Below are 144,179 nucleotides of genomic sequence, written 5' to 3' on the forward strand. Positions count from 1 at the left end.
TAATGGCAGAGCAGCAGACTGGCCTCTATGTAACAGTGGAGGTGCTGAGAGTACTTACCATCACCTCTGCTGATGCTATCACAGTTCCACAGTACCAGTTTCAATCATGGTCCTGAGACTCCAGAGAGTGACACTTCGTCTCATGTCACTTTTATGTGACGTATGTTTCCTGGGGTTCTGGGATTATTCAGCGCTATTAGTGATCCTATGCTGATTGATCCTGGGCCCTCCAGGAAGCTTGTATGTGACATGGAGATGCTGACAGAATGTTAAGAAACAGAAAATGAATGTTATACATTTAGTGGCATGGGGAAGAGGAACATGCAAATACTATGGGCGAGATTTAATGGGATGCGATTTTATCGCATTTCCGGAAATCGCACCACATCGCACTTTTTAATATCAAATTTTTTTCCCGTTTTTTTGCATATTTAACGAGATTCAAATTTGTGGCAAAAAGTGCGATATGGAGTGATTTTTAGTCATGAAAATCTGTGATTTTTAGTCATGAAAATCTGTGATTTTTAGTCATAAAAATGCGTGAATTTCTGGACATGTGCGATTTTGAGTTTAAAAAAAAAAAAATGGCATGGGGTCCCCCCTCCTGAGCATAACCAGTCCCGGACTCATTGAGTTGGACCTAGTTTCAAAAAATTACGGGGGACAAAAAGCTTAAGGTTCCCCCTTATTTTTGAAACCAGCCCCAGACTCTTGGACTGGTCCTGGTTCCAAAAATACAGGGGACAAAAAAACTGGGCGTCCCTGCAGTGTCATGCCACATCCATGGTACACATTTTACATAAGGTCTCCCGGCCGTATCATGCTCACCATGGCTGGTCAGCCCTGGACAGGGTACCTGGGGGAATAAGGACCCCCCAATAAAGGGGTCGTCCCCCCCTGTTTTCACCCATCCAGGGCAGAAGCCCGGGGCTGTCCCCAGCGCCTGTGGGTAGTGGAAGCCGGGCTGATACGTGTTTAAGTGTAAAAAAAACATTGCTTTGCACAAGTGAACTACAAGTCCCAGCATGCCTCCCCTGAATGCTGGAACTTGGCAAACCACAAGTTCCAGCATGCAGGGCATTAATGGGCCCCCTTGGACTTGTAGTGCACCAGTAAAAAGAATGTTGAAAAAAACCACACACACAGAGAAAAGCAAAACTTTATTTACATACACTTAATTTTACACTTATATGCAAAAACCAAGGCTCCAGTGTTGGGCCCCTCTCACTCCTGCAGAAGCTCACCCCCGCACTGTCAGCAAGGTGAGCCCCCTGCCTCCACTGTAATCACACCAGAGAATCACACTGTCAGAGAGATACATAAGGTCTCAGCCCTGATTGGCTGTAGGCGTCTCCATGGAGATGCCTACAGCCAATCAGGATTGAGAGCTTCTGTACCTCACTGACAGTGTGATTCTCCGGGCAGCCTGCGCACCTTGCTGTCAGTGCGGGGTGACCTGCTGCAGGAGTCAGAGGGAGACAATGCTGGAGCTTTGATTTTGTGAGCATAGGTGTAAATTAAGTGTGTGTAAATTAAACTTTTACTTTTCTCTGTGTGTGTGTTTTTTTAACATTCTTTTTACAGGGGGAGGCCTGCTGGGACTTGTAGTTCACCTGTAAAAAAGCAAAAATTTTTTTTACACTTGAACGCATATCAGACCGGTGTCTACCACCCACGGGCGCCGGGGACAGGGCTGAACAACCACGGTGAGCATGATACGGCCGGGGGACCTTATGTAATATGTGTACCCCGGCTGTGGCATGACACCGTAGGCTGTTGAAACCCAGTGCTCGTTCCAAAATATGGTGGACCCCCAGTTTTTTTATCATCCGTAAGAGGACCGGTCCATGAGTCCGGGGCTGTTTTCAGAAATACTGGGGACTCCTACACTTTTTGCCCCCCATATTTTTGGAACCAGGTCTGGCTCAATGAGCCTGGGGCTGGTTATGCTCAGGACCCCATGCCATTTTTTTTTTAAATTTGAACTTTTACACATTTTTTAAGACAGAACCATGCCCAGATCTCAATGATCTGTGCATGGTTCTGTCAAATTCGCCTGCCAGAACCTGGTCTATTTATTTGGTTATTTTTAGTAATGTTTACCAAAAACGCATCCCATTAAATTTGTGAATTGCATACTTTATAATGGGATGCGATTTGAAGTGTTACCAAAAATCGTCAGGTCTCTTGCTGCTCCTCCACCTCATAGGCATTGGCGTCAGGCTTGGCATAGTATAAGAGCTGGCAGGAGTGGAGGCAGAGCCCACATATGTAGAGGCACTATAGCTGCAGCACCTGCCGTGATTAACCTGGGCAAATGGCAGCAGGCAGGTAATGCAGTCCAAAATGCCGCCACTGGTATCCCTGTGCTGCGATTAAACTGGGGGGGGAGTAGGTATGTTCATTGCTCAAGGCGAGTGTGAGGGGATCCGGACATTACCCACAAGTGCACACCTATGCTCTCACTCACTGTCCATCCACTCACACTCACTCAACAAAGTCTGCACAGGGGATCCCCTCCTCTCCCTCTGACATACTACAATCATGGATCAGCAGAGCTCTGCCCCCTCAGTGGCCTGTGGCCCCACCTTTTGGCCTCTCATAGCTCCACCCCCTTTTCAGGGCAGGGGGTCTTGTTGGGTGAGAGGGGCTTCTAGCTGCTTGCCCTGCTTGTCAGACACAGTGACAAATGGGGATGCAGAGCAGTGACTCTCCAGCATCCATATCCCTGCACAGCATCCTCTGCCGAGCAGATAGTGCCGGCTCTGGATTCATCCACACTTACTCCATTCGGGAGCTGCACTGTGCCGTGTTTCTGAAGAGGAGTTATGTCAAACCTCATTGTCTGTAGTATCGCAGTAAACCCCAGACAGAACCAATTTTAATCCGGAAGGTAACAATCCAAGTTCACGATAATACATTTGTGCAAAGATAGGTTCCATTTGTAAATGATCCATAATGAGTTAACCATTATAGTGCCACGTGAATTTATTAAAATAGGTGTGAAAATTGTCAAGAAAACATTTGTATTCATCATAATGATCTGTAATGCATACCTTTTGTAGGAAATATCTTTTTTTTACACAACATTTTTTTATTTGAATTTATATAACAAATGTGAGCGACACAGGCATTTTTAGTGGATATTGGCACTTAAAGGGTTAATTTGTAGATATTTCTGTTTATAATTGCTTCAGTCCACTTTTATGGGGAAAAAAATATGGGTCAAATACCCCACTTTTTCAATACTTGATCCCACAGTTCAAAGCTGGTTTTCATTTTCTGTTCCAAGATCAGAAAAACATAGACTTAAATGAATGTGAAGAAAATATTGTTCTGCAAGTATTTACTGGTGAAAATAGGGTGAAATGATCATCAGGATATTATTGACACCGGTCACTTTTAAAACCATTGTACATTTATGATGACAGGATGTGCCTGAGCCACTTCTTTTATGTCAGATATGTCAGGCCTATTTGGGACCTGCTTTGTACAAGACATACTGTAGGGGTAGACCTAAAGATTTATATGTACAATCTATCTGATCAAAAATCTGGCAAAGTATGGAATCAAATGGCAATCAACCATTCCCACTGAAAAATGGGCCAAAAAATATTCTTTGGACAAATTTTTTAAATCATATTTAAATCATTTGTCTTAATGACCATTGTCTATTATGCAATGTTTGGTAGTAAAAGATTATCATTTGCTTCAAAATTTTAGCTCCCACCAGACAGATTTGACAGATAAGGGGATTATTCAATCCTGGGCAGGATTCAACGTCCTGCCTGCCGAACACGTGGCCACAAGTTACGGTTGTGGATCGTCAAGCTGTGGCCATGATCTCGACAATCCATGGGCGTTATTGACAGAACAGGCCTGACTGCTTCTAAAGTCAGGCTAGTTCTGCTGAGAACAGGGAGGTGAGCAGGGTTAAGGGGGTGTGCGGGGGGCTGCGGGCACCGACGGGGGAGCAGCATGGAGGCGGCGGTGGGCTCCGTCGGAAGGGGATGCGTGTCTCATGTGCACACATCCCCTTTTGGCAGCTGGTGGTTGGCGATCTGACCGCCAGCCCCCGAGAGGCAATACGAGAGGCTCTACATCTATAGTAGTGCCACTTGTATACATTGTGCCAGGCAGAGCCCCTCATACCCCTCATACCCTTTCCAGATTGCATTTATAACCTAGGTTATTGCTGGGTTGAGGTGTGATGTGAAAGCGCCAAACTGAATAACCAGGTTCAACGTCCTGGAATTTCAACCCGGGTTATAAGAAGGGTTAAACCTGGGTCACCCTGTGTATAATGGGCGACACAGGCTTAGTGTGAAAGGGTCTGACCCGGGATCAAAATACCTGTTTCGACCGGAGCCCCTTAGACACACTGCGCCAGGTTTACGCATTGTTATAAACTGTAATGCCAATTACACGTTGTCACACACTGCAGTACCGATTACACATTATGCTGCAAACTGTATTGCCCATTAAACATTTTGCCGCACACCGTAATGCCCATTACATATTGTTGCACACCATAATGCCCATTACTGCACACTGTAATGCCCATGACACATTATGACACACACCTTAATGCCCTTTACACATTATGCCCCCAGTATTGTACCTTACACATAATTCACCCAGTAGTGCCCCTTAAACAATGCCCACATAAGTGCCCCTTACAGAATCCCCATATTAGTGTCATATAAGAGAGGAGGAGATAGCTCTATGCCGCGGCCCTGTGTGGTGTGTGCTCAGCTCCTATGCTGCTAAGTGGCTCATACCATCACTGACAGACATTTGAAATATGGTTCTGGATAGTCAATCAATTGGTGATTGCGGCCCTGCAGACAATAACTAGCTGTAGCTGTCGGTCCATGAACTCTGATAGGCTGGTGAGCAGGTGACATTTTTCAAATGTCTGTCAGTGCTGGTTTGAGTCCCTCAGCAGCCAAGGAGCTGAGCACACACCACACAGGGCCACGGTGGTGGGTGTGAGAGACCATGTGCTGCTCCCCCCAGGACCCAGCATCTAGGCTGCAGCGGCGCCTGATCAGCCCCAGGCCCCCTCCTTGTAGTATTATTATTAACAGCACCCTTGCCTTTAATTAAACTGTAGGAAGGTAAGCCAGGGGGAGGGGGTTGGCATCTGCAGCAGAGGTGGCGGATTGCGGCGGGTGGCAATAAGAAGCCCATAGGCTTCTATAAGGTATCGCTACCCAACCTTGCCCGGAGAAGACTTGGCGGCGGGTCTTGGTAAGACCAAAACGGAGGGTCTTACTGCATTTTTACCTTAGTACATCCCGCCCTGAATCTGATTGGTTGCTATGGGCAACATCCCATCTTCAATAAAACTCCTATCTTAGGGCCTTATTCAGATCTGAGCTCAGTACAAATTTGGGTACTTATGTAGTAACTGGGCTGCCGATTTCTAAATCGGGTCGGATCGGGAGATCGCATCGCATCGCATGCGACCATGCGATTCGATGCGATGCGATGCGATGCGATGACCCGATTTTTCCATAGGAATCAATGTTAAAATGGACTGAGTCCATTTTAACATGGAATTCAATGGGAAAAATGGGTCCTTTTCATACCCCTACTATCCAAGTGGGCATGGAGTTGGATATAAACCTGTGGCGAGCGTAGCGAGCCACCGAGCCCGAAGCGTGGCGAGCGAAGCGAGCCCCGCGAGGGGACGAATACCGTCCCCTCGCGGGGCTCGCTTCGCTCGCCACGCTTCGGGCTCGGTGGCTCGCTACGCTCGCCACAGGTTTATATCCAACTCCATGCCCACTTGGATAGTAGGGGTATGAAAAGGACCCATTTTTCCATAGGAATCATTTTAACATTGATTCCTATGGAAAAATCGGGTCATCGCATCCGATATCGGATGCGATATCGGATGCGATGCGATGCGATATCGCATCGCATCGCATCTGATTGTATGCCTTAACTTAAGGCATACAATCAAAAAATCGGCAGCCCAGTTACTACATAAGTACCCCAATTTGTTTGGAAAATGGGCAAAACCATGTGCACTGCAGGTGGAGCAGATGTAACATGCAGATAGAGTTAGATTTGTGTGAGTTATTTGGTTTCTGTGCAGGGTAAATACTGGCTGCATTATTTTTACACTGCAATTTAGATTTCAGTTTCTGCACACCCCACCCAAATTGAACTCTCTTTGCACAGGTTACATCTGCTCCACCTGCAGTGCACATGGTTTTGCCCATTTTCCAAACAAATTTGTACTGAGCTCAGATCTGAATAAGGCCCTTAGTGCATTGACTCCTTCATCTCCTGATCGTCATACCTTAGCCAGTGCAGGAACACAACTATCCCCAACACTGATAATCAGCCTAAGCAGCATTTGAATTTTTCAGGAAGGGGTCATAAGAAATTAACAGATCCAGAGAATTCTAAGGAGATTTTGGATAACCTGATGATAAGGAAGATTAGTTCCATGGTTTCAGCCTGCTTTACCATCGAAGTGGAAAATACACTTCTCTACATCCTGATCCTACCTATGGGAACATTATTATAGCACTGGGCTGACATTTCTTTCATATGCTGTCAGCTGCACCAGGGAGAAATGCACTGAGGTCAATTATACAAGTTTGTTTATTGTGGATTTGACCTAAGACCATGGATACTGGTTTAATGGTTTACTCAGCAACAAGTTATGTTTTACCAGGTTGTATTGTGTTACATATCATGCCCTTTATGAGTTTTAGATCAATGTTAAATATGTTGACATTGTCATTGTCGACATGGTGTATGTTGACAAGCCAATTGTAAACGTTGAGACCCAATTGACATTCACAACAATAAGACCATGTTGATTGGGTACAGGATACTGGTAGTTAGGATGCTGGCAGTCAAAATACCATCACTGGCATAACGACTGCCATAATTCTGACAGATACGAGCAACTAAACTAACCCTATTCCTACCCCAAATCCTCCCTTCCCTCAGACTTACTTTATGCCTCCTTCCCACAGCCCAACTCTAACCATCCCCTCCCTCCGAATAAGGCTAAAGTCCGACCACTGCAGACTAACAATAAGCCTCCCCCTGCAGCCTAACCCTAGCCCTCCCCTGTATACTTATGTTTGGGAATCCAAGCTGAAGCTGTTTGGATTCTGAGACTACAACTACATCCGAGACATTCTCGAGTCAATATTCTGTCGATAAAATTGTTGTCTACCTCATGTTTAATTTTGTAGGCAGTAATTTCACATTTCTTTGGAGTATTTTATTATCCCTGTATGTGTTCTAGGGTTAACAAACACAAATTGATGCCATTTTTCGTTATTGCAATCTGCAAAGTTGACCTTTTGGAACTTCATTATCTTGCAAATGAAAGCAAAAATACATAATTTTACATGTGTCTAGTGATACCCAAAGTGATATTTCTAATAGGACATAATAAAGAAAAGGTATGGATTCTTAATTGTGTTCTTCTAATTTTATTCGATTCACTCTTTTCCCAAAGTTAAATTATTTTAAAATTTTTACAGAATCTTCCCCCCCCAAAAAAACAACGAAATTAATACAATAATATTAATAACATTAAGTATATGTAAAAAATAAAATTAAGCACAATTTATTTCATATTTCACAAATTAAATTTATTAATTTAACACAAAATTGAATGAAGAGAGAAAACTGTACATAAATGAGGATACAGCATGCTTTTTTTGTACAATACGGCTGAAATAGTTAGTGTTCAGAATTGTAAAAAAAAATATCCCTGTGTATTTTTACAAAAAGAAATAAAATTAACGTAATATTTAGGATCCACAAGTTAGTCTTTCTAGCAGCAATGCTAATCCTGGAATTAGGGGGATTTGTTTTGTTTAGATGAATTGAATAAATTGTGTTGTATGGAGCTAGATTTCCAGCAAGCTTAATTAGGATCTAACAATCCGGTATCTGGTCAACGGATCTACGATGTCTAGATCGACCATGTTTAGTCGAACCTGTCTAGTTAGACGCCTAAAGATTGTCGATTGCTTCTAGACCAACATTAATGGATGTTAGAGGCCAGCGTTAGTGCAACGGATGCGTGGTTGATGGTCACATGGTCAACATGAGTTTTTGCTGCTGAATGTCACAGGTCGACTTGGTTCATACTATCCAAGTGGACATAGAGTGAGGGGACACTGTGCACATATACAGTGTCCATAAGGACCCCTGTGACATTCGGCACCAAATTTTTTTTTAAAACTCATGTCGACCATGTGACCGTCGAGCACTCTCCCGTCGCTTTAACACTTGCATCTAACTTCCGTTACTGCCGATCTAGGCGGGGTCGACTATCTTTAGGCGTTTAACTAGATGGGTTAGACTAAGGGTGATGGACCATGACACCATTGATCCACTATACCATAACCAACAATCCCATCATTCTTTTCATTGAATGCAGGGTTTGAAAATATCACAATAAGCTAGTAATATGTCATTTAATGCAGTGAATTTTCTAAAAGATAGTCAATGGCGAAGTTTCACTTTATGGGATTTGAAGTATTGAGCTACAGACTTCTAGAACATTATAGATCATCTCAACCTTATTTATTAAGGTAATATGCACATATATGTATTTAATCATAATTTGCCCATTTAAAGATACATTTATCACCAAGATGTTACTTGTGAGAAGAGATTATTACAACAGTCTATGATCTCAATGACAGCTGTATTTTTTGGTTATTTTGACTGGGGTAATAGCATCTACTGCAGTGGTTCCCAAACTGTGCACCTAGGCTCCCTGGGGTGCCTCGGAGCACTTGCAGGGGTGCCTCAGGACGGTGGTCCAGAACCATATCAAATAATTTATGGCCAATGAAACAGGCAAAATCAGTGCTTGGGGCTTCCAATTATAAAATATGTGGGGAAACAGAAGTGAATCGTGTTCCTCACCACATAACTGGACCTAAGCATGACTTTTAAGCACAACTTATTTCATTTAATTTTTTTTTTTTTTCTTGGTAACAAACTTTGGCCTAGGGGTGCCCTGAAAAATATTCTAAAACTCTAGGGTGCCGTGATTCAAAAATGTTTGGGAACCTCTGACCTACTGTATTCAATCTTCAAGGTCAGTAACAAACAGATGTACAGCAGATGCAGTGAATGGCTAGAACAATGAAATTAGAACATTATCAGCAGTACGGATCATTTTAGATAAATCAGTTCCTGTGCCTCCATGTGTAGGTTAAGGGAAACACATATAATAGATTTGACAAATGTGTTACGTGTATGTGGACTGTAGATCTAGATCAGTGGTTCTCAACCTGGGTTAATAGTACACCACCATGGTACTGTTGTAATATCCGGAGTATTTAAAAAAATGTTTAGTAATGGCCGTTAAGTAGAACATGATACAAGTGATAAATAGACACATACAGTACTGTAGGGGTAGATGTGTGAATCAATGATAAGGGAGAAGAAGTGATAAAGTGACTGGTACTTTATCACCGGCCAATCAGCTACTAACTGTTAAGTTACAGGCTGGGTTTAAAAAGGGACATTTAAAAGCTGATTGACTGGTAATAAAGTACCAGGCACTTTATCACTTCTCCTCCCTTATCACTGCTTCATACATCTACCGCATAGGGGAAGAAGTTCCTGGAGATCAATAGCCCTATGCATGACAGTTAAAATAAAAAACAATAAACAAAAATGTTATTAAATAAAGCATATGGGGTGTATTGTTAATTTGGAGTTTTTCCTAAATTGTAATTTATGACTAATTATATGTACAATTCATTCTACTGTATGTTACTGTAAACATTTTTTAAATCCTTGTTTGTAGTATATTAATTGCTTTTATATATAAATTAACAACACCGACATATTTTATCTAGTAGCAATTCTATTGATTAAAATGCATTTGAAAATGTTGTAAGTACGCATAGAGCAAATGGCCTGCAGATGGGGGTATCCAGGTGGCAAATATTGAGAACCACTAATATAGGTCAAGCATTGCTATTTAAGCAAGGTCCTTATATGAAGGAGGTGGCACCACATCCCTGAGGAAGTTGTAAAATGACAAACGTGTTAGATAATCGTCTTGATTTGGGAACCCGGGAACACAGAACTTCAGCTGGAGTTTATACCTGCATTCAGGTGCAGAGCAGTTTTGTGGACTATACAGGACAAACAGCTTTTAATCAAGTTTTTAAAATGTATGCAAAATAATACACCATTATCTCTACTGGGTGATTTTGGTGCGTGGGGATATATGAGAAAATGATTGCAGTTAACAGATAGGGCAGCTGCATAGGGTACCACAATTCTAGGGGCCTCCAAGCTGGGGCAGGTGGTGATCACACAACTAGAGTAAGGGCTATTTCACACGCTCCGGATCTTGCCAGGCGGCGAAACCCCACAAGGCTAAATGCCGTGCCGCACGCAGTAGTTATAAATGAACACGATTGTGTCCATACACATGGGATGGCCACAGCCCGGTTGCAGCCGGATCCCACCACTGGAAGGGACGGCTGCTGGCATGTGGCCATCCTCACCATTGTAAACTGCTGTGTGCTGCACGGCTTCCTGCCCGTGCGGGGTTTCGCCGCCAGGCAGGAGCCGGAGCATGTGAAATAGCCCTTACGGTGCAACATTTGTTGGCTGCCTCCCAGGCTCCAGACAGACAGTGAATGTCTGTCAGGATGCTGACTGGTGGATGGCTGGAGCTATCCACCAATCAGAGCGCTGGCAACCTTTCACTTTATGAAAGCATGTGGAGACAGCACAGTACCAGGAGGGGCATATTATAATTTATTTAATTAGTTCCTGTAAATCTGGGGAAGCATGTTGTTGGGCGCGAAGACCCCTTAGCAGCTCTGCAAAGGATGACAATGCCCTGGCCCAGGACCCCAGTTTGGGTATTTAGTACCCTCACACACACACACACACACACACACACACACACACACACACACACACACACACACACATACACACATTCTTGTAACCCATGAATAAAATAACCAGAGTGTGTATTGCAGTGCTGAATACACTGGAGTGGAATACAGTCTTTACCTGGACTATACTTCAATGTGATAAAAGTGTCTCAGTGGGGTATATGTATTAAGCAGTGATAAGGGAGAAATGGGTCAGTGGATCAGTTGCCCATAGCAACAGCTGCTCTGTATAATGTTATATTATGCAAATTATAGACGTTACTTCAGTGTTGATTGGTTGCCATGGGCAACTTCTCCACTGACTCACTTCTCCTCCCTTATCACTGCTTCATACATCTGCCCCTATGTCTCCTTGGAGTGAAACTGCCCTGATTACATCTGCTCTCAATGGCAAAAGGATATAGAATATCATCCATACTATACGCAAATTCAGTACTGTATGTTGATAATCATCACCTCTGTGAATTTAGCTGGCCAATGCACATTTCTGGTGTTGCTTAGAGAAGAAAGAAAAAATGAAAAAAAAAACCAAAACAAAAAGAACACACGCGTGTGATGCGAGAACCGGTTTATGTGGATGTTGATGATGATTTAGGTTTTGCACATTATATGTGAATGGCAAAGAAACAAGTCAGCAAATTGTTATTGACACTTGACATCTATGCTTTTGGTCTTAACAATTCAACTACAGTAAAAAAAAAAACAACTCTCGCCCCATTATCTACATATTTATAACTAACACTTTCTTAAGGCACTGCACAACAGTTTGTACACACGCAGCCCTGCACATCTGACCTACTAAGGCATTGCTACCTTAATAATATTTACCTAAACCATATGTAAAAGAATCCATTATTACAAATTTACACAAAAAATCTTTCTGTACATGATTGTCGCAGTGATGTACATAATTATAGTTTAAATTACAGTATACATATGCTAGACCAGAGGTAGGCAGCCTGCGGCTTTCAGCTCACGCGGAACTTGTTCTAGGCAGACAAAGGCTGCCTAAGCCTGCCTCGGGCTCTCTTGCCCAAAGTCATAAAGAGAGACCTTTAGTACCTTGTTTGCCTTATCCTAGATCTGTATAACAAGCTGACGTGTCCTTTCATAAATATTGTAGACAGTAAACTTTTCAGGGCACTATACTAAGTGACTTTAGCATAGCTGTTTAATGTGCAGTAAAACCTGCCATCCCGTGGTCAACTTCCTCAAGGCGGAAATCACGTAGCCAACAAAGTATCTGCAAGGTCTTCACAGGTACGAACCCTTTATTTTGCTTGTAGATCCGCTATGACGGTGAATGTTCTTGAATGCAGGCTTTTACCTCCCCCCTTTTAAGTTCCATTGCTTAAATTATCAGCAGTGTATCAAACAGAAGATAAGCGCCTCCGGTAGGAATTCCACATCAGTAAGGTAAAACGACACTGTTTCATAGGAACGGCGGAACGTCCCCCCAAAAGTGGGGCGGATCTTTATGGGGAACCAAAGTGCTATTTTCCTGCTACAAGTATTCAAGTTCCAAGGCGTGGTGCAGTGCCATTATGTCCGAGTGGCTTGTTATTCTCCAAAATGGCATCGAATGCTGCAAGATGAAAAGAAAGAAAGAATCTTGTCATCTTGGTGAATGCAGGTAATTTAAGAAACAGAAGAGTAGATGTATGAAGCAGTGATAAGGGAGGAGAATTGATAAAGTGCCTGGTACTTTATCACTGGCCAATCAGCTACTGACTGTTAAGTTACAGGCTGGGTTTAAAAAGGACAGTTAGGAGTTGATTGGCTGGTTATAGTACCAGGCTCCTCCCTTATCACTGCTTCATACATCTAACCCAGAACGTGATGTACTAAGCACTAAATTCACAATGCAGTTCCTCCGGCCATCTACCGCATAGATACTATTACATACTTACATATTAGATTAGTATTGCAAAAAATTTGCAATGTCGGGGCTTCTGGGTTTAGGACCCGGGAGTTCCTCTGCGAATACATGGAGGGATGTGGGGTTACCCACAGCTTCCAAGCCCTTATGCATAGTATTCCAGAGCTTGCTACATATTGGAAATACGGCCAAAGTCCAAAACTGGCGGTTTCAGGTTTTTGGCGGCATTTTCTTTTTAGTACAATCCCACCAACAATGAGAAACTGTGAGATTTATTTTCCATATAAGTAAGGGTTCTATTAGGTAATGAGAAGCTAGATTTCCAGTGCAAACTAATGATTTTACCAGAGCTTGGGTTCCCACTATCAAGGGCTACAATGACTACAGTAGCATTGCAGGATGGGAGTAGCCTTTTCGGTACTCTTTACCTAGTACGGCGCCCATCGCGGGCATCGCGGGTACATTTATGTCTGGCCGCGACGCGACCGACGCGATGCCCGCGATTTCCCATTGAAACCCATGTTAAACATGGAAATCGCGTCGGTCGCGTCGCGGCCGGCCATAAATGTACCCGCGATGCCCGCGACGCGATGCTCCCGATTTGCCATAGGAATCAATGTTAAAAGGCCCGATGGACACGATTTTACTGTTAAATGCCTCAATGGACCCGATTTTACCATAGGAAACAATGTTAAATGGGCCTTAGAGCCCAAATAGTTACCCTGAACTCTGAAATGGCCCCCCCAATTGTTTACGCCACCCCACGATCAACGTCAACCCGAAGCGTGGCGAGCGCAGCGAGCCCGCGAGGGGCGGCGGTACGCGTCCTCCGACCTTTTCATACCCCCACTATCCACGTCGGCGTGGAGTTGAGAATAGAATAGTGTGGCGAGCGCAGCGAGCCACCGAGCCCGAAGCGTGGCGAGCGCAGCGAGCCCCGCGAGGGGACGCGGATACCTTCACAGCTATACGCGTCCCCTCGCGGGCTTCACAGGTGTCCATGGCGACGCGGACACCTGTGAAGCCCGCGAAGGGACGCGTTTACCTGTGAAGGTATCCGCGTCCCCTCGCCACGCTTCGGGCTCGGTGGCTCGCTGCGCTCGCCACACTATTCTATTCTCAACTCCACGCCGACGTGGATAGTGGGGGTATGAAAAGGTCGGAGGACGCGTACCGCCGCCCCTCGCGGGCTCGCTGCGCTCGCCACGCTTCGGGTTGACGTTGATCGTGGGGTGGCGTAAACAATTGGGGGGGCCATTTCAGAGTTCAGGGTAACTATTTGGGCTCTAAGGCCCATTTAACATTGTTTCCTATGGTAAAATCGGGTCCATTGAGCCATTTAACATGAAAATCGTGTCCATCGGGCCTTTTAACATTGATTCCTATGGCAAATCGTGGGCAAATCGTGTGCACATTTATGGCCGGCCGCGACGCGACCGACGCGATGTCCATGTTTAACATGGTTTTCAATGGGGAAATCGTGGACATCGCGTCGGTCGCGTCGCGTCCGGGCATGTTTAGCCCGCATACGACGCGACCGACGCGATTTTTTACCTCACGATGCCCACGATCAAGATCGTGGGCGCCGTGCTAGGTAAAGAGTACCGCCTTTTCATTAACCAAACTAGTTATTTATTTATTGTTTGCCAATAAACCAGGAAGTATCACTCAGCAGATATTTTATTCATAAATTGCTGTGATAACTGTTTAGTTTTTTTTTCTGCAATAAGCAGAAAAAGAAAAACCAAATAATATTTGCACATTAAATAAATAGGAACCTAAACTATTTTAAAGCAATGAATGCAAATATTTAGTGCCCAATACATCTGGCAGCACTTAACATATCAAGGTCCTTAACAGAATGTACAGAATGAGTTCTATATATTTAGCCCTCTAGAAAAACTAAATAAAATAAAAAATCACGAGGCTCCCGAAATCTTCCTATAATACACATTGGATTAACAAAGCCATTCATTGTGTAATCTCCTGCTTAACTGACAAATCCAAAACTGAAAGTGGATGCCATTGGTTGCTACATAAAGGAGTTTCAACTAGCGAAGAGGGGATGCGGTCATTTGGTCTACTGCATTATGGTCGACAGTCATTAGGTTGAATCCATTAGGTCGACATGCTAAAAGGTCGACATGACTCTAGGTCGACATGGGAAAAGGTCGACATGATTCTAGTTCGAAAGGTCATTAGTTCCACAGGTCATTAGTTCGACAAGGTCATTAGTTCGACATTGTCTATGTCGACATTCACAAGGTCGACATGGAGTTTTTCACTGTTTTTTGAGCCAACATGTGCCGACAGGCGGTATTTCATGCCCTACCATCTACTAGGGCGTGGTGGGAGAATAAAATAGTGTGCCGAGCGTAGCGAGGCACCGTGCCCGACGCATAGCGAGCGCAGCGAGCGATGCGAGGGGATGCAGTGCACTTTAAACTGTGTCCATGTCGACTGTGTTGACATTCAGGTAAAAAAGCAGTGAAAAACCACATGTCGACCTTGTGAATGTCGACATAGACAATGTCGAACTAATGACCTTGTCGAACTAATGACCTGTCGAACTAATGACCTTTTGACCTAGAATCATGTCGACCTTTTCCCATGTCGACCTAGAGTCATGTCGACCTTTTAGCATGTCGACCTAATGGATTCGACCTAATGACTTTCGACCATAATGCAATAGACCAAATGATCCCAACCCGCGAAGAGGGATCCATATGGATTCCTGTCCTCCATCCCCCTCTCTCTGTGTGCATGCGCTGACACCTGTCAGTGTAAACTCTCACCAATTCTAATTAGCAGTAGAAGTGCTAGTGATAGGGCATGTGGGAACAGTATTCCCCGCACAAGACAAATACTCAATGTTAGTAGTCTGGTATCCACCACTACATACAGTATCGCAGTAAGTTGGATAGCAAAATAATGAGGGGCCATTAAAGTATCTGAAATAGCTGACGGATTTGGAAGGAACATCTCTGACAGCTTAACCCCCTCCCAAGTTTCATGCACGGGACATATCTGCCTTATACTGTATTTACATCGTTAAACTTTCGGGTTTGAAGAATTTGAACTAAAGTGGTTTTGTTACCTTTTTGGCTCCTTGCTCTTCTTCTACACCGTCTCCCACGACAACATAGACCACTTTCCTCCCAAACCTTTGGACTATTCTTTCAAAGCAGCTTTCTTTACCTGTAGCAAGATAAAGCAACGGTAAATGTCATTATATGTCAAAATTATCCTCTAAATAAACTGGAAGTACAGTAGGAAATACTAATGGTTATTGCTGGGAGAAAAAAATTCCAAGACAATATCAGTCATGAAGGGCAAAAAACTTTGGGGCAGATGTATTAAGCCTTAACAAGAGATAAATGCAAGTGTGATAAGGACAGAGCCGAATTTCCCATTAGGCACGTGAGGCACCGGCCTAGGGGCGGCAAATGTTTGGGGGCGGCACTTGGATGCCTGTGATAGTACTGTCAGCCCAAAATGTACCAATAACTGCAAAATATCCACTGTACTGTACTATATTCCATCTTAAATAGAGTGTAAATGGATAGGACATGCAGATACTGCCCCTATAAACTGTCCTACTTAGTAAACATTATTGTTGTGCCTAGGGGCGCCCTCCTCCCTAAATCCGCCCCTGGATAAGGAGTGTGATAAGGAGAAATAAACGTCCAGCCAATCACCTGCAAAAAGTCAGTAAGGAGCTGATTGGCTGGACGTTTATCTCTCTTTATCACCCTTGCATTTATCTCTTGTTAAGGCTTAATACATCCAGGGCCGGTGCAAGGCATCTAGGTGCCCTAGGCAAACCTGCAGGACACCGCCCCCCCCCCCCCCGTAGACGCTACCCCCACCCCCCCCCGTAGACGCTACCCCCACCAGGCTCTATAATTAATAAAGTTATGAAACTACCGAGGGTGCAGGGGACTGCTTGCCCGTGTACCAGCTAGCCGCTGCGCTGACAGACAGTTCTGAATCCCCAGTTATCAGGCCTGCCTGCTACAGCGGGAAACTTTGTCACCCCTGTCAGTCAGTCAACTGCCTGTCAGCGTTACTTAATCCCCTGCCCGCCTCCCCACCCTGGACGGTCTGGACTGGACACCGACACACACGAGCGGGCGGCAGAGCAATGTACTGACTCCGGCGGGTGGAGGAGCGCCCGCCAGCCCAGCTACTTAGTGAAACACACTCACTATGTAGCTGGGCGGTCGGGCGGCGGCGGCTCCTCCACCCGCCAAAGTCAGTAGATTGCTCTGCCGCCCGCATCATCATGTGTGTCGATGTCCGGTCCAGACCATCCAGGGTGGGGAGGCGGGCAGGGGATCAACGCTGACAGGCAGTTGACTGACTGACAGGGGCTACGAAGTTTCCCGCTGTAGCAGGCAGGCCTGATAACTGGGGATTCGGAACTGTCTGTCAGCGCAGCAGCTGGCTAGTATGCGGGCGGGCTCTGGCGGGGTTACTCACAAATAGCTGCTTGCTTGTTTCCTCTGCAGGCATGGCAGCTTCTCTGGGCATAGCTTCCTGCTGGCTGCTGCTTCTCCCCGGCTGCAGCTCACTACCGCCCCCTAGTGGCCGGCGCCCTAGGCAAATGCCTAACCTTGCCTAGTGGTGGCGCCGGCCCTGAATACATCTGCCCCATTGTTGAAAATGAGTGGGTGTAGATATGCAAAACTATAGTAAATGGGCTATCCTGAGTGGCAGGGATTAGGTGAAAGCCGGAATGGTCCATACTCCGGAAGGCTGGACTAGACCAGCTGCCTGAAGCACCATGGCCACTATGGAGTTCTCTGCTCATGCCTGCCTGCACCATGTGCTGCCTGACAGCTGTCACATACATGGAGATGGACACAAAGAGCTCCATAAAGGCAAAAGTTGCTGTAGTATGGCCGGTCTGGAATTATAGAGTCCGGACTCTTCCAGCCATGCTCCTCCTATACTTTCTGCCGGAGTGTGTCAAGAGGAAACTGTACTTCTCCCTACACCATTTGCATTGTGTCCCCTTCCACAGGTGCTCCCCGCCGGTCCCCACCACCAGTCCCTGCTGAGCACCCCCACCTCCCCGCACCCCCCTAACCCTGCCCGTCTCCCTGAAGTGGAGACGGGCAGGGTTCACATCCCCCGCCACCCAGTGTTGCAAGTAAGGGGGTACGGCGTGGTACGGAGTACCTGTAAGAAATATGTTGCAGGTACGGAGTACCACTTACCCCCTGACCCACTGTCAATTCTATTTTTATTTTAAGTCTAAATATAATGCATCCAAAGCCCGCCCACCCAGCGTTATGATTGGTGATGGATGCAGCTATCGGCTACTGCTGATTTAGCCTGTCACACTGACAGGCATCAGCAGCGCTGACAGCATGAAGAGCAGGCTCCACAATTGTAAGCACAAGCTGCCCGGCTCTCCCCCAAGCAAGAGCCAACCCACCCCCAGTCATTCCCTGTTTCTCATTCCCTGTCTCCTGATGCCACACCACTATTGTCATTTAGTCACTCCTCTAGCTTTGTGTGACCACGCCCCCTCATGACACATTGCCATGCCCATTTTTGGTGGAGGCCATCAGTACCACCAAGAAAAAAATTCTACTTGCACCACCACCCAGAAACTGGCACATGCGTGCATGTGGGACGCTTGTGTGTCCAAGTCAGATGGAGTGCCATCTCGCCAGTGGGGGCATTCTGGTGAGCCCTGGTCAGCTACACTGAACATTTACATTAAACAATGCATCAGAAACATTTCAGCTTTTGAATGTGAAATCTACTGTGTAGACTGTTATTTTTGATAGCACACATATGTATGAGCACATCTTCAATGTGCCATATACTCACCTATTTTAGTTGCACTATAAATGTTTTCTATTGGAAACGCAACTCCTAATCCATACAGCAAGACCTTTGCCAGTGCTGGTATAAGTTGTGTTGTTGTGACAAGTATATTTACACAGTTTGTCCTATAAGAAGAGAAAAAGATATATAAGTTATTTTCTATTCACTAATTCAATCTCTCATTGGGGCAGATGTATTAAATCTGGAGAATATATAAACTGGAGATAAAGTGGAGATGAGGTAAAAGGAGATAAAGCACCAGCCAATGAACTGCGCTTGAAAATGACAGTTGGGAGTTGATTGACTGGTGCTTTATCTCCTTTCACTTTATCTCCACTTTATCTCTTTTCCAGGCTTAAAACATCTGCCCCAATGTTCTCTACTGCAGAGGAAAGGAATATTACCTAGAGTGAATTAGCGTCAGGGCTTTCAGTGCAAGCGTTAACCACGAGTCTGTAAGGGCTTCAATCTCGGCTCTCAGCTGCAGCCAGGCTTCCCTCTTTGCAGGGCCAAGCAGACCTGTGGCACACACAAAAAATACCTTCTTAGCAATATTACAAGGGTTTGTCTGTCCCTTAATGTTCATGCATGCTGACTGGTGGATGGCCATGGGTCTTCAACCTATGGCCCTCCAGATGTTATGAAACTACATATTCCATCATGCATTGCCACATTTTTTCCTATAAGAGCTTGCCAAAACTGTCAGGGCATGCTGGGACATGTAGTTCCACAACATCTGGAGGGCCACAGGTTGAAGACCTGTGGCTTAAACTATCCAAGTGGTAACAGCCAATCACTGTATGTAAGGATTTGGAGCTATGTGGCCTAAAGAAGGCTAAGGTTTCTTTTATTCCTGTCAATAGGTGGGTAGAGGCCCCAGTGCATTGCTTTGCCTAGGGACTAAATGCAGTTAAGATAGCCTTAGAAAATGTTGTAGCTATAGTTATAGTTATGGAAGTCCCACATCACCAGGTTAATAGAGCGACAGCCATTTTCCCAGTGATTGCACATACATAATAGAGAAGTCCTAGGGAACAAGATGCTGTGACATGTTCCCGGAGACCTGCCCAATACACAGTAGATTCTGTGCTGCCTTTCTTAAACCACCGCCCTGGCTATGAATCTACTGTGGTGATCATTACTTTTCCCGGTGGAGAAAAGGTATCTAAAGGATTCTGAAAATACTCCGGCTTCCTAAAACAGACTTTTTTTTTCTTCAAAATTTTAAAGATGTCAAATTCCAAAAACAAATTTTATTCAAGATCCACCTTGTGTCCACCTACACTTCACATAATTACAAGTAATCCCTATTCAGTAAAGTGTCCTTTAAATTATACCAAAATGTTTCCAGCGATATGCAATAGATTACATGCTGTATGTATACTTGCCTCCCACATTATTTTTATAAGTATTGTAGATTTCTTTTACTCTTCTATAACGAAAAGCCAGTTTTCTCATCCAGTCTACACCTCCACGGACCCCCGTTGCTAGACACAGGTTCGCACTGGTTGCTGCAGCCGGAAAGCCATCTGTCCCAAAGTTATAGGTGCTATATTAGTGAAAAAATAAGCCCATTAAACGTACAGTAAGAAGCTGTGTATTGTGATATAATTTATTGGCGTGTAACAGTAGAACTAGAGAAAACCAATACAGTTTTTTACAAACAAACCATAAAAATATAGACAATGACTTGGAAATTTCCTGCAGCTGTTCTGGCAAAGCCTGATATATTTTTCATGGATTTGCAAATAGTTTTTAGTTGAATGAGACATACAGGTATCCACACGAATGAAATAGCTGTGAGGAATCCAATAACTCCCTAACATGTAAGGCCTGAATACATGTAATTTAATATTTAAAAGTACTTTAATAAGGGTTCAACTATGATTTGTCCCATGTGGATTCAGTTTTTCCACAAAAGCTTATACTGTATATTAATTGAGTTACGGAGCTTCTAATATAGAGCGGTCACTTTTCTTCCTCAATATCAATGACTTGGGGACAGAGGCACTAAGCTTCAAAAGTGATGAAATGGAGAGTGATTAACAGCCAGCCAATCAGGTCCTACCTGCCATGTCACAGACCGTGTTTGAAAAATGTCAAGCAGGAGCTGATTGGTGTGTTGTTTATCACTCTCCATTTTATCACTTCTGAAGCTTAGTGCATCTGGCCCTTTTTCAATTGAAAACAATTATAGTTGTAGTAAAGCAAAATAACTGATTGTGATATCCAATGTACATAGACTACCATAAGGGCCAGATGTATCAAGCTTAAAAAGTAGTAAAGTGGAGAGTGAAAAACAACCAGCTAATCAGCTCCTACCTGTCATTTTTCAAACCCAACCTGTAACATGGCAGTTAGGAGCTGATTGGCTGGATATTTATCACTCTTTATCACTTTTTGAAGCTTGATACATCTGGCCTTAGGTGAGAATCAACTGCTGCGCAGAGCTCGTGTAAGGGAACATTGGACTTGCACAAACAAACTTTTCATATGACTAAAACAGATTCAACAACAACATTAATGGCTTTGTCCTATGTGTAAAGCACAAATTCTAATCCATGTATGATCACATTCCCTATATTTGTTACTTTGGGGCAGATGTATTAAGCCTTAACAAGAGAGATAAACGTCCAGGACATATTTATGATGTCACCTGATTGCGGTTGGTGGGTCCATATTTTTGGCCAGAATTATGCTAAGAACCTCGTATTTACTCTATATTGTAGAGTTTATTATATTAATTGTGATTAGCAGTGCTTAGTTTTTAGAGTGTTCAAATTTTCTCTTTTTGGTACTACAAGTTTTAGCATGGTAGCACCTATTGTTATGTTTAGAGTTTGAAAGCCAAATGTAATAGGGTATGAGAATAAGAAAGTGAGAGATGTAATTGATTGCCGCAATCAAGTTTTTGCTACTCTTCACCATGAGATCCTGAAAGGTAGGTCTAGGGTGCAGGTGTGTTTCACTGCGCCATCATGTCTTTGTCGCACCCATGCAGTGGTGTAACTACTGTAAGGCAGCCCCAGCTGCCGCTTGGGGGAGCAAGCGGCAGTGGGGTCTGTGTGGGCGCCGGCACCCGCTCGAGTCACTGACATGCTGCTGCCACAAAATTTATAGTCACGCCACTACACCCATGTAAGGAATTTGGGCTTTTTGTTAAAATTCAGAAATGTCAAATATTTGGAGTAATTTGTGGCACGCTTTACATAAATGTCCTCTGATGTGACAGGCAGTATGCAGATAGAAAACACTGTCAAATTTCAAGGCAAAACAATTGTTTTCTTTGGCCTAATGCCCAGAGAACTTCAATAAATCTTGAACCTCGCACTAACCTTAGGTCTTGTCCATTGTCATCCGAGGAAACATCATCAATATGAACCTGGTCACATTCCTAAAAGAGGACAGAATGCCAAAAAAACTTTTACTATCTACCACTTAACACAAATGAGCAGACAGCTAATATCTTCATGTTGAAATGTTATTGCATGTCTTTTAAATCTGTAGGTGGTAACCTTGTAAAATATCCACTTTACTTTTAAGTGCATTTAAAAAAAAAATCAGCTGTCATTACATTTTACTAACCTACACATTCTTATTTAAAGCCTATTCTCAATATTTACTAAGCTGCTAAAACAATTAGCATATGTGCTTTATAAAAGGTACCCTTACTCTTTAAAATATCTTACTGTTTAAAGCCAACACAGCCAGTACTTAGTATAACTAAAACCAGACATTTTCAGTAACGTAACATGCTACAAAAATTAAACCCAATGCAAACCGCCAATGAAATTATGACCTCTGATTGCAGTTGAGCCACACACTAACACAGCCCGGGGCCAATGTTTCTGAACAGTGTACACCAAAAAATCTGTTACTAGTTTTCCCATTTATTTCAGACTTGTGAGTTTTATTTATTTTGCCTCGGTAAAATAGAAAAAGAGAAGTGAAATGTGTTCAACTTCTAAACATACATATTGTTCATTTTATATTTTTGGGTAAATTAAGATGGTTTAATGTTATTAGGATCATGGACCCCGTATACAAAAGAGCCTTGTTACTAATAATTTTCTTTGAGAAAAGAGTCAATTGGAATTAGTGCAATTTACTAAAAGGAATTCTCATTAATTTGTACACTGTGATGACTGAAGTGCTCAATTCAGTCGTAGCCCACTAGGCGAGATCATTAAGGAGTTTATTTACAGTTTCTTGAACAAACACTTGGATTACAGCGGACTCCACACTGCACTTTGACAGCCGTGCCGGCCTTTGTGATCAAATACTTTTGTGGAATGACTGACAATAACACCTTATGTTGACATTCTACATACAAGAAACCAAGGAATGCTCAGGAGTAGGAATAAAGCCAAGAATGGCAATTGAGACACGGAGAAGACTAACAAGATGACTAACGGAATCTTCATACTGTACAATGGCAGAAATAACACAAGTTCAATTCATTTAACTTCTCAAATGCATAACAATGATGCATTGGTATTAAAAATATAAAATCCCACCCCAAAAAATGGAAAGTCTTTCCCAGAAAATCACACACCAAAATTCATAACAATCAATGTTTAAAAATAAGAAACAAATCAATTCAGTTGCCCTGTGAGTATATATTACTCTCCTACTGTAACTATTATATCTTGTTCTGCTCACTGCTCTATAAAATTGTGTATTTTTTTCCATTTTCTTGCATAGGATACAATAAAATTCTGCCTTACATTTTAAAGGTTGTTTTTTAAAAGTGAGTTCGGTGCTGATTGGTGGGAATTTAACACTCTCAATTGTGTCTCTTTCCAGGCTTTGATAAGCCTTGTATATTAGGATGATGATTAAAAATTCTAAATCAAAAAATGTATTTCAAAGTATTTTTTAGTATAATCACCTACGACCTACAAGCAGGACCTAAACTTAGTATAGGATATACAGTAAAGATCGTTGCCAAGATTTTTCAAATAGGTGATTTGTAAACAATGACAATTTCATAAAATATTTTTTTATTTTGAACATCTATCTATGCTAAATTCACTTAACTTGTGATTTACAGACTGTTGTAGAAGTTGTTTTTTTCCCCCTGTTACTCCTCAGTGCAATATAAATATTTAATGTGTAGCTGATTTGCCTACTGTGTACAATAACCACGTCTCCATGACCTGGCTTTTGAATTCTTTCCAGAAACATTGAGTACACAATTCCGTGTTTTCCGTAAAGTAGCATAATATGTGTACAAATATTGAATCACAAAGTACATGTATAAAACACAATTAAAATATTGCTTAATAGATGTTACAAATAGATATTTTGCATTGCTAACGCCTACTGAATATTTATCCTTTTTACTTCAGTAGATTTTAGATAGAGGAGGGAGTTAGGAGTCGCGGAAAACTCAAAACAGCTGCGCTGTAACAGAATTAAAACAGTGACCCTCCACCTCACTTTTAAAACATCTATTTTCCAGCCACTCTTCTCTCAGCAAGCAGCGAGACCCAAGGAGGAACAGACTTTGACCCTGTAACCTTCTACTCCTCTCTTGAGGTCAACTGCTCTAGATAAGAAAAAAGGGATTATGAGGCCTCATATACTATTTCTAAAAGTAAAATTACTTTAAATACTAGCAACATAACAGGCAAGAGTTATGTGACATCAGTTATTTAATAGAAAAATAGTACAATAACTAATTGTTGTTAATGGTAAAACAAGAATCGGTTCGGATTTATTTATAGAATGGGCAATGCCTTGTATTGGTTAAATCAGCATTTTTTAAGCACTGTGCCGTGAGCAGTTATCAGTTGAGCCGCCAGATCCAAAGATACATTTTTAACACTACATTCTGGGCACTCCACATTGAAAACAGTTGGCATAGGCATTAGGTCTCTCCTGTGTTCTGCAAATATCTAAGCCTGGCACTTAATCTGGGCTGTATTTACTGTATTCATAGTGGCCAATGTGTTTTAGAGATGGAGCCAGCCTCAGGTTGCCCACCAGCACAACATCCATACACGACAGGCGGACAGGGATGCACGAACGGCTCGAGAGAGTTAGATTTGTGTGAGTTATTTTGTTTCTGTGCAGTGTAAATACTGGCTGCATTATTTTTACACTGCAATTTAGATTTCGGTTTCAACACACCCCACCCAAATTTAACGCTCTCTGCACATGTTACATCTGCCCCACCTGCATTGCACAAGGTGTTGCCCATTTTGAGCACAAATTTGTACTGCGATCAGATCTGAATAAGCGCCTTAAGGTGCCCACACACTAGAAAGATCTGCGATCGTAAGAAGTGCGCATAAATTAGCCTTAAAATCTTTTTTTCCGTCCTGGACTCAAGACTTCAGGCAAGCGCACATCTTCACCAAAGATTTTTCTTAAGATCCCATGTGCGTTCCTATGGATCTTTTGTTAAATCTTCTGATCTTTTGTGCAGCACGTAAGATCAGAAGATTCAGCTAAAGATCCACGGGAGCGCGCATCGGACCAAAATCGGCCGATTTTCGACCGACTATCGGTAAACATTGGATGATATATCGGCCGATTTATCGGAAATCGGCCAATCGGACCAAAAATCGTTCTAGTGTGTGGGCACCTTAAGTGTATCCTGCAGGGCAGCAGATTAGGAAAGCTTCAGACCATTGTTAATAAATGACCCTACAAAACTTCCTTCACGTTAAACTTAGATGATATAAAAGTTTTATTCAAATGCTACACGAACTGAGAGCTATAGCAGTAGTTATATAACTGACTGTTGTAGGTTACATCCCTTTTTTTATTTGTGCAAATGTGGGTCAAGAGTTATGGGAATCTACCATATTCCTGCTGTAAGGTGGCTGCTTTCCAGGGGGTAGCAGGTATCCCTTTGTTTTATCTGTACTTGTTTCCTAGCACGGCCACACCGATCATGATCGTGGGCATCGTTAGTAAAAATCGGGGGCATCGCGGCCATCGCATGCACTAAAAAATCGGGAGCGATGGTACCGACGCGATGCCCGCGATTTCCCATAGGGAACAATGTTAAATGCCTCAATTTACCCGCGATGCCCCCGATTTCCCATAGGAAACAATGTTAAATGGCTCAATTTACCCAAATCATCATAGGGAACAATGGTAAATGGGCCAGAAACCCCCCAAAACACCCCTGAACAGTGAAATGTCCCCCCAAAAGTAGTCACCCCACGATTAACGTGAACCCGAAGCGTGGCGAGCGCAGCGAGCCAGCGAGGGGCGGCGGTACGCGTCCTCCGACCTTTTCATACCCCCACTATCCACGTCGGCGTGGAGTTGAGAATAGAATAGTGTGGCAAGCGCAGCGAGCCACTGAGCCCGAAGCGTGGTGAGCGCAGCGAGCCCCGTGAGGGGACGCGGATACCTGTGAAGCCCGCGAAGGGACGCGTTTACCTGTGAAGGTATCCGCGTCCCTTCGCGGGGCTCGCTGCGCTCGCCACGCTTCGGGCTCGGTGGCTCGCTGCGCTCGCCACACTATTCTATTCTCAACTCCACACCGACGTGGATAGTGGGGGTATGAAAAGGTCGGAGGACGCGTACCGCCGCCCCTCGCGGGCTCACTGCGCTCGCCACGCTTCGGGTTCACGTTGATCGTGGGGTGGCGTAAACTACTTTTGGGGGGACATTTCACTGTTCAGGGGTGTTTTGGGGGGTTTCTCGCCCATTTATGATGATTTGGTGAAATTGAGGCATTTAACATTGTTTCCTATGGAAAATCGGGGGCAGGGCCGTTTCTAGACAATTTAGCTCCCAGGGCGAAGGGAAAAAAATGCGCCCCCCCCCCCCCCCCCAACCAAATACATAACATGGTATCGAGGAAATTGCGTGCACCGGAGGTGCGCGCCGAAATAGGGGGTGTGGCTTAATTTAAAAAGGGTGTGTCTTAATATAAGGGCGTGGTCTAGCAGGAAAACAATTACCTTACATCACACAATGCATGACCAGACATTGGTTACCGCAGGAATTGTCACTGTCCTCCCGCACTTAAGTTGGCCGGCTGAAGGCCACACAGGGACTTAGTACGCCTCACAGATCAAGGCCAAACAATGACAGGCTACTTAAATCATTATACACTATTTATCCGTGATGACAATTACACATTACGCCGCACATCGTGATGACAATTACAGGTACTTCTTTACTTTCACGGCGCCACTAGATAGGACAGATAGGATACGATTTTGTATGCGATTTGACATAAGATATCGCATAAGATATAGGATAAGATTTACTATCCATTTCATTACCCCACTATCCACTAGGGCGTGGAGTTGATTTTATATAGCGTGGCGAGCGCAGCGAGCCACCGAGCCCGAAGCGTGGCGAGCGGACACGGAATATATTTTATGGAATTGCATGCAAATTGCATGCAATATTGGGGACTTGCTTTGAAACAACATCCGTGTGCGCTCGCCAAGCTTCGGGCTTGGTGGCTCGCTGCGCTCGCCACGCTATATAATATCAACTCCACGCCCTAGTGGATAGTGGGGTAATGAAATGGATAGTAAATCTTATCCTATATCTTATGCGATATCTTATGTCAAACCGCATACAAAATCGTATCCTATCTAGTATCCTATCTGTCCTATCTAGTGGCGCCGTGAAAGTAAAGAAGTACCCAATTACACATTATGTCACACACCGTGATGACATTTACACATTATGTCGCACACACCATGATGACAATTACACATTATGTCACACACCGTGATGCCCATTAGACCCCACACCGTAATGGCCATTACAAATTAGGCCCCACACGCCGCTGACACACAACTGATGCCGTTTACTAATATGCCCCCACAGTGCCAGGTATGCCCCCACAGCGCCACACATATATGCCCCCACAGTGACAGCTATGCCCCCACAGTGCCAAACATATGCCACCAGTGCCAAATATGCCCCCACAGTGCCAGATATGCCCCCACAGTGCCACAAATATATACCCCCACAGTGCCACACATATGCCCCCACAGTGCCAGATATGCCCCCACAGCACCACATATGCCCCCACAGTGCCACATATGCCCACAGTGCCACACATGCCCCCACAGTGCCACACATATGCCCCCGAAGTGCCACAGATATATGCCCCCACAGTGCCAAATATGCCCCCACAGTGCCACAGATATATGCCCCCACAGTGCCAAATATGCCCCCACAGTGCCATAGATCTATGCCCCCACAGTGCCAAACTCACTGTGTCTGTGTCTCCCCCTGTGCCATCGCCTCTGCCTCTGCTGCTGCTTCCTTGGGGAGTGCTGCTGCAGCGCTGCTTCCTTGGGGAGGGGAGCGCATCGCGCTTCTTTCCTTCCCCTTCACTGTGTAGTGTGTACCTGTCTGTCCTGAGCCGTCGCCCATCAGCCATTCATACCCCGCGGGCTGGCTCCTTATTGGCTGCCAGCCCGCGAGCTCTGATAGGCTGACAGCCCAGTGACACACTGAGCGAGGGGGAAGGAGAGACGCGCGATGCGTTCCCCTCCCCTCCCCTCCCTCTGCTTGTTGTGTGTGAATACCGGGGAGGAGGCTGCGGTGGCCGCGGCATTGGGGGAGCTGCAGGCAGTGGCGTAACTATAAATTTTGCTCCCCCCTGCCAAAAAATTGTTGCGCCCCCCCCATGGCATTGTAAGACAAAAACATGAAAAACCCCATGTCGAACTTTTGACTGTCGACCTAATGCTTGTGTTGACCTAAACACAAGTCGACCTTTCCCCATGTTGACCTAATGGTGTCAACCCAATAACTGTCGACCAACTTGTTGTAGTATATATATATACACACACACACACACACAGATAGACTGCGAGATGTACAGATGGAGCGACTCTCAGCCAGTGCTGGGACTTGCCAGAACGCTCCCGCTGGCGAGCTGGCGCTCCGTCTGACTGGGACGCACGTGTCAGTTTCCTGGCGGCGGGGGACGGGAAGGGTTAGGGGGGGGGGAGCGGGGAGGTGGGATCAGACGGTGGAGAGCACCGTAGTAAGGGGACACATGTGCAGCGGGGCTGGCGAATCTACCGCCAGCCCCTGCAAGAATGACGGTGCTCCATCTTTGTGTGTGTGTGTGTATATGTGTGTGTGTATATATATATATATATATATATATATATATATATATGTATATATATATATATATATATATATATATGTATATATATATATATATATGTATATATATATATGTATATATATATATATATATATATATGTATATATATATATATATATGTATATATATACTGTGAGATCTATATCTATATATATATATACATATGTATGTACATATGCTTATTTAAAATATGTTTCTTATACTGACTTATACTGGGTGGGACACTGTTTCTGCTGCTGGACTCAGCGCTGCCTCCCTACTGGCTTCCCGGCTCCTCTCTGCCTCTCCAGTGACGTTGTGAGAAGCTGAAGGAGAAGGACCAGCAGACACTGCTGCTTCCCCTCTCTCACACTCCATCCCAGGCCACGCCTCCACCCGCCCTCCCATTGGACAGCCAGCCCGTCCGTCCGCCTGCCCATTGGACAGCCCACCCGTCTGTGACTGTCAGACAGTGTGACACTGACTGTCATGGCCGCGCCCGCGCTGAATCGCCTGTGCTCAGCGAGCGCACGGGCAGCGGCACAACCAGCATCTCATCTCATCAGATGGTCTGTCACACTCACACGCAGCCAGCGCCCACTCAGCCCCCGCTCCCCCAAGTAGCAGCGGGGGACTGCCTTACGCTATGTACGTCGCTGGCTGCAGGGCGCCCCGGCTGTTAAACAGAGGCGGACAAGCCGTGCGGCGCCCCGGGCTGCTGCACGGCTTGTCCGCCTCTAGAAACGGCCCTGATCGGGGGCATCGCGGGTAAATTGAGGCATTTAACATTGTTTCCTATGTGAAATCGGGGGCATCGCATCTGGACCATTTAAGCCTTTTTTAGCCGCCTACGATGCGACCGACGCGATTTTGACTTTTTTCAATGCATTTCAATGGGAAAATCGGGGGCATCGCGTCGGTCGCGTCGCAGACCACTAAAAATTACACCCGATGCCCGCGATTGTGGCCGTGCTAGGAAACAAGTACCGTTTTATCTCCTAAGAGCAGTGAATTTCAACCTTTTTCAGCTTGCGGCACACCGGACAAGACTTTAAAATCGCCAAGGCACAACCAACAGTTTTTAATCAAATATAATACATATAATAGCAAATATTGACATATAGTTAATATATGTTGATATGTGTTATTATTTCTCTTAAAATTAGTAAAAATAAATAGGTTTTACTTACATAAAATTATCAGTGGGAAACCTGTGCTTGGTGATGTCTCTTGTCAGAGGGATGACAAGCATACCCTCAAACGTAATTACTGTACACACACACACATGTCCCTCATTGTAATTCCACACACACATGCTCTCCCCAGTGGCGTAACTACTGTAAGGCAGCCCCAGCAGCCGCTTGGGGGAGCAAGCGGCAGTGGGGTCTGTGTGGGCGCAGGCACCTGCTCGACACACCAACATGCTGCTGCCTGCCGCTGCCCACTGACTGAGCACTGGAGGCGAGTCAGCCACAGCGCGGGTGTGGCAATGGCAGAGACGACAAATCTCCCCACTGATTCAATTGACTGTACACAGAGCCGGCTATTGGCTACTGTGTACAGGATGGGTGGGCGGATGGGCGTGCTAGGGCGGCCTGGGATGCGTCGGAGCCAAGGGAAGCAGCAGTGTCTGCTGGTTTCTCATCCTCTATCCTGCTTCAGCTTCTCCGTTATGCATGTTACATCGTCACGTCACACACACTAGGGAAACACGCTGGAGAGGAGCCTGGGGGGGGGGGTGGGGGGGGTGCACAAACGTTTTTTTGCAGAGGGGAGCAAAATGTATAGTTACGCCACTGCGCCTCCCTCTTTGTTTTTCCACACACCTGCCCCTCATTAGTAATTCCTCACACACCTGCACCTCCTTAGATACTACAAGCACCAGCTCTCCCTTAGTAATTGCTCACACACCAGCCCCTCCTTAGATATTCAACGCACCTGCCCCTCCATAGGTATTTAAAACATATTGTGCACTTGCCTTGTAAGATGGCACCGACAGAAGCCCCAGAGTCCATGAGTGCCTGCTATGCACAGGCTGATCTGACATGCCTGGTGCCTGCTAAGCACAGGCAAGTCCCGGCGTCAGCTCCATAGGACAGCGCCGAGAACAAACCGCCCGCCCCCTGCATGTCACTACACATAGTGAAGGTGCTGCCACCCATGATTTTGATTTGGTGAGCCGCTGTGACCCATGGCCAGGCGGCACACCTGCCATAGCACCCTTGGTTGGCAAAATGTTGGAATAAGGAGTGCAGTATGAAAGGTAAACTAATATGGTGATATACTGTACTGCTGGGGGTACCTGCTAGTCAAAAACTGCAAAATCAGCTAAAATGTGATAACACAAATCTCATCTCTCCCTCATGCTCCTTTAAATCAATCTCTGACCCATTGAGGTAACTATTATAGGTGCAGGCTGAGCGTTGCACCTGGGACCCCCCCTGGGCCAACCTTGCACACCTGCAGACCTTAACTATACTTACTTCCCTCTTGAGAACCATGTCTGATAAAGAGCAGCAGAAAACATTGAGAAAATTATGTGATGCCCATTTTCCTGGTGTTTTGCACATACACAACAAAGAAGTCACTAGGAACAAGGCACAGGTGCTATTTTCCTGGAGTCCAGTATAAGCAAAGCCAGAAAGGATGGGCAGGGAGCATGCAAACTTGCCCTCTTCCCTCCACTTTTGCCATGATCTGCTCCTTGCCTCATCTCTAGTAACCAGGGCCGTTGCAAGGCACCATAGCGCCCCAGGCAAGTCGGGGTGGGGGCGCCCCGGTGTCTGCCGCCCGGGTACCTGTCCTGCGGCGCTGTAAAGCTGGCGGCGGCAGCGGGGGGTCCCTGCAGTCAATAAGAAATAACGAGCGCTATCCGCCGGGCTATGCGGAAGCGCTTCTGTTTTGGCAATACTGGCCGCACGGCGCACGCTGATTGGCTGAATCTCAGCCAATCAGTGTGCGGCCAGTGTTTCCAAAACAGAAGCGCTTCCGCATAGCCCGGCGGATAGCGCTCGTTATTTCTTATTGACTGCAGGGACCCCCCGCTGCCGCCAGCTTTTACGCACATATACGCCGCAGGACAGGTACCCGGGCGGCAAGGGGGGGGCGAAATACCGCCCTCCAGTGGCCGGCGCCCTAGGCAAATGCCTAGATTTGCCTAGTGGTGATGCCGGCCCTGCTAGTAACCCCTTCTTCTTATCCCACCCACAGGACTTCTCTTGTGCTGCGTCCAACAATGGAATCCCTATCACTTCTTATCAGAATCCCCTCAGCCTGAATATATATTTGAATAGTATCTGAAAATCTACTCAGATTGATATACTCTTACCACAGCTTCTACCATAGGGTGCCGGACGGGGTCCCGACAGTTGGGATCCCAACAGTCATTAACCCGATGTCGGGATCCCGACTGTTAAAACACTGATGGCCGGGTTCCCGACGGCCGTCGGCTATTTTCCCTCGTGGGGTCCACGACCCCCATCGAGGGAGAATAGAATAGGTGGCGAGCGTAGCTCGCCACCGTGCCTGCAAGGGGCTTTGTTGTGCTGGCCACGCTGTCTGAGACCAGGCAGTCGGGATCCCGATGTCGAGATAATGACTGTCGGAATCCCGACTGTCAGTGATTCATACCACACCCCTACCATACTCCTCTTGTATCAGAAGTGGCCTCTGTGTTTATTTTATTCTTTCTACATTGTATGTCCCTGCTTTACGTAGGCCCTATTTTCCCTACTGGTCTGTGCTGGAGCATTACAAGTAAATGATGATAATAATAACAGCAATCATGTTATATTAGCATGTGCCTCCCAGTAATATTTCACTGTTGAAAGGTATAATATGCTCTCTGTTTTAATGTCCAATTGAGGGACATTAAATGCTAATAAAATAAGGAAATATCTATTATAGAAGAGGAAACATTAGATTGGTTAAAATATGATTTCGGTAAAGATATAAGCAGACATTACAATAATGTGCTGTCATTAGTGCTTTTCTCTGCAAATCATTAACTATTTGACTGCCACTAGCAGGAAGCATGGATTACACAGGTTCCTTAGCTGATTAAAATAAAAACAGATAAAATGCAGCCAAGACATCAGCCAGCCACAGAACCTGTGTAATTCATAAGTGTCCTGGTTAACATAGCTGCTAATATGCCAAGCACAGCACTGTAGTTAAGGTGTTACCTGACATCAGTCAGCCAGTTACCAATCTTGTAATTATAGATAATGCTGCACCTATTTACTTTTATCTACCTGCTTATCTTCTAATTGGTATTGAATCTATTATGCGGATTTCCTTATTTGCTTCCCATTGTGAGGGGACTGCCTATTGTGTTTACTCACAGCAAGCCAGTGAGACTCGCTTAAGTGGCCCTGATTGTCAACAGCTTGCAATGTTCAATTAATGGACACAGCTCATTGAGACCTGATTAAATGTTTAGGGAGGAAACTGCAGGGAACTCAGCTTCCCCCGGATGATAGAGCCTATCTTTCACACTCATGCTAAGAATACCTTCGGCTAGCATTTAATGAAGGTTCAGCCCGGACACAAAGGCCCTGAAGTGTGTCTGTTTGCACTACACATGCTCCTGATCTGTGCTGACTTATGTAGGGTGCACACCGGGACGACCAAGATCGCGCGGCCATCATGAAATTATAACTTTTGAAATTGCTCTATGGTCTCATGGTGCATTGGAGAACATGATCTGCACACAATCGGTACCCAATCCAATGTAGATGACGAATCCTTACTGCAGTAGGTAGAATCTCCAACCGGCGGGGGTGCACATCGTAATGGAATCATACCGAAAACAGGTATGATTCTGCTCTTTTTTGCATAAATAGGTCGCACGATGCATCAAAATCGGGTTATTGGTGCCCAAATCGTCCAGCTGTGCACCCAGCATTGCACTGGTTTTGATCACATCAACACTGTGACTGCAGAGGTGTAATTGGGAATTATCTATTAGGAAAAGGTCACTAGGGTGTGTGATGGAACTGCAGGCTATGCGGACCTGGGTATAAGTGTAAATGTGCCTGCTCTCAGGCTATAACTTGCATCTAGTATAGGTTTGGGGCAAATGATGACTAAAAACAAACCAAAATGCAGAATAGGGATCATTGGTACCTACAGAGATGTATACAATGTGGCAATAAGGGATGGCAAGCTAATAGCAGTAGTGACTTTGGTTCATTTAAAGACTCATGTCAACTCATAAGGGCAGATTCAATTACCTACATGGTTTGCCTTTGCCAGACCTATTCACTCAGCCATGTATCCCCACGCGTTAAGCCCCACATGATGCACATTACATGGATTTTCCCTCATAGCCCGAAGAGATGTAATTGCTCCCACTGGGACGTAACACGCAGAGTAAAGTTTCCCAGCATATAATGCAGAGGCTAACGCTTATTGAGCGTTATTGGTAGGTTTACCATGCAGGCAAAATTGTTAAAAATTGAATTATCTGGGTGTTAAACCTGGAGCTTTACCCACGCTGTAAACTCTACAGGTAATTGAATATGCCCCTAGAGTCCACACAGACCAATGAGCCCTATTCCAAATGGTGCTGTAATCAGCCCAGTCTCAATGTGTCTCAACAACGATCGACACTTACAAAGTACTGCAGCCCCAGAATTTGTATAGATTATGCAAAAAAATATTAAAGAAGGGTTTACAAACAAGGGCATTTTATTTATATATATATTTTATTTATTAACTCATAGTGCAATTATGTTTAGAACGTACCTAAAATACTGCTAAGTAGAATACTATTTAGACAGCTAGAAATGGCCTTAATTGTATTGTAAGCTGGTATGAACATGTTGGTCACTCTATGTAACCTCTCTATTAGCACATTGCAGGGGGATAATTTTAGCAATTTATAGGTAAAATATGATAACTGTAATTACAGATCAGCAGTGCTATACTGTTTGATACTGTTTGGTACGGCCTCATCTAGAGGTACTGTGTTCAGTTCTGGAGACCATATCTTCAGAAGGATATAAATACATTAGAGACTGTACAAAGAAGGGCAACTAAAATGGTGCATGGCCTAAATCACAAAACGTACCTGGAAAGACTAAAAGATCCTAACATGTATAGTTTGGAGCAGAGAAGGGAAAGGGGGAACATGATACAAATCTTCAAATATATGAAGGGTTTTAACACAGTACAGGAGGGAAATTTTCTTCAAAGGAAAAGAAGTAATAGAACACGAGGACATGCACTGAAACTGGAGGGAGGTAGGTTCAGGGGAAATGTTAGAAACAGTTACTTCACAGAAAGGGTAGTGGATAAGTGGAATAGCCTCCCATCAGAGGTGGTAGAGGCTAAGACAGTAGAAAAATTTAAACATGCTTGGGATAGGCATATGAATATCCTTACAAAGAAATAAGGATTAAAAAGGGTTGAGATTGCCTGAAGGGTAAAAAAAGGGGCAGACTAGATGGGCCAAATGGTTCTTATCTGCCAGCAAATTCTATGTTTCTTTGTTTCTATACTGGGCATGATTCCCTGCACATACAGTACTGCAGCTCTAGCTAAGAAGTCCCATATTGTCAAGCAGAAGTTGCCCCCACCAGTTTTATAGGGAGCGGCCCCAGACTGCACACCCTATGTAATGAGAGGGGTGTGACTTTGTGGGAAGGGGTATGGCCACAGAATAATAGCAATTCACATTACAACAGTGTCTGTTATTCACAATATACCACACAGTAGAGTGCCTTATACATATTATCAACACAGTGGTACTCTTTATACACATTATGCAATGCAGTATCGCCCCCTATACACAATGTTGTCAAAGTCTAGGTTGACAGTCAATAGGATGATGACTATGAATGATCAACATGCACAGAAGGTCAACCTGCACTAGGAAAGCACTGACAAATGGTTGACACAAGAACTCGCTTGATGTGGCAATGGTCGACATATAAAAAGGTCAACATGGGTTTTTCCAAATTTGTTTTTCTTTGGACCATTTTATGATTTACAGTCCAGGTGGACTGAGAATGGTGAAACACGTGTGCTGAGCGCAGCAGTAGCTGAACAAGGCACCATGCCCGAAGCACAGAGAGCTACTGCACATTCATTGGGAGCCCATGTCAACCAGTGTCGACATGGACACAAAAACACGACACTCGTGTCAACATGTCCATGTCGACATATTGCTATTGTGGGCCTTTTGCCTATGTCAACATGTTACACATAGACTTTATGTTTATGTCAACCTCATGGTCGACTGATGACCTAGACACTGTTGACTCTATGATTCACACCCTTAAAGGACACATTGGGACTTTCATTATAATTACATTTAGCAACAAGAAATGTGGAGGTTTTCAGTATGATCATTAGTCTTTAGCACATTTGACTGCTCCCTGAAATCAGCTGCCTATAGTTGCATCATAATAGGCAGGGCCTGACAGCTTCATAAGTACTCTGCTTGATGTGATACAGCTGCCACAAACTCAAATATGTTCAACTAAACTGATGCAAGTTTTACATCTGCGCTGCAATTCCCTGTCCTGCCAATACGCAGATTGGCAGACATCGACAATCAGTGATCCGCTGGAGAAATGGGGAAAAGTCAAAAAACAGATTTGCTGAAAACTACCATTTTCGGGTCAGAATTGGGGAATCGACATTGTACTACCTTTTTTAGATTACTCCGTTCCCCCAACCCCTGTGTTGGCAGAACAGGGAATTGTCCCTACCCAGAATAGATGTATAGGTGAATAAAGCTCTATAGAAAACCAGCTGCAAGCACTGTGCAGAATCCATACTTAAAACTCACTTGGAACTAATGGGTTCCTTTTTCGTTTGGCACAGCTACCAAATTCTCCAAAAAAACAAAGTAAGTATTCTTTCTCAGGCTGTAAACAATAATTGTATTTGCTATATCTAAAACTGGCTTTTTTATAACATTTCAAAGCAATCCACTGGGAGCTACCCACGCTGACCTCAGACATCATCCGCACACTGACACGGGTGGAGGAAGCAGCAGCATTCATCCTACAGGCATTAGGGGAACCCCGGAGACAGTACACAGCCAGCGGCCAGGCACAGAGGGACCTGATTCCTGACCGCACACCACTCCTCTGCTACTCCTTAATATAAGAATATGCAATAAGACACGCAGAGGCGTACCTAGAGATTCATAGGCCCCATAGCAAAAGTTTGCAAGGGCCCCCTAATTAGCAACTGATGGTGATAAATGTATGTAAAACATTAATTACACAGCAAAGATGGGACCCCTTCATAGCAGCTGCACCCCTTGCACCAATGGTAGTTACGCCCTTGAAGACACGTATACCACTCACTTCCACTCCCACACATAAGTACTGTGGATATTTCTTGGGAGAAGGGGGTACTTATAAATGAAAAGCCTAATCAAGGGGTACGGAAGAGATAAAAAGGTTGGGAACCGCTGATCTAGCGTATAAAGAACACGCTGACATGACAAACAAGTACATCTGGGATAAGTATATTTTAGGCACAGGTGGTAACATTTTTCCAGGTAACAGACAAAGGATTTTATGTTAATGTCTTATTTTATATGGGTTTAAGGCATATTTATAAATGTTGATCTAAGGAGGCTGAAATTCCAAGAAGGATTGTGTGCTAAGGTGAAAAATATAACACCATTTAGGATGTAAAAACAAGTTCTATGAAAGAGCTTAACAGCGTTACAATCCTCTAAGTATGATTATTATGGCAAAAATAACATACTTCCACATTTACTCAGTATTCCCAGTTTATCAGGAGAAAACTAACACCGTCTTCTAGCCTAATTGTTTCAATGCCTTATTCTGAAGGTAAAGCAGAAAGAAAATTCCCCCTAGAACCAGCAATTTGCGTTTTCTTTTTACATCAGCGAGCCCATTGAGACTGGCTGGAATCGGGCCAGCATACAGGAAATGATCAGTGCATTCTCTGTTCTCTTCATATCTGTCATTAGGCAATTACTTCAACTCCTTCCTTCTCCGTGTTGAATAATAAAGAGTCCTGGCTATATTTGTGAGAACCTGCATTACATTAAAAAGTTCAGACTTCTGTTTTTTAAAAACATCAGATCGAGAGATAAGTAAAAAAAACTATTATATATATATATATATATACAAACACACACACACACACACATGCATACATACACCCACACACAAAAATATATGTCTATGGTTTTTAGAATTTTGTCTACTTTTATTGTTATTATTATTGTTATTATTATTATTATTATTATTATTATTCCTAATATACTAATAGGACACCAAAGCAAATATACTAATATACTAATATACACCAAAGCAAAACACATTTTGCAGATTGTGCATCAATTTACATTAACACGGTCATTCATATTAAAACTAATTAGAAAAGGTTACTCTTAATATAAAAAAAAAATACTTTTTTCCGTGTCACAGCCTTTTTTGCTAATAAATATGATAACAAAACCTTTTTGACAACAAAATTAAAAATTCAATCTTGGAAAAGTGTAAAAAAATGTGCAAAACAGGTATTAGTAGAAAATACAGAAAAAAAAAAAAAAAAACAACAAAAAAAAAAACCGAAATATGACATAGGTTCTACAAAAGCATAGAGTTTAAGGGAATTATAGTTTTAAATTGGAGTCAATTAAAATCTTTTGAGCAAAAATGAGTGTCTTTAGACTGTCATTATATTGCTTAGTGTTCAAAATAACTCCATGTGAATAAGAGGTGTCCTCAGTTCACAGGATTTCAACACGAGCAGTTGGCAGAGCCTGTCACACCTTGCCGGGAGTGCACTTTGTGACCCCTTCTTTTTCTCTACTTTCCCACCACAATTACTGAGAGCAGACGGGAGAAAAGGTGCAGATTACCTGTGGGTCCAACACAGGATGTAGAGAACAAAGGGGTCTTGAAATACCCAGCATTTTGTTTGACAATCCGAGGAAGAACAGACAGCGAACAAATATAGTTGGTAAGGAGTTTCAGTGGCATTAGTGTAAAAGAGTTGAACCTACAGACTAGGATATAAGAAAATCATCCATATTGCACCCCTATGGTAAATAAAATATCACATTAGGGATTCAAATCTTTTTTGTATGTAATCTCGTATAACATATTTCAATGCATTATTCTTTTATTTTCCATCATAACATCTACTGTAAATGAAAAATGATAAACTAAGAACAAAAACTTAAGACATAGAATGAGCTATTGTACTCTTTTAAAATATATTGATTTATATGACAATGATTAAAATAAGCAAGATTTTTTTTTTATTGTTTCAAAACATAAATTGGAACCAAAAAGGAAATAGTCATAAACAAAGAGCATCTAATAAATAAATGTTGTATATTTTCAGTAGAGATCCATGTAGACAGATGTCCTCAGTACCATAAATACTATGGACGCCTGTGTGCGGGTGAATTTATTTCTTTATTGCCGAGTGCCGCCATCCCCCCATTGCCACTACATGCTGCGGACCACGCTAGTGGATCCCCACTCTGGAGGGCACCGGATCATTGTGCTCATATTTTGCTACTTTAGGTGTGCCTGCCTAGACTGATATATATATATATATTATTTGCGTCCACTGCCACAAAGCTGGCTTAGTGGGGTTGCAGGCACATCAGATTATATATGTCCTTATAGCCACAACACATCGCATCATGACATTTCAAAGCCAACACAGAAGTTATTTCAAGCAGAAGACTTAATTTCAACAACTTTAAGGATAAGGGTGTGGTGCCTAATTGTTATTTCAGCACCTCATGTTTGCTAATCGCCCCTTATCTTATCTCATCACTTAACCCTCTGCCTTGGGGTCAGTTGTAGAGTATGTCATTAGTGCACCCATATGTCTATTCTAGCTGGTGTATTTTGATATTGTGTTTTTTTTCTCTACGTTTGCATATCAAGAAAAAGAAAAGCAAAAATATGCAAAGGCTTTAACAAATGCTGTACGCACCAATACACCACCTCAATGGCATGAAACAAACACGTTAGAAATATTGAAATAACTATATATGTTATATGCTTTTTTGTTCATTATGGGAAACTTGCAAAGTGTAAAGTGTCTACTCCTAGTATTTCTGCCAATTCTATGTTGGGCCCTTAGTCATGGAGATGACTAAGGGCCCGATTCAGACCTGCTTGCTAGGCAGCGTATATATTTGCTGCCTAGCGAGCAGGGTCAATGCTGCACCGCGGAACACCCCCCCCCCCCCCAACCAAGCGAATCCACCATCAAATGATTTTTCCTCCCTTCATTGATAAAAGTCTATACTTAAATTGTATTCGGTGAATTCGGACTACAACAAACAGGTCCGAATCGGTCCGTATATGAGAGATGTTTGTTACCATAGGCCTTCCCTCAGACATTACTAGGTTTGTATAAACCCCATAATTTAGCATTACCTGAACATTCATCCCAATAGCTCAGGGATTGAGCAGTTTATAGAAAAAGTAAAGTAAGAGTGGATTCCATCAAGAACGGTCTTGTGCTAAGATTAGCTGACTGCGGATTTACATAAGGGGCATTTATCTCTAAAGGTGCCCATACATGTTACAATTATTGTATACAATATTGTATACAATATCGCATTTCATCGCATCTCGGTTTTGCGATGAGATGAGATCTAGTACAAAAAGTATGTGCAGCACGTAATTTTTGTACTAGATCTCATCTCATCGGAAAAAAACGAGAGTCGATGAGATGCGATATTGTATACAATATTGTATACAATAATTGTACCGTGTATGGGCACCTTAAGGGGTATATTTATGAAGCAGTGATAAATGTGGAGAATTGAGCCAGAGGAGAAGTGGCCCATGGCAACCAATCAGCTGCTCTGTATGATTTTATAATATGCAAATTACAGATGTCACTTAAGTGCTGATTGGTTGCCATGGGCCACTTCTCCTCTGGCTCACTTCTCCTCCCGTATCGCTGCTTCATACATCTACTCCTCTATACCCTATTGGGAAAAATGGTAGAGTAGCCAGCATTCCAATGATAGACTATGGACTAAGCTTCAAAAAGTGATAAAAAGGTGAGTGATAAAAAAACAGCCAATCAGCTCCTACCTGACATTTTTCAAACACAGTCTGTGACATGGCAGGCAGTTTATCTCTCTCCATTTTATCACTTTTGAAGCTTAGTACATCTGGCCCTATAGCTGATCAGTGCTGCTTTATAAACACAGATTCATTAGTGATTTATTCACAGTGTTTTACAGATAGGGGACAAATCACTGGATTCACTGGGGGGATCCCTGAGCTTGGTTGAATTTAAGATTCAGTTGAAATGTTACCTCTATCACCCACAGATGCTACCAAATAAAGTACTACAGTGTATACTCATACCCTCCAACATGATCCAATCCATTAGGTACAAATGATGCTCTAAATGTACCCTAATCACTATAGAACATAAATAGTAATGACATATCTGCACAGCTGATCTGTGGGAAGTACATAGTGGAAATCGAACTTAATGAAAACAGAAGAAGAACTTTTGAGTGAGGGTCAGAGGCTGCAAACAAGATGCTATAAAAACAGACAAATGTTCTTGAATAAATCGATGATCTGCAGCGCCCGGATGATGAAAGAGTTGCACCAGTTGCAGATAGTATGAAATTTAGCAGCTACCCAATAGACATTATTGCCACAATATACCAGGGTTTTCTTTTCTAGCCTGCTGGCTGTAAAATGAAGCATATGTTTGTTATTTTGGCTTGCTGGTCTTTAAAGTTCTAAGTAAAGGACCCCATACACTAGTTCGGTTTGGGCCCGAAAAAGACATCCCAGTAGCGTATTGCCGGCTTGCACAAGCAGTCCGACCAGGTCTCGGAATAGAACACCGCAAATCTAAGCCAGCAGAGACTGGCTTAGGTTTGCGAGCAGGGTATGATTTCAGGCCTGCGAATGAATGTTTATGCAAAAAAGCCATTTGCAAAGTGGGTGGTACATTTGTTGGCCGGCAGGCGGCATTAGAAGTGGCATTAGGCTAAATAAGCCAACCAGAATGACCCCCATAGAGCGTTAACATATTATGCAGAGTTATTTGTGCCCTGCACCATCTGAAATGCACTCACTTTAGAAATATTCAGAAACAGGTTTAGACAACATCTGTTCCCGCAGTCATTTGGTGAAAATTCATGTCATTTCATCACATCATATTTGATGTAACTGCTTGCTGTATAGGTAGGGTCTCTTGTCACTACGGGCCCAACAGCAGGCAGTGGTTATTATGGAGTGTCAATCACAGTGACCATCACAGTGGCTCTACAGTACAGTATAGAAGCCAGCACATCACTGGACTAACTCACTGGTAAGCAGGATGTTGCATTGGTCTGTACACAAGTGACGGTACCCTGACCCAGCCATGTGGTGTCTGCTTACTACGCCCCGGTCATCACTTACTTTGTTAAATAAAGAAATCATTTTTATTTATGACTTATTGATAGACAATCGGTGTGATGAATGGGCCCCATATTCACTAACAAACACAAGAGAAGAGGAAGGCACCACCAACTGGTCAAAAGTATGACTCAAATTACAAAACCTGCAACGTTAAGTGGTTTTCATCACTGTGTATTTTATCTTCTTCTCCCTTTTTATCTTTGTTGAATGTAAAATAAAATAGCAGCTGAAATGGATTCTCACACCATTAACTAGATCTGCTGCTGATGTATTTATGATGTAGGTGTTATGTCATAAGAGTGGAAACACGTCGGCAAGGAACTTAGCTTGCTAACTAATAATGTCACAGCGCATAGCTTGAATATTATAGCAATAGATGCGTTAGCTTAAAATTATTATGAGCAAAAACAGAACAAAATTCAGAGCTTGTATCAACAGATAACAGAATAAAACAGCACATAGGGCCTGATGTAATGGTGCCGGTAATTGGCTGGAGGTGCGGTTCCCAGCCGAACTTGGATATTTTTGTAAAGCGTGAATGGATTTAAAATCATGCCTTGCAAATGATTGCCGCTTTAAAAAAAACATCAGGGTTCAGCCGGAAATCCGCACCTCTGGACAACTGGTGCGTTATTACGTACATCCGGTCCATAGATTTTGGAATCACAGCTTAGGATAGAAGTTTCCAGGAACACTCTGGTGCTGCACAAACAGGGGGGCTGACAGAATGTTTGGGGGAACAAATGACCTGGGCCAGAGTTTCTCATGGGGCCCAGGTGCACGCTTCCAAGATGGCACAACCCTACTACCCCTTTCAGTGCACACAGCCTCTTTACAACTGGGCTGGATGTATTAATCATCGCCGCCCTTCGCCTGACAGCCGCCGCAATTCTGCCGCAAAATTTGTACTAACATATGCGGCTAGCATCCGGTTGCGGTGATGGAGACCCCCGCAATACCTTTGATGTGGTCTGTGGGGGTCTCCATCACATCTCGGCGGCTGCCAGTGTCCCCCTGCATCTCCTCCTCCCCCCTGCAGCCGGATGTCCTCCCGGCTGTGACACCTGCTGGGGGAGGAGGAGATCAGGAGGACGGAAGGGGGGGGGTGCGCGGACGTCGGGCTTCTATAGGGTATCGCCACCCTCTGGGTGTGTTTGAGGTGTGTTTATGGCGACGAATGGCCAAGTACCTCTCCTAGTGTTGGGGCTCAGCTGAGCTTTTGGAAGCAACTGGACAAATTAATCAAAGAATTTTGCACGAGGTGAAATATATTCGGACAATTGCTGAAACTTCAAATGATCACAATAGAACCTACAGATGTGTTCTCATTGCTGCAGCCGCAGTGAACAGCCTGTCTCGGAGCAAGTGGTCCCGTGAAACTCTGCTAGTGTTGGGCGCCTTTTTGCATCTTTTTTTTGCTGACAATGTATTTTATCTGCAATGTAGACTATACACATTAATTTGATATATGACAATTGTATCTCTGTGTGCGTTTGAGTCTTCCCAATACAAGATCCACATACAGATATGCAAGTGATGCATTTTAAATAAATCGGTACAGTGTCACATTGCATTGTGAGTAAAAAGACATACATCTTTAGCAACATGACCTGGCAGCTCAATCAACCCAGACTGGATGTATGCAGACACATCTGTAGTAATAAGTAACTTTACATTATGTATAATGTACTGTACACAGTATTGCCATATTTCATTATAGAAACATACTGTATGAAAGCAAATTAAAACTGTGATTGTACATAAATAGTAAATACACATAAAGCTGCATCACCACTAGGAACTATTTTGTGCTTCCACTTTTGCTTGGGACTCTCCTTGACAGTCCTGTCAACAATCTTCAGGCCAAAGGGGAGCGTGTGTGTGTGTCGTGTGTGTGTGTGTGGGGGGGGGGGGGGGGGGAAGGTAACAAGAAGCATGGCTAAATGCAGAAATCAATTAATATCACCCTCACTAAAATTGAAAGATGTGATATTTACTGATTTGCATATGAAACAGATGGAGCCTTGTAAAATATTTTTCTGGTTTGCTCCCTTTGCAGTAAGCTCAGTCTAAGAGGTCGCTTAATCCTACTAAAGGGCTAGATGAGGATGACTCTATCTGTACCCTTAATACAGCTTTAAGGCATATAAATGGATGCCAGAGGCGTAACTACTGTAAGGCAGCCCCAGCTTCCGCTTGGGGGAGCAAGTGGCAGCAGGGTCTGTGTGGGCGCCGGCACCCGCTCGACGCACTGACATGCTGCTGCCTGCCGCTGCTGAGCACCGGAGGCGAGTCAGTCGCAGCGCAGGTGCAGCCATGGCAGAGACGACAAATCCCCCCTATGATTCAATTGACTGTACACAGAGCCGACTATTGGCTACTGTGTACAGGATGGGTGCGTATTGGCGTTCTAGGGTGGCCAGGGATGCATTGGAGCCAAGGGAAGCAGCAGTGTCTGCTGGTCTCTCTTCCTCTCTCCTGCTTCAGCTTCTCCGTTATGCCTGGAGGGGGGGGGGGGGGGGGGGGGGCGCCACAAACATTTTGGCACGGGGGCGCAAAAAAAGTACAGAAAGTCACTGTTTTGAGCGACTTTCAGCTCAAAAACACGCCCAGTGTGTATGGGCCTTAACTGTTAATAAATAAGTAATAATAAAAGACACAAACTAGCTGTATCCTACAATGGAACCAGTAAAATGTTTTCTTTTATTTTATAAACTATGCTAGAAAATGACATCTGCAATCTGATTGGTAGCTACCTGAAGAACATTTCCCCATGTTAGAAGAAAGGTTTCTGAGTACATTGCTTCTCAAATGAAAAACAAACGAAAAATGAACTGTGGAAACCATCAGTATAAAATTGCTATATATATACAGATTAATTATTCCTCATAATAATTCTTTGAGATTTGTCATGTCCACTTTTTAAATAACTGCTAAATGAACTCTTCAGTTGCACCTTTTATTTTTTTCTCAACGTATATTGGCGTTCGTAATACAGTTCTTCTTCTAAGTACAATAATTGAAATCTAAATAGAAATTCAACATATAATGACTGAGTCAAAATACACTTATTAATGAAAACACATGCCCAAGTAACAGGAGATCTGCTAAGAGCCTATATTTCCCTAGATAAACAAGTAAAAAAAATACCGAATGTGACATAAAATAATTTCTAATAATTTGAAATCTAGAGCAGAAGAAACATTTTTCATCGGAATGTATAAGAAATAAAGTACATGTAAATTATTTGATTGCAATATAAGTTTCCAATTCATCTGCAAAGACTTTCTCTGCAGATGAAAAGGAATCAAAATACAGGACAGATGTTGGAGAAACCACACTGCAAGCCTGTCACATACTGGCATTTTTAAATGATTTTGGCTCATCCATTAAATAAGGTGCATTTTGCCTGATTTTGAAAGAGGAAACATCAGGGTATGTTTAAAGACCAATTGCTGCCAATTACTTTGATCAGGAGAAGATGTATTCAAAACTTTTCAGATTCCTTATTCTGTCTGAAATAACATACATTTCCAAAATCCAGCAAAACAGCAACTTGATGATTAATGCCTGTTGGCAGCCCTGCCACAAGCTTGCTTAACGATTGGGTTTTAAATAAACAGCTGTCTGTATCCCAGTGAAACCGAATGTGGCTTGATTCATGTAATATATAGGAGAGAGAGAGCGGCTTTCTTAATGAAATGAGCTTGTTGGGGTAATATGCCCATCATTCTGTGGCTAGAGGCATTTCAAAGAAGGAGAAAAGTAGGGAATGTCTTAAAGGACAAAATCCTCTTTATAAAAAGTGCTTTGAAAAATAACAGTATTTACCAAACCCTTTGGGTCTATTTACTAATATGTGGTGGTAGCGATGCGTTTCTGTTGCAAGAGAAAGGCTACTCTTACTACTTCACCGGTCTTTTTTAATCGGTGTGCCCATTTGCGGTCAACTTTGCTGGTTTATGTATTCACACGGGAGTACCAGTTCCATTGGAGAGATGTGAGTGAGAGTCTGAGATGGGAGTTGTGGACTGTCGTGTCCTGTCCGCATGCCCACCTGAAGCTAACCTGAGGGGTAACATGGTAAGGTTCTGCCAACAAGATAAGAAGGTAATACTTTTGTACCTTTGCTATTGTGTATTCTTGTGCGATCTTTGGAACTCAGAAGAAAACAGGAAAACAACTCAGGAAAACTGAGAAAAACAGGAAAACTGGAATTCAGAAGGAAACAGGAAACTATGCGAGAGGTGTGAGGCGCGCTGCGCAGCTGCATAGATCCTGGGGTCCTCACAATGGTAATAATAAAAATATAAAAAATTTAAATAAAAATGTAAAAAAATCTATAAAAAAATAATGAATTTGTGGTACTATTGATTTTCCCTTCTATTTTCTGCTCTATAAAACTTCAATAAAAATTGAAATTTGAAAAAATAAATGAGATCAAAATCTACGGCGTTATTTGAACTGCTGTAGCATAAAATATACTTTCCCAACCAAAACTTTTAACCAGTGAAACTCCACTCTAGTGGTGTCTATGCCTAGTAAGAACTGCCCGTAACTCTAGAAAAAACCGAGAAGCTATAACTCTGTATGTGTGAGAAGGACTTGTGAATAGGACATCTTGTAGCTGAACAGCCAAGTTTGTACATTGGTGGGAGACCAGAGGCGTAGCTACCGTAAGGCAGCCACCGCGGCTGCTTGGGGGAGCAAGCGCCAGCGGGGCGCCCCCGGTGCCCGGGCACTCTGGTCAGACCCCCCCTTACCCCTCCGCATGCCGCCGCCTCCTCTAACATCCCTAAAAAAACTGTCTGCTGTACGGGGGGCAGCCATTTTGTCGTGTCATTTTTCATTACTGCAGGAGACGGAGCCCGGAGGCTATCTGCGGTGCCGGACTGAATGCGGGGCCTGCGGCGGCATGCGGAGGGGTAAGGTAATTTTTTGGCGGGGGGGCGCCACAATATTAGTTACGCCTCTGTGGGAGACACAGGTACGAGTAAAGGAATCCGTCTACATTAGTATGAGTGTTGGATAATTCCATTTTAAAAGGTCTTTTACAAAGGAGATGTGTGCAGTTATAATGCACAGGCCAAGTTTAAATTCAGGCTATCATATAAGACTCCCATTCAATACACAATACTCCCATACTAGAACAAAAATCAGTGATATACTGTACATGTGAAATTCAATTTGCTCAGTGCCAAAAAAGCCCATTATATCTTTCACAGCTAGAAATACAGTACACAGTTCTGGGAACAATTTTCACTAATTCTAATAATCAAAGCACCTAAGAAAAATAAGCAATTGGTCAGATAAGTCGTTCATATTAAAACCAAGAAACACTGGAGTTCTGGCAAAAAAACAAAAAAAGTTTGGCGGCTTCATTTATAATCATTAGAGACAGGATTATATGCATTTGCATATTTGCATATGCATTTGCATATTTTGCCCATTCTCACTGGTTATTGCATATTTTACCTAAAATCTAGTGATGGTGCATATTTTGGCCCTGCCCCCTTTCCACCCGCGAGTCACAGCATTGTTTTGCCCTGCTGGTGCTGGCCAGGTAGTGGTAGAGTGTGCAGGCTGGGGCAATATGTGCGCGGTGTGGGGAACCTTGGATGTACGCTATGTCTGATACTGCTCTAGGCTGCCAATCCATGTTGATAAAAGTCAGTTGGGGCGGATGCCATTACGAAGCTCCTGAACCTTTGCCTGCCCCTGGCCTGGGACTTAACACCAAGAGACAGACTTTTGCAGCAGAGGAGGCGGGCAGAAGGGTTGTGACATCACGCGGCGTGGAGGAAGTGTCACAGTGAGTATGCGGCGCAGGGAGGAAGCCTTCCACTGCGCCGCCCTCACACGCTATGCGGACATTTGATCCATCGGCGCTGGAAATGAGGGTCCGTGTAGTTGATGCAAGAAGAGCTTTGGACGCTGCAGTCTTCTGTAGCAGCCAGGAAGAAAAAAAGTCCTGTGTACAGCACTAGACATCTGCAGATGCTGTGGGCCTATTTTTGAGGTTTATTTGCAACTAATTTTATGCTGATTTTTAAATAAATAAGTTAAAAATGACTTTTTTTATTATTTAATGTAGCATATTTTAACACTATTTTATGCATATTTTAAGTATTTTTCATGCATATTTGCATGCATATTTCAAGCTTTTTATGTTGCATATAATCCTGTCTCTAATAATCATACTGTACATTCATTCAGTGCTTCTTGCTTTAAACTGTTATGTTTCCATTAATGCATAGTGGTATATTTATTTATTTACAGTTTATTATATAGCACAGCATATTCTGTTGCACTTTACAATTGGAAACAACAGTGATAAAACAAACTGGGTAGTAACCGATAAAGAGGTAGGAGGGCCTTGCTCTCAAGCTCAAAATCTTTACTAAAGTGTGGGTTTACAGAAGTAGAGATGTTGCCCTCTTCAACCAATTAGATTCTACTTCTAGAATCCTAATAGCTAGAATCGGGCTGGTACTATGGAAAACATCTCTACTTCTATCAACCTTACTTTAGTAAATAAAGCCCACAGCTTAGGAACAAGCAAATGACTCAAACTGCAATAAGATTGTGCTGCAGCTCTGAAGTGTTAGTTATATAATTGTGTAAATCGATTTACAACAATGTAACTAAAAACTATCAACACAAATACAATCATGAATGGTCACAAGGGAAATATAGCATAATGCTACGCCATTTAGTTCTGTATGTACACTATTAATACTGGCACAATACAAAAATAACACTGATGAATGAGAAACTTGCTTTTTCATTCCTTCATGTGATCACCCTAATGTCTCTTTATGGTTGCATTAATTGTGTAATGCAGTATATGTGTTAGTATTTCTAATAAAGACTTATGGTATTTTTTACTTATGCTAAATATTGCCACAGTAGATAAATGTATCAGCGTTTTATTTATAATCACTTACTTCTAAATCATTGAAGAACAAATGTGTATCTGCCAAGTTGAATATCATTTCTTCCATGCGAAGTCCAAGTGATACAGAGGTTGGTGGATCCTTATGGGACAAAAAAATAAAGAGTAAATTACTAATTTTCATACTAATTGTCTTTACACAGCATCACTTAGATAGGTGAATAGCTAGAACCACAGTAGCCTATGTGATACTACAGAGCCTGGTAAAATTATGTGCCAAACCTCTTAATGCTGGCCACACATCAGACCAACTTTCCTCCAACCATCCACCTAGTTGTTTGGATGGAATAAAAATCTGGTACTGGATGGGAGCAAATGTAATGTTAACTTCAGAAATTTGCTCCCAAAATCTGGTAAAGGACAAAAGCTGTCGCTCAGACACGGTACTGTAGTTGAACCTGTTTTATGTAAACAATTTGACTTGATTTGAATGTTTTTGTCCATTTTCCTGGGTTTGTGAGCACATTTCTGATTGTTCTTTGCTCCCATACAGTACCATATTTTTATTCCATCCAAGCAACTAGTTGGATGGTTGGAGGAAAGTTGGTCTGAGGTGCGGCCAGCATAAGAGGCTAGTTAGAGATGTGCAGGTTTGGATTTACCTGGATCTCAAAGTGGGATCTTATTGGCAAAACATGTGATAGCCAAATAGCCAATAAGATCCCGCTTTGAGATCTGGGTAAATCCGAACTGAACATCTCTAGTCTAGTTGTATATTGATCTCTGCAGGTCAAGTGATCTCCATCAAATAAGAAATTGGATGAATGCTTCTATTGATGCATCAAATCTTTTTGGTCTGTTAGCTCAATATTGTTATGGCAAGGACAGCATTATAGGATTGGTGGATTGCGCAATCCACCAAACCTAAACAGCCATTTCCCAGGGTCTTGGACAGACTCAGGATTTGCAGCACCAATCGACCATCCCTCCCCTAGTGGAGCGCAATACATCCCCCACTCACCTTTCAAGGACAGCTTTATGTCTTATCATTATGGTGGACCGAGAGATCTATTATTATTTATTTATTTATAGTTTCATGTATAGCGCAGATTCCGTGGCGCTTTACACTTGTAAACAGAGATAAAGCAAACTGGGTAACAACAGACAGACTTGGAGGTAGGAGGGCCCTGCTGCAAGCTTACAATCTATAGGGACATAGGAGGGAAACACAAGGACAGGCACCAGTAATAGCATAGCATTCCCACCAAGTTACAAGTCCAGAAGGGAAGCTATATAATACAGAAGTGCCTCAGAGGGTTATGCGTTTGGAACTTAAATATGATAGGCTTGCCTGAAGAGGTGAGTTTTCAGGGAACGCTTGAAAGTTTGGAGGCTAGTGGAGAGTCCTATGTCTATGCTGATTATGATGGGCATATTGCTTATGTTTTTGTATGTATGTAATACCTGATGAAATTAGCAATATGCTGCGATGTCCAGTATTGGTGTTTATTCATCATTTGGGCATATTGCAGGTTTCAGTAAAGTAAAAGCTCTATAGTGTTTAACAAGTGGAGAAAAATAGTAATAAAACAAAACCGGTGCCATCTGCAAGCCAATCAATGATATCGGGAAGTGTTATGGTTTACAATAAACAATCTAAACGGAAAGATTACTGTGTGTCAGTCAGATACTAACAATTGTAGGCTGTGGCAGCTCCAGAGAAGGGGCTGCTGCACAGTTCAAAATTCAAATAGGGGAGCCCCACCAACTGCCAATAAGCCAGTTTGAAATGGCATTTAGTGACAGTTAGTGTGGCTTCCCATCCCCCTCTGGAGCTGCCACTGATTATGGGATTGTACAACACTTGCACCTTGAAGTTGGAATTATGGCCAAAACTAGGGGTTTGTGAGCCATGCCATCACACAGCACACAGTGCTCTATGGGTCTACGGGGCCTCGGGGTTCCTACATCTGGTACCCTACAGCCAGTATTATAGTAGACATGTACTCTGCAGCTTATACAACCCCATCAGTGGTATCCTGAGGAATCTCTGAACAAGGATGTAATTCCCAGCGGCTGGTGGCCCTGCCCCTGTTACGGCGCTGCCTGGAATCTCAACGTTTACAATCATTGTAGATTTCATGGCTTCTCAAACCATTAAAAACTCTTAAGTATAGTAACTCTTTCTTGTCTCTATATTTTCCTCTTTATAAATCTCTAAATCTCTCTTTTCCTTACTTGCTAGATATGGTTTCTGAGGCACGCTTTGTATATTTTGTTTTCTTTTCTTTTTTTTCATAATGTAGATAAAAATATTTTATTTTGAACCTAAAAACACTGCATATTCCTTATAACAGCACCTGTTTTTCTTTCTTTAAAGTGATATGTTTATTCATACAGTAGCAATTTAACAGATGAAAAGATACAGAAGTGACATCTGAACTTCAACTTCAAACAAGAAATAACAAACTTGAAACACTGACAATTTGCGCTCTCTCCTTAAAGGGAAAATGAGAGTTCTGAGTGCTCCTCTGTGAGGGACGCAGCGGCCCTTGCAAGTTTTGCTGCCAGACTATCCAAACTTTTTCTTTTTTGCAATGACAGATAACAGCTTTATTTTGTTAAAACACTTAAATAGAAATAGTTTTTATTTGAATTCTATTTTTGAACTTTATACTGCATGGAGAGAAAAAAATGTAAACTTTTTTACATTTTATTGGAGTTTTTAGTGGGTGTTTGCGGTATACACAATAAAATGTGTATATCAACATGTCTGTGGCATATTTATTAATGCATTACCATGTTTTATTTTACTATCATATTATTTTAAGTTATAACTTTTAACTTGTATAGAATCTGTAAATGTGCAATATCATACCTCCCAACTTCGTGGCTGCCGGAGAGACACTGTCACGCACGCCAAAGGCGCGTCAAAATTATGGGGGCATGGCCTAGCTAAAGTGGGTGTGGCCTATACCCGCAACGCTCCCGCAAGGTTTTTGCTGCTGTGGGGCATGAATAGACGCTGTGCCCATGTGCACCTATTCACAGGTGACAGGTGGGACTCCTAACTGCCCCCCTCCACCATGGGACACTGCCGGCCCAGACGGGCCACGGAAACGTCCCCAAATACCGGGATGTTGCCGTGGTAACAGTTGGGAGGTATGCAATATCATGGGCTGATAATGTCACCAACAAATGTCTTAACAGCATAGGTGCTGTTATACAGATAATCTGGATTGTACTGTGCTAGACTCAGAAAGAAAATTAATATAGGTGATGTTCACCCTAGCAACAAATCAGATTCGGTCTATTATTTTCTAGGATGCAATAGAGAAATGATAAAAAAAATCTGATTGGTTGCTAGGGGTAACATCACCTGATTTTTAGAAACCTTAGTAAATTTACCCTACAGAATGTCTTTAACAGGAAACACTAGTGAGCACATCATAGGTGGTTATTTACTGTCACCAGGTGTCTTTGTGACCGATCTGTGACAGTCTGTTGTTAGGGATTCTAAGATTCATGCGATTTTTGGTGCAAGAACCTTGGGGGATAAATGAAATTATAGGCAATGTATCACCTCAATATTTGACTGCACATATTTTTGCCTATTACAGTAGAGTTTTTAAACATCACTAATTATCCTGTGCACCTCTATCTGGTGAGAGCAGCAGTTCACATAGGCGCAGCTCAGCCAATAACACTAATTGAATGATCCTCTTAAAAGGTCATTTTGCTGTGATGCCACCAAAAAAAGGTTACAATGGTTTCACCTTTAGATAATAAAGGTAAAATACAAATTGGAAAATCTTTATGCACCCAAGTGCTTTGGCTTGTCTGTCTAGTATGGGGCTGGCCAAATCAGTCCTCGAGATCTGACAACATTTTACATTTTCCAGAACACCTAGCTGGTGGACAGGTGCAGTCATTACTAACTGTCTCATTAACCAACGCATTCAACTGATCAACAGGTGGCCTGGAAAACATGAACTGTTGGTAGATTTCGAGAACCGGTTTGGCCACCTCTGCTCTAGTGCATTTTAAAGTACATACAAGACCTGATCTCCAAGATCTCAGCGGTGGCAGGGAAAAAGGCTGTATGCCCACTATCAAGGCAGGTGGAAGGCACCAGAGCGCCTCTGGTGGGGTGGGCGCCCAGGCACTCACACGATCAATTAGGGGGGTGTTGCGGTGCGGGTCGCTTCGTCGCTCCACTGGGGAAGTGATGCGGTGCGTGCCGCCGGGTTGCTACAACGGGGAGGAGGGGGTATGTGACGCGGCCTCCATGTCACTCTCCACGGGGGGATGGGGGGTTGAGTTTTGCCGGTTGACGCGGCACGGGCCGCAGAGGGTGCGGGGGTGGGGGAGGGGGTTTGGCCGGGTGATGCACCGAGTCGCTCCACAAGGAATGGGGGGGAGAGTTACTCATCTCCATCCTGCTCCCTCCTGCCACCCTCCAGTGGCTGGCACCCCTGGCAGATGCCTAAAGCTGCCTAGTGATGGCGCCGGCCCTGCCCACTATGTAGAGCAAAGCCCCTATAAATGCACACATTACACAAATATTTTAATTCAGTGGTCAAAGTGGCAATTTAGAAGTGGCGGCAGTGCTTGAAGTGTGCCAGTATGAGGTGACCACCACTTCTAAGTTTGCACTGTTCCTGAAGTTTCTCCACAATCTACAAACATGCTGGTTACAAACATAGGTATGCTGTGGAGGTGGGAAGGAGTATATTGTACTGGAGCCCAGACCCCCCTAAGAGATACAGTCACGTCCACAAAATGCTATGGTCTTATGCGTTCTAACAGCATCTACTGATGGCCTCACACTCACAATTTAGCATACCAACAACGCTTACAGACTGCGGCACAACATTTCTCAAGGTCACCAAAAGCAAACAAGCTTCCATCTTGGGTCATGCAGATACTGTACTTGTAAAACCCATACAAATATGGGTGAGCAACATTACAAACATCATCTACTGTATGTATTAAATGGACATAAAAGTTAACTTAGTATCTCGCAGGAATCTTTCTAAATGTATTTTTCTAAAGCCTCATACACATGGGGCAAATTTGCCTAGCCTACTGTACATGGTGAGCGATGTAGGCTAGGAAAATCTCTCTTGAGGTTAACGGTGGCTAGATCACCCATACACACGTAGCAATGTGTGAATGGGCGATCTGTGATAACTAGTGTTCTTTGGATTTGACTAGATCTTGACTATACAGTATGTAGTCAAGATCTGAGCCAGCGATGTCAATGCGCTGTCCATCGCTATGTGGCAAACACAAGGAGTGATCCGTGCTTAAAATGGGCTATTATTGCCCTCTGTGTATGCCCCTTATATATTTCTTCAGGTCCAGCTCTACCACCAGGCAGCTTTAGGCAGCTGTCTGGGGGATCCATAATCCAGACGCACCCCTGAATCTGACTATTACAAAGTTAAGTTTGACAAATGTCAGATGTTGAACATGGTAGGGCATGAAATACCGCCTATCGGCACATGTCGGTTCAAATAAAGACGTAAAAAACTCATGTCGACCTTTTGACTATTGACCTTGCCATTGTTGACCTAATGCTTCCTCCCAACCCTGTTGACCTTAGCCAGATCGACCTATTTCCTGTGTTGACCTAAGGCCTGTCGACCTTCAGTGTTTGACCCAATGCATGTTGTCCTAAATAGGTTTGACCTAATGACCATATGCCCTTTGGCTAGTGATATAAAAATATTACTGAAAAGCAAAGAAGCCAGAAATGCTTTAAAAAAAAAAAAAGAAAAAAAAAGAAAGAAAAAAAAAGGACATGTACAAGTATAGCTGAAAAAAAAAACCATTGAAATGTTCTGTTCTGTAAGAGGTAATAATATATGTAACCTTATGGACAGAAGAATGAGAGTAGTCATATTGACACTATCATAATCAGATTTACTTTACAGGTTACCGATATGCCAAATTAATCAAAGATCTGAAAACAATCTGTAGAGAACCACTAGTGTTCCGTGACTCCGGCCACCCACATAGACTTAAGGTCCTTTGTTTGCGATTAACATATAACACACTTTATGTTCTCCAAAGAAATTGCCGTATCAACTGGCTCCTTGCTGAGCTAATAAAATAAAAAACAGTGTCCAAAGCCGTGGTTTCTAAATATATTGCAGATGTCTGTCTTGTTTTCATTTGTGTAACATTTTCATGATTTTTATACATAGAACATATGCATTGATCGCTACATATATTTGTTGGATTATGTATTTGGCAGTTGTTAAGAAAGAAAGCAAAAGGGCTACAAATTTGTTTAGAATACCTCAGGTTTTTTTTTTTTTCATGTCAAAATATTTTAGCTCATGAATTTACTGTATGTTTCAGTTTTGACTTACATGCCTTCTGGTCTTTATTATTTATTAAACAACGGTATTTTGCTATTAAGACACAAATAACCGTTCCAAAAATGTTTTCTAAATATAGTAACCCTCTCTTACATAACCTTGGACCTAGTTCAGACCCATTCACTAGGAAGCATATATTCGCTGCCTAGTGAGACGGCAAGTGCCACCCATTGTCCTGCTGAAAACCTGCCACCCCCCACCACCGCCAGCATCCCCTCCAATTGCGTAACTACTAAATTTGCGCCCCCGCCAAAACTTCTGGCAGAGTCCCCCTCCCAAGTAAAGTTAGCCCCCCCCCCCCCCCCAGTAAAGTTAGCACCCCCAGCCCTGCCTTACCCCTCCACATGTTGCGTCTGCCTCCGGTTTATCTGTGGTCCCGCCGCTCCTCGAACTCCTGCTAATGAAAACTGACCGTCACAAATGGCTGCCCCTAATAGCAGACCATTTTTAAGGATGCTAGAGGAGGCCTCTAGCATCCTCAAAAACTGTCAGCTGTATGGGGGCAGCCATTTTGTGACGGTCAGTTTTCATAAGCAGCAGAAGCCAGGAAATCCCCGTAGACCCCCAGCACCCACATTTTCTCAGCACCTCCCCGCCACCGCGGTGTCTGCGGGGCTATTGTTATGTTACTGATCCCCTCAGTAACATGAGGTCAAAGAAGACAGAAAAAGGTTGCATGAGACCAAAAGATGAGAAATTATTTGATGGTCACCGACCATCAAATTATTTCAGTCTGAACTGACTTTTATTTTCTCCGCAGATTACCGGAAAGGATGCGGCTATTGACGGACGCCCACCCCAGCAGGTATCAACCCACCTTCATACCCAGGGGGATGCCCATAAAATGCTGGGCGATCCCTAGTTGATGCCCCCTGCCCATGCCCTCAACCTCCCTCCCCTACCCGTGCAAGCGCCTGGTGAGTGATGCTCGTCTAAGGCATTCACACAGGGGAATGAACATGCGCAGACCCTCCATCATCGAAAAAGGGGCTGAATTCGGACCCATACGAATGGGTCGGAACCGGCTCCCTTATACCCAGGATAATCACTAATGGTGCATGGTGTCATCTAGCTTGCAGAATTTATTTTGCTCTTATTGGATAAGAGAGTTTTCATTCAACCATTTTTGACCATTAACCATAGTTACACCAACCAGCTCAGAGCCAAGCCACTATGAAAGATAAACTACGAGCAAAAGAGCTTGTGTCATTCCTGTACAGCGCCCCCAACTACAGAGGTATTTATTTAGGAAAATGTTGTTTATGTACTATGCACATATTACACAGTGGTTTAAAGAGAATATTTAGATATTTACTAAGTATCAGCTTAATGGGAAGCAGTAGAAAGGTCTACAGTGTCTTGGTAGACAGTCAACAGGTCAACTCCAAAATGTCAACATCCAATAGGTCGACACAGACAAAAGTTTGACATGCACTAGGTCGACTTTGATGGAAGGTTGACATGACATGGGCCAACACATGAAAAGGTCCACAGGTGTTTTTCACAATTTTTTTCCCATACTTTACAATCCAGGTGGACTACGATTGGGAGGGTAGCATGGCCTCGCTTGCCCAATGTTACGTGAATTGGTGGTCCATATCGACAGCTGTAGGCATTTACACAAAAAACTGTGAAAAGATCATGTTGACCTTTTCAGGGGTCGAACTTTTCCCTATTGACCTTTTGCTTGTGTCAACCTTTTCACAGTGTCGACCAATTGCATGTCAACATTTTGTAGGCCTATTGACAATCTACCTAGACTCTGTAAACCTCCCAATCCACACCCTAGTGTGATTGCCGGTAGTCCTGGCAGTGGAGTTTCATACTACAATAACAGTAAATACAAAATGCTACTACTTTTGCATTTACTATTGTTTGTGTCTTAAGTCCTGCGGCTAGAACTGCTAATAATTGCATCAAAACCACAGCATAGCATATACACCCTGAAGCGGGGTACACACTTGGCGATATATTGTTAACGATATGGACAACATTGATATCCTTAACGATATTGTGCGCATATTGGGCCTGATTCAGATCCGTTCGGTACTGCGTACATTCGCACGCAGTAGCGATGTTGTGCGTCTGCGCATGCGCAGGCGGGTATCTGCGCATGTGCAGGCGTATGGTGCGTGCACCCACGGCGACCTTTCGGGTCGCCGGGTGCACGCACCAATGCCGGCTGCCCCATTAACATATGGGAATGCCCAGCGTTCCATGGGCGTTCCCATGACGTTCTCATGGTAATGAGGCAGTGACGCGGGTGTGTGGGCCGGGTAGCTGACATCACCGGATGTCAGCTGCCCGGCCGTATCCCCGCCAGCGTGCACACATATATCCGCAACTGAAAAGTCACTTATATATGCGTGCACGCTAAACAACATCCGATGGTCGGTGACCATCGAAAGATGTGGGCGGTTACCCGAGCCATGCGAATGGATGTTTATGCAAAACATCCTTTAGCAGCTGTTCGGGCGAAGCCGCACTTTGAGGGGGCGGCAGGGGGGCGGTTGTTCGCCGGGCGGGGTTTGGTGGACTCGCAAGACTGCGAATTCGCAGCCTTGCGAATCAACCTGAATAACCCCCATTGTCCAGTGTGTACATTCAATATCATTACTGATGCGCGCAGCCACGGTTATCGTTATCTGTACATGCAGCTCAATCTGAAAATATTGTGAATAGGGTGGCCAATCCCGGGATCTGCGGAATCCCGGGATTTGGCCCCATATTTTTCATTAGGGAGGCCAATACTGGGAAACTTGAGCATTTGTCAATCCCGAATCGAGGAATTGAATAAATGCCCCAGGATTGGCATGCCTAATTGCCAATGAGTGCATGTACAGAGCAGGAAGGGTGGGTGATGTCACTGACCAATAATGTGCATATAGGAATCGCCCAGTGTGTACCTAGCTTGAGTCATTCACATAAGTACCTAACCAGTTGAGTGTACATCTTATTTAGTTATATTATTTTTTAATGTCTTATTTATTTATTAATTTACTGTACTATTTCTCTGAAACAATAGGTTCAGGAACTCTGGGTCTGGGGGCCGAGCTATTTAAATAAAGGATATTGATATAGATAGATGTAAATATACATTAATATTATTTATAAGAGCAGGCACTCAAAAGGAACTTTAAAACAAAACTTAAAAGTAAATTTTGGACCAGGACAGGTTCAGGAACCCGGTTCCAGATTACGTCGTATTTAATGAGAAGTTCTGGAAGCTAGTGCTGAAAATAGCACTGTTTATTTACAGAATTTATTGATTATTTAATGATTGATTGATTCCTTATAACATGCACATAAGTCAAATAATCTACCGGCATATTTTTGAATTGTGGGAAACCCACACAGAAACTTCAAATTTCACACAGATAGGGCCCACATTATAATTTAAATATAACCCCAATGCTGTGAAGCAGCAGAGCTAACCATTGCACCCCCGTGCTGCCTACAAATGAACGAAACCTAATAACTCAAGTTTTAAATGGTCACAATTCATAGGTTACAATCATTTGTATCATTGAGAGTTGGGTAGGTTCTGCGATACCAAGAGGAAGCATTAAATTCTACTACTAGCCCATACAGTAACCAAGCACATTTTCTGTGCTCTGCGGTCCCCTGGGTGTGGGATATGGTCCCGACAGTCGGGATCCCGACAGTTATTTGCTCGACGTCGGGATCACGACTGGCCGGAATCAGATAGCGGGGAAAGCGCAACAAAGCCAGCGCTCGCCACGCTGCGGGCATGGAGTCTCGCTACACTCGCCACCTATTCTCCCTCTATGGGGGTCGTGGACCCTCACGAGGGAGAATAGCCAGTGGCCGTCGGGTGCTGGGGTCCTGTCGGGATCCCGACGTCGGGGTAATGACTGTCGGGATCCCGACTGTCGGGAAACTGTCCAGCACCCGGTCCCCCTACCACCCTTGACTGTGGAACCATCCACCTATATTATAATTGCCCACTGCCTGCAAAAGCTTAACAACCTTAAAGTAAAATTAAAAAACTCCTCATACTTCCAGTTTATAATATGACCGACTGATGCCTGTGCTTCTATTGCTGGCCAAGGTTATTAATAAAGTGCCCATTTTGAAACCAGATTAATTATTTCCATTTCAGATTCTTAGATTCAACTTGATAAGTGACACATCACTTCCAGTAACACCTACCTTTTTCCTATGCCCCCCATTGTGGGATGTTCAGCGCCAAATCATTACTACATGTATTGGCACCTTAAAGTGGACGTTAGTAACATAATGCTGTGTACACACGGGGTAATATGATTGCTGGGGATATATTGCTAGCAATACATCCCCAGCAATCATATTGCTCAGTGTCTCCTTTTCATCAGCGATGAAAAGGAGACACTGCTACAGGGCGGAGGGGGAGCGCAGCAGCAGCAGACGCTGCTGCTGTCACTTTGATGGGAGGAGGGAGGGAGCAGCGCCACGGGGCTGGGGAGATCAACGCTGATCTCCCCGGCGCTGACCTCCCGGCACAGCGATCGCTGGGGAAAGCCGCTGGACGCAGGAGCATGCTCCTGCGACCAGCGACCATTAGGCAGTGCACACGGGAGCGCGCAGCTGCGCTCCAAATCACTGGCAATATGGTCGCTCAGCGACCATATTTCCAGCGATTTTACATGAAATTGCACCCGTGTGTACTCACCTTAAGAGCATCTGTTAAATTTCAACAATCTTGGCATTTACCCTGTAGAAATGCCACAGACCTAATAAACTATAACTCCAGATTCCACTACATACAGCTGAAGCTCCTCCTAAACCTACATATGTCTTATTGGGCTCTAATATAGGTTATAAATTGGAATTGTAGTTATTTCAGTCATTGTGACATCACTATATGCTTGTAAACCAATATACTGTAGCAATTACTTAAATCTACAATTCACCCTGTTAGTGCTTAGGTAGAGGAGGAGCACCCCCTCCTAACACAGTGGACCTAGGGCCTGTTTCTGGTTCATTTGCAAAAGCAAATTGTCTCTCTAATGGACCATATGCACTATAGGGGCGGCGGGGGGGGGGGGGGGGGGCTGGGGGCAGATGTAACATGTGCAGAGAGAGTTAGATTTTCGTGGGGTTTGTGGGTCAAACTGATCTATATCACAGTGTAAAAATAGAGCAGCCAGTATTTACCCGGCACAGAAACAAAATAACTCTCAAATTGAAATCTCTCTGTTTATGTTACATCTGCCCCACCTGCAGTGCACATGGTTTTGTCCATTAGAGAGAGAAAGTGCTTTTGCTAATTAACCAGAATTAGGCCCTTGGTGTGAGCATGCAGGACATATTTAGTTTATTACTGTATAAACATTTAATGTATTTCAAATATATGTTAAGTCCAAGAGTAAATATCCTTTACTATATATTAACAGCAGCATTAATTACTCTGTAAAATATAAAGTCTCAGAGACCAGTGCGTATTTTTTTATCAGAACTAAATTATTTAAAAGAAGACAGAGAAATTGTAACGAAAATGACCTTGTGACCACAGTATATAAAGCTTTAATGTTTGTCCACCTGTTTCAAGCCATCAATTCTGTGAATGGGATGTCAACTATTTCCACCTTCCAAGACCAGTTTAGCAGCAGCTGGCTTGTTACATCAGGAGGAGATATACAAAAATGAGAAAAGCTCAGATTTCATTTAATAGAAATGATAAACACAGCAGCCAGCATTCTGCTAGTTTCTAGGATCCCTTTTCCCTGTTATTACATTATATACTAAAAGTAAAAAAAAAAACGCTACTAATAATTTTCACATCTACATGAGAATAAATGAGGAAACTTAAAAATCTATTTGGAGATGAGACTTTAAGCAGGAAATCCCCCCCCCCCCCCCCCCCCCTCTACACACAAAGCTCCTTGTCTGTGCCTTTATGATTTGTTGTTCAGCGCGCCCTGTAGGGACCACTATGGCACAGGTTCAGGATTTAAAGGGGAAGGGGGATATTATAGAGCTTTTCCGATACAATCACAATTTAAAATTTTTAACTCACTGGTTTTGATTTGAAGAAGCCTTGAATGGATAAAATCATTGAGTTACTAAATTAATCTGTTATAGTCCCATGTTTATAGTTGTAGTTTACACTATGATTGGAAAGATTTTACCATGTCTAGCAATTTTTTTTTTTAGTAGATTTGGAATTATATTTCAGTTTGATTTCAATAAATCTGGGGATCAGGGAATTTACTTGGACTAAATTTCCGTTAAATTCAGTGGCAATCAATGAAAACATTGAATCACTATTTTGTAAATTAATCTTTAGCAAACCCTTTGCCCTTACTGTAATCTGACTCGAGACCATATCAAACTATCACCCACTGTACATAATCACAAACACCAGAATCCTGACAGGGGTGTGACTAAGGTCAAGAGTCCAACATTTTAACACCACAGAAACCGTAGAATACATGACAAATGTAAAACATCTCCATAAAATCATCTTAAAGGTGCAATCTCCGGTGTGAGTCAGCACACAATAGACACAACAGGCCTACTGTGCTGTATGACCCCCGCCATGGCAACTACAAATATAACGAAAGATTAAAAAATGCTATCTTCCATCTACTCCCACTGCACAACAGTAGCAATTACCTCTAATGTGAAAATTGGTAAAATAAGTACTGTCTACTGAGATAAGAAGAGAATCACCTTGCAACTCCGCCCTCCTGTCACTAAAAGCACACATTATTATTGGTAGGCTAATTGACCTTTTGTCCCATTCATTCCAGAGCCCCAGGCAATTGTTCTCTAGAAAGAGTACGTAAAGTCATTGCCCTGTCTGCAATGTGTAGACGTTACAATATCAAACAACAAAATGACAACATTTTATTTAAAAACACACCGTCATTCATTTATCAGTCCCATCTTAATGCAGCCTCAATTTCAGGTTACACATGTAATAATTTCCTATTGTATATAAAAGACACACACACACACAACAGTAAAGGGATGACAAAAAAAAAAACTAATATAAAAATATATTTACTCACTTTTAATAAACAGTAATACTGTATTCTGTAATAAATGTGGTACTGTAAATATAATTATCTTCTCCATTGTATATATCCAGAATGTGTCTGTAATTGTACAGTGAACCTTGCACAGCCTTGGTGATTTATCTCATGGTGGTCATACACAGTACAATTGTGAGTGCTCACTTTGGGTCCATATGTTCCATAAGCGGTAATATCAGACCAAATTGCAAAGCATTACAAAAGGTATAGTGTAAAAATGTCTCAAACAACATAATGTGCTAATGGCCATTGCTCCACCCTGTTCACGCAATGCATTCTTTTATTTAAAGATAAAACAAGTGAAATATGACCAAAAGCTTTTTCCAAAAATCCTCTAATCTACAACCACAACATACAGGGTATTGGAGACTATATCCTACAAACCTAAATGTAAACAGCTAATTATTGACAATGCAGCTGCAAACTGTGTGTAGATATACAGTGAAAAGTGATTAAAATAACAGCAAAAACTATAGTTTATAAAATCAGTGATAATGACAATACTATTTATATAGAACAATAATAACAAAACTTAATTTAATGGACACTTATACATACATAATAAAGGACTGATAAATGTTATGACTGCGTATTTTAAATATACCTTATGCATATACAATGCATATCATTATGTAAAGACTTGATATGAAATTGATAGTAAATTTTGTTTAAGCTAATTCAAACTAATTGCTATTGATTGTATTGACATTTTAACAGATATGTTCGCCACAAATAAATATATCAAGCTACTATATGCAATATTATAACATATGCAAACAAAAATAAATAGCTTACAATTTTAAAAGTATTATTTTAACACTTATAAAGTATATTCAATGATATAAAACTAAACTGGCTAGGCTAGTAAACAAAATACAATAAAAAACAAAAACAATACAAATACAAACAAAATACTATAAAAAAAAAAGAAAATACAATAAAAAAAATGAAATACACTGCTAAGCCCTGGAACCTGGGGTCCGGCACCAAAAGTGCCCCAGGTAACGCAATTTAAATTGAGTAGAAACCCAGAAAAAAATTGTTGACATAAAAACAAAATACTAGCATAAACTATTATTCATAAGTGGTTCAAATGTCGGTAATGCTAAAAAAAACTCCACTTCATTTATTCCTTCAACATAACGTACTGTGAAATCTTAAACTAAATAGAATAATTATATTATAGAAATCTTCAAAATTAAATTAAAACACAAATTTAAAGGTATATAGCCGACTGCTCTTCAGATAATAAAAAATGCATCGAAAAATTATGCAATATGTGAGCCATGCTGTGTTGGTAAAATCACAAGATATGTTGACCAACATACCCATACTGGGCAACAGTTATGCTTACAAACACTCTCCTTCCCCTAAACTACCTCTTCAACCATAAGAAGCCACAACCACTCACAGTAGCAAGATATATGCACCAACATACCCACATTGTACTATGGTTATGCGGTACTGTGTAGTTTCACGGCGCCGCCGCGCGCACAGTCTGTTACAGAAACTTGGCAGCTTGCCAGAGGCTCTGTTTAACTGTGTGCGTGTCGCTCTAGCTCTGCCTGACTGTGCTCGTGCTGCTCTAGCTGTAAGATACGTATTGACAGCTACGTTAACAGCGTAGCGACCGGGCAGCAGCAGCGCGCTGCCCAGGCGCTGACAGGTCACTGTGGTACTTGTAGTTCCACAGTGAAATAGGCAGCGCCTGGGCAGCGCTGACAACGGGGGCAAGTGGAGACACCCCGGGCACAACGCTGACGGGATGTAGGCGCTAAAGCCCCTGGATTAACACTTCCTGCAAGCCGCTAAGAAGGATGCGGGAGCCTGGATTCAGACGCAAAAGCGTCTGAATCCAGGCGCCTTGCAAGCCGCTAAGAAGGAGGCGGGCGCCTGGATTCAGATGCAAAAGCGTCTGAATCCAGGCGCCTGGCTCCCTGCAAGCAGCTCAGGTGGTGGGGCATCTAAATCCAGACGCTAAAGTGCCTGGATTTAGTTGGGTGTAGGGGGTCATCTAAATTTAGACGCAAAAGCATCTAAATTTAGCTGGGTCTAGGAGTACACTATTAAAACCCGGCCACAGTGCCACTAGTTGACGCAGCAGCTGTCGACCTTGTAAATCCCACTATCCACGCCAACCCGAAGAGTGGCGAGCGGCGGCGGTACGCATCCTACGACCTTTTCATACCCCCACTATCCACGTCGGCGTGGAGTTGAGAATAGAAAGTGTGACGACGTCAGCAAGCCACCGAGCCCGAAGCGTGGTGAGCGCAGCGAGCACCGCGAGGGGACGCGGATACCTTCACAGGTATCCGTGTCCCCTCGGGGGCTTCACAGGTGTCCGCGTCCCCTCGTGGGGCTCGCTGCGCTCGCCACGCTTCGGGCTCGGTGGCCAGCTGCGCTCGCCACACTTTCTATTCTCATCTCCACGCCGACGTGAATAGTGGGGGTATGAAAAGGTCGTAGGACGCATACCGCCAGCGCTCGCCACGCTTTGGGTTGGCGTGGATAGTGGGATTTACAAGGTCGACAGCTGCTGCGTCGACTAGTGGCACTGTGGGCGGGTTTTAATAGTGTACTGGATTCAGACGCTTTTGTGTCTGAATTTAGCGTGTACATGGGGGACACAGCGGTGTGCCGGAGTGTGTAGTTTAGAAGCCCCGGCACATCAGCGTTGTGCCCGGGGTGTCTCCACTTGCCCCCGTTGTCAGCGCTGCCCAGGCGCTGCCTATTTCACTGTGGAACTACAAGTACCACAGTGACCTGTCAGCGCCTGGGCAGCGCCCTGCTGCTGCCCGGCCGCTACGCTGTTAACGTAGCTGTCAATACGTAGCTTACAGCTAGAGCAGCACGAGCACAGTCAGGCAGAGCTAGAGTGGCACGCGCACAGTTAAACAGAGCCTCTGGCAAGCTGCAAAGTTTCTGTAACAGACTGTGCGCGCGGCGGCGCCGTGAAACTACACAAGTATCGGTTATGCTTACAAAACTCTCTCCTTCCCCTGATCCACTTTCTCATTCATAAGGAGCAGCAAATGCTCATAAGTGCAAGAAATTACCGAATTTCCATATAGCCGCAAAACAGTGCTTTGTACACATGTGGAGAAGTATATTTTATGCAGCAAAACACATTTCATGTCCAACTCAAAATGACCCTCAATATCTCCAGAATAAAACATGACATAACAAGTCCAAACCACAGTATATTCAAACTGAAATATAATACAATAAACAATCAATCATAAAAATTTAAAACTTTTCTTTCTCTTTTACAAACATATGACACTCACCCTTCCATATCTGTTTGCGTACGATCCTGTCAGTAATGAATGGAAAACAATAATAGTCTCATCCAAATCCCAAATGAACACTCTCTGAAAATATAAAACAATAAAAAATAAAAAATATATCTATATGAGAAGAAAATACAAAACATACTACAGTATTCGGTTGTAGTGCTGCGCTCTGTCACTAAGATTCTACAAATGGGTAAAATAAATGATTTTATTGTGCAAAAAAACTGTATATAACAATTGCTCTTTTCAATAACAATGTCCAGTCACTTGAGACTGGAGGATATGTATTCCTTCAAGGACAATTAATCTATACAGAATAAAAAATAAAGCAAACATATAAAAAGAAAAAATGGTAGTAGAAACAAAGGAAAAAAGTGTCACTGCTCGAGAAGTGTTATTATTTGACCGACAGTAAGGATGGTAATGGTAAAAAAGGTTTTGCAAATGAATGCTGATTGCGTTTATCTGTTCAATTAATTGCGTGGTGTGTGCCCGCTCATCTAGCAAATCTGCCAGATTGGTCCATATAGCAAAAAATCAGTGGATTTGAATAATGAGTTCAGCGGCGTCCCGCTATTTGTAATCCTTATTGTGCTGATTAAATGTTCTAGGTACCTTAATTCGTGTTCGGGAACGGTGGTACCTGTGGAGGTGGTTCGGGGAGTGGGGGTCCCGGATGGGTGAAGCTGACTCTGTCTCCCGCTCGTCACCGGTAGCTAAGTGCGATGCACCGCTAACCGGGACACGGGATGTACTGAGGTTGCTGCCCGTCTGTGTTAGTGAGCACGGCTCACCGTGTCAGGATGCCGTATAGCTCCGTCGCGGTGACCGTTACTCGCAGTTACAGGACCTCACCGCTGCTACCCGCTCCCCCTCTCACTTATACTCACCGCTGCCGTTACACCCGCTGCTGTCAGTTATTGCTGTGGTTTCTGCTGGCGCAGCGGCGTGTGCACTCGCTGGCTGCTGGCTGTTGGTGATGGTGTTAGATGTCGGATGTCGGTCCTAAGGAGGTACATACAGACTTCAATTAACCCTGCAGAGAGAGAACCACAGCGGAGGACCGACATCCGACATCTAACACCATCACCAACAGCCAGCAGCCAGCGAGTGCACACGCCGCTGCGCCAGCAGAAACCACAGCAATAACTGACAGCAGCGGGTGTAACGGCAGCGGTGAGTATAAGTGAGAGGGGGAGCGGGTAGCAGCGGTGAGGTCCTGTAACTGCGAGTAACGGTCACCGCGACGGAGCTATACGGCATCCTGACACGGTGAGCCGTGCTCACTAACACAGACGGGCAGCAACCTCAGTACATCCCGTGTCCCGGTTAGCGGTGCATCGCACTTAGCTACCGGTGACGAGCGGGAGACAGAGTCAGCTTCACCCATCCGGGACCCCCACTCCCCGAACCACCTCCACAGGTACCACCGTTCCCGAACACGAATTAAGGTACCTAGAACATTTAATCAGCACAATAAGGATTACAAATAGCGGGACGCCGCTGAACTCATTATTCAAATCCACTGATTTTTTGCTATATGGACCAATCTGGCAGATTTGCTAGATGAGCGGGCACACACCACGCAATTAATTGAACAGATAAACGCAATCAGCATTCATTTGCAAAACCTTTTTTACCATTACCATCCTTACTGTCGGTCAAATAATAACACTTCTCGAGCAGTGACACTTTTTTCCTTTGTTTCTACTACCATTTTTTCTTTTTATATGTTTGCTTTATTTTTTATTCTGTATAGATTAATTGTCCTTGAAGGAATACATATCCTCCAGTCTCAAGTGACTGGACATTGTTATTGAAAAGAGCAATTGTTATATACAGTTTTTTTGCACAATAAAATCATTTATTTTACCCATTTGTAGAATCTTAGTGACAGAGCGCAGCACTACAACCAAATTCATATATTGTAACCCACGACGGACATAGTCACCCGTTATAAGTGCAGCCGCTAGTCCTAGGGACACACCAATAGAATCTGTGCGCAGGTATACCAAAAACAGCCCCCTGTTTTTTCCAACTGTACTATACTACAGTATTCGCATTTCATTTCCATCACATCTTGTGTGACTAATGCTGGGTATACACTGGGCGATCCCTGGCACCGCCATCAGTGACGCCACCCCCCCATCTCCGTACATGCATTTGTTGACTAAATAGTCAAGATTGAGCTGCGCGTATAGACGATGGGGGGTCCTTAACGATGCACAACGGCACGTATCATTAACGACATTGAGCGTTCACACTGGACGGTTTGCACAATATATATCATTAACATTATAGATATCATCCATATCGTTAACAATATATCACCCAGTGTGATCCCAGCATTAGTTTGTGATGTGTATAAAACTGATATATAGTTGTTACTTGAAAGGACACTCATAGCTCATTTTGACAATATATGATATTTGATACATTATTATCAAATATACAGAGGTACGAGGAGATTTCATACCATCCGAAGGGATTTTTAACGATTAGGGTAGTAAAGGTTTGGATTTCTCTGCCAGAGGATGTAATGTTGTCAGACACAATTTATACATTTAAGAAAGGGTTGGATAACAACATCCAGGGTTACAACCATCTTGTTCAATAGGGGGAGCAGTGTGCAACACAATGGCGACATATTCACTAGTTTAAAATCAACAAATTAAACTTAGTTGAGGATAACTCGAGACCTAACTTCTTCATTATTTATTTAAAACAAGTGCTCTGTTAGAATCCTTCAAAATTTGACTCAAGACTTTCCTGTTCTCTCAAGCATTTCACTAATATCCATTTTTTTTAGTACTGTAATGCAAATGTAAACTACTGTTCTATAGGGAGAAAAGTACTATATAAATAACTTTTTTATTATTATTATTATTATTATAATATAAGAACCATTAATCAAACATTCTTAGCTATTTGCGTATGATAAACGGTGTTCCAGCCAATTAGCCCTCAACTGTCATTTTTAAAACAAATGACAGGAGCTGTTTCCCTGGAGCACCATTTATCATATGTGAAGAGTTTTAAACAGCTAAAACTCATTGATAAATGGGCAACATAGTTTGTAATCAAACAATATAAATAATGACATTTCTCTGTAGAACCTGAAATGTAAATTTGGTTAAGCAGATTTGATTATGAAAATAATTTATATAGTTCATATACGTCTCTAAACGACATACCTCAAGGTCAGAGTCTGGAGGCGGGGATGGGTTATTATTCCTTCTCCCTCGTCCACGTGATTTTCCATCGGACACCCGCCGCAATCGATCAGAATCGGAGTCTTTAATAGGCGTTGACGGACTGTGGATTGTACTGTATTCAACTAGAACAGAAAGAGAACAAATAAATCACTTGGACGTTCACAGACTTTTTTTGTGAATTAATTTAGTACATTACATTCCCAACGGCATGCATGACATAAATACGCTGTATTATTTTTTCCAAGAAATACAAAATTTGGAAAATATTAGTTGGTGAAAAATAACTGATGTCCTTATGCAGGAAAGTGATCACAGCTTGAGCTTCCCAATTCAATGTACCCGGTGCTTTTTTTACTTACAAAAATAATTGTCTCCAATCTACTTAACATTGGTGAAAAAGGAAAACGGGTTGAAATTACGACTACTTTACTGCTGGCTTCTAATTTTTGGAGCCTTCCCAGACTCCCTAAAAAAATAGTCTGGTCCTTAGAATAATCTATTGACTTCAAAAAGTTATGCAATTTTGTCACTATCAATAATGTGGAAGTTTATGCGGAGAATGGAGAATGCCAGGTTTCCTGTTGTCGTCAGCCGATGGCTTCTAAATATTCATGAGAAGCAGAGTGAGTCTTCACTGCTCACTGCAGAGTTAGGACGATCATATTACAGAAGATAAGCATGCAACCTTGCCAAAACCCTTTACTAAAACAAAGGTTACCTAGCAACAGCAAAATTGCCAGACAAGGGAGAAATCAGTGATAAAAACCTAAGGGTTACAACAGCAAAATTTATACGCATCAAATGAAGGACAACAAACCAAAACTTAATACGTGAACGTAATAAAGTTCTTTCAGTCATTCTGAATGTTCTAAGGAAAAAATTTTCAGAAACTTGATTTGGAACATAAAAAACAATCTGCTCTTAAATTTCTCCAGCACAATTTGATAACATGAAATATATTCGTGTATACTGTATAATTAACCAATTGCATGTAATATATTCTGTTTTAAAAAGTGAAATTTATTTATTAACAGTTATTTTTATAGCGCACACATATTCTGCAGCACTTTACTGCTTTACAGGGAATATTTCACATCAGTCCCTGCCCCAGTGGAGCTTACAATCTATATTCCCTACCACCTGTACTCACACACACATATTAATTCTAGTATTAATTTTGTTGGGAACCAATTAACCAACCTGTATATTTTTGGATTGTGTGAGGAAACCAGAGTATCCGGAGGAAACCCACGCAAGCACATAATAACATGCCGATAATTACTAGTGATTAATGTTTACACTACACTTTACATAGAATAAGTAGGGCTCAGTGGGATAACACCATTTAAATATGGCGTCAGCTCCTGCAGTCAGAAACTTTTTAAAATTTCCAGAGCTTGATGAATGCACGGCGGTCAACCGGAACATAAATGGTGAAAGAGTCTGTTACACAAAACATGTAGGATTTGGCCACCATTGCTGCATTTACAGATTTAATACATATAAAATAGTAGACAGATGACAGGAAAATGCTAAAGATTTATCTTTTATTGAGCCCTCAGCCTGGTGTCCCCCCATACTATTGTGTATGCAGCCCAAAGGGACTGTGAACAAAAATCTGTGAATAAAGGCCCCCATACATTAGTCCAACTCGTCCTAAGGACAAGTCGGACCAGTTTGCCCTTGAGAGCCCCCAGCAGCTCCCTGGGAGACTCGCTTATGATTTGGCACTTGATATGCCATTTTTACATACAATAACATTACAGCATGTAATCCTAGGGAGCTGATCCTGCGGTGGCAGGGGGGAGGGCAGCGGTGTCTGGGCAGCGGGGATCCGGGCAGCATTGGCTTGGAGATTGTAGCGCTACTTGCCAGGCTGCGGGACGGGAAGCGCTGCTGATTTTGAGAACGTACTTTGAAAAGAACGGCTGGACACTGATTGTCTGAATTCTCTCATCCTATCAGCTTCCAACTGAAATTGACCCATATCGGACCTATCGAAGCAATTTATCCGCAAGATGATGGGCGGATTTACACATCATGGGGCCCTAGGCAAGATAACGTTTGGTGCCCTCCTTCCTCAAATAATCCATAGCACTATATTATTGCTGCTGATTGCAGCCGGCATCGATATAGTATCTTGGCGCATGCACAGTCTACCAATGAATGCTGAATCTGAATCAAGCTCTAGGTTTTTTGGAAGTAGGCTTACTACCTGCATCACATTTAAAGTAACCTTACAGTGGATGAAACCAATTTGTGTGTCTAAACATGTTTTATCCTACCAAAGGGACCTTGGGAGTACCGGCAAGTCCATGTGATGTCATGACGTCATGCGGTAGTCATGTAATGCTCCTATGGGAATGTTTGGATGGACAGGAAATCTTTATGGGACCACCTGGGCCATAGGTTACTTTATGGAATATCTCTATGCAAGATGTACAATACCAAATTGACTTCTCACATACAAGATCCATAGACACTGGGCGACTATGCCCAGGGTGTATGGACAGCAAAGATTGCCTTCATCGCTGGGGGAAAGCCACTAAGTGCATAAACACCAAGCGGCTTTCCCCCTGCCTGGCACCGTCAGCGGGGAGAGGGCGGCTTTACATAGCACAGCGCTACGCAAAGCCATCCTCAAAGCCACTCATCTGCTGGTATTGGCAGCAGATGAGCAGCTTTCCCAGCGATGACGCAGGAGCGAACAGCAGCGCTCATCGCTGGGGCATACACACTGGGCAGCTTTGAGCTGAAAGCCGCTCAAACTGGGTGTTTTGAGTGACTTTCAGATCAAAGTCACGCAGTGTGTATGGACCTTTACTCTCTACACATCCATTTGTGGCGAATGTCTGACACAAGCTAAATTCTGGGGCAGTGTTTCACAGCAGACAGGCAAGGCGGTCTCCTCAACAAGACATACGTTTTACTTTAAGCCCTTGCAAAACGGAATATAAAAACTTCCATCCCACAAGAGTCCTGTTTCGCAGACTACCTCCTGACTACTTACTATGGAATGTGCATCTTTCACAGCCAACTGGACCACAGACATTCAATGTACCCACTCATGCAAAGGCTTCTACAAACATTGCGTGCGACAAAACAGATCTTACCATTCTGTACTTCATTAAGATCCTTCTATCTATATACACAGATATGAATTAAAATATCTTTCTATATCTGTTTCTCAAAGCATGTCAGAAATACCCCAACGGGCCAAGATTTATAAATACTTTTCTTGGTCACATGGGATAAGTTAAATATAACGATTCAGTATAGCAGCATTCATTCCTGTGCAACATTAGGACAGAGGGATCTTTGTAAAAAATAATAGGGCCCATTTACTAACATTGCGTTCAGCAGCAAAATCTGCCCTAAATCATTAAACCAATCAGAGACTTGCGTTCAATGCCTAATTTGCACTAGACAGATACATGCTAATATCTGATTAGCATTTTGTCTAAATCACTTTGTACCAAGTTACTATCTTGTTCTATGTCAATAACCCTTCATACATTAGTGTCAGCACCAAATATGGAACCTTACACTACAGGGCATCTACAAGGTCATTAAAATAAGAACTCTGTGGTTCACCACTAATTACTGTAGCAGAGTCTGAATGTTCTCCATTTATAACTACCCTTTGCTTTCTATCCTTCAAACCGCTCACTAGACATGTGCATAGTTTTCCACCTACTGTAGTTCTAGCAGAGCAGAGAGCGCTTTTGCAAAAACCAAAGATATAACGGGAATTTTTCTACCAAATCTGTTGATCTGTAGGGAAAGACAAGCTGGCCACACACAAGGCAACCTCCTCTAGCTGCATCATCGTAGTGGAATAGATTGTACTGTTCTGGTTCTCGGGGACAAATGTCAGGAGGCTAGCATGCAAAGTGGGCAAACAATGATCAGGTTCTCCTACTGATGTGGTCATTGGTCAATCACACATTTCCAAAAGTTTAATCTGATTGAGGTTGATACAGTATATAGCAGAGTTTTAGCAGGCAGAGCAAACGTTTGGGGACTACAATGTCCCACTATAAAACAACCAGAAGAACTATCTACAACATAATGTGTACTTCCAACTTTAATCAGAATATGATTACGTAACCAGTAAAACATTTTAATGGATAATGGGGACAAACTGGGTTCACTTGTAGTGAACCGAAATCGGCTATTGCCCCAATGGTTGGGGTTTGCTCATGTGCGACTTTCAATGTCCCGGGGCGGTTTGCAACTGGGGGCATTGGCGGCGCTGTGACATGGGAACGCCCAGCATTTCATACTGCAAATGTGGGCGTGGCGAAGTGTGCTGGGGGCGGGCGGCTGACATGACGTCAGCTGTCGTCCCAGGCCCGCACATATAATTCAGTCTTAAATTTGCGAGAATAGGAGAAATTATTTGATGGTCGTATGGTTGCAAGCCGGTTTTTTTAGCGCGGGGGGGCAGGCACTCTGGGACTCACAGCTTACCGAGTCAACCCGAATCAGGCTTAATATATCTATACACTGGCTAGGACATGATGATAGTTATTTATATATAGCGCACACAAAAGTTCCAGCAATTTACAGTGAATAGTTAAACGTAGAATTTTAAATATAATTTGACGGCAGATAAGAACACTTGGCCCACCTAAGGGGAGATGTACTAAGCCTTGGAGTGTGATAAAGTGGAGAGAGATAAAGTGCCAGCCAATCAGCTCCCACCTGTCATATCACAGACTGTGTTTGAAAAATATCAGACAGGAGCTGATTGGTTGGTTGTTGATCACTCTCCATTTTATCACTTTTGCAGCTTAGTGCATCTGGCCCTTAATCTTTCTTTATTGTAGATTTTAAAGCAGAAATCAGTATAATTGAAATTCTTTTCAGTTAAAGCAGAGTAGTCAATCAGTGGCCTCTAGGACAGCACCAATCACGCAAGCCAACCGCAGCACTGACATAGTTAAAGCATGATGTTACTTGAGTATAAGTTGCCTGTAGAAGAACGTTGTGATTTTCACTGCAATTATATGCCCTGCACATATGGTCATTTTTATTAGGAAGGCGAGCTCTCACACACCTATCATCGCCTTCCACAGCAGCATCGATTAGGCAACATATTTGAAGCACGCAAAGAGACTGTTGGTTCCCCTGCTGTTTTTGGAATCAAATAGGAAATAATATACTTTCCACCAACTCATAAGAAACAGCTAAGCCAGCTATCAAGACCCCCTGCTAGAAGGGATAGCAGACATACAAGTGGCAGTCAGTATGGTGTGAAAACTAGGCCCCAATCAGCTGTTCCTGATGACTAGAAGTTGGGTGTTAACCTATTTTTACAAGCTCAGTTTCCTGAAACAACGACCAATCTGGCCACAGAAAACCCAGTGACTTGTGCCTTAATAGCAACGCTGCAGCTGTGCTCTCATTTACAAGGGGGGCTGAGTCGTCTCCCCTGCTGGGCACCAACACATTATTTATATTTTTGCAAACCAACTTTTGTGGGACCTTTCAACAGAAATCTGAGGCAGCACAGAATGCTGAGAGATGTAGCACTGTGTAGGAACCAGTTCAGTTTATAGCATACTTGCCTACTTTCGGAAACTGGTTTCAGGGAGATTCCATACCTCACACGCTGTGCATGGTTAAAACCAGGACCTGCCACGCCAGAGGCGTGGCTACTCCGGGATGGGGCTACAAAGAAAGTGGGTGTGGTCTCCAGTAAAGTGGGCATGGCCAAGTGCAGTGACACCCATTTTCTTCATTTTTTTCTCTGGTGGCTGGCCACTAGCAGGCTTTGCTGGCCTGGGTGGCTCTTGTGCGGACCACGGGCAGCGGTGCTTGGCAGGCCTCTTAGGCATGATTGTGCCAGGCTCCGCTGTGCTGTCCAGATTTTTAGATGGGGATTGATTATTCTGGGGGTATTGGGAGGGCTATGCGTGGCATTGGGGGGACTGGCGGCTAAAAGGTGAGCCTCCTGCCAGCTACCAGCCTACACATAACACACGCACACACACAAATACAGACAGACACAGGACAGTGTTCTCCTATACACAAACACACAATGCCAGTGTACTCACACACACTAACAGGGATCAGTACCTAACTATATACACACACATACAGGGGTCACTACCAGCCTACACACACACACACACAGGGGTCACTGCCAGCCTACACACACACACACATATTTACACACAGGGGTCACTGCCAGGCTACACACACAGGGGTCACTACCAGCCTACACACACACACACACACACACACACAGGGGTCGCTGCCAGCCTACACACACACAGGGGCCACTACCAGCCTACACACACACACATTGGCCACTACCAGCCTACACACACACAGGGGCCACTACCAGCCTACACACACACAAGGGCCACTACCAGCCTACACACACACACACACACACACACACACAGGGGCCACTACCAGCCTACACACACACACAGGGGCCACTACCAGCCTAAACACACACACTCACAGGGGCCACTACCAGCCTACACACACACACACACACAGGGGTCACTGCCAGCTCTTATAGATACACCCAGGTCACCTACACACATATTGGTGTCAGTGGCAAGCTACAGTATATAAACACAAAACAAACACAGAGCTGCTTGCACACACACAGTACCAGCCAGCTTGGAGGTAGAAATACTGTCACCATGCACTAACCTGAGAACGGAGCACTCAGCAGCACTGCACTCCTGCTCCTCCCCCAGCCTGTCCTCCGAGCTGCTTCCTGTTCTAGCTCCCGGTCACTCCCCCTGCCACTGTCTTGAGCCTGCAGCTTCCACAATGCAGGGGTGAGGTGAAGACTCCGCAGCTGCTACTGTAAAGTCTCCCTGGAGGCTCTGTCTGCTGGGCGCCGTGGCAGCGCTGCTTACTATGCACGCTAGTGCCAAGCTCCGCCCCCCCCATCGCGCGGATTTTGAAACTGGACTTTGAAATTCCGGGGGATCGGGAGGGCTTTGCGGGGGACTGGGGCCTAAAGCGGGAGGCTCCCGCAAAATGCGGGAGCATCGGCAAGTATGGTTTATAGTATCACATACATCTATGGAGCTCCATACAACAGGACTGCACATTAAGGTAAATGAATAAAGTATACAAATATAAAATCAATACAAATGTCAATAATAACCAACTATCGTAACCATGTTTTGATGGGCGGCATAGTGGTGCAATGGTTAGATTTTCTGTCTCAAATCATGGGTTCAATAATTCCAACCATATAAATTATGTGTTGAGTTTGGACGTCCTCTCTATGTTTGTGCAGATACAGTACTCCCGTTTCCTTTCACAATTAATGAATCTAATGGTAGGTTAAATAGCTGTTCAACAATCCAGATGACAACAGAAAGTAATAGATTACTGTGAGGCAGATAATAAGGCTACAAGTAACATCAAATACAAGTACACCACCAATAATCGGGCACCCAGCTCAGTCCTGCATAATTAGTTTTGCTGGATTATTGGTGGCACCATCCAGGCATCCACAGCAGCCCACTGCAGCACAACCCCCGCCGCTCGACTCCCCCTGTAACACAACCAAAATCACTTCCCCCCCGAGCCAAACTTTCCCCTCTAGCCCTCCCGCTGCCCCTTCTAAGCCTAAAGGCGGCCATCCACTAGTGTGATATGGCCCCTTTCTATGCGCACATTGCTTCATAAAAAGTGACACATTTATCTGCGATTGCAACGTGAGGCGCATTCTTGTGTGCCTTACAGCCCTTGCTAGGATTGCATATGATACAGTGTATGCAAAAGTACGGCACACAATGTATCTTATGCGATCCAGCCCCCCAGGCGCCACCAGGTGAGTTGGCAGGGACCTTGGCCTAGTGGGTAGGGGCCTTAGCTCCCAGCCGAATCCTAATTTCTGTCAACTCTTAATGTGCTTGGATTATAAAAGGTGGTGAAACATCAGGTGCCACTAAATCGTTGGTCTACCTGTATAATCTGGGGCAGCACAGGGTTAGCATTACTGCCTCACAGCACTAAGGTCATAGGTTCAATTCCCACCTAGGCCCTAACTGTGCGAAGTTTGAATATTCTTTCTGTGCTGCGTGGGTTTCCTCCGGGTACTACATGATTATAATATATTTCACTTTATAGCCACATAACTAATGACTTCTGCACATACATAAATATATTGTCCAACAATATAGCAGCATTAACACCCCCAGCTGATTGAGGCTAGAACACTTACCTGTGGAGGGTTCGGTCACTGCTTGGCTGGTGACACCCGAAGGTGGTTCTTGCAGCTGGTATGTTGCAGTAGTGGACGGAATAGTGGGGCTTGTGTTGCTACTGGTCATGTAATGTGACGGATACGGCGAGCTGTTATAATACTGTGCATACTGGCTCTGGCCAAAGTTGGGATAAGACGGATATTCCTAGCACACAAATAAAGCAACAAAGCGAGTTATTGTTAAACATATTGCTACTTCTGAACCAACATTCCAAAATATAACTACAAGCACATGTTACCATTGCTTCCCACATGGAATACATTGGCTGGCTTGTTGGTGCATAATAACAGATAAACCGTACTGGACTTGAAGGCTTTAAATGTGCCACAAACGCATCTATTAAACATGATCTGATATCCACATTCAGTACCAGTGTACATGGGGGATGCCAAACACATGGTACCTCTCTGTCGCATTACCGAAACATTTACTGCAGTACATCTGTCAGCGGAGGAATTAAGTCTGGATTTATAACACGGCATGTAGAAACACTTGGAGGTTGGAAGGACAATGTCAGGAGTCAGTGAGGTGAATACACAGAAAAAATGTGGAAGACTGACAAAAAAAAGGCTTCTTGTGCAGAACTGAAATATCTCTCTTTTACCAAAATTTACCTGCTGGGAGCTATTAAATCCAGTTGAATTTGTGAGTGAATTGCTTCCTGCATAGATTACCGATGCTGTGGTGAAACTGCTCCCTGAAATGAAAGGAGAAAATGCCTCAAATTACTGAAATGTGTATGCACGCAGACCTCCCAGACTGCAACTTCAATAGGCTCCATGTGTCCTGCAGAAACAACAGCGTAGCTCCTGACATGTACAAGTACGCGACAAATCCTGACGACTGCATTAATGTGGAAAGGGCACCCGCTCAGATTGATGGTTCCTGACTAATGTATGACTGGGCCCTGATCTCCGTTCAGGCGGTTCACCTTAGCTGCAGTAGTCAGATAATTATGTAACTATCAATATATGTTTCTTTAAGGACCACCAGTAACTGAAACAATGGTAGAAGTAAAATGGACGCTTAGGAATTTAAAATGGTGATATGTCAACAAATGGTACTCCAATGGCACGCGGTCAGATGTGTGCTTTCATTTTCCAAACAGTATCAGAACAATTCTGTTCTCAAAGTACAATTCTCAAAGTACGTTGTCAAATTGAGTGTTTTAAAGTCTTTAGCATCCTTAAAAAAAAAAACAATTCTTAATGTATGGGGACCAATATGTGTTGGTGAACATTTATAGCATAAAGAAATTAAAAAAATGTTTTTTCAACAATTAAACAAAACGCTAGCTATAGTGAGACTACATGCCGACTATACAACAAGGTGTGGCAAATCCCCCACATCCACGGAAGAGTGGGCTATTCTTGTGAAGCAGACAGGATTAGGAGATTATACCTGGGTTTGAGGCTCCATGTAAAGGGGGAGGGGCTAAACGATGCACATTCATGTAATTTAGTCTCACCCCTCCTCACAGAATATTGCCATGCTGGGGGTGGGGATTAGCAATGAGACAGCCCATCCCTGTCCCCTGAAGTGTACTGCAAGTGCCTCCTCTGTGGGCTTCTGCCAGAAAGGAGACCATGTAAGTAGGTAAATATGGAGTAATTAGATTGAAAGAAACATCTCCCTACTGGCCAATTTGACCTCTTGCTACCTTTGCTATACTATGTGCCTGATTCAGAGGTGAATGCAGATATCACCGCCAATGTGTCTTTGTACACGGCAGTTGTGCAAAAATATGCAAACACGACAGGAGTTAATCTGCATAAAAAGACGCCCACTGCCAGCTTCTCTGATCTGTGTCTGAAGATGTAACATCAGATCAACATCGCAACCATTGGTTGAAGCATTGGACCTCTTATTAAGCTTCATGTTACTTGAGGTATCTGGCAAAACTATAACACCAGGGCCATTAAACTGCATCTAAGGATAAAGCCACTGACTTCAGCAGGTCCAGAAAATGAGGCTGACACACCCCTGTTTTATGCAGAGCTCCTCCTTAAAAGGCTGGCAGCAGTCAGTCAGGCTGCGGCTATCCTAACACTGGCCCTTATTCTGATCGGTGCGGCCGGATCCGAATATGCGGCCAGGACCGTGCGTGCGAAACCCCGCCTTCCATACGGATCGCCAACTCCGTCCGTACGCGGTAAGAAGCTGGCCGAATGGACCGCACGTGTATTTTTCATGGAATACGCCTCCTCCATCTCAGGGAACCTCCCCCATCATTCGATGGTCGCAGACCATCGAATGCAGGACCGAGTGGTCCACCAGCTCCCGCAACCTCAGACCACACGGACATTTTTCCGTGCAAAATCCGGCGATGTCATATGTCCGCCCCCTACACGTGCGTCACGGCCGCATTACCATACGTACGCCCAGCGTTTGCATGGGAACGCCCATGTCATATGTCCGCCCCCTACACGTGCGTCACGGCCGCATTACCATACGTACGCCCAGCGTTTGCATGGGAACGCCCATGAAACGCGGGGCGTATGCATATGGTAATGAGCCCAAATAGCCCTTCACGCCCCTCTCCACCCCCTGTTCGGAGTGTTCACATTTCATGCGGGATTTGGCCGTACGCCTCTGCACATGCGCAGACACAAAACATCGGCGGCACGAATGCACGCGGATATTACCGCACCAACCAGAATAAGGGCCACTACTGTGAACAGAGACGCGGCACAATCATGATGCATGATTATTTTCCAGCTACAAGAACCGAATCTGAATAATTTGATTATACACTGTGAAAATGACCACGTCTGCAGATATGGATTCTCTTTAAATATAAATCATTGTGAATATATTTCATAGTAAGATTGAAATAACAGAAAATAACACACACACACACATATATATATATATATATGTATATATATATATATGTATATATATATATATATACATATACATATATATGTGTGTAAAATTGGACAAGCTTATTTAACTATTTACAAATGTACCAGCTTCCCTCATATCACCCAGCCACAAACACTGTGCAGACGCTTCTGGCCCTTCTTTAGAATGTCTCGATCTGAGTAGACTGTGTTTGCATAGTAACATTCAAAGTATTTATCTGTCTGGTTATTGGCTCATACACCCAAAGTATGCAATATGCCTGTCAAACTTTGCCCTATACAGATGTTATTCTCATTATCCCACTGAATTCACATTTACATGCACTGAATAGATTATCTGATGCAGTAAATGTAAAGCCCCGTACACATGGTGAGATATTGGCTAATGGCCAATTTTGACTAAGCAATTTTGACAGAGATATTGGCTAGATGCACCGGAGATTTTGACTAAGCAATTTTGTCTAAGTAATGATAGTCTATGATATAGTCAACATTTTCTTGCCTGCACAGTCAGTCTATGCTAAGCAATCTATGCTAGACAATAATGACTAAGCAGGAGAAAATAGGGAGATTGTGGCTAACCTTCTAGGAGATTTTGACTGTCTAGTCAAAATCTCCTGCCAGAATCTCACTGTGTGTACACCCCTTAACAGTTAGATGTTCTGAATGAAAGAACTGATGGAAAGAATGTTTTTTTTAATACATCAATTAATTATGTCACCAGCGATTAGGTCAACGGTAAATGAAGTGACATGTCCGGACGCATTTTGATATGAGGGAAAAGTTGTCATCAGTATGAAGAGATGCGGGGCACTGCAGTTTGTGTACAGTGTATTCAGCCAAGCATATTCTGTATGTTTCACCATTAGGTACTGTAGTCCTCATCTTCCTCACCTAACAAATCTTCTCTTTTTTTTTTTTTTATAGAATTCTATTTAAAGGCCAGACAGCTGAATTGGAGCATTTCTGAAATGCCAAAGCCATGAGCATAACCAGATAGTTGTGGGCCCCATAGCATCATTTTGTAAGGATCCCCAAGCGTCTCCCCGGCTTACTGAAGTTCCTTCTACTGTCAGTCCATGGCTGTTATTGTACACAACAGGAAGCAACACAGTCGTCCTTACAGATAGAACCTGGTCTATAACAGGGGCTTAAGTAACCGGGAGCCTGCAGGAGGTAACTAGGGGCCCCATATCACCCTCAGGCCATGCTACTTTGGTAGTTACATCTGTGGAGGGGGAAAACAGTCTCTAACCACCATGCTGCATCCTAATCTCCATTCCCTGTAGCAGCTGCAGCCCCTGCTGTACCTGGTGAGAATACTTCAGATACTCTACAGTCCTGCTAAAAACATATCAGTCTACTCTGGTTGTACTTCTTAGGCAGTATTCATTGTTATTATGCCAGCTGTTCCTCAACCCTAGATTCTTCATCTATGGCATGTTGGCAGATACCTTAGGGCAGTCATGTTCAAACTGTGGCCCTCCAGCTGTTGTGAAACTACACATCCCAGCATGCCTTGCCATCGTTTTAACATTCCCCAATAGCAAAACTGTTGCAAGGCATGATGGGACTTGTAGTTTCACAACAGCTGGAGGGCCATAGTTTGACATGCCTGCCTTAGGGTTACAAGAGGTACTTCAGTACTTCAGAATATAACAATAAAATTGTTAGTAAATAACGTATGTTAAGGGAGTATCCTGCTATACATTTACTCAGATTAGGGTACCGGTATATGCAGATTAGAGACACATTGACAGGAACTATTTATAAAAAGTTGACAAAATATACTATAAACAAACCAATCAGAGAGCATTGTGCGTAACCCTACAGAGGACTTAATGCAATGTATTTCAATGGTAAACACACCAAAAAAAAAAAAACCTATCTAAATCTAAAACCTAATGACATAAAATATGAATTGCATAAGCTCTTTGTAAAATGAAAAAGTATGTTAGATCTGCAACAGCAGACATCTCACACAGCTCAATTATGCTGCAGGAGAGAGCAACCAATCAAATATTTATCTAAAAATGTTGTTGTTTTTTTTTATTCCGCACACCCAGGGTGAAGAGGGTCAAGAGAAGTCTCTCCACCCATGGTAGGGTTCAGCCTGGGAAGCCTTGTACTATCTTAATAGTATAATTCTCAGTTTGGGACAAAGATTTCGGGTTGGTGGTGCCCCCCTGAGTCCAAATGCAAATACAAAAAGACAGGAGGAAAAAGAAGACTCTTTTTGTGGGACACTCTTTACATGTCTTGTGGTACTTTAGTAAAAGTACAACTGTCCACAAACACGTAGATCTGTAGCACTCATTTATGTGGCTGCAGCCTTGCCACCATCTGCCAGTGTCTACTTCTACTTGTGACACAAATGTGATGTTGCAGCAGCATAAAATCACTTTCATGCAGTTTGGCTGTGGGTTTAGTACTTGCTTGTTCTACAGGGAGTTCACAAGTAGATAAGACTAATACCCCTTTTACACCAAAACGCCGGGTCGCACCCGGCTTTTTAGACCCAGGTTCAAGCCGAGTGCGACCCGGTGTTTAGTGCAATTTACACCGGGCGGACAGCCCGGCCTGCACCCCCCCCCCTCCCCTCCCGGTGCTTGGAGATGACAGGATGATGTCATCTCCAAGCGCCAATCACCGCCGCCGCCGGACCGGAACGCTGCTGGGGGCAGCCCAGCACTAAGCTAAGCTGCTGGGCTGCCCCCAGTCACCGCGCGCACCCCCCCCCCCCCCCCCCCCCGCCGTTGCACAGGAGGTGAATGGATGCCGCACGCAGGCATCCGTTCACCTCCCTCCCCCGCCGCCGCTGCTGTCTGCAGGGTATAGCAGACAGCAGCGCCGGCTGTCAGTGTCAGGCTGACAACCCGTCCAACCTGCGGACGCTGCGGTCCGCAGGTTGGACGTTCCCCATTCATGTAAATGGGAGCCGGGTCATCCGACCCGCGTTCCCATTTACACCGCCCTCTACCCAGGTCCTAGCCGTGTTCTACCCAGGTCAGGACCTGGGTAGAAGTCCCGTGTAAAGGGACACGGCGTTAGGGATTTACACCGCCGAAGATCCGGGTCTGACCCGCCGCTGACCCGGATTTTTCGGCGGTGTAAAAGGGGTATTAGTTATGTCTGCCCTATGGCAGCGGTTCCGGAACGTGGTCCTTAAGGCACACTAAAGCTGGATACACTCTAGCAGATATATCTGCAGATCAATCGATCAGCAAATATACCTACAGACGGATCGGGCAGCAAGTTCTCCATACATGCTGCCTGATCAGTTGAGACTGACATCCCAAATGGGCATGCCATTGCACCTGCCCATTAGCTGTCAATCAACAGTCGGTGGATCGCCCGTACACACAGCACAATGCGCCAATATATATTTAGATATATAGGGTATCGACTGTGTTGCACAGCTGCCACAATATATCTGTGAACGAAGGCGTTCACAGATATATTGCTCGCACACATTGCCAGATGCATCGATATGCATCTTAAATCGAACAGCGGATATATCGGCCAGTGTGTACCCACCTTAACAGTCCAGGTTTTAAGTATATCCATGGCTCAGCAAAGATGGTTCAATCAAATTGACTAATAAAATCGCCTGTGGCCATGCATTTGATGTACCTAAAACATGAAACATTGGAGTGTCTTGAGTGCCCTATACACCATTAGACTTCCATCTAAACAATTTTAAATATCCCACCTTCCTGCCGGGTTGGGATAATTTGGTCTACAGCATGATGGTCGACAGTCATTAGGTCAACACCATTAAGTCAACGTGGGAAAATGACGACATGTGTCTAGGTTGACATGTGAAAAGGTTGACATGGTTATAGGTCGAAAGGTCATTAGTTCGACAGGTTGTTAGTTCGACAGGTTATTAGTTTGACAATGTCTATGTCAACAGTCAAAAGGTCGACATGGGGTATTACTGTTTTTTTTACCTGAATGTCAACACAGTCGACATGGACACCGTTTCAAGTGCACCGCATCCCCTCGCATCGCTCGCTGTGCCGCGGGCACACTATTTTATTCTCCCACAAAGCCCTAGTGGATGGTAGGGCATGAAATACTGCCTGTCGGCACATGTTGGCACAAAAAACTGTAAAAAAAAAGCCATGTCGACCTTTTGACTGTCGACCTAATGACCTGTCGAACTAACGACCTGTCGTACTAATGACCTTTCGACCTAGAAACATGTCGACCTTTTCCCATGTCGACCTAGACCCATGTCGAGCTAACGGTGTCGACCTAATGACTGTCGACCATCATGCTGTAGACCAAATGACCGTATCCCTTCCTGCCAATGGTATAAGCAGAGGCTGCAGCAAAGAACTGGAGATCACTCATTACACTTAAGACTTATTTAAGGGTGAATCGGACCTACTGTACTATTTAGGTTGGGCATAAATAGGACATCCCCCAGCTTCCTCATACATCTATGTTCCTGCTCTGGAGATAATGACGCTCATCATATTTTCACTAAACTAATCTAGTAATTGATCTGAAGCTGAATTGGATTTCACTTTACAGAAAAGAAAATTAGATTGGCCAGTGACCCGACCACTGACCTGAAAACAATAAGTTCCCCACTAGGATCTGTTCCTGAGAAATACCCAAAGAGCCCGGCCTGTGAAAAGTTATCCTGAATATATGCAGCTGAACACCTAGATTGCTATGCGAATGTCAGCACTATTACACACTCAGAGGTGTTCTGCTTACTACGTATATGATATATTACAAGACCTGTGAGTGCCGCGACCTACAGAAACTGCCATTTGAACAGTAAATAATGCCATGTGGGTGCCTATTTATTCAAGCTGCTAAACCCCTGTGTGCTGTCTCTAAGCTCTGCTTGTGCTGTAGTAGAAGATCTCGGATAGAGGCCAAGACAACTGAAGTGTTTTGTGCTACAGATTCATACAAATAATGGGTGGAATCACTTTCGCTTCTGAACTGGATGATGTGTACTTGATGCTTATATGGGACTGGGTCAATTTTATTACTGAACAGAACCATGAAGTATGTTGCTGCTTTAGTGTTTTCATTTATATTGGTACTTACTTATAAGATAGTGATTTGTTTACTATTTTTAGTACATATTAATAAAACTGTATATTGTTTAATATACAGATATCATTGTACTAGTAAGCCTGCTCGAAGCAACTGCTTTTAAAGCTAGTCTGCTACCTTGTGATTTCCTCTGTGTTTGTGCATGTGGGAGAGAGATAGAGATGTAATATCAACAGATGGCAGTGTTTCAGAGGCACACGAACAGACACTAGACACACACACACACATATATATATATATATATATATATATATATAGTAGTTAGGGAATTCAGACGGCACTCCAGGAATTCATGAAACATCAGTGAATTTTTATTGTGACATCATCCAACATGTTTCGGGCAACAGTGCCCATCCTCAGGGATCTCTGAGGACAGGCACTGTTGCCCGAAACATGTTGGATGGTGTCACAATAAAAATTCACTGATGTTTCATGAATTCCTGGAGTGCCGCCTGAATTCCCTAACTACCTAAAAGGACCACAAGGCCCAGACAGGAAGGCACCGGGTCAGTAACCTTCACATCTATTTGGGAGTGCCGGACCCATCAACCATTTATATATAGATAGATAGATAGATAGATAGATAGATAGATAGATAGATAGATAGATAGATAGATAGATAGATACAGGAATATCCAAGCAAGCAGCGGCACTCCGTGGACTTAACAATGTGAGTTTATTAAAGCGGATAGATAGATAGATAGATAGATAGATAGATAGATAGATAGATAGATAGATAGATAGATAGATGTTTATAGTTTACATGTATAGTATGAATTTCTTATATATGTAAGAATTTATATATGTATGAATTTCTTCTTATTGCGGGAATGCAGGAATGTATTGAGTCAGGGAGTGACCCAAGACAAACTTATAAAACACATCTAGAAAAAGTTGATCCATGGCCTATAAAATACAATGACCTTCAATCCAACAGCACGTTTAGTACTTTACACAGAGTTATATGTAAAGCTGCAAACAACAAAACTGTTATGGTTTGCATGATATAAGCAGACATCTATCCTTTCCCCAGCAATATTTTATATACAGCTCATATTAAAGAATAATTATGTACAATACAGTTTTGCTTCTTGGAAAGAACATCTAATGCGATATTTAAAGGGATGGTTACAATATAAGTCTCACTTTGAGATCTCGAACAGAAGTTCATTTGCTTCCTATAATCAGGGTCTTTGCCATGGGCAATGTCTATCATCAGTGCACAATATACGAGGCAGAAGTTAGTGTAGTCCTCTGGGGAAAGCTCTATGAAGGCCAGATGGGCTCTTTAATCCTAGATCTTTTTTCCTTTTCACATTTGCTGCTGTTCAGACATCATTTGCACTGTTTTTAAAACGTCTCTCTCGGTTCCTGGCCATTAGACACAAACATAAAGTACTTTCCCAAAAATCTGTTTTCATTATACTCCTTACAGAGGAACAGTTGGCCTTTACAATGACTGTCTGCAAACTTTTGCGAGAGAACTGTGATTGAGGCTAAGAGCTACTTTCTCTACCATATAAAATATTCAGGCGTGCTCTATATAAATGGTGCGCAATAAATAATAAGATAAATAACAATAAACTTAAGAACAAAAAAAAAAAAACATTCTGTATTTCTTTTTAAAAAGCGTAATTGCAAAAATTCCCTAATTGTTCCTATGTCCATTTAAGCAACTTCAGGAATCCCTTCAATTGAAGAGGGACCTCAAAACAGAGTAAATTGAAAGGTCTCTCTAAGAAAATATGACGGCATTTCTCTGCTAGAACAACGGAAATAGTGTGGTTTCCAGGAAAGAACTCTTATCATATCATAAAGCAGTAACCTAGAGCATGGGCGAAATTATGAAGGATAAACCATGGAGAGGTATCATGGATAATGAGAAAATACCTTTACAATACTATAAGGACAGGCTCATTATTCATTGTGCAGAACTAAAGCAGAAAGACAAATACAGTATGTAGGGGTGTAGGGGTGCAAGGAGGACATGAAAATGCTCAGACTAGTGTAGTATTATGGTGGATCGAAAGAATATATACAACAGCACGTATAGCTGCCAGGTTAATCCTCACCGCAGCTAATATGATACTGATACCTTGTTCTCACTGCTAGGCAAATTCCCGGGTCCAGCATGTCGACCATGTAATTTGCCTTTTAACACGTTTTTTTCAGTGTGAACAGTTCTGCCCATGTTGAAATTCCTGGGTCTCCAACCCTGCTTTTTACACGGGTTGGAGACCCGGGTATGCAGACACGGGTTGACATTGCAAAAAAAACCTGTGTTAAAGGGCAAATTACCGGGTAGAACTGCTTCACCAGGGAATTTGCATTAGCAGTGAGAATGGGGACACTGCAGTCCCCAGCATTAAACTGCCGGGTAAAAGCCGTGTTGTTCACACAGGCAGTGTGAACACGTCATAAATAATCAGGGTTCTACTGTATATTACTTTGTACAATTGGAGCTAAAATACCAAAATAATATTGAAAAAGTAATTAAAAAATAAAAACACACTGATATGCAAATGTACTCATATATTTATGTTGCTATTGGAGTAGACTAATCTGTTCATAATTTGGTAATAAATTGTGATTTTCCTTAATAGGTATTAAATTGTGAATTTACTTTTTCTTACTTCTGTGACCTGGAAACCTGCTGGCTGAATGTCCAGGAAACCAAAACCAAAATAAAAGTAATTGATACTGTTTGGCAAAATGTTATGCACACATTAATGCAATCACTACGTTCCTATTCCTTTTTTACTGTTTAATGAGGAGGAAATGCTTGGGACAGTCTATGGAAAAGGAGCTCATTTTTAAATGTCATTTAAAATAATGAAGTATCGTCTAGGTACGATGTTTCAAATTATGGAAAAAATCTTTTATCCCGAAGTCCCGTGAATCCCTAATAGCAGAATCTATACCTGTATCTGTTAATACTCTGTGTATACACATTCACACTATTAATATTTACCAATAATGATTAGTGAGAACAAATCAACAAAACTAGGAAACCAATAAAAGCAGCTAAAATACAAGAAGCAAACAACAATCTAAATAATAATACCAAATAATAACAATGATGATAACATGGCCGTTACATTATACAAAAACTATATTCAATTGCTGTAATCAAAGGAAAAATAAGTCTAGAAAAGTCTTATTTCTATTGAGCTCTTGAAATGCACCTTTAGGAACTGCATCAATTGTTTGCACTTCAACCATCTGTAAGGCAGATCAAGCAGAGTGTGCTCACTTAAGGGAGTGTGTATCAGATGGTCAGACCAACAGCTCTGTGGTTGCTCAGCTAACAGTTCAAAGGTACAGAGACCTCACCAGATTCTGACAAACCCAGGATCAATACACATTAAGATCGACGTGCCATTTTTTTCTACTCAACAGGATATCAAACACTAAAGTGACATGCCAAACAGCAGCATACAGCTTAGAAAGATGTGAAAAGTGCCCTGTGTATACGGTATATACCAGAAAACAGAATTTTCCTTTATTTCCATTCAAACTATTGGCTGGCGCTCTACAACTAAGAATTTGTTACTTTAGATAACCATAATCCTGCCATAAAATATAACTGAAAGCAATCAAAAAGCAGAACCAAGGCAGTTATATCATAAAACATGTAGCACAATATAAACACAGAATAAAATGCATTATTATAGCTGTTCATCAGAAATCCAGCACCCACCTTGCATTTGGTAACTGTACGGTGCTTGTCCTGGTTGAGGAGCACTGAAACTAGTGCCATAGCTCTGAAATCCTGCTTGTCCCGGCGATTGGGATTGTGGTAACCCTCCTTCCGTCTTGATGCCTGCCCACAATGCACCTAAATCAGTTAGTGACATCAGATGCGTGCGTACAAATACAGGCAAGAAACAATGCTGACAATGCTGTTCAAAACTATTTACAGTATATTCTGTGGGAACTGGCATACTGTATAGGAAACACAACTTAAAAGATACTGAGGAAACTGCATAGTGTTATACAACGCTGAGCATGTAGTATCTATTTTTACCAAAGACGGAAAGCATAATGCATACAATCTAACATTCCAATGTGTGCATTTTATATTCCAGGCTCTCTCTTAAATGTTCTTGTCAATATGTGTGAGAGAGACCTTATGAAAGATGATATCCATACAGCACAGGCTATGAAGCTGCTAAGGAAAGCAGGGAAGTGGGGGAAGAGGTGGACAAAAATGTACCCTTGAGCTACCAAATGTGCGGTGTCCATATACGTGATTACTGTTATTCGGTACCAGAACTTAAGAATGTAGATAACAACTGAAACGTGTCTTGTTTGTTTCTAGATCTGTTACAGCTGTTACTTACACTTAGGGATATAGATGGGATAATGTTTCAAAGCTAGGAGAGAGAAAAGGTGGAGAGAGCTACAGTACCAACCAATCAGCTTCTAACTTTCAATTTTCAGGATGCATTAAAAAAAAAAAATGTGAGGAGCTGATTGATTGGTATTTCATCTCTCACAACTTTATCTCTCTCTAAGCTTTGAATAAATATGCCCAGAAAGCCTGAAAGTGTAATGCTGGGTACACACCAGAACGATCATGAATGTGAGCAGATTGTGAGATGACCATATGATGTCACAAGATCTGCTGGAGCACATGATCTGCTCACAATCTGCATCCGATTCCTACCCAATCTGTACCCCGGTCAGATCCTGACTGCAGCAGGTAAAATCTTCAAAATGACCAGCGGGGACACACATTGGATCGGAATTGCCAAAACATGCCCAATTTACATACAATCAGTCAAGTTTGTATCGAAATTGGGGGAATTGAGGCCAAATCGTTCTGGTTTGTTTCCTACATAACAATCTGTACAGAGACTAGATATTCTTGCTAACTGCCGGGACCCGTTAGGTCTCTGTCAGATTATGCTGGGAGGTGCAACTGAACAATGACCGGACAGCTACAGATTACCACTCAGGGTCATGCCATAATTCATATCCATTTGTTTATAAAGATATTTAAAGTATATGAGAAAAATATGTTATTCTAAATACAGCCATCTAAATACAGCCGTCTGAATACAGCCGTTGAACATTAATATACATTATGGTTCACTGAAAAGGTCTTTGTCAAGAAAAGTTGCAAAGGAGAATGGAAAGAGTGACACATAATTAATGACAGCTTAGAGTAAGGCAGGCGGCCTACCGTAAGGAGGGATTCCATAGGGCTGTCCTGGTTGGGGGTACGTTGTATATGCTGAGGTTTGCTGCATTCCTGTGGGGAATGGAGTCTGCCCGTATGCAGCCATCGTTTGTGAGGAAGGGGTGGGTAGAATATGGGGATAAGCTCTGCTATTAAAAATACAGAAAGAAGAAAAAACTTGTTACCGAACTATTAAATAAAAGTTATTGAGTCATGAAGGCCATTACAATTCTCAGAAGACGTGTGGAATAATTAAATGAATAATGATTCAATTTACTATACAGAGCCAGTGGGTATAAAACTGTTTAACATTGTAAAATGATATGCAAATCTACATCATAACAATGGTGCATACCTCAATCAGACCTTTGTACTGCCTAAAATATCAAAGCAAAGATAAAGTGGAAAGAGATAAAGAACCAACTAGTCAGTCACTTTACAGGCTGCATTTGAAGAATGACAGAAGCTGATTGGTTGTCATTTAACTTTCTCCACTTTACTTGTCTCCAAACATTAATAAATGAGAGAGACAGAGAGAGAGAGAGCAATGATACCCATATCCACCAATCAGCTTCAAACTGTCATTTTACCTAGATAGGGACCGGAAGCTCATAGAGTTCTATTGAGTAAACAAATAAAGGCTTTCTACAGCATTTCGCTTCTCACTATAGAACAATAATGCGGGAGAGGGACAATTAAGGAAGAGGGGGAGAATGAGAGAGTGAGAATAATGGGAGTGATAGTTTGGAGAAAGAGGGGAGGAAATGATGCAGAGAGAGGGAAATTGACTAATAGGTGGATGAGAAAGAGAGAAAATGAGTAACGGGTAAAGAGAGATAGTAAGAAAGAGGGGGAGAGAGAGTGATAGCGACAAATGGGCGAGAGAGAGTGAGATGGATAATGAGAAAAAAAGAACAGAGAAATTAGTGAGAGAAAAAGTGACACATGGTGGGAGAATGTAAAAGTGGATGAGCAAAAAGGGAGGGAAATAGAGATAAAGAGGGCGATAGAGGTAAAGGTAAACAAAATGAATGTGCGGCAGAAACAGAAAGGGTGAAATATAAAAAACTGTCAGTAAGAGAAAGACCGGGGTCCTGATTCAGAGATGGACACTAGTGCAGCTGGGACTATGGGCAGGATGTTGTAACATCCGCTGCCCATTATCGCCCCCATTCGCCGGGCATCGCATTATTAATAACGGCATATGCTGTAACATACGCGGTTATTAATGAAAGGGACAGCTCTTGCGATAAGAGCTGTCCCTTGCGATGCGGTGCCGGCACTGGACTTCCGGCAGAGTGACGCGTCAGCCGCAGGGCATGCTGGTAGGGATCCGTGATGGATCCCTCAAACAGCGCTGCGGTAAGAAGCCCATAGGCTTCTGCAAGGAATCGCCAGCTTTTGCTGGCGATTCCCTCCGCAGCGCTGCCACTGCGGAGGGGCCATACAGCATACAGAAATGCGGTAAAAACCCGATAACGGGGTTTTTACCACATTTCTGCTTTAGAGAATCCCCCCCTATGTCTTTATGCTAATGCCACAGCTGATGGAATTAGTACAGAGTGCCCAATGGCGTTAATCTGGCGCTTTGTGTAATAATGCCGCTGGTCGCACATCCATCAGATATTAAAGCAACTCTTTGGATGCCCAGACTGTTGGCTGGAATATGGCTGCCAGAAGCAGGGCGACTACATCTGTGAACACACCATCTCCGGATGCGGAATGCCTGTGTCTGGCTAGCAAGCCCTAGATATTCCCACTGAAATACCATTTCTATACATCCAAATTTGCACTGTATCCCCAGCAGTAATCATTGTGATGTATGCGTAGTGCGACTCCAAGGCAATGCAGCACACATATCATTGGACAGCTGCGCATACATTGCTATAGTGCCCACCTCTGAATCTGTCCCAGCGTGAGCTAATGACAGACAGGACGTCAGAGTAAGTGAAAGGGGAAACTTAATGCCTTCCAGTGCACATCAGTATAGCATATTACAATCCCTCTAATAATGAACTGGCGGACATACACAAAAACATACAGTGACAGGTTTATAGTGCCATGTGTTTATTTAATTTCTACACAAAGTATAAAATCTTACTTGGATGGGTAGATCTGAGGGGAAAACTGGTGCGTTTGTCTGGGGCTAAATCCACTGCTTCCAATAACTCCACATAGAGAAGGGAAAAGGGAGATGAAACAAATCAAACACCCACACTAACGTAAAACCAAAACACACTAAACGTTCCCCTCTCTCATAATACTATACTGTTCTCTTGATGCCAGTACATATGGTAGACAGTACTCATATTTAGGTGTTTTTTTTTTAAACATTACTGCAATTTCTTAAAAAGTCTGAGAAACTAATAAATATTAGACATGAATATAGAAGGAAATGATAGGCCTTCCCCTATTCATGCCACCCACTTCTCTTGGTTTACAACCAATTATAGCACTAATATCATATCCAGGGGTAAATGTATGAAGCTTGAAAAAGTGCTATCTTTCATCATAAAGAACATTGGGGCAGATGTATTAAGTCTGACGAGATAAACCGGATATAAAGTGGAAGGAGATAACGCACCAGCCAATCAGCTGTGTTTGAAATGTGACAGTTGGGATTTGATTGGCTGCTGCATTATCTCCGTCCACTTTATCTCCAGTTTATCTCTTCACCAGGCTTAATACATTTGTCCCATTATGTGCAAGGTGATAATGCACCAGACAATATGTAAATTGACAGTTAGGAGCTGATTGACTGGAGCATTATGACCTTGCACATAACGTTCTTTATGGGGATAGAGGCATTCCTAACCACGGTCCTCAAGGCACACCAACAGTGCAGATTTTAGTGATATCCAGGCTTCAGCACAGATGGTTTAATCAGAATCCCTCAGATACTAATTAAGTCACCTGTGCTCAAGCCTGGATATCTACAAAACCTGCACTGTTGGTGTGCCTTGAGGACCGTGGTTGGGAATGCCTGGGATAGATGCTTCTCCAAGCTTCATACATTTACCCTTCAGTTTAAATAGAAGGAACATGAAAACACATGAGAGATGTCAGCAAACAAAAGAGAATAGGCTTAAACCAATTGCTAGTTAAAAATAAAATTCACTTTTTTTTGTCATCTTTTATCTGATAATAAAACACCACCAGAATAATACATTTAATAAAACGTATTTAAATAAAATAAATAAAGAATAAAAAATGTTTCTTGACAAAATGAATGTAGTCTACAGAATGCCCGTCAACGAAAAGCATCATGCAATGGTGAAGAGAAGACATCAGCAATTTTAATATGTAACTCTTGCACAACATTGCATTAAGGCCCTTATTAAGATCTGATCGCAGTAAAAATTTGTCCTCAAAAAGGGCAAAACCATGTGCACTGCAGGTGGGGCAGATGTAACATGTGCAGGGAGGGTCGAATTTGGGTGGGGTGTGTTGAAACTGAAATCTAAATTGCAGTGTAAAAATAATGCAGCCAGTATTTACTCTGCACAGAAACAAAATAACTCACACAAATCTAACTCTCTATACATGTTACATCTGCCCCACCTGCAGTGCACATGGGGGTTTATTCTAGTTCATTTTTTCTGACAAAATCCTTCTTAGATGGACAAAACCATGTGCACTGCAGGGGGGCAGATGTAACATGTGCAGAGAGAATTAGATTTGGGTGAGTTATTTTGTTTCTGTGCAGGGAAAATACTGACTGCATGATTTTACACTTCAATATAGATCTCACTTTGAAGAAAAACCCCACCCAAATCTAATTCTCTCTGCACAAGTTACATCTGCCCCACCCGCAGTGCACATGGTTTTGTCCATCTAAGAAGGATTTTGTCAGAAAGAATGGACTAGAATAACCCCCATGGTTTTGCCCATTTTTAGACCTAATATGTAATGCGATCAGATCTGAATAAGGGTCTAAACCTCATTGCCAAATGTTGTATTGCATCACTTGTTAATTACCCCAGTCTTACAGTTTTTAAGTCCATTGTTCTTAAACTGATCAAACTTTTAAATAAAAATTAAATATTTAGAAATTTGTCAGCTTCAATCATTTTCTTTTTTTTTTTTTCAGCAGAACAAAATTAGATTTTCTGTTATTTAATTTCAACTTTCATGAAAAAAATGTTAAAACATATTACTATAAAGTTAAAAATGCTTTGTTTCTTGCGAAACTGTGCAGTTGTTTAGCTGAACAGAGCGCTTTGGCACCTGTTTGTATCCCTCTCTATGTCAAACAGTGGAGTAACTTCCAGAGGCAATGGAAGTATTTGCCTCCTTGCGCCAGCTGTAAGGGAGGCATAAGGGGCAGTGCAGATTGGAGGGTCAGTACCGTCTGTGCCAATCACCAACCACAGTTCCAGCCTCACGGCCAGTTCTTCTCAGCTGCGACTTGGACCATGACCTACAGTGGCGTGACATCATAGGTCACACTGCTGTTTTGTTGTAGAGTATGCACTGTGCACTGATACTACAGCTGAGGGCAGGGAAGGACTGGGAGCTATTCTTTCTCATCTTCTTCAGTGAACTGACCTAAGTCTTATGCGGGGGCATAATGTGTTTTTATTTATTTATCCTATGGTGGACAATGTGCTCAACTATTGTTAAAAAAAAACCTTTTAGGGCTCTTCGGCCTCTGAACATAAACATTTCTTGTGAATGCAAATTGTGGGAATCTTTATTGCCATAGATGCATCGTAAGTGAGTCATCGGTACAGGGGCTCCGATAAGAGAATGTCTCTGGGATAATGTGATCACAATGCGAATACTTCAAAATAGTTTTAAATGACACATTTCTAAAAGGTAAGCCATTATCGCCATGAGTTTAATAACCATAGTTTTTATATTATTTTGCCCATTCAATGGCGATGTACATATATACTTCAATGGCAATATTACAATGATGTATACTCTGATCTGATAAGGTCCATCTTAAACTTCCAAATGGGTGCTTATAATGTTAAATGCACCCCCACGCCACCCCCCCACTATAAACGTGAACCCGAAGCGTGGCGAGCGCAGCGAGCCGGCGAGGGGCGGCGGTATGTGTCCTCCGACCTTTTCATACCCCCACTATCCACGTCGGCATGGAGTTGAGAATAGAAAGTGTGGCGAGCCACCGTGCCCGAAGCGTGGCGAGCGGACGCGGATACCTGTGAAGACCGCGAGGGGACGCCGATACCTGTGAAGGTATACGCATCCCCTCACGGGGCTTGCTGTGCTCACCACATTGGGTGCTTATACAATTTTTCATCGCATCGCATCGCATCGCATTGTATGGCATTGTATGCCATACACAATGTCATACAATTTTAAATATGTATGACATTGTACAATATCGCGCGATATCGCGTCGCATCGCATACCATCGCATGCCTTATGGTATGCGATGCGATGGGCGCTGCTATAATACACAAGTATCTACATTTCTAGCCAATACGGTAACATTAGGTTTTTACAATAACCACTGACAATTTTATGTTTAACTAATTAAAAGTCTGTTAAAAAGACGGCTTAGTCCCTATCTGCTCCTACGTCCAATCTCTGTCTTCACAGCTCCCTCTGTCCATATCCAGGAAGTTTGAAACACATCATTTTAGTTTCACTTTCTGTTAAGGAGTAATTTGGTCTGTGGAGTGGCCTCTAGTGGTCACTAGAGGTACTTCACCTCAAAAAAGGTGAGGATTTAGCCTTTTAGGTACTTGTGAGTTATCCGGGCTGCCGATTTCTAAATCGGGTCGGATCGGGCACATCGCATCGCATCGCATGCGACCATCGGATGCGATGCGATGCGATGACCCGATTTTTCCATAGGAATCAATGTTAAAATGGACTGAGTCCATTTTAACATGGAATTCAATGGGAAAAAGGGGTCCTTTTCATACCCCTACTATCCAAGTGGGCATGGAGTTGGATATAAACCTGTGGCGAGCGTAGCGAGCCACCGTGCCCGAAGCGTGGCGAGCGTAGCGAGCCCCGCGAGGGGACACAGAATACCGTTCGCTCGCCACGCTTCGGGCTCGGTGGCTCGCTACGCTCGCCACAGGTTTATATCCAACTCCATGCCCACTTGGATAGTAGGGGTATGAAAAGGACCCCTTTTTCCCATTGAATTCCATGTTAAAATGGACTCAGTCCATTTTAACATTGATTCCTATGGAAAAATCGGGTCATCGCATCGCATCGCATCGCATCTGATTGTATGCCTTAACTTAAGGCATACAATCAAAAAATCGGCAGCCCGGATAACTCACAAGTACCGCCTTTTATATACAGTGATGACTAACTAGCTAACAGACATCCTATTTTGGATTCATGTTATTTTTTAATTACTTTGTCCAGGGATAAACACAAATGTGCTTCAATAGTATATTATCGATATGGCATAGCTCCAATACAATAGTAGTGTACTACACCAGCACAAAATCGGCACATATACATCATCTGCAATAACAAATCGATTTGTCCAAAAAAATCTGTTCTCAAACATTCTACACTGCAGTAACGCTGAACATTAAGTTTTCCACATTGCTATTCAACATGAATATAAGTTACAGAAGCCAGTCCCTCATGAATAAAAGACAGGCCTCGTAAGTATTAGTCAGGCAGTGCCTTAGAGGTAGATGTATGAAGCAGTGATAAGGGAGGAGAAGTTATAAAGTGCCTGGTAATTAATTATGGCCAATCAGCTCCTGACTGTCCCCTTTTAAACCCAGCCTGTAACTTAAGAGTCAGGAGCTGATTGGCCGGTGATAAAGTACCAGGCACTTTATCACTTCTACTCCCTTATCACTGCTTTATACATATGCCCCTCAGTGATGTAAATGGTTCCTAGGAATTTGATTGGTTATGTAAAGCTTCCGACCTACCTATGCATTATTTTCTCTTTATTGCAGATAACACGTCCAATTGTATTCAGGTGCTAAATGCCATCCAATCATTTTAGCAGATTAGTAAGGGAACATGCTGCAGCATATTTTATGCCCCTCTTGGCAGCTTTCCAGGTGGAACACTGATTGGCATTTAAAGGCAGGTTGCATTCAATATTGTGAAACACTTTTAGAGCTATTTTTCTAGTGTGATATCATAAACTAGGGATAATAGATTGCACATTTACTAAGAAGCATAAAGGATGCACATATACAACTTGGATACACGATAAACAGTTCAGATGCTGATTTTCAATGATAATATTGAAGGCATTTAATAAACATGGAGAGACATCCAGATCTTGTCATACTGTTTTTCTTACCTGACCCTGAGTAGTTGTCTATAGACCCGTCTGCAGTCGTGGCAGCAATATCACAGACGCTCATTGGCTCTGTTTTAACTGAAAATACAAGAACAATGATTACACAGGGACCATATTGCATCACACAGTATAGTTAAAGAACCGAAGCATAGATTGCTCTTGAAATCTAGAGAAAACCCTGACATTACCTATAACGTCCAAATCTCAAACCTTTCCTTTCCGGTAATTACATATACTCCTATATCTGTATCATGTATTATATGCATTTATCAACCTTTGGTTTTAACAGTAAACAGCCTACAGTAGTCTTATGTTCAATAGTTTTATATCTTATACGCGCAGATGACTGGTATTTTTGCTACTTTATAGGTGTAATAAGCCTGGACCCCGAATACCCATATGCACTCTCTGATTTTCCATGGTTAGAATAAGTAGATATTACTATTGGCTATGCAGCGATTAAGGCCTGATGGTTTTAGTCATGTGGTGGACAGAGCATAAGCCAGAGTTCATAGATGGAACAGACATATTGTAGGTACATGTCATGTGACCTCTCTGGGAGCCATCTGCCTTATGGGACTAATAAAGCAGATAATGACATTTATAGTACAGGGCTGTAGGACATAAAGAATATTTATGTGAGGGATGGATATGAATCAAAAAACACTGAAGTAATAACACTACCACTACTTATTGCTAGCATGGTATGGTATGTTGGACAATAAGCCAGAATATGATGTCTGTAACTTATCTATAGGATAATTAACATCTTACACCTAAGACATTTGCCGCAGTTGTTCTGCCCTTAAGTAGGTCCTGAATATGCTTTGCCCATATGTTACCTGTTCAATAACAATTAAAGCTTTAGGGCCAGATGGACTAAGCTTGAAAAGTGATAAAAGAGAGAGTGATAAACCACCAGATCCTAACTGACATGTTACAGGCTGTGTTTGAAAAATGACAGATAGGAGCTGATTGGTTGCTGATTTATCACTCTCTAGTTGATCACTTTTCGAGGCTTAGTACATCCCACCCTTACTGAGCTCACAAACATTACACCAGTGTGTGTGTGTGTGTGTGTGTGTGTGCTGTAATAACATCACTTAACCACTTGTAAATATATTACTGACAAGTGTATACTATATATATATATATATATATATATATATATATATATATATATATATATTATCATATGTATATTATTAATTTTGCTAAGTATACCTCAACAGTAGTCACCATAGAGATCTGTGTCCATATAAAAGCAGCCTTGAGGTTTTATACAGGTCACCTAACTCCGATCGGACTTGCCAGTATTCTTATAATCTACAGTAGGAGATATGTTATTTCTTGCAATAGCAATGCACACAACCACACAAAGGCAAACATTGTCTTGTGTATATACATACACACACATACATACATACATACATACAAACAAACAAGCAAACACACACACAAACAATCATATCATATATACAGTTTGTTTGTGTGTATGTATATATATATATATATATATATATATATATATTTCTAAGTAGTAAAATACTGTAAACTACCTGGTGTAACAGAGGTGGTACCTACGGCCCAATATGTCTCACAGGCAACAAAAAAAAAGACTAAATTTTCCTGTGCTCTGGCTTAATCCATCAAAGTACAAAATCCGAGGTTTGTGGCCAATTTAAGCAATGAAATTACCCTTTTTTTTGCTTTGTGAATACTGTTGCACTCGTTGCATTTCGTACAGCAGATATTTGCAAACAGTATTCTACCTGTGCCAAAGGGTGGAAACTTTGTGTCCATCCCTCATCTACACATAGGAGCAGATAATAACGCAGCATCCATTTAGTTTCTAAAATTATTTTTTTCAACACATCCTGTAACTTGAGAGTTAGGAGCTGATTGGCTAATGAATTATCACCTTCCACTTTTTTTTAACCAGGTTTAATACATCTGCCATACAGTGGATACCTTTTTGAGTGAGCTAGACCATGAAATCCAAGTATGGCCTGCACACCCAGCCAAGCCTGGGACTCTGGGGAGTGGACTGCCACAGTTAGCCCTGGTCACAAAATTCAGAATCCTGTCTTAGTTTTTAGATTAGAAATGATCAACCTAATCTGAGCAAACAGGCTTAAAAAAGGAATGCCACTAACAGTTTTAATACCTATGTTTTACTTCTGTAAATGTTGCAATAGTAATGGCATTCTGGATTTTGATCGGCTATTGATGTTGAAAAATTGGGCACCCAAAGAAAAATAAGACATTGCCTAACCCTGATCTACGTATGTGGCAGAATCAAAGAGTAAAAGGAGCGAGGGTGCATGCCACATGCCCACCTCCTCTGATAACCGCTCCTACTAAGATGAAAGAGAATAGGGAGCTGCGGAAGGGTTAGTGTGGTGGCGGGTGGTTACGGAGAGAGGATAGACCCTTGACCCAGAGTTCACCAGATACAATAGTCTAGTTTACATATTATTGTTTCATTCATTTAATTTCAGTTTAATCATGTTGCAAAGTGCTGGGTTTAAATACTTTGAATCAATATGTTTATGCCAATAGAAGTTGGTCTTCATTTAAATCTACAATTAGATTGAATTTACAAGGACACTGTACTAAGCTCCCCATGCGCAGTAAATTTATTTTAGAACCAGTAATATAACTACATAATGGGTCAAATAACAAGTTATACTGTATTCTAAGTCCATATCCTATTTTATAGCTAGATTAACCTGTGCAATACTTTGTGTAGCGAACAATATGGCCTCATGACTAATATTTAAGATTCTGACTACGATTTCAGGTTACAAGGTAGCATTAGATCGGGTAATTTGAGTGCGTTACCTTTCTATGTTTTATGGGTAGATCTTCAATGTAATAAATGGAACTTACACTTCAGATATGTGTAATGAGCAATTGGCTTTAATATTTACATCTGACACTAGCTAATAGGTGCTGAAGTAGTATGTGTTCGGCAGGTTTACAGTGCACCTGTCGCCTAAACACAGCAGGCAGCCATTGTGTGGACTGAAAAATACACATAAGAATGCTGACTATTAATTCTCTAGAAATTAGTGGCATCATTTAGACACAAGGCACTTTTCAGTAGTTCCAATTGAATTGATAGGCTGCGTTCCCAGGAATACTAGCTGCCTGCACTGTATGTACATTAGGTGACAGAAACCATTTTTATTACAGATGTATCCCAGTATAAACAATGCTGTGTACTTTTTTTTTTTTAACTGGACCTATTTAGAACAATAGAAGCTGATGCCATAAGAAAAAGTGTTCAATATACAGATGTAACTGACCCTGTCTAAATTATAGATAATGCAATTTAATCAGGCACAAACAACAAACATGTACTGCACGTGTGAGTGCTATGCTGCGCTCATGCTGCTTGGTAAATAGAGTACTTTTTAGATGCTTTTGTGATATTGACTTTGTTTTTGTACACAATATGAACAATTAGTTGTAACGGCAGAAACCAACACAAACATGTCAAGCTGAAGGCACCATGGCACCCCGTAGCGCTCCTTTCTGTCTTCTTACAGTAGATATTTGTATCATGAATGCTGATACAAAAGTAGTTTGCATATTTCCACTTAAAATTAAACTTGATCCACTATGAAGAGCTAATTTGATTCTCACAAATGTAGATAATCACATAGATTTAAATAATTTTACTATCAATTCAAAAATGGTTATTTTATACCTCCTTAGTGCGCCCTATAGGCTGCCTAGTCTTAAACCAACCTTGAAGTATCGCCTAGTTCCAAAATCAACAGTATAATTCTACAAGAGGTTAACCCAACTGGGCAAAAATGGTGCAATAAAATGAATATGTATCAATAAATAAAGACTTAAATTAACAAGTGGGTTTCACTTTCATGATGTCCTAGAGAGAGTATATGACCATTCAACACCTTTTTTTATGTGTCCTGACCACATAAAGATACAAAAAAAGCAAATGAAAATCCAATATTGTGGCATTGTAGATCATATAATGTATAAGATTTGTCACCACCGTTGCTAACTGCAAAGCAAAATATTTGTCTATATACAGGGTGAAATTTAATAGGATGAGAGATTCAGAAAGTGAGAGATTTGGTTAGAAACCTACAGATTTTGTAAAGCAGCAATCAGTTACACTTCAAAATCAAACTGGTATTGTAGTGTAAATGATTGCCGCATTAAATAAACTGGAGATTACTTACCAAATCTCTCACTTTCTGCATCTCTCATCCTATTAACTTTCACCCACAGTGTCTATATACAGTATGCTTCTTTCATTTCTTCACGTGGTGAGGATGCATACAAAAATGAAGTTCAATGGACATACATAATCTCTCACCAGGACATTATGAAAGTGAAAACCATGGGCCAAATGTAATAGGATGAGAGAATCAGAAAGTGAGAGATTTTGGGAGAGTTTTCCCAGTTTTTTAAAGCTACAATCATTCACATTCACACACACACACACACACACACACACACACAGAAAAAAAAACAGGTTGATTTTGCCATGTAAATGATTGGCGTTTAAAAAAAAAGAAAAAACTCTACCAAAATCTCTCACTTTCTGATTATCTCACCCTATTACATTTGTGTTAATTTATTTTTTTATTTATTGTATACGAATAGATTTTCTGGCATCATAATTGGTTTACCCAATTACTCTTGTTGAATCATACAGTTGATTATGGAGCTAGATGATATTTCAAGGTTGTTTTAGACTAGGTAGCCATTAGGAACACTAAGGTGGCTTAACTACTTGGTACCTAATATTGATAATAGTACTTAGCACCTAATATTGATAATGGATAAGTCCATCCAAAACAATCTGAGAAAGCCCCAACACAAGCAAGAGAAAATATCTCCTGGTCAGACCAAAATAGCCATGGCAGGCCATCCAGATAAGGAAAAGCAAGTACAGAAGACTTTGCATAGTTATCTATTAATTAAAAGTTACTAATGTTCTGCTTTTCCTGCAAACATAGTCAGTTAAGCTGGTCAGAGGTTAGCTGGCCCTGCAGTGTTGTCTGAGCAACATGTTAACGTTTGAAACTATTCATGCCTATGGGTAGCCAGATTTGTTGAGAAAAGGCCATTTGGCACTTGGTTTGAGCAAACGCTAACTTCTGCAACACATTGGGCCAGTTAGTGTGGTTGTAATGCAATTGCACACTTAGGCTGACAGTGACCACCTACTAGCCTCATATCAAAATAATGAGCTAACATATTTTTATCATTAATATCGGAATAGCGCGTTTTTTTTTAGGGTCTAAACAATCTGTGATGTCATGCCATTGCCAATGGATGCCAATGGATGCCATTGCCAGTGTGTGTGCCAGACTTATCATTTATTATTTATACAGACCTTTATTGCCTTGAACCAGAAAACTTGCACTTACAGGAGGAATATAAAACAGGCATAACAAATGTTTTCTTGCAATCACAGAATTTTTTGTGATATCTTATGTTCTAACAAGCTTCTTCGAACATTCACATACTGTACATTGAGGAAAAGAAATAAGGAATTTCCCCAAAATATACATGTACAGTACACGCTACTAGCACAACGTCTTCAAATTCCTAAATACACAAAGATACATATTTCAAACGCCCCCAAAGATTACAGTAATGCCATTCAAAACATGGTAATATTTTCATGTTTGTTTATAAAAAAAAGTACACAAACCTGCAGCGGTCTGCGCACTAGCACCTAGCAACCAGTCTGCAGTGTTCAGTAGTGTCATGCTGTCCCCTGAAGGCAAAAGGCAAACAAAAGAACCCGTCGGGCATCATTTTAGACATAGCTTCCTTAAATACTACTTCTCTGAGTATATAATTATTTTTTTGGACTTAGTGGGACATGGCCACCCGACTGGTTTCACTAGATGTATAGCCCAGAACAACTTTTTGGAATACATTTCTCACTAAAGAATGTAGAACTTGAAAAGTCTAAAACAGAAAACGCAGAAATTAACTGCAGAGAGTAAAAAGTAAATAAACGACTTTCTTATTTACAATATAGGAAATTGTATTCTTTATAGAGCAGCTTATATTTCACTTTAAGGACTAGCAATGTTTATCTATGAACATAAGTTAAAAGTAAACCATTATGTACATACATACAAACACGAATATACCATAAATGAAAAAAAAAAAAAAAATAGCGAGCAATAAAATATACTGTTTCTGTAAAATATATAAAGATGTATTCTGATAATACTAATTAAAATTATACCGTAGCTAAGAAATTAATAACTTTTACAAATCTGCAACTTTAACTGATTTGGGATATTTTTGTGATTTTTTTAAAAATTTACATTAATTCTGAATAACGAAGAACAGTCATGCTGGCAAGGACTCGCAAAGCTAGAATTGCAATACATTACATCCAATCTGAAATACTGGAATTTTTATATAAAAAGCTGATACGCCGATCTTTTCTGTGGTCAAGTGATAATCCATGTTTGGATTATGTTGAGATATTACAGCGCTCGTTAATGATTTGTTTTATGGGGCAAGATCATTATAAAGGACAATATAATATACATTTCTCTCTTTCACAGTAGTAATAATATACAGTACACAACCGACAACAATAATTAATATGTATATTTTTTACAATAGATATTATTACCGATATTATTACCATTAAAGTACAGGTAATGAAAAATAGTTGGTGAGTACAATAACATGATTCCTGATCCGGGTGTGACTGTAATTTGTTATGTAAAGTAAGAACCAGTAAAAGTTTTGTACTTAATCTATACATGCACCAGCCAATCACTCATTGCAATTTGCAACTTTGAAACCATTCAATTTCAAACCTTGAAATCGACATCCTAGTACGACGATCATTGCTGGATAAATAGGTTCTGCCTTGATGCAGACTATGTATAGCATGGTCACGTCCCCTGTTTTAAAGATATTTACGAATTATGTGTGAAATTGAACAAGTATGAATAAGTGAAGCACTGCGCATTGTAATACCTGGGGGCAGTTTTTTGTTCATTGAAGCTTTTGATTTGTTGAAAGGAAGAGGATGGATTCCAAACAAGACAGATGTGTCTGCTTTATAGGCAGTATGTAGGGAAAACAACAAGCCAGCCAGTGTAAAAATAAAAAAGTACAAGTTGTTGTAGAACAATATAGTGAAATGTGAAGGTTCTAGAGTGGTGATATTTATATGAATGAGTACAGTTCATGTCATGCAGAATCTATGATACTTGATCGTTCTGTTTGTATTCTATCTCATAACTTGGCTGAAATATTCATCATATGAATCATTAAATACTAATTTAGGTTACAGCACGAGAAACTATTTTTACCCCATTCAAGAAAATAAAACATATAGTTCATTTGATGTTGGTTATTTGCTATCTCAATTCTGCTTAAAAGACACATGATAGAGCTTTGCAAGCTTCCCACAATACACTTGCTAATATGACATATATACGGTAGGCATTTCCCCTGGTCAAGATCACTTTTGTGACTGATCAACTTCAATCTTTCCAAGTGTACTTTCAATAATGACATAATAATAATAATAATAATAATAATAATAAACAAACCTGCCCATAACAATAGTAGCGTAACAAGGGTCAGTTTACTGCTTTTTTTCATAGGCACAATTAAATCTGAAAAACATCTGCTCTCAGGGGTCACCATAGTTGACCTTTCAGTCCATGCAAAGTTCTAGCTATAATGAGAATCCAATCCATGGCAGTCAAGGCTACATCATTTGGCGTTCTAGTCCTTTCCTTGGTCTTTGCAAATGTCAAACTCATTCTCCAAAGGCTTCTCAGGAAGCCTATTTCCTGCTTGAACCTACTGGAACGCATTACTTGTTTTCTGCTACACTCCATATACCGTTACTAATATTTGATTATGTTGCCTTCGGATATCTATATTTTGACTTGTAATCTTGATGTTCAAATGCCTATCCAGCAAGTACATTACTTACATTAGCTTTGGATGTAGGATTAAGCAAGGCAGATAAAAGTAACTGGAAGAGTTTCCCTTCCATTCATTCAGGAACAGGAAAATTCAGTGACATTCACATATCGACCATATTATTCAGATATAGCGATGGTGGTGGTGGTGGTGGTGGGGGGGTATCAAGACTTGTAAAGAGAAAAAACACCAATCAGCTCAGTTTGAAAAGTTGATTGGTTGACTTTATTTCTCTTCACTTTCTCTCTCACCAAGGTTTGATCTCTCTCATAGTCAGATATTGTCAATAATGTTAATTAACAAATCCAAAATAATTTATATTGAATATATACAATTCTGGAATTGGAACAGAGTTCCTGTAGGCAATTACAATATATGTATTAATGATGTTCTTAACATTGTATGTATAAAATAATTTAATTACAGTAGGTTGCTAGATGTTAGGAACTAGTAAAGCAATCTGCAAACTATTAAAAGACGTAAAGTATACAAGGACAGAATAGGTTTTCAGATTGCACATGGTGCAAAAATATAGATTGTTCCAGTGCTAACATAAAAAAGTATCTTTGGAATTCCAATAGATTCATAATTTGTAAAATAGAAAGACTGGCATTATTGTAGACAGGTCACCTGCTCCTTCTGGGAATTCTCATTTCTGTACAATAATATGTAAATATTGCAATCACGAAGACAATCAATGACTTCAATATGTGTCACTTTGCTAATTTGTAAAGACGTGTGTCTTATCTGCTACAGAGCTAGGAAGTCAGTGATTGGATGAAGAATTGGAGGTCAGAGGTTTCAAATAATCCACAGGTCATAAACTCTGACACCAACTTTTTGGTTTCAACCAAGGCAGATTTTTTTTAAAATGTATCTATTAATTTCATATTTACTGATGTCTAAAACCTTATACCCAAGAGGGTCATGTAATAATACACCCAAAGTGAATTCCATGCAGCTGAATGATCCGTGTATAATCAAGAAAAAAAAAATCAATAATTTAGAGACGGACACTTTATATGTGTCGGACCAGGCTCAGCAGATTATCGGTACAATCGTGTCTAGATATTAAATGAGGCCTCCCGGTAACACATCATATCCATAGAATTAGAGTTTAGACTCCAAGGAACATATATCTAAGGCCTTTACTGTATTCATTTACACCTGATTAATTGTACATCATGCATTAGAGAAACCATTCATTTTCTCTAACATATGGAAATCTATGTTCTGTTTTCAATTATTCAGAAGCTAAATGGTCTATACGATTTGCCAGTGTCCTTTTTACATCTCTTTTACACAAATGAATATTTGCTACAGATTCCATGTAATCAGTTAAAGGCAAAAGAGACTTGAGAGACTCTAAAGATTTCACGCAACTTACCTTCTGTGCCATTTGGTGTCATGGAATTGTTGTTTATGTGAGAGTTATCTAGGCTTGTCCCACTGGGAGAATCACTACTGCTACTAAGTCGACTATGTGGACTTGCTAGATCCTGCATTTCCATAGACCTGAAAGGAAGCCAATTTCAGCCATGAATACAATGGACAGCTATCATGGTTAATCTCCTACTGATTTACCACCACCGAAATGATCTTTTAGTGCACTGCTGTAACATATGTTCCTCAGTATGAAAACTCAACAAGCCAACTGTGTTCTTACTATAGCCTATGTAAAACTAAGATTTGGTGTTATGATAAATTATATGGGCCTTGCAGTAAAAAAATAAAATAAAAACATTTTTACATTCTAATTATGAAACAATAATCCACTCTTGCATTCCAGAATATTTATTTCTATTTTTATGCTTTTACGTGATTAAATTAAATAACGTGATTGATTTGGCATGGATTTGGCTATTGAGGGCCGTTTGTACATTTTTAACTGTATATTTTTTAATGATCTGTAGAATATACACTCTGCAAATTCACGGATCACACTATACAACGCTCTAAAGATGCTGGTGCTTTCAAATCTATAATAAAATTACAATGAATGATAATGATCCTATTGTGCCAAGGCAGAGGTTATTTACGTGTGACCAATGTGACTGAACACATTCAATATGGTAGTGTATCAGCCCTCCTCCTGCTTACTAATATAGTCAATTATCTGCATTATCAACCGATTAGTGCAAACAGCCTACTGCCATTGAATTAGCTCTCAGCACTCACAAGCTACCATGATTTATCATCCAATTGTGTTTTAAAGGGTCTACAAACACTTGAAGCAATTGATGTAGCCTGCAGTCCTGTGACAGCAAATGGGGTATTCATGATGCACGTGTTTACTCTGGCAAACTAGTTAATTGTTCCTCTGTTTCCGCTGAAACAAATGCAGCATTAAAACATTATTATGTCTGCTCAGTTGTTTGCTTTGCGGATTACATAAAGCGTGTCCAATTGAAAAAGGATAAGGCCAACATACAGTGAATCCATAGAGGCTTTAAACTACTTTAGTACAGAACTGTAGTTCAGCTGTCATTTAGGCAAAGACAGGGAAGCACAATGAGTTTCAGCATAAAGGCTTTTAGACTTTCTATAAACAAATCAGTTAGAAACTGTAAGGGGAATTATATAGAAATTAAGGAAGGAAAACAAAAATTTTCAAAACTATAGACAATATTTCAAAAAAGAATACGATCTATTATAATGTTAACCTATTACCTGGATATATAAGGTAGGTATAACTATACTCAACTATAATGAAATTAAATATAAATTTACATTGGAATATGTCACTCAGCAATGATTTCAGAAATAGGAAACAACTCACTTTTGATATAAGAAAACAATTTGTGTGTTTTTTGCAGAACAGACTTTGCTAACCAGTTAATATTGCTATTTATAGATAGAATATGCTAGACTAATTATAACACTGAAGTCTAACTGTGCTTGGTGATCTAGAACATAAATGGCTTCTGTTAATTTTGTTTAATGTAGCAAATGACTTTATAATGAGTTGAAATGTAACCAAACATATTATTATGTGCAAATGTCCAAATTACACAATAAGGCCGCGGGTGTTCATTTAAAGATCAAACTAGGACAGTTGGATTCATTGGTACAAACCTGTACAGAGATATCTGTGTATATAGCACACATTGTAAGTATCAAGATCCTGAGTATGTTGCAGAGTTTCTTAGATATTTCAGAAACAAAATTAATGCAACACAATAATAAAATAATACATTTACTAAATTTGTGTTGACGGTTGTATAAAAAAAAACCTCATTATTCTCTCTTTAATAGACTTTGGGGAACAAGCAATGAAAGCAGACCTCGCAAATAGATCTTAGACATGAGAAACCACAATCTATAATAAAATAAATGAAAAAAGTGTTCTTACCTTTGATATGGTGAAGCCGCAACATCTGACCTGCTGTATGCGTTCTTTAATTTTACACCTAGAAGTTACAATACACAAATGGTGTTATTTTAATATCCAGGTTCAGTCTGAGATGATAGTGGCAGGACTGTTGAACTAGACTGATGCTAGACAGAAACTACAAGTAGAAGAAGACACTGTGGCAGTAAAATCATTTTGTCTTCATGTTAGAAGTCTGAGCTGTGGATTCTCCCTGCTGTTCCCCTCCTCTCACTCCCCGTCAGGGGGAAGGCAGCCAAATGGCAAGGATAGTGATTCATCATTGGTCTATGACAGCTGCAAAATGGATTACCCCTCCCCCAATCAACATGCAAAGCAGTTTTTCAAAGGTAGTTAGGACAAGGTGCTTAGAAAAAAAGTAGCTATTAACAGAGTAAGCAGACTGGACAGAAGTAGCTAAGCATCAAACCCACAGTAGCTTCCTTAAAGAATCTCTTATATCTTCTTATCACTTCTTGAAACATATCCCCCCCTCCAACACTTAATGGTACCCTAATCTTATCATCTCACTTTTCCTTCATTTATTATTCGACATGTCCATGCGAGCAGCACACATTCTGGGATTGCCTGGGGAAGTTGAAGCAGTGCTGTAAATTACCCCGGGGTAATTGCACAATACTTCTATTTTGCTCATCCTAATTGGGCAAACCAGGAAACCACACATGGGATAAACAGAGCAATGCAATGTAAACATGTGAAATTTTGCATGCTGTTTAATCAGCACTTGCAACAGAAAAGTCACATGCCATGTTCTCCTTCATAGAGAGGACACGTAATTGTATGCGTGTTTATATAGGTTTGCCATTTGAGTTTGTATAACAGAGCAGCGTGGCCTGTTTCCTCTCCATTGTAGACGATATTGTGGATCTCACGCGTATTGCTTTTAGCTCGGTTCAAAGATTGGATCTAGAGTAGTTTTGGTGAGGGGGTTTGGTGGATAAGTAGTTTGTTGATGATATGCATTACTGCAGGCAGTGTATACAGCAAACAGGCGATAAGAACCAAGGTGAAGAAAGGTTTTTGGCTTAGGAAGCAAAAACAAACTCTTCACTGGCAACAGAAATGTATTGTCTAAAAGTCTAGGTCCAGAAACTTTGATGTGAGTTTCCATTCATCTTGAACTGACGTCTCTTTGATGAGTTCAGCACAAAAGATAGAGATGAAGCATTTCCAATATAGGCAGTCAGACAAATTTCACTTATCGCCCTTACAAACTATATTCATTCATATGTGTGCGTGTGTGTTCTCCTTAAAGCAGTGCCACATTGGAGGGTGGTATCTCATACTCCACCCACAATAGCATTATAGGCCTTCAAATGGCTATTAATAATACCACACTCAAAGTAGCACACACATATATATATATATATATATATATACATATATATATATATATAAATATCCTGCACCTTGATAAAAGAGCCAAGAGGCTCAGAAACGTTGGTAACCCACAGTGTGGTATATTTATTTGTTACCGAGTGCCACCATCCCTCCCTCTCTTCTACAATACAGCAGTATTATACTGCGCCACGGAGGGCACCAGATTATAGTTTTGTTGCCGCAGTCATTGGTTTGCAGGAGTGCCTCCAGCACAAAAGTTATATTTATATGTGGGTGTATATATATATATATATATATACATACATACACACAATGAGATATTAAACAAAAAAAAAATATATATATATATTAACACACACAGTACACATGCACATACACACACACACACACACACACACACACATGCACCATTCTCATCATGGCTGCAATGTGGCTGCATGGGCACCCTAGGCTTTGACTAATGTAAAGTTAATGGCCGTACCATGTCAGAGCCATGATGAGCATGGCCCCATCTGCATCTATCTGTCTGTCTGTCTGTCTGTCTATCTATCTATCTATCTATCTATCTATCTATCTATCTATCTATCTATCTATCTATTTCTATATTTAGTTTATAGTATGCATACTATTATATATAGACACACACACACACACACACACACACATATATATATATATATATTTGCACACATGCACATACATATGTGTCACGCACCAAACAAAAAACACAAAACAAAATGCAATGCATAAATGCACATTCAGAAAATACAATAACATTGATATCTATCTATCTATCTATCTATCTATCTATCTATCTATCTATCTATCTATCTATCTATCTATCTACATTTTCGAAAAGAAGAGCAGGTATCCAAGTGTATCTAGAGTGTATCTGAACCACATGTGTTACCAGATTAAGAAGAAATGACTCCTTAATCAAAATAACTTTAAGACAACTAATCCTCACTTAGGCCGGTCAGCTGAATCCACATAGTGGCCCAGAGAAAATAAATGGACTCTTAAGAATGTGAAGGCAGACAACAATTAGACACAGATGTGAGCAAAATTAGTTACAGTTTACAAAATGCTACACTTCACATGCCTTTCCATCCATTGTGCTCCCTATATCTGTGGCAAAAAAAAAAAAATTATGATGTTGAAGGGTAGCGGTGGGGGAGAGCAGACAGGGAAAATACATCTCTGGTTAGTGCTGACATGTATTTTTTCACCACCGTATGTGTTATTCCAGAGCGATCCCACTCTTATTGCTTGATAAGTGATGGACACATGGAACATTTCCACTTTGTGAGAAATCCCTTTGACCTAAAACAGCTTGCGCCATTAAAAAACAAAAATGGGGGAAAAAAGCCTAAAGGCTATAATAGAGCCTTAAAAGCACAGAGTATATTTCCATAAAGGCTCGAAACGTATCCTACTTTCCTTTAGCTAGTATAGAGTATAGTGGCTGCATTTGCAGCAGTGTCTGCCAGCAGCTTCTGAAACGGCTCTGAATACAAACAAGGAAAAATTCTGCTGATGAATTTAGGACTGGCAAATTCAAGTTCTGATTAGGTAATGAGGTCCTTTACGTTGCCTGTTTTTTTGCTAATTAAACGTATAATTCTTCACAGATGGAAATTTTACTGATTGGCTGAACAGACTAATTTCTGTTAACCGCTGTGTGGCTGGGAGGAATTAAAGGCGTATTCCAGGCCACCGTGTCAACAAAAGGGTTAAACTTCACATGGTATCCCACCAATCCATTGAATAGCCACATTAAATCTGTTAATACCATGCACTTCAACCTCCAAAAATTATTTCCAGAAGGCAGACTTGCTACGCGAGATCATCAAACAAGGCTTTAGGTTCACATTTTCTCACATTTTCCCTACCACAGAGCTCAGGATGCGGAGGAAAATTCATGACTTTTTCTGTGTTTATTATACTTTGTAAAATTACAAAATCAAAAGCGCCTGACAGCAAGCCCTGGATTAAGCCAAAAAAAAGTTAATAATGTTCTGTGAAACGTAAACTGCAAATGGGAAGGGATTTGAAATTTCAAAGCAAAATCTACAAAAATTATGGGTTTTCAAGCCTTGTATTTTTGCTTACTTGAAGCAATTTTTCGAAAATGTCTATAATCTTAAATATTTTTTTTTTAAATATTCCCCCAAAGGCAAAGATGTTTTCAAAATGTAAGGGACAGGGCTTATCAAAATAAATGTGGCTGACATGCAGGCGATTTTTGTTGAGTTGTGTTTTTGATTTTTTCCAAAGAAAACAGGCCAGAGTAATTTTCTTCTGTTTAAATGCGTTTACATGAGAATCATATCACCAAAAAATCTGCTTACGTGGATTTTCATTAAAAATAGCATACGTAGTAAAGTAAAAACATACATAATTATAACTCGGATAGACTGATAGATTGTGTTACAGTAGTCAGTCAGTCAGTCTGTCTGTCTAGCTACCAATCTTATCAATTGGCACTAGGTTATATAGAATTATAAGCAAACATGTAAAAAAGTAATCATTGAGGTAGAAAAAAGTTAATTCCAAAAAAAATAAAAATTAATATTTTTTTTTTTTTAAACATTGCTGTGTCTTACAGTATTCCCTTGTGTACTGTAAATGGGAGACAAAATGTACTTGGGCCTCATATCAAACTGCTGCTCAATTTTCTAGAATTATAATACTGAAAGAATATGGATACTTTACAGTATATAGATGTATATTTATGTGTTTATATAATTTTAAAATATCTTGCCTCAAATACTTATATATCAGAAAAAAATTATAATAATTCAAACCATAAGCCGAATAAAACATGTTTTATTCGGCTTATGTTTTAAGCATTTTAGAACTTATATTTTTTTGTTAGCTGGAACAACACACTACTATTTTTTATCTTTACAGTATATGTATGTTACATAAATTTATATATATATATATATATATATATATATATATATATATATATATATATATAGTTACTGATGGAATAATATATTACAGTGGATTATTCATTTCTTTAAAAATATATTACTTTTATTTAAACTGAAATTTTATGCAAATGTGCATTAATAAAAATATGAGATGAGTAGTTGTAAGAATGTATTGCTACATATACAGTGATTGGTGAATTAGACAACAGTTTATGCACTTGCTCAATGAAACTGGCTTTGATAGGGAAATGCTGTACACACATACTCACTGTTTGCTAAGTATTCTTTCCTCCCACACAAGCAGTCCTATAATAACAGGAGCTTCCACAGTACAATACAGCAGCTTGTTGCTTTGCACTATCCTGGCTTTGAGTCCTTCTTTTCAGAGAGCAAACCCAGCAGAGAGGGAGACACGGAGCTTAACAATATCCTGAGTGTAGTTCCCGGCTTTGGAGCTCTAGACACCCAGCACTAGTAAGCTGAGTTGCCCCACCACCAGACCTGGGAGCAGGGGCTGTGCAGCAAGCCTCCGGCCATCACCCTGTACCACTGCAAACAGCTTCTTCTTCTTCCCCTGTAGTAAATAAGATACAATTTCAGACCTGAGACGAAAATCCTCTTCCTTCCTATGCTTTCTCTGCAAGATCTGCCCAGTATAGCCAGAGGGCTGCTTCTCTTGTTTTGGGAAAGCAAACCACACCAACTCCCTTCTTCAGACCCTTATTGGTGTGACTGTAACAATTGGACAGAGTGGCGTTCTGCAGCACTCAGAGAGAACCTTGTAACTTCAGAAAATTGTGTTATGTAAATGAATCCTTAGCTGTGTCTGAATATACAGCAGTGTGTGTGTAACACAGGCCAACCGAAGCCTGCTGTCAGCAAGCTATGCACTTCTCCTGTGGCTCCAACTGATAACTCTGCTGGGGGACATCACATCACCTATCTGAGCATCCACTCTAAACTGATGCTCAGGGGGGACCAGGAAACAAGGTTCTAGAAGCAACCAAATCTATCTATATATCTATCTGTCTGTCTGTCTATTTGTGTGTGTGTGTATATATATATATATATATATATATATATATATATATATATACAGGGCCGTTTCTAGACAATTTAGCTCCCAGGGCGAAGGGAAAAAAATGCGCCCCCCCCCCCCCCCAACCAAATACATAACATGGTATCGAGGAAATTGCGTGCACCGGAGGTGCGCGCCGAAATAGGGGGTGTGGCTTAATTTAAAAAGGGTGTGTCTTAATATAAGGGCGTGGTCTAGCAGGAAAACAATTACCTTACATCACACAATGCATGACCAGACATTGGTTACCGCAGGAATTGTCACTGTCCTCCCGCACTTAAGTTGGCCGGCTGAAGGCCACACAGGGACTTAGTACGCCTCACAGATCAAGGCCAAACAATGACAGGCTACTTAAATCATTATACACTATTTATCCGTGATGACAATTACACATTACGCCGCACATCGTGATGACAATTACAGGTACTTCTTTACTTTCACGGCGCCACTAGATAGGACAGATAGGATACGATTTTGTATGCGATTTGACATAAGATATCGCATAAGATATAGGATAAGATTTACTATCCATTTCATTACCCCACTATCCACTAGGGCGTGGAGTTGATTTTATATAGCGTGGCGAGCGCAGCGAGCCACCGAGCCCGAAGCGTGGCGAGCGGACACGGAATATATTTTATGGAATTGCATGCAAATTGCATGCAATATTGGGGACTTGCTTTGAAACAACATCCGTGTGCGCTCGCCAAGCTTCGGGCTTGGTGGCTCGCTGCGCTCGCCACGCTATATAATATCAACTCCACGCCCTAGTGGATAGTGGGGTAATGAAATGGATAGTAAATCTTATCCTATATCTTATGCGATATCTTATGTCAAACCGCATACAAAATCGTATCCTATCTAGTATCCTATCTGTCCTATCTAGTGGCGCCGTGAAAGTAAAGAAGTACCCAATTACACATTATGTCACACACCGTGATGACATTTACACATTATGTCGCACACACCATGATGACAATTACACATTATGTCACACACCGTGATGCCCATTAGACCCCACACCGTAATGGCCATTACAAATTAGGCCCCACACGCCGCTGACACACAACTGATGCCGTTTACTAATATGCCCCCACAGTGCCAGGTATGCCCCCACAGCGCCACACATATATGCCCCCACAGTGACAGCTATGCCCCCACAGTGCCAAACATATGCCACCAGTGCCAAATATGCCCCCACAGTGCCAGATATGCCCCCACAGTGCCACAAATATATACCCCCACAGTGCCACACATATGCCCCCACAGTGCCAGATATGCCCCCACAGCACCACATATGCCCCCACAGTGCCACATATGCCCACAGTGCCACACATGCCCCCACAGTGCCACACATATGCCCCCGAAGTGCCACAGATATATGCCCCCACAGTGCCAAATATGCCCCCACAGTGCCACAGATATATGCCCCCACAGTGCCAAATATGCCCCCACAGTGCCATAGATCTATGCCCCCACAGTGCCAAACTCACTGTGTCTGTGTCTCCCCCTGTGCCATCGCCTCTGCCTCTGCTGCTGCTTCCTTGGGGAGTGCTGCTGCAGCGCTGCTTCCTTGGGGAGGGGAGCGCATCGCGCTTCTTTCCTTCCCCTTCACTGTGTAGTGTGTACCTGTCTGTCCTGAGCCGTCGCCCATCAGCCATTCATACCCCGCGGGCTGGCTCCTTATTGGCTGCCAGCCCGCGAGCTCTGATAGGCTGACAGCCCAGTGACACACTGAGCGAGGGGGAAGGAGAGACGCGCGATGCGTTCCCCTCCCCTCCCCTCCCTCTGCTTGTTGTGTGTGAATACCGGGGAGGAGGCTGCGGTGGCCGCGGCATTGGGGGAGCTGCAGGCAGTGGCGTAACTATAAATTTTGCTCCCCCCTGCCAAAAAATTGTTGCGCCCCCCCCATGGCATTGTAAGACAAAAACATGAAAAACCCCATGTCGAACTTTTGACTGTCGACCTAATGCTTGTGTTGACCTAAACACAAGTCGACCTTTCCCCATGTTGACCTAATGGTGTCAACCCAATAACTGTCGACCAACTTGTTGTAGTATATATATATACACACACACACACACACAGATAGACTGCGAGATGTACAGATGGAGCGACTCTCAGCCAGTGCTGGGACTTGCCAGAACGCTCCCGCTGGCGAGCTGGCGCTCCGTCTGACTGGGACGCACGTGTCAGTTTCCTGGCGGCGGGGGACGGGAAGGGTTAGGGGGGGGGGAGCGGGGAGGTGGGATCAGACGGTGGAGAGCACCGTAGTAAGGGGACACATGTGCAGCGGGGCTGGCGAATCTACCGCCAGCCCCTGCAAGAATGACGGTGCTCCATCTTTGTGTGTGTGTGTGTATATGTGTGTGTGTATATATATATATATATATATATATATATATATATATATATATATATATATATATATATATATATATATATATATATATATATATATGTATATATATATATATATATGTATATATATATATGTATATATATATATATATATATATATGTATATATATATATATATATGTATATATATACTGTGAGATCTATATCTATATATATATATACATATGTATGTACATATGCTTATTTAAAATATGTTTCTTATACTGACTTATACTGGGTGGGACACTGTTTCTGCTGCTGGACTCAGCGCTGCCTCCCTACTGGCTTCCCGGCTCCTCTCTGCCTCTCCAGTGACGTTGTGAGAAGCTGAAGGAGAAGGACCAGCAGACACTGCTGCTTCCCCTCTCTCACACTCCATCCCAGGCCACGCCTCCACCCGCCCTCCCATTGGACAGCCAGCCCGTCCGTCCGCCTGCCCATTGGACAGCCCACCCGTCTGTGACTGTCAGACAGTGTGACACTGACTGTCATGGCCGCGCCCGCGCTGAATCGCCTGTGCTCAGCGAGCGCACGGGCAGCGGCACAACCAGCATCTCATCTCATCAGATGGTCTGTCACACTCACACGCAGCCAGCGCCCACTCAGCCCCCGCTCCCCCAAGTAGCAGCGGGGGACTGCCTTACGCTATGTACGTCGCTGGCTGCAGGGCGCCCCGGCTGTTAAACAGAGGCGGACAAGCCGTGCGGCGCCCCGGGCTGCTGCACGGCTTGTCCGCCTCTAGAAACGGCCCTGTATATATATATATATATATAGCCAGTTTATCACATGTAAAGGTGCACTAATACACATAATGCATATTTAATAAGCAACCTATAAAACACCCAATTAGCCAGGTAAGCACCAGAGCCTGCCCTCTCATCCCCCATACTCTCTGTGTAAATGTATGTCGATTGTTCACTCAAACAATCATACTGAGCCGTGCAATGTGTTGGCACGTTATAAATACATTACAATGCTAAAATTTGCAAGGAAAAATGAAGTGAGAATGTGCGACAGATGTGATTGTGAAATCTGACACCTGTCACGGCTGTCTCTGATTGTATTCTGCTTTTTTTTTTGTTGTTTTTTTGTTGCTGTGAAAAAAATGGAAGAGTACTTCTCTGATAGTGAGAGAGAGCGAGAGATGAGGTGGGGGGGTGATCAAGAACACAAGAGAGAGAGAGGGGAGAGAGCAGGAAGAGAGAGAGTCTGAGAGAGAGTGTCTATGTTGGAGGTTTACAATAGGTTAGTATCTCTGATGGAAATGGCTTTGTGGACCAGGATGGTTTATCAGCTGTTTCACCGCAATCTGGGCTAGATGATGGGGATTTTATTAAAAATAGCAGGGTGGATGTAAGCCATTAACTAATAATAGAGCTAGTAGTTCAAAACCAGATGGAGAGGCGGCCGTGGACAAAGGATGGTAAAAAGCTGTAAAACTTGCTCAGCCGAGACCTGGACAGCATAAACTGTGCGAGTCTGAACTAACTGCTAATCTAGGAAAAGAAACACAATTTCCAGAGCAAAAAATAAAATAAAACATATCCATTATGCATGAAGGTGTCAACTACTAGGACTTCATTAATTTACTTAATTATATTAAGCGCATTCCAAGTAAAAAAAAAAAATCAACATATTAACCTATGTACTAATAATATATATGATGATGTAGGTTATATTTTTCATGTTTCATCCGGCTTTCATCTCACTCATTTCATCAAGTAGTGAAAGGGTTATGTACTGCTCCAAAACTTGGCTGCTCTTCCCCCTAAGCCCCCATAGGAGGCTCCAGTATCTACTGATACGTTTCAGTTTAGTCACCTCCAGAGAGAAGAAAAACCAGAAAGAAAGCGGAAAAGTTGCTGCTCATTCTAGACTTAGGGAAGGCAGAAACAATATCAAGACAAGGCCAACATTTTTTTTTTTATAATCCTTCAGTTTCCATTGAATCTTGGAAATAGTGTTTTTCTTTAAATGGAAAGTCCACTCAACAAAACATTTTCATACTACAGTACGTACATTTCAAACACTTTTAAGTTGCTGCTTATTTTGAAGTTCTATTTTTTTTCCAATGTGGCAAGTTGTTCTGCAAATCTCTACTATATTAGCATGAACCATCTAGACGTAGGTTGCCAGGATCAGGAAAGTACAGAAAGGTAGGTTCATTGTCTCAAGCCCTAAGAAGCCATGGCTTGGGCGCTCTCTCTAGGCTGTACTCTCATTCTACTGGGGCGTGATCAAGTAGACACCCTGTGACTGCAACTTTAGCAAAATATGAAACTGCATTCAGAATATAGAAGGGTTGTAACCACATGGACCAATAGAAGCCACTCAGTCACTTTCCCTGTCCACCCGCACTACAGTCTCTACTGATGGTCTCTTCATAAGTGAACTTGATCACACAGTTGGTAGTAATTGTCAGTCTAACCAACTTTATGCGTTTCTAACGATGTACAATGGACAACTCACACATATGCATTTGTAGTATTATTAACAGTGGGTGGAGGGAGGTAAAACGAAAACTGTTAACTTACCTTTGCAGCTCATTTTAATCATTAGGGAGCTGTTCTTTGAGGGTAAGTCCTGGAATCACTTCAGACACATTTTAAGTAAAGAAATCAAATGAGTACATGCTAACCTTCTATTACCAGACCGTGAAACCTAACAACTGTGAAACCATGCTATGAGGTCCTGTTGTAATATTCTCACCAGCACATCAGATATTGGGGCAGATGTATTAAGCCTGGAGAAGAGATAAAGTGGAGATAAAGTGAAATGAGATAAAGAACCAGCCAATCAACTCCTAACTGTCATTTTCAAACACAGTTCATTGTTTGGTGCTTTATCTCCATTCACTTTATCTCCAGTTTATCTCTTCTCCAGGCTTAATACATCTGTCCCATAGGTCTTTCATCTTGGCGCATGTTCACATACCTCAGATGATGTTCTTCTGTACAGTCGATATGTGTTAGACAGACATTTGCCCCATCTGAACTGGGAAATAACTAGGGTAACAGCAATATCTTGAGTCAACGGGGGCTTTCCTGTGTTGTAGTGTTTTGTAAAAATACTGTTAGGGTTAAACAGAATTACCCTCCCATGGGTACCTTAATATTCACCTAGGGCTGAAGGTCATCAACCATTGTATGCTGCTGTGGATGAAACACAACTTTTGTATATCCTGCCAATGAGGCTACCTCCTAATACTCCTCCAATGGGGTATGGTATGTCACCAACCCTAGTCTGCTGTTGAAAGTGCAGGCCAATCCCTATGCTGCTTGTTCCACCACTGGACTACGTGTGTGAACTACTGTCATTTCCTAAAGGTCCCTTCTTTTAAATTTGGTGCCCCCTTAAGAAATAATGTCTGTTTATTATTTAAATTATCAGACATTACCCCCCCCCCCTCCCCGCACTACAGTAAAATTGTGTAGTCTAGGCATTGGGGGAAGTCTCCATATTGATGTATTATCCAAAATAAACAAAGTTCTTTCTGATTTCTATTGATAAGTGGCCATTTGGCCTTTCTTTGGGTGTTCTTCTGCAAGTGAGTTTAATGACAAAAATTATTGGATTTACAACTTACCCTTCAAGTTACCTGTGGTGGTTCAGGAAGAAAGCACTTATTAAGCAACCACTGATTATTGACTATAAAGTTTTATATTGTGGACATTTTTACTAATTAATTTATTTAAAACTAATTTCTGTTCTAGATATGCTACATCTAAAGTGACACCCTGATCTATTTTTTTTTAATCAAAGGGGTAAATTTACTAAGGTGGGATTTCTATTGAAGATGGGATGTTGCCCATAGCAACCAATCAGATTCTACTTCTTTGTTATTTAGCACCTTCAAGAAGATAATAGATAGAATCCGATAAATTAGTAAACTTACAATAAAGAGTAAAAAAAAAGGTCAATATTATATGATGATTAACTCCCCGCCCCCCCCCCCCCCCCCCCCTTAGTAAATCCCTGCCATTTGGGTCCTTGGGTCCTTTTTTATTTAAAATATTCTACAACTCTTTAACATAGAAACATAGAATTTGACGGCAGATAAGAACCACTTGGCACATCTAGTCTGCCCCTTTTTTTAACATGTTACTTCAAACCATATTTGATCCTTATTTGTTTCTTTCTTTTAATAGTGTTTCCATAGCTTTCCCTACTACTGATGTAAGGCTTACTGGTCTGTAGTTACATGCTTCTTCCATTTACCAGTCTGTAGTTACATGCTTCTTCCTTGCTTCCACTTTTGTGCAGTGTTTCTATCCTCCAGAATTGTACCTATAGCTAGTGATTGGTTGAATAATTTTGCCAATGGTGCTAACAGCACATCTTTGGAGCTTTTTTAGTATTCTTGGATGTATCCCATCTGGCCATATTTATTTTTTTTTCTTTAAGTTTTGAGAGGTTTTTTTGGACCTTCTCCTCTGTAAACGTACTTTCATCTACCTTATTTGTTATAAATGTCCTTCCTACTTAACTGTGGCTCCTTCCCCTCTCCTTCTGTAGTGAATACTGGGCAATAATAATTATTTAGACTATCTGCTATTGCCTTGTCTCCATCCACCAAACTAACTCTCTGTCTTAAGTCTTATTATTCCTCCATTTGATTTTCTCCATTCAAGTCTGCATATATTTCCTAAAGGCTGTCTTTTTTGCTTTCACACTATGATACCTCTTTTGTAAACCACACTGGATTCCATTTCCAGGTCCTTTTTCTATCCCTTTTGATACAAAGGTCTGTTATTATTTTATTATTGCACTTTTTAGTTTTCCCTACCTCTCCTGCACTCCATTCAAGTTCAGCCAATGAATCCCCTAAACATCTCCCCATTTTTTCAAATCTAACACATTTGTTTTAGTGTGACAGGAGTTGGACACTGTCTTTATAATAAACCATACTTCATTGGATCTTAGGTTCTCACCCACATATATGTATTTTATCCTGTCTCCATTTATGAATATTAAATCTAGCATTGCATCTTTGTGAATGGGCTTCCACACCATTTGCTTGAAGGATGCTTCTTGTAAGAAATTAAGAAATTGCAAATGGCACTACAATCCTATTTCATTTGCATCCAATGGTAGTAGTCATTGCTCAATTAACCTGTTAATAAGAAGGAGCTATGAGGAGTTAATTCAAAATCAATAACAGCTAATCATATAGCTAAACACTGGCATAACACAAATATTATGACAAGATAACACTTTTCTGTCCTGTATGTAAGCACCTATGCATAAAACCTAGAGCCTTACAAATCTGGGTGGTGGTCTATCCCCATATTACGATACAAGTTGGCACTAATGCTTGGCTGGTACAGAAAAATAAACCATCCTAATCTCTTACACATACGCACTAGGGAATAACAAGTATATCTAGGGCACAGATGGAGTGATGTATCCTGGAACTCCAAATATTTCTAACAGTTTCAAACACAACGCAATATAGACACATTGTTTTGGGGGGAATTTTCTGAAAATATTATCTAATAAAAAGGCATCTACAGATTATATCAGATTATCTTTTAACCAATCTTCCATTATAGTTGTCAATATACATTTAGTAGGTGTCTAGCTCAATAGCTGGAGAACTGGGTGCTACTGTTACTTGTTCTCCAAAAAACACCTTTGGAGTTTTGGGTCATGTGATGTCTGTAGCATTGGAGAAGGAGTGCACAGTAATCTTCATTTACACATTGCAGAGTTAGAAAGAGAATGAGGTCCATTGCCCAAGACGGCTGAGCATCTGCTGTCCTGTTTCATCTGCAGGAGATGGATGTCTGGATGGCATGAGGTCCGGCATGATTTCACCTCCTTGCACCAGTCCCTAATATTATGGATGGTTTAGCATTGTACTCCAGACATATACTTGTACTTAGTTTTACATCACACTTAAGTGCAGAACAATTCTAACTGCAGATGTAAATTAAGTGCAAGTTAACGGTTGCATTGCCCAGCATGAAACGTGCACCTTTTTTCCATAGGTACAAATAATATGCATGTATTAGACACCATCAGATGTAGTTCTATCACCACATATAGGGCCCGATTCAGACCGGTATGCAGGGCTGCGAATTCGCAACCCTGTTTATTATCGAAACCAGTTTTTCGAAAATGATCGACTGTTTATGCACATGTTACACTGTGCGCATAAACCATGTGAAGGCTAGCTTTCACTGGCCATGCAAGGTGATTGACAGGTGCCGGTCATTTGGGGGCATAATGCCAGTCATTGGTGGGGAAGACCGCTGATGTCAGCAGTAGCCTCCTTCTCCCCATGGCTCAGTGCTGCTAGTGGTAGGAAAATCATTAGATGGTGAGTGATATTCCCGTGTACACGGGGAGGGAGCTTGGTGGGGTGGCGTTTTCCTGCTCATTGGGCTCTGAATATTCACAGCACAGCAAGCAGGACTGAATTGGGTCCATAGTCATAGTAAGGGGGGTTTGCTTGTACTATATGTGCATCCTGTGCTCCGCAGCCTGCAAGAGTAAAGGTGCCCATACACGTCCCGATACTGCCGATGCGATGTGTGCTTTGATATGCACGCTCCCGAGGCATCTCATCGCATAGTACAAAAAGTGTGTGCTGCACATACTTTTTGTACTGTCTTTTTATCACATGCAATGCAATGCGATGCGATGCTATATTAGCACAAAAAGTACGGCAGTATCGGGACGTGTATGGGCACCTTTAGACTTACAGTATGTAGCTCAAAATATTAACTAAAATTGTGTGCAATAATTGCTGCAATACGTTTAGCATGATGCTCAAAATTGTGACGCGCAAACACACTTGTTCACAAGTCTTAATCGCCAACTCATTGTCTTCATTGAATAAAACAATATTTGTAAGCTATTTGCGGAAATGATGGAATGTTCACTGATGGATAATGGTTAGTTTCGAATTCGTCTCAAATGAAGCAAACAGGTGAGGTTATATCCCTTGTGCTACGTCTGGAAGTAGATACCACAGTAGATGCCACAGTAATATAATGTTTTGTTTACTAGAAACCGAAGTTCTATTTTGCTCTGAGCAAAATATCTGTGACACAGAGAGAGATGTAAATGTAGACTTTTACAGTGTAAAAATTGTAAGTCTCAGGTTAAAACAACATGAAAGACAAAGCTTTGTGTTCCAAATATAAACGATTATGGATGAAACTAGTCATTATTCCAGTGACAGCACACAAAGAGATGAGAAAAACCATGGAGAGTCAGTTCACTGGGAGATATGTTTCACCAGTTGAAAAATTGGAACTCACATGTAAGTTTCCCATGCTCCTTCAGTACACTGATTGTATGGCTTGCCTACCCTCACCTCACATGGTTTGTTCCTCCCACAGCCTTATAGACTTTATTCAGTCAGTAGTGATTTTTTATCTAGTTAATGACTTACCGATATGACACAATAACATAAATGCAATGTCAGCATTTGCGGCTGTGCGTGTCTGTACGAATCGGCACTAGAATTGCTCCATCGGGCTCCACAACACTTTAAGTTAACAGAGACTGCTTTGACTATGGTGGGCAATGATTTGACTTTCTATTGCATATGACATTGTTGTCCATTAACATCTCATTAAAAAATATGCATTCCCTAGGTCTTCAGGACACTTTCCTACCCTGTCTCTCTCTTACTTCTTCAGGGTTTCTTTAATTATGATCATCATTATCATCATTATCTGGTTCATAATCACAAGTTATATACTCTGCAGATATATCATATAGGTACCCTGGATCCATTTCCTTTTCACATTTTCTATCAACTAGAGAAAGAAAACATTTAATCCAAGGCCTTTTACGGGGGACCCCTATGCCCCCCCCCCCCCATATTTCTGGAACCAGGACCAGCTCAATGAGCCCAGGGATGGTTATGCTCAGGAGGGGGGACCTCATGCCACTTTTTTTTTTTTTGTTTTATACACTTTTTTTTGACAGAACCATGCACAGATCTCACTGATCTGTGCATGGTTCTGTCACATTTGCAAGGCTGTCAAACTTTCACAGTTTTGGCCACCCCTCCTAGCACTCTTGGCATCCCCTGGGACCATCCCATCTGTACACATGCAATTTGGTCAGATAAATCTCATGCAATTTATTGGACCAAATTGCATGCAAAAAATGGCACATCAAGTGACACATCTCATTTAGCATCCCTGGGAAGCTGCCGGGGAAGTTCAAGGTCAATCAGGTCCAACTTATCCCTCAGTTGTAACTGAAACAACCAATATGAAAGACGTTTTTACGTTAAATGTTCCTTTCTTTCATAGGTTACTCCATAAAATAAAATCATGCTCTGAATAATACAGTATGTGGTGTAGTAATCAGAATATTGCATCTGCAACAGCTCTTTATTTCAGAGAAAATATAGTTCACCTCTGTTATCTTGATTGATGATTTGCATAACTACAAGTGAAGTTGTTTTGGCAAATTCACACACATTTTTCGCCCGTTTTTGTGGCCCTTTTTTTAAACGTGCCGATTCACTTAAAAAAAGTGAAATGGAATGCATGAAAATTTACTCAAAAATGGACAAAAATTTTGTGACTGGATACTGATAGGTGAATCATTGCCGTTTATTTTACCTGGTGAAAAACTCAGCCAAGATTGAATACTACCCTTAGAATTCCCTTTTTTTTTTAAAGAAAGAAAAACGAATTGATTTTTTTTTTTTATTGACTTAAGCCATGTTTGTTATCATGGTATAGCAAGAGTTAACATTTCAACAGAATTGGCAGGTTGATGAAAGTCTATAAGGAGTTTTTGGTCTGGGAATACAATGGTAAATGCTTGAGGGCATTATTACAGAATTGGAACTAAGTGCAGTAACAATGGAAATGATACTATGAGAAAAGAATGCAGGAAAACTGAACTGTTCTCCAGGACTGTTTGTGGATTAGTGAATTAAAGTCTTGAGCTCTGCAAACACAAAAGGGAAAAGTGACATGGTATGATTTTGAATTTCAAGAAGAGGTAAAGGAGCCCATACACGGTACAATTATTGTATGCAGTTTGGACTACATACATTTTGCAATGCAATGAGATGTAACAATAAGTATGTGCAGCACATATTTTTTGAGCTGTGAGATGATGAGCTGTGAGATGCGGGACCACGCAACTCATTGCACCCAACAACCGTACCGTGTATGGGCATCTTTGTAGTATTATTTGATTGTGCTCTATTAATTAATGGATTAACTATCTATGAATGGATATGGATTGCTGAAAATAGGATTTGAATCCCCGAAAATGTTTCAATAATCATACTGAGATTTTCTGACAGTAATAATGGACGTTTTATAAAACTAAGTATAAGTGCATGCTGTGCATCATGGGAGATGATGTCATGCTGAGAGGACTTACTTTCTGTTGGTCTTCTATGACTTTCACTTGGTGTCTGGCTTATGCTGAGTAAAGACCTGCATTACATTTATGCTGCACGTGTCCTCCTGATTTTGTTTCTACACTAAGAAAATGCTTACTGAATATGGAAGAATTGAAGGCAAATAGAACAATCCATTGTTACACCATGAGAGTTTAGTGGTACTGTACCATGTTGAAGTCTGGGGAAGACATCCAGTGCAAGATGTTTACTGACTGTAACCAGTAGCAACATAGAAACATACAATGTGACAGCAGATAAGAACCACTTGGCCCATCTAGTCTGCCCATTTTTGATCCTTTAGGTCAGGGGTGGGGAACCTCAGGCCCCGGGGCCGTATGCGTGTCTGAGTGGCCCGCCCACCAGCCCGGCGGCTTTGCTGGGAATCAAGTACAGGTGAATTCTTGAGAGAGGTCATTAGTTCTTGTGAGATTCCTCTTAATCAACAGCAGCCAAAGACTGTCAGTCCTATTCAGCGGCAGCCACCAGAGCATGGGACGGCTGGAGCAGGACAATTTGTAAGATAAATTTTACATATGGCCGCCGAAGGATTTTTTCCCCATACAAATGGCCCTTGGCACAAAAAAGGTTCCCCACCCCTGCTCAACCCTATTTCATCCTTATTTCTTTATCAGAATATTCATATGTCTATCCCAAGCATGTTTAATTTGTTCTACTGTCTTAGCAGGGTGTTCAAACCCCGCTGCTATTTTCAACAGGGGAAATAGCAGCAGGCAGCCATTCAATGCTGTAAATTTATGATGGTTCTTTAATGTGTGGGAGCTGCTCTAATTATTAAAGGTATTTCATAAAGTGTATAAGAGCACTATAAGGTACGTAAATAATATAAATAGTAAGAGAGTGGTACCTGTAATATAAATAGTAAGAGAGTGGTACCTGTAAAGAAAGATGGTGATTAGAATAATGTTTACACCCTTTTGGGATATTGTGAATGATTATTATAAAACAACTGTTTTAAAAATTGGAGGTCCCAGTTTTCATTACCCTAACTTTCTTTACAGGTACCACTCTTACTATTAATATTATTTACATACCTTATAGCGCTCTTATACACTTTATGAAAGCCCATTCAATGCTGTAGTTTCCAACGGCATTGAAGAGGCAGCTCGACAGAATGAACCTGACTTTAAAACCAGTTGGGTACATATTGTCGAAATCGGCTGTGGATTGTTGAAATCACAGCTGGATCTCGACAAGCCATGGACGTTTTCGCCATCACGCCCCCTTTTCCCCACTCGACAGGCAGAACATTGAATTCCGTCTGCAAATAAACTAGCTAGTGGAATGAAAATGGGCCAGGGTTCTAATTGTCGGAACGTTCTGACAGATGGAACCCGGGATGAAATACCTCCCTTAGTCTCTACCGTATCTGATGGGAGGCTATTCCACCTATCAAATACCCTTTCTGTGAAGTCATTTTTCCTGTAATTTCCTCTGAACCTACCTCCCTCCAGTCTTAGTGTATGTCCTTGAGTACCAATACTCTTTCTTTGAAGAATGTCTCTTTCCTTTACCTTGTGCACCCTCTTTCCAAACTGTACATGTTAAATTCTTTTAGTCTTTTAGCCCTTCTTTGTATGCTCTACAAGGTATTTATATCCTTTTCCAGATATGGTCTCCTGAACTGGACACAGTATTCCAAATTAAGCTGTACCAATGATATACACAGTAGCATTGTTAATTCTGTTTTCCTGCTGCTGATTCTGCTCCCTATGCAACAAAGCATCTGACTTGCCTTCTTCATTGCTTTGTTGCATTGCCAGCTTGCCTTTAAGTCACTTGAGATGCTTGCTATTTTTAATTTGGGGATTTTGAGGCCCAAGAGCGTTATTTTGTAATTAATGCAGTTATAATGAAATAATGGGCTAAATGGTAATCGAATGGCTTGACATGTTTTGCTGGAGATAATAGTCATAGATTTTCACCTGTTTTTCAGTGAATTCGACTCGCCTTATTCAATCCCCTTGCCAATTTTTCACCTGATGAAAAAATCTAGCATCAGTGAAAACTACATACATCTTTAAAATTGCCATATATTCATGTGGTTTTGGCGAATTCGTGGCCATTTTTACCCATTTTGCATCCATTTTCGCCAATGCCGATTCGCCCCCCAAAAAAGGAAATGGCATGGGCAAAAATGTACTCAAAACAGGTGAAAATGCCTCGATTGGTGAAAAAACTCAGCCAAGATTGAATACACCCCATAGAATCAGAATCAGCTTTATTGACAAAGTATAGTATGGGGTGACACATTGTGGATAGCAGCAATCCTGTGTGTAAGGGAACAGGACAATAGTCAACTATTAGTAGCGGAAGATGTAATAATATGCTGAAACTGTGACTTAACAGTGAAACAAATTATGATGATTAATGGGCCTATACATCTATCGGCCTGATGGTCCCCGATGTAGTTGTGCAAGGGTGGGGCAAGCAGGGCCCATAATTAAATAGCTTAAGAGTTAAACACCCTTTAGGTACAAAAATGTACTCAGACCACAGTTTCCACCAGCAAGCATTACCAAACTTTACAAGAAATATACAATGGAAACATACAAGGGCAGTACGGAAGGTGTAATGGTTAGCATTATTGTCTCACAGCGCTGAGGTCATGGGTTTGATTCCCACCATGGCTCTAACTGTGCGGAGTTTGTATATTCTTCCTGTACTTGAGTGGGTTTCCTCCGGGTATTCTGGTTTCCTCCCACAATCCAAAAATATACTGGCAGGTTAATATGCTCCCAACAAAATGAACCCTAGAATGAATGTGTGTGTGTGCATGTACATGTGGTAGGGAATCTAGATTGTAAGCTCCTCTGGGGCAGGGACTGATGTGAATGTTCAAATATTCTCTGTAAAGCTCTGTGGAATATGTGTGCGCTATATAAGAAACTGTTAATAAATAAATAATAATAAATGGAAAAAATGGGCAATTGTTCTTCCTTCAATAGTGGAAGTTTCTTTGTTGAATTTGATATTTTGCAATTCTTAAACTCTAGATATCATTGAGGTTCGTAGGAGTTCAAGCCATATTAGACATCCGGTATCCGGGAGGGTTTCCCACCTTTCCATGGGGCTGGGAGGGGGACCCGATTTTCAGGAGCCTCCTAGCCTTCCGGGAGGGTAGGCAACCCTGACAAAAATATTTGCATGCGTCAAATCTACATGTGTGATTACCTGGTCTAGCAGGTAGCTGAACAGCCCTTACCTCAAAGGTTGCAAACATTTGGCACATTCCTTTACTTTCACTACTGGTTTTACACAGAAAGTAGAACTGCTATATTTCTGAACCTGTATGGATAACATGTAAATTATATCATACACATAAATGATCATCAGGTACAGTTTCTCTTACACAGTCTGGTTGCACAGTTACTAAGTTCTGTAAGGCAGTCATTTTTAAAGCCGCTTAGTGGCTAGTAAAAATAAGGAATGAAAACTGGCAGAAATATTTATTGACACTTAACACTAGCTCGGAAATTATGTGTCATTAAAAAAGGGAATTTTATATGTTCTGCTGCATTAAAAACAACATCGGAAACTGGTCCTAATCTCACCAGTGGGGGAACTTCTGAAACAAATTATTCCATAATTTCATCTCCACTTTATGTGAAATGGAAGCCAAGGAGGGGGCACCGCCAGTAGCAGGTTTTTTTTGTATATGACATATTATTTATATAAATAATTCCCTTATTTTGTCAGTGTGTTTTGCAATTTAAGAAGAAATAGTGGAGATTTATCACACTTTCTAAAGAGTGGAAATGTGGATGTGTGCCCAATGAGCTTCCACCTATATTATAGAATGCACTTGATAAATCCTATCTAGACAGTGAGGCAGGTTGCTGGTTCTAATCCTGGTATGACTGCTAAGCAATGTATTTGTAAAAAAAAATAAAGATTATTGCTGTCTCCGATGCGTCCCCGGTGTGCTGAGGATTCTGGCGCTCGCACGTCCCATAGCTTAGAAATGAAGCATAATTGCTCTATGTGTATGCCCCATATAGCAATGTCGATGCGCGGCCCCATGCGTCACGTTCGCCGGCTCAGATCTTTAGCACATGCAGGCAGAATCTAGTCGGATCGCCTAGCAAGTGAATACAAACACTGGTAAGCATCACAGATCGCTTAGAAGTTAGAACACATCGCTATGTGTGTATGGGCAATCTAGACCCTGGGAATTAATATTTGTGCTTAGCAAACATGTTACAGACTGTGGGGCAGATGTACTAAGCCTGGAGAAGAGATAAACTGGAGATAAAGGGAAAGGAGATAAAGCACCAGCCAATCAACTTCCAACTGTCATTTTTTTAAAACAGTTAATTGGCTGGGGCTTTATCTCCTTTCACTTTGGGGTCTATTCAATGCCGTGGGTGAGCGGCGACAGCGAGCAGGGCTTCCTGCTTGCTGTCACCACTCGCCCTGTCAGTATTTAACTCACCCCCTCATATGCCAATTCCCCCTTGCTCCGTTTTTTTGAGCGAGGGGGAATCGGCGTATGCGGCTGCAGAAGCAGCGAGACTCGCTGCTTAATACACCGGGTTCACTGCATTAGCCGCGGGTCTCGCTGTTTGGGGGAATCCTCACCGTGCTGTGACGGCGAGGATTCTCCCGGAACGTTGAATAGGGCGAGCGGCTGGCGAGGGGGTTAAACAGTGAGGATCGCTGGTTTTCTACTATCCTCGCTGTTTAACCCCCTCGCCGGCCGCGGTGAGCGGCATTGAATACTACCCAAAGTGGAGACAAAGGGAAGTATTCAATGCAGCTCTCCGTGGCCGGCGAGGGGGTTAAACAGCGAGGATCGCAGAAAACCAGCGATCCTCGCTGTTTAACCCCCTCACCAGCCGCTCGCCCTATTCAACATTCTGGAGGAATCCTCGGCGTCACAGGACGGTGCTAATGCTAATGCAGCAAACCCGGTACTTCTGCAGCCGCATACGCCGATTCCCCCTCGCTCAAAAAACGGAGCGAGGGGGAATTGGCTTATGAGGGGGGTGAGTTAAATACTGACAGGGCGAGTGGTGACAGCGAGCAGGAAGCCCTGCTCGCTGTCCCCACTCGCCCACGGCATTGAGTAGACCCTTTTATCTCTACTTTATCTCTTCTCCAGGCTCAATACATCTGCCTCTGTGTTTGAAAAAAGACAGGAGCTGATTGGTTGGTGGTTTATCTCTCTCCAATCTGCAGCTAAGTTGTTAGAAATAATATTCAAAGAAAACTCCAACTGGACAACGGGTGCCCAATCTGAGTACAGTAATGTAGTTCTCAATACAGATATTTCTTTTTAAATCCTACTTTAATTAGAAATATAGGTGAACTTCATCTATTAACGGACTTAAGCAAGGTGTTTCTTGGCTATGTAGTTATTGAATAAGCATCTTCCTGTAATGTCAGTTGGATGGACGGTACACACAGTATAGACACTTACATATTCTAAATGCACTTAATAAATTGCACCTTTTGAATAGAAAAGTGATGGATTGAAAATGGTTAGCACCTTAATGAATAATTAATAAACCCCATAGTGCAAATAAGTGTCTAATAAATAATTAATTTTAATCTCATTAGAGATGTTTCATAATGGGATAATTTAATTAAATGAAAGCCAATGGGTCTGAAGTGGTTGAAATATACTGCTGTTTCTATATTTGGCTAATGGTTTGAACATACTATCCTGAAGAAGGTTAATCCACAAGGGTGTATGCATTATTTAACGAATCCCTGGAAGATGAAAGAACGAAGAGATCAATGGGAACTTGTGCTGTATTGGTGCTTACCAAGCACATTTTACCAACACTGGAAATAATAGAACAAAGAAGGATCAGCTGTTCTATTCTTATTGTGCACAATGGTATTGTCTGAGAATATTATTCTAACGAGAACTCTCTACTTTAAAACCACATATATACATATATATATAATAACATGCTAACCTACACATTTTGTAGGTCAAGTATCTTGAAACTGGTATTTATAATGGAAGCAGAATGTATATGCGATACCATAGTATTGATAGCTGAGTCATATGGGACCCATTAATTGCCTCTAGGATGAAACGAGTTTGGAGCGTGCCGAGCACTTAGTCATGCTTGAGCATTATATGCATGGGGAATAAGTATTTATCTTTCAGGTGATCCTTATTATTACAATGCTATCAATTATACAATAAAAGGATAGTCATTGTAATAATGGGAAACTGGCTGGAAAACCTTTTAAAAGCGCTAGAACATTTTTTTTTTTTAAATACAATCTCATAATCCTTATCCTTCAGTGCATAATAGGACAAGTAGTGGAAGGGCATCATTTTGAAATAAAAACAGCGGAGGAAGTAATTTACATTTATGTCTAATAAAAAATGAGTGACATCCCTGCATCCCTGCATTGTTTAACCCTTTGAGTTGCTGTGAGAGATGTGCAAAATATCCGCTAAAAATGCCATTCATGGGCCTGAATAAATGACTTGCAATCCTACTTGCTACTGGAGAGCCCTCTGTGCCCCAAAAGAACGGTTCCGCCTGCACTTCTACAGATGCACTCAGATTCTGCAACGTCACAATTTGCAATGTCCATACCAATGCATCAGCAGTTGTACATCATCTGCTGGAAATTATACTACAGCAGTGGGTGTCCATGTGGTCAGGTTAGCTTCTGCCCACGTTAGCATATAATAGCAATTGTGAAATGCAAAAGATAGCAACAGCAATTGAAAGAACATAGAAACATAGAATTTGATGGCAGATAAGAACCACTTGGCCCATCTAGAACAACCACATCTGAATAAGGGGCCGTGTGCCGTGGCCTTGCATTGGTGGTCCAAGACCAATTCTATTATTTATAGTCAATGTAAAAGGCAGAACCAGTGGTTGTGGCTTCCAATCATAAGATATGTAGATGACCAGAAGTGAATCCTGTCCTCACCTCATAACTGAACCGGAGGATAACATATAAGCACAATTTACTTTGTTTGATTTTTTTTCTCTATAAGAAATTGATGGCTTAGAGGTGGCATGAAAAAAGTTCTGATACACTAGGGTGCTGAGACACAAAAAAAGTTTGGGAATCACTGAAAAAGATTTGTCTGGGTCTTTCCTTCCTTTTCCATAATTGTACTGTTACTGATAGCATGCCCCTATCTTCTCTTATTAATTGGACCAAGCTCCAGTAGCATCTCCATCTTTTGTATTTTTACTACTTTCTTTTTATAATAACTTATACATAAGGTACCACAAGGGTTCTAGAGTGCTGTACACTGGGATAAAAGTGAAAACAGGATACATAATCGTATGTAAAATTCAAACTCTAAAACTGGCAATGCCATACCTCCCATCATGGGACATATTGCTCTGCTCCTGCACTTCCCTCTGAATGTATGCTTGCCATCACCTGTGTTGAAACACCTTTCTCATCAATAAACCTGTTTTACACAGGTGATGGCAATCATACATTGAGAGAAGTCCAGAAACAGAGCATTGTGTCCCTCCTTGAGAGGGTCATGTTGGGAGGTATGCAATACTCTTGTACGATATTGCAATATTTTGACTCATCGGGCTGACAAATTGGATGAAAACTAGCAAATCATATGTGTTTAAGATCGGCGCATCGGATTGGAACCCCTAGATCGTTAGTGCCGCACTTAGGATATATTGTAGCCAGAGCCTTGGCTGTGATTGCATGCGATACTTTGCAAGCAAAAGGACCGCATGCAATATATTGCATGCGATCCTGCTGTCATGGAAGCTGCCGGACATTCAAGGGGATTGGCTGCATCTTCTCCCCTGGGGGTATGAGGATTTTTAGATACTTAACAGTTATGACAGTCATCACCGATTCTACATTACTCTTCCCCCCTGCTTGAGGTGCGCCCAACCAAAAAGGGGGTATGGCCAGATATAAAGGGGGCATGGCCTCACAGGGATCTTTGTTCCGTCACTTTGGGGGAGTGCCCAGAATCCCCAGAAATGCTGGTTTCCCCAGAGACAGGTTTGCGTTCAGCTTCGGCAGACGGGTGCTTTAGGAAAATATCACACTGCAGCATCCGGCTCCTGTCACTGCTCAGTTGCCATTACAAACCCACAGCGATTTATGAAGGTCATTCTGGTTTAATCGCTCCCCTGCACGTTCGCACAGAAAAACAATGTTTATCTACTGCTTAAATTGCAAATGGACGCAATGACTTTGTCACTGGCCTGTTTGCATGGAGTAGTGTGCTCAGGGGGGGGGACGGGGACAGGACTCGTGGGACGGCGGGCAGGAGTCACGGCCATGGGAACTCCCAGCATTTCATGGGCGTTCCCATGAAAACATTAGGCATTCCCCTGATAATTTCGGCATGATGCAGGTGCCGGGGACGGGCAGCTGACGTCACCGGATGTCAGCTGCCCGCCCTCTTACCATACAAGGGCGCCGCAAATCTGAGTCACCAGAGAGTGATTTAGGTTTGTGAGCACTTTAGAAATCATTTGATGGTTGGCATCTATCGAATAATTTCTGCCCCGCACACAAGCTGCAAATGGATGTTTATGCAAAACACCCATTTGCATGCGGGTGGGGAAAATCGGCATGTGGGGAAAATTGCCGTGTGTATGGCGGACAGGCATTTGTGCGGGCGGCGATTAGTTGACCTGCAAAACTGCGAAATTCGTAGCTTTACAAGTCAACCAGAATGACCCCCTCTGTGTGTTATACTGTATCAGCTACAGTGTTTTGAGTTATAGCAAATAAACTAGGGTACAGTATCTCTTATGGGAAGACAGGTCCCTTATTTGATTTTTCTGTAGCAGGGATATTTTAGCACATTCTAAAAATATTTTAAACCAAAATAACACTTACACTTTGGATGCTTTGAATGGTTTGCTATAAATATATTATGCCTTTATGAATAGTGAATAGACACACTTTAGCTATTGCACTATGAAGTTACTGTCTTATCTATTTAAGCTGCACACAATTTCCGTTTTCACTATTTATATAATGATAATAGTATAATCATTGCACTTGTGCGTCCTCCTATAATTATCAGTCATCATAATGACATCATACATTCTTTCAAAATACAAAATGATTAGAATACAGTTTAGCAAGGCTGTGTATAATAATTTACAATTAACATTTTCCAGTGGAAAAAATCCATTTACTGTACTGGGAAGTAGTTACAAGATCAGTGGTCAGTATATCCATCCCAGAATACAGGCAGTAGCATGTTGACAGGATTAACGTACAATTTACAGCATGTTCACCAGATTTCCAGTACAGCATTAAACATGCTACTTATCTGCAGTTGTAGTGCCGATCCAGTTAACGTGCGTTAAGTAGAATAATAGTGCCTGCATTTTTAATTCAACATTGCTGACTTAAATGCTGACATCACTGCTTACTTAATGACTGCCGATCGTACATATCCATCCCACTGTACTGTATGTAATGTATTTATTGATGTGCATTTGTGTTTCATTTGTAATATGTTGCTGTGCTTGAAAAAAAATCATATTTACCATTAGGAATAGTTTCCAACAATTATAATATCTTATTGATATATATTGCAGTAGCTATCGGAGATGTGTGTCGGAATACTACAGCTTGGTAAATTGCCACTCCTAAACATGGGGAGCGCAGCAGATACAGACACCTACCCGTACAACCTAGGGACACATTTACTGGGTATTTCCTACAACTTTTCTTTAATAAATATGCTCCTGTGCCACTGACTAATCTTATGATTAGCCAGTAACAATAATGAAAAAAAAATAATACAAAAAAATCTGAAGAGAAATATGGTGGTCTGGATGGCTGTGGTCAGAATACGATCCTGGCATCCTGAAGGATGGAATTATGACACTGGTCCGTTAAGTATTCATACCTTCTCCCTGCTCCCTCCTGAGCCTTCCCACAGCATAACTGTAATCACCCCACCTCGCAGCCTAACCCTAATCTTCCTACCCCGAAGCCTAAACCTACCCCTCCTGCCCTGCAGCTAAACTCTAACCCTCACTCCCTGAGGCCTAACCCTAAGCTCCCCTTGGCAGCCCAACTCGAATTCACCTCTAGTGCTTAAACCTAACCCGCACCACCCGACGTCAGGATTCTGGCATGTCCATCAATATTGGGATTCTGGCTCTGGTCTACTGGGCATGAGTTGGGATTCCTGGGGATGGTATTCTGAGTACTAGAGCCTCCCAGTACTAGAGACTCTGTGTATAGTGGGTCTTGTTAGCTCGTCCACACCCCACTATACTTACCATGTGGTGAGTGTGGCGCTACAGGGTTCGACCGTAGCCAATGTGGCAGGGAGAGCACCATTGCCATGCACACCTATGTTCCCACTTCACTTTCACTTTGTGGAATTATTGTATAGATTACATTAATGTAAATAAAATGTACAAGTCACAGAGAAATAAATAGCAGAGTCTTTCTTTCAAGAATGGATGCTGCCGTCCGGAAGATGAGATAACCCCAGCTGCCAACACAACAAATCACTGCCCACTTGAACAAGTAACTTGTGAAACATCACTAAACACATTTCCTCCTACTCCATGGCTCTTTGTCAGCAGCCTCAAACCATAGATTAGTTAAATCTAATCAGGACAAGTCTTGTTTTTCCAATGCTGGCTATACATGCTCTACAAATTAGACTATCACTATGTGCATGGTCCCGAAATGGGCCTAATGCCTGGTCTGTTAATTAGATGGTTCATTATTTATGAAAACCTTTAAATCCGCAGCAGTTCACAGTGTATCTGTGGGTGAGCCTTCATCCACCGACTGCACACATAGGCCAAAGTGACCCAGCTGTTTGATGCCTAGTCCATGAAGTATGGATTCATGATGCAGAGATTTCTACTATGAAGAGCTTAATTGCTGTTTAGTCTTTCCCCCTGTAGAATTATGTCTAGTCATCAGGATTCCCGTAGATGAGTGAGACTTTCTCATCAGCGTTCTGATATGATAGCATCACAAACACTGCACTTCTGGCCGACACCATCATGGAGTGTTCATGGGGAGGGACGGGGGTGGAGACGGCCAGCGTTTGGGGAAATAGGATCATGTTGACTCATTTCCCAAGCGTGGTGAGGCCAAGTATTGCATCTGCAACACAGTTTTATTTGACCTCGCAAGGCCCCCTGTGACTGGAAGCCTTGGTTGTGCAAACTATAATTGCATCATAGTTTTAGCAAGCGTAAATGCAGAAAGAAGGTGGGATATATTAACATAACATATATGATGCTTAGCAATGCACCCTAAGCATCATATATGTTATGTTAAGCTACTGCAAGCAACTTAGCATATATATGACTCAACCTGAATGAGGGCCATAATGCAAAATTTACCAAGCTCCAGAGTGCAAAGCATTGCAGAACTTGACCTTGTAACTGATACTCTGGCCTATCGACACTCCGGTTGCATTAGACATTATACACTTCTGGCTACATTTCCCATGTGTATTCATGAGTGAGGGGTCTTTCCCACAGCTTAACATGCTGGAGAAGTGGTGGAACATATTTACTTAACTACCTTCTTCTCTTAGTGGCTCTTCTTAACCCCAACAGTGTTGGTGACATGACATTACATACACCATCCCAAAGACATAGCTTGTATGAGTACCAGGAGGGGTAAACCACAGCTGGAGGAGAACCATGGATCTACCAGGTCCTGAGGAAGGGGGAGTTTGCTTCATCTCATCAGTGACACTAGCACTGTGTGCATCATCTACTCATGTGGGTGTTGGGTCAGGCTTTTCAATTGTATTACTATACATAGTGGAGTTGGAACTAGTTCCACATACCACTAAAGGTGATGTAACCTAGTTCCATCCAATACCCACACACTTTACCCCTGATCTTTCAGGATCCATCTTAATACAGTGCACTGAGCACATGACCATGCTCGTGAAGTATGGTAGATTCCCCAATTATTGGCAGATCCAGGGTGGCTGATTAGTGCCATCATCCTCATCATCATACACAAACCTAGTCCTGCACACCTACTAATCCTGAAGTCAGCACCAGTGTAGCTCTGGTAGAACTAAGACCAGGCATGGGATGAGCTGTGGGCATGAGATCTTTTACTGCTTAGAATCTGAGAAGTAAAAGATAAACTACAGATCCCATGAGGTATTGCAGGCAGGATAGAAATTCAGAAACCCAGGTCTGCAATCATTAGAGTACTATGGGCTGTCTCCTGGTTGGATTGAGAAGTCATCAGAAGCAGCCTCCCAAGAGCCAGTTAAAGAGTATGATATAAGTGGCATTGGGATATATTTTCGACATGATTAGACCCTCAGGTTTCATAATTTTATACAACGCTATCTAGAGTAGCCTTTATGCCCAACCCAAGCTTGGATTTTATCAAGCATAATATATATAACCTTACCGAAAAAGGAGTGTTTGGCAAAAAAATATATAAGGGTTGAGGTTGGGGAGTAATGAGCTAAAATATATAGGGGTTAAGAGGAGAGTCTGATGGGCAATAAAATATAGGAAGGGGAGTGATTGACATCAAATACATATTTAGTCATATAGCCGCTGTATATTTATATAGTCACTACATTATAGAAACAAGGGGGGGGTAAGAGGGTGAGGTGCCTCACCGAGCCACTGGGGATCGCTGGCAGAATGATTAGGAGAGGTCATAAAGACAAGGGACAGGGCAAAAAATGGCAAAATTACATAAAGGGATAGAAAGTAAGAAGATAAATAAGGAATGGAGATAAGAATGTATACACAAAGCAATGTGAGTTCAATGCCTCAAATTGGGAGGAGCCAGTACTAGAAGTGGGAGGAGGAATGCATGGAGAGGGGAGGAGTCAGGACTACGTTTTAAACCAGCCCCCTCTAAAGGAAAAGTCTTGATCCACCCTTCCAATGAGATTGCATTGGCTTCTCACTTTACTATTTCCAACCAATAACAGGGACTGGCTGCCTTTGTCCCTGGATGTGATCCATGGCACATCCAGGTGATCCATAATTACTTATTGCTGCAATTAGCAATAATTAAGCAGATAAATTATATGGTCCAGTTCCCTTTACTGTAGTTATTGAATATGTCCGATAGTGATATGCACACACAGTAGATAAAGGTAGATTTAGTAAAGCTGTGCACAATTACCATCAAAAAACATTTTCATTTATAATCCAATAATCATTGATTGTGTCCATATAGTACCCAAACTGGCAGCATCTTAATTACATTTCACATAAACATCTGTAGCAGCTTGTGACTCGTTACTGTGGTATAATGCAATAGAAGACACTTAGCATAAAACAAAGTCTATGCTCCAGATGAGTTCTTAGGGATTCTGTGATTAGATTCTGCTAATGAGATTAGAAGACATTACTAATAATGCCTTAAATAACGCTAAATCTTTACAGATAACAGGACATAATATACATTAGGGCTGAAGTGGTGCAAAGCAAGAGAAGAATAAAATAATTATACCGCATGAAAAAAACATAAAAAAATAATTTCATTAAAGTCATTGGAGGTTGAAAACAAAAAAGTGCAAAACAGAAGCTTTGCAGCACAAAAAGTGGATTTACAATTTCTGCAACTTGTTTTTGCAGGAAGACAGCCAGGATCATGGAACATTATATATGAGGCTAGATTAGGAGCTGTGCACAACAAAATACTTATTATTATAGGTGGTCACTTGGTATAGGAAATGCATTGCATTACTATGGCCTGATTCAGAGGTGGACACTAATGCAGTAGCAGATGAGATGTTTGTCACAGCTATTTCTGTGAATTTATGCTAATGCTGTCTACTGAGACATCCAACAGATTCTGCTTTAACTCACTGCGGTGCACAATATAGTCACACCATTAAGCAGATGTTAGTTGGAAAGGGCAAGGGATTGTAAATGAGTGTTAGTTGGAAGGGCAAGGGATTGTGTATGGCCTCCTTTAGACTCCTCACCTCTGCCTTGGGTTTAGTCAACTACCAGATACTGATTCTGACACCTCTGAACTCCCGTAGTCCCAACAGATGCATTGGTATTACTCAAGCTCTAGTTCTACCTACCCTTGGTGGGCTTATCATTGGTGGCACAAGTTCCACATGTTGAAAACCCCTGATTTGATAGTAAAATGGTACAATGATATGGCCTGTACACAGTTGCATAGTACTGTAAACCTTCCAAGATTTTTCCACAACTCCACACATTGGCCCTTATTCTGGTTGGTGCGGTAATATCCGCGTGCGTTCGTGCCGCCGATGTTTTGTGTCTGCGCATGTGCAGAGGCGTCTCTGCGCATGTGCGAGCGGGGCGTACGGCCAAATCCCGCATGAAATGTGAACACTCCGACCAGGGGGTGGTGAGGGGCGTGAAGGGCTTATTCGGGCTCATTACCATATGCGTACGCCCCGCGTTTCATGGGCGTTCCCATGCAAACGCTGGGCGTACGTATGTTAATGCGGCCGTGACGCACGTGTAGGGGGCGGACATATGACATCGCCGGATGTCAGCTGCCTGCCCAGATCCCTGCTTTTGCAAGGAAAAATGTCCGTGTGGTCTGAGGTTGCGGGAGCTGGTGGAACACTCAGTCTGCGACCATCGAATGATGGGGGAGGTTCCCTGAGATGGAGGAGGCGTATTCCATGAAAAATACACGTGTGGTCCGTTCGGACAGCTTCTTGCCACGTACGGACGGAGTTGGCGATCCGTATGGAAGGCGGGGTTTCGCACGCACGGTCCTGGCCGCATATTCGGATCCGGCCGCACCGATCAGAATAAGGGCCATTGTGATAGAGTTTGCAGAGAGAAACCAACTACCTAGGCAGATTGTAGTGGTTCTTATTGTAATGCACACATAACAAATCTTTTTCGACCTTGCAGTAAAACAAATATATAATTGACTATTATATTGTTATAATCGCCTCTTTACTATTATGATTAGTGGTAGTATCTGCGTATTGCCTAACAAGGAGTATAATATACTATTATTTCAATCCATATCTAAATTGCAAAGTTCAGCTTTATTATCTAATATGCAGGTTACTTTTTCTTTGCATGATCACGAGTAGCCTTAACCATCACTTAGCAAGGGCCACAGGCTTCCTATTCTCTGAACTCATGTCTTTCGCCCTCTGTCCAGGTTGTTTGCCAAAAGAGCCCTTCCCACTTTACATCATAGGTGCTGCAGATTTGATTAATAGAAGGCTGGTTTTCCCGACCAACAGTCTACCTTGGCTTAATAGTCTTCTCTCTATTCCATCGGGGCCACTGCCAGTGATAGTATTTGCTTTTCTAGTACTGCAGCTGAAGCTGTATTGCTGTATTTTGATTACTCCCTGACAACTTGGACTGTTCTTGGAGTACAAGTTAATCTGCCACCAGTCCTGACCCAGCTCTATTTAGACATTACTACTTGGCTGCTACCAACATTTTTCCATCTGTGATCAGTGATTAACTATTACTGCTTGTCTGTTGCCTGCCCTGACCCATACTGCTTTAACTATTATTGCCTGTCCACTAGATACTGCCGGCTACACATTCTGTTCTCTCTCCAGCCTGTTTGGATATTCTATGTACACTCCTGCCCATTCCTAATGCCAGCAATATTGTGTGTTGATAACTCTTTATTATCTGGAAATAAAGTCCTGGGGGCTTTTTAACATTGTGAGTATATCAAGGCAAAGTCAACTTGCTTAAGGGTAATATCTCGGGTGCCGGACGGGTTCGTGACAGTCGGGATCCCGACAGTCATTTACCCGACGTTGGGATTCCGACTGTCAAAGCGCCGACAACTGGGTGCCTGACGGCCACCCGCTATTTTCCCTCGTGGGGGTCCAAGACCCCCATAGAGGGAGAATAGAATAGCTAGCCACCGTGCCCGCAGCGTGGCGAGCGCAGCGAGCCCGCAAGGGGCTTTTTTCACCATGCTGTCTGAGTACAGGCAGTCGGGATCCCAACGTCGGGCTAATGACTGTCGGGATGGATCCCGACTGTCGGAGTCCCATACCACACCCAATATCTCTATCTCATGAAGCAGTAATAAGTGTGACATCACCGATCTGTAGGCATTGCACTAATATTAATATTTACAAAAATGTTTTAGGAATTCATCTAACCTGAAGAAATGTGAGATAATGTTGTGAATATGGGATAGACTTTTCTATACACAATCATCTTGTGTTTCACTCTCTACTGAAGCAAGTACACCCTCTATAAAACAAATTGGCAACTTTTGGATGAAAATGTACAGCATGTTTAATATCTGCTTTCATGTACTACTTTAGTTTTGCTAGTTTCATGTGAACCGGGTTGGAAAGGTAAAACTAATTTATGTCAAAGCCCTGTCTGCCCACACGTTTGCACTTCCCCCTCATTTGTCCCAGTATAAGCCTAATGCTCATTTCACGCATATTGACACTTGAGAGCAAGGGGACATCAAAGCTGTCTTTTATGCTATGTTTATGTATTTTGCATTACTTTATATGTGCTGAAATATTATCTTGGATTATATTTATTGTATCTGGAATTAGCATAAAGTGCTGAGCTGGGATTAACTATTGGTCCTGGTGGAAAAAAGCTGTGAAACATTTCCCAAACCTGTGGAGTAAAACAAAGGTAACAGATGTGTGGATTAAAACAAGGGTAGATAATGTGTGGCACTCCAGTTACTGTATAATTACATATCCCAGCATGCCCTAATACAGTTTTGATTTTAGGGAATGCTAAAACTGTGGCTGGGCATACCTGGATATGAAGTTCCATAGCATCTGGAGTAACATAGTTTGCCTACCTGTGGCAATACCAGCTGTATTAGTGTAGGACCGGATCACTGGATTACAACCAGCTATAGTGGTATAGAACCAGTGGCACTGGAGTAAAACCAGTTGTGGTTTAGAACCAGGCCCAACGTACTGGAGTAAAACTAGCTGTGGTGTAGAACCGGCCCAACGTACTGGAGCGAATCCAGCTGTAATGGTGTAGAACCGGGTGCACTGGAGTTAAACCAGCTGTGGTGTAGAACTGGGCCCGATGTCCTGGAGTAAAACCAGCTGTAGTGGTGTAGAACCGGGTGCACTGGAGTAAATCCAGCTGTGGTGTAGAAACGGGCCAGATGTACTGGAGTAAAACCAGCTGTAGTGGTGTAGAACCGGGTGCACTGGAGTAAAACCAGATGCATTGAAGGAAGGCCATGTGCAATAAAGTAAAATCATGTGCAATAGAATAAAACCAGTTGCGAAGTCATATCACCAGTAAACCTGCATGTATAAGTAAATGCATATGCAGTAAAGGGTGAAGTAAATGAAATCTAGATGTAATGTAATAAAACCTTGTGTAATGAAGTATAATCAGGAGCAATGGATTAAAACCAGTTGCAGTGATTTTAAACCAGGAATAATATAGTAAACCTAGGTGTCCTGATGTTAAACCAGGTACAAGGAAAGCCACTATGGATACCAGAACAATGACAGAGGAGGCACAATGACAGAGAAAGAGAGGTATGGGTGGATATTTTTGCGTGCCCCTGGAAGAGTGGGTGTGGTCTTGTAAACAACCATGGTATTGCTACACTGCACTGGCTCCCCATTGTAAAACTACGTGTGCCAGCAGCATCGCCGGCTGGAAAGTGTGTAAGATGTCAGTGTAGAGCACATTACTATTGTACCAAACACACACAGTACAGCTTAGGGTCCCGGCAGCAAGAATTAGCTTGGCCCATGTACAACTAGTACCCGCTACAAGCGGTGGCTCCAAAAGAGGGGCTGCTGCACAGTCCAAAATTCAAATACTATAGGGGAGCAACACCAACTTCCAGTGAGTCAGCTTGAAATGGCAGTTGGTTGCAGTAGCTAAGCCTCCCCTATTTGAATTTTGAACTGTACTGCAGCCCTCCCCTCTCTGGAGCCTCCCCTGCCCGCTACTCTAACCTGCTAATCTCGGTCAGCCCCCGATACCTGTCGTAGCCAGTGACAGACATAACAACTAAGTATTATTATCATTTATTATTATCCTTTATATATATGGCACCACAAGGGATCAGTTGCATACAATTACAGAGTACATAAACAAATAA

General features: G+C 42.0%; 1 protein-coding gene across 6 annotated transcripts; it reads right to left on the bottom strand.

Annotated features, from left to right (window-relative positions):
- Positions 1-7,679: 7,679 nt before the first annotated feature.
- On the bottom strand, positions 7,680-114,166 carry EYA1 (EYA transcriptional coactivator and phosphatase 1). Of its 6 annotated transcripts, none has more exons than XM_083187241.1 (19): positions 113,550-114,166; positions 108,959-109,016; positions 106,994-107,121; positions 103,343-103,408; positions 97,642-97,719; positions 92,476-92,542; positions 90,378-90,520; positions 88,890-89,027; positions 77,855-77,937; positions 77,198-77,384; positions 68,968-69,110; positions 65,768-65,851; positions 49,104-49,193; positions 21,984-22,042; positions 20,037-20,197; positions 19,053-19,167; positions 18,652-18,773; positions 15,905-16,005; positions 7,680-12,513 (listed from the first exon to the last, which is right to left on the bottom strand). In XM_083187241.1, the coding sequence occupies exons 3-19, from the start codon at positions 107,115-107,117 to the stop codon at positions 12,433-12,435; spliced, it is 1,842 nt and encodes a 613-aa protein (XP_083043367.1). In that variant the 5' UTR covers positions 107,118-107,121; positions 108,959-109,016; positions 113,550-114,166; the 3' UTR covers positions 7,680-12,432. The 6 variants fall into 6 exon arrangements, with proteins under 6 accessions (XP_083043367.1, XP_083043368.1, XP_083043366.1 ...); XM_083187242.1 differs by having other exon boundaries at positions 88,890-89,012; positions 90,378-90,523; XM_083187240.1 differs by having other exon boundaries at positions 90,378-90,523.
- Positions 114,167-144,179: the final 30,013 nt, after the last annotated feature.

This window comes from Crinia signifera, chromosome 5 (assembly GCF_055691185.1).
Source record: "Crinia signifera chromosome 5, ASM5569118v1, whole genome shotgun sequence".
Taxonomy (NCBI): domain Eukaryota; kingdom Metazoa; phylum Chordata; class Amphibia; order Anura; family Myobatrachidae; genus Crinia; species Crinia signifera.

What these genes read in the sequence shown, in the direction of transcription:
- EYA1 (XM_083187240.1), bottom strand. Translation starts at nt 107,117, where the DNA reads ATGGAAATGCAGGATCTAGCAAGTCCACATAGTCGACTTAGTAGCAGT. An exon ending in CTGACGCTAATTCACTCTAG is followed by an intron (nt 18,774 to 19,052) that starts GTAATATTCCTT and finishes CTCTTCTTATAG; the next exon opens with GACAAACTGTGTAAATATAC. An exon ending in AAGAGCAAGGAGCCAAAAAG is followed by an intron (nt 12,514 to 15,904) that starts GTAACAAAACCA and finishes TTCATCTTGCAG; the next exon opens with CATTCGATGCCATTTTGGAG.